The 144179-nt window shown below is 36.4% G+C and overlaps 9 protein-coding genes, 1 long non-coding RNA gene and 2 pseudogenes across 14 annotated transcripts in view; 6 read left to right on the top strand and 6 right to left on the bottom strand.

Moving 5' to 3' along the window:
- LOC147518056 (uncharacterized) overlaps positions 1 to 318 on the top strand; it is a 1392-nt gene extending 1074 nt beyond the window's left edge. The window contains exon 2 of the mRNA XM_086593795.1: positions 1 to 318. This exon is cut by the window's left edge and continues 184 nt beyond it. Within this exon, the coding sequence (XP_086449921.1) occupies positions 1 to 318 (318 nt within the window).
- Positions 319 to 342: 24 nt separating this feature from the next.
- On the top strand, positions 343 to 894 carry LOC147518055 (secreted RxLR effector protein 78-like). Its single transcript, XM_086593794.1, has one exon. It carries the CDS (start codon positions 343 to 345, stop codon positions 892 to 894), a length of 552 nt encoding a protein of 183 aa, XP_086449920.1.
- Positions 895 to 2479: 1585 nt separating this feature from the next.
- On the top strand, positions 2480 to 3031 carry LOC147518054 (uncharacterized). Its single transcript, XM_086593793.1, has one exon. The coding sequence runs from the start codon at positions 2480 to 2482 to the stop codon at positions 3029 to 3031; it is 552 nt and encodes a 183-aa protein (XP_086449919.1).
- A 53941-nt stretch (positions 3032 to 56972) lies between these two features.
- Positions 56973 to 58508, top strand: LOC147518053 ((-)-kolavenyl diphosphate synthase TPS28, chloroplastic-like). Its single transcript, XM_086593791.1, has 5 exons — positions 56973 to 57084; positions 57577 to 57654; positions 57738 to 57826; positions 57945 to 58221; positions 58321 to 58508. The coding sequence occupies exons 1-5, from the start codon at positions 56973 to 56975 to the stop codon at positions 58506 to 58508; spliced, it is 744 nt and encodes a 247-aa protein (XP_086449917.1).
- Positions 58509 to 60809: 2301 nt separating this feature from the next.
- LOC147518052 (uncharacterized) lies at positions 60810 to 61705 on the bottom strand. The gene is made up of 2 exons (XM_086593790.1): positions 61632 to 61705; positions 60810 to 61581 (listed from the first exon to the last, which is right to left on the bottom strand). Exons 1-2 carry the CDS (start codon positions 61703 to 61705, stop codon positions 60810 to 60812), a joined length of 846 nt encoding a protein of 281 aa, XP_086449916.1.
- Positions 61706 to 73631: 11926 nt separating this feature from the next.
- On the top strand, positions 73632 to 76712 carry LOC147518051 ((-)-kolavenyl diphosphate synthase TPS28, chloroplastic-like; annotated as a pseudogene). The gene is made up of 9 exons (XR_015213097.1): positions 73632 to 73682; positions 73913 to 73990; positions 74254 to 74557; positions 74657 to 74840; positions 74923 to 75360; positions 75481 to 75820; positions 75922 to 76037; positions 76303 to 76401; positions 76481 to 76712. The product of XR_015213097.1 is annotated as a (-)-kolavenyl diphosphate synthase TPS28, chloroplastic-like (transcript).
- Positions 76713 to 82001: 5289 nt separating this feature from the next.
- LOC147518050 (uncharacterized) lies at positions 82002 to 82444 on the bottom strand. The gene is made up of 2 exons (XR_015213985.1): positions 82382 to 82444; positions 82002 to 82299 (listed from the first exon to the last, which is right to left on the bottom strand). It is a non-coding gene; the product is annotated as an uncharacterized LOC147518050 (long non-coding RNA).
- Positions 82445 to 83690: 1246 nt separating this feature from the next.
- Positions 83691 to 92305, top strand: LOC147518049 ((-)-kolavenyl diphosphate synthase TPS28, chloroplastic-like). 3 transcript variants are annotated; one of them, XM_086590044.1, is made up of 14 exons: positions 83692 to 83856; positions 84364 to 84441; positions 84536 to 84621; positions 84713 to 85016; positions 85116 to 85299; positions 85382 to 85596; positions 85702 to 85822; positions 85943 to 86282; positions 86384 to 86499; positions 86765 to 86863; positions 86942 to 87196; positions 88384 to 88513; positions 89122 to 89319; positions 91886 to 92305. In XM_086590044.1, exons 1-14 carry the CDS (start codon positions 83745 to 83747, stop codon positions 92120 to 92122), a joined length of 2475 nt encoding a protein of 824 aa, XP_086446170.1. In that variant the 5' UTR covers positions 83692 to 83744; the 3' UTR covers positions 92123 to 92305. The 3 variants fall into 3 exon arrangements, with proteins under 3 accessions (XP_086446171.1, XP_086446170.1, XP_086446168.1); XM_086590042.1 differs by having other exon boundaries at positions 84533 to 84621; XM_086590045.1 differs by lacking the exons at positions 88384 to 88513; positions 91886 to 92305 and having other exon boundaries at positions 83691 to 83856; positions 84533 to 84621; positions 89122 to 89289.
- A 173-nt stretch (positions 92306 to 92478) lies between these two features.
- Positions 92479 to 98067, bottom strand: LOC147518048 (Acyl-CoA N-acyltransferases (NAT) superfamily protein). Of its 2 annotated transcripts, XM_086590047.1 has the most exons (7): positions 97803 to 98067; positions 97609 to 97699; positions 96295 to 96427; positions 94900 to 94969; positions 93275 to 93335; positions 93087 to 93178; positions 92479 to 92914 (listed from the first exon to the last, which is right to left on the bottom strand). In XM_086590047.1, exons 1-6 carry the CDS (start codon positions 97878 to 97880, stop codon positions 93087 to 93089), a joined length of 525 nt encoding a protein of 174 aa, XP_086446173.1. In that variant the 5' UTR covers positions 97881 to 98067; the 3' UTR covers positions 92479 to 92914. The 2 variants fall into 2 exon arrangements, with proteins under 2 accessions (XP_086446173.1, XP_086446172.1); XM_086590046.1 differs by having other exon boundaries at positions 92890 to 93178; positions 97803 to 98035.
- A 1937-nt stretch (positions 98068 to 100004) lies between these two features.
- On the bottom strand, positions 100005 to 102137 carry LOC147518047 (Haloacid dehalogenase-like hydrolase (HAD) superfamily protein). The gene is made up of 8 exons (XM_086590041.1): positions 101977 to 102137; positions 101816 to 101881; positions 101646 to 101743; positions 101519 to 101556; positions 101348 to 101435; positions 101049 to 101258; positions 100857 to 100922; positions 100005 to 100383 (listed from the first exon to the last, which is right to left on the bottom strand). Exons 1-8 carry the CDS (start codon positions 102044 to 102046, stop codon positions 100207 to 100209), a joined length of 813 nt encoding a protein of 270 aa, XP_086446167.1. The 5' UTR covers positions 102047 to 102137; the 3' UTR covers positions 100005 to 100206.
- A 1872-nt stretch (positions 102138 to 104009) lies between these two features.
- Positions 104010 to 104939, bottom strand: LOC147518046 (uncharacterized; annotated as a pseudogene).
- A 23-nt stretch (positions 104940 to 104962) lies between these two features.
- Positions 104963 to 105602, bottom strand: LOC147518045 (uncharacterized). Its single transcript, XM_086593789.1, has 2 exons — positions 105069 to 105602; positions 104963 to 105022 (listed from the first exon to the last, which is right to left on the bottom strand). The coding sequence occupies exons 1-2, from the start codon at positions 105600 to 105602 to the stop codon at positions 104963 to 104965; spliced, it is 594 nt and encodes a 197-aa protein (XP_086449915.1).
- Between the last annotated feature and the right edge of the window lie 38577 nt (positions 105603 to 144179).

Genomic DNA, 144179 nt, shown 5'->3' with positions numbered 1-144179 from the left:
TTCCACAACCTATACAGGCTTCGACAGGGAGCATCTTTGATCACCGAACTTCAAACGGAGGCGGGGACTCTTATGACTGATCAGGATCAAATTAAACAACACATTGTCCAGTTCTACAAAGACAAATTCAAAGCAGCCCCCATCCTCCATGATGATCAACTTATGGGTCTAATCCCTAGACTCATAACTCAGGAGGATAACTATAGCCTTTCAAAAACTCCAGATTATATGGAAATTGAACAAACTGTCTTTAGCATGAATGCTAATAGCTCCCCTGGTCTCGACGGTTTCCAAGGGCATTTCTATATCAATTGTTAGAGTATTATTAAGATTGACATTTGCATGGCAATTCAATCTTTCTTCATCAGCAAGATCCTCCCTAGCGACCTTAACTCCAATTTTATCACTCTCATTCCAAAAGAGAAAAGTGTTCGCAAACTTAGTCAGTACCAGTCCATCTGCATGGGTAACTTTCTCTTCAAGATCATCACCAAACTTATGCAAAGGAGGTTGAATGTGGTTGTTGATAAAATTATAACAAAGGAGCAAGTGGGTTTTGTTCCGGGCATATGCTCCCAATCTAGTATTACCTTGGCTTCTGAACTAATGAATGAGCTTGAACTCAAAAGATATGGAGGTAATATTGCTATAAAGATCGATATTTCTCAAGCCTATGATACCATGTCATGGGAATTCCTCTTTAAAGTCCTAATTGCTTTGGGCTTTTCACAAGGATGGATGCAGTGCCTTCACTCTATTTTTCACTCGGCACAAATCTCCATTATGGTAAATGGAGGACCGGTTGGTTTCTTTCATATGGAGAGAGGTTTGAAACAGGGTGACCCTCTCTCCCCTCTCCTTTTTGCAATTGCTGAAGACGTTTTGAGCAGATGATTAACTGATCTCACAGTAAAGAAAATGCTCAAGCCTATGGTATCTCCGAGAGGATGTCTAGCTCCTAATCACTTGCTTTTTTACTGACGATATTATAATTTTCACAAATGGCCATATTAGAGGTATCCGTCATCTCAATTCTCTTCTTGATAGATATCAAGAGTCCTCTGGCCAATTCATGAATAAAGTGAAATGCAAGATTTTCTTTGGTGCTTCTTCTCATATCAGAAAGGTTAGAACTATGCAAGAACTTCATATCTCTGAGGGCCTTTTACCAAAAAAATACTTTGGATTTTTTTTAACCCAGGGAAGAGTCACTAATTCCATTATCTATTCTGTTATGGATAAGATAAAGCAGAAGCTCTCTAGTTGGAAGAGTCATATGTTGTCTTTCCAGGGAAGATGCATTTTGATAAAGTCTGTCATCAATAGCATTCCCATATACAATATGACCATATACAAATGGCCATCTCGATTGATCAAAGAAGCATAGACATGTATCCGGAATTTTCTGTGGATTGGGGATGCATCCAAAAAACGAGCAACGACTGTCAGCTGGGATAAAGTTTGCAAACCCTGCTCTGAAGGTGGACTTGGAATTAGGAGATTAAAAGACGTCAATAAAGCAATGTTGATGAAGCTAGCCTGGAAGTTCTTAAGTGAATCAGACGATTTTGCAACATTTATGCAATATAAGTACAGAAACAATCGGGGTGACCTCATAGAGTACTACAAAATGTCCTCTGTTTGGGGTGGCATTAAGGCGGCAATTTCGGAGATTATACCTAGAAGTCAATGGGTGGTGGGTAACGATGAAAAGATTGATTTGTGGAGGGACAATTGGCTCCAACCATCATCTATCAAATCGATTTTAAACCTTAGCTCCCATAACCTAAGGGGATGCTCTGCGAAGGTGAGTTCTTTGCTGAATAATAATGATTGGGTCTTACCAATGCCTCTCTCGTCTATCTTCTATTCTGCTGGTCTAAACATGACGGGGGTTCTTCAAGACATCTCACAACCTCTCGATTACTTGGTTTGGTGCCTTGATCTTAAGGGATCCTTCTCTTGCAAATCCGCCCATGAAACCATCAGAAAGCATGGAACCACTATTGCCTGGCACAAGCTTGTGTTGAACTCCCATATACATCCAAGAATGGCTGCTACAGCCTGGAAAATCCTTAAGGGGTGTACGGCCACAGATGAAGTCATTCAAAAGAAAGGTGTTCATCTAGTTTCTATATGTAGGTTATGTGGAAAGCATTGTGAAACCTTAAAACACATCATGTGGGAATATGAATTCTCTCAGAGTGTATGGAGGTGGACTGCAGTTAAGTTTGAAGTCTATCAGACCCTTCGATCCTTCTCGCAGGCATCTAATTTTTCCAAGCTTTGGAGTTCTAGACTTAAACACTTATGGAATGCAGTGCTCTTGGGTGGCATGGTCGTTATTTGGAAACACTGAAACCAAATCAACTTTGAGGGAAAAAAGCCAAATCTCAACGAATGTAAGCACTCGATCCAGTATCACATCTTCACCACCTCTCATCTGTCCCAAGCAAGCAACAACTCTTCTTACAGAGATATGGCTACTATGAGAGCATGGAACTTAATAAACAGGCCGAGAGATGTGCCAACGACGAAACAATGTACATGGGTGCCACTAGAACTACCTATTATGAAGCTAAACACCAATGGTGCTGCTTTTGGAAACTCAGGCCCGTCAGGCATTGGCGTTACTTTCAGAGATTCTGAAGGAGTTTTTAAGCTGTCATTATGCAAAAATATCAGGATTGGATCTAACTTTAAGGCTGAATGTCTGGCTATCATTGAAGGCATAGAGCTTGCTATTAGTAGGAGATGGTTCCGGTTATGGATTGAATTTGATTCTGAACCGGCAAACAAAGCTTACATTAGTGGGAGATTACCATGGGACTTGCAGCTGAGATGGAGGAATAGTTGTACTAAAATTCAGTCTATTTTGTTCACTTCGATTTTCAGAGAGGGTAATTTTTCTGCAGACGTTATAGCCAAAAATGGAGTAACCCTCCAGTTGAATGAATCCCAAATCTATGAGGGCAAACCACCATGGCTACTATATTGGGAAGCTCCTTTCCAGATTTTCTTTAGATATTAGTGGTGAAGTGAGGTACGAAATCATGTAAAAGTCGTTGCAATGTACCTAGCTCGATCATGGTTAGAGTTTATGTCCAAACCACACAATTTTGTAATCGTTTCTTTTTTAATATAACTTCTACTTACCAAGCAAAAAAAAAAACTCTAACTTTTCCTAAATACTATAGCTAATTACGAAAAAACAATCCCATTTAGAGTTTCACAGAGGCTCCACCTTTTCCTAAACAATATAACTAATTACGGAAAAAAAAATATGAGACAAAAAACTAAATTGCTAAAAATAATAGTTTCCACCGAAAACGATTTTCCTAAAACCCTTTCGATTTGATGTGTCATTTACTGTGGGATTTAGACATTTATTCATAGTTATGGATTCCAAAAAACACAATTCTGGCCATAATAATTACGACATATTCCAATTAAATTTATGAATTTATAATTTTTCAACATTATAATGTAAACGGAACCTGCTATATATATATATATATATATATATATATATATATATATATATATATAGTCCTTCTCTTAAAAACAGCTACTTAAGTTAACTTTAAAATAAGTACGTAAGTAAAACTTCACCTACAAAATGAATTTAAACCTATTTTTTTGTGGATATGATATACTCAATATTAAGATCATCTCTACCAAATTTCAGCTCATTTGGAAACCTCTAACATTGGCAAAAAACAATTACAAAAATTCAATATTTCTGGACCGTTAGATTTCTTTTTAAAGATGACAACAATTTTTTATCTATGTTAGAAGTTTCCAAATGAGCTGAAATTTTGGGAAGATAATCATTATGGTGAGTGCTTCATAACCACAAAAAATTAGGTTTGAATTCATTTTATAGGTGAAGTTTTTGCGACGCATTCTTATTTTAAGTTAACTTTAAGCCACTTTTAGAGAATTATCATATATATATATATATATATATATATATATATATATATATATATATATATATATATATTCAGCGGAATAATGAGATTCAGTTAAAGTAGACGTTGGGCTTAAATAAATTATATACCAAACCAAACAAATTACATGTGGAAAATTAAATTAAACACAAAATAACATCACAAAATATATATATATATATATATAATAGAAAATGAAAAAATAAATAAAAATAATGGCAAAGCAATAATGACAAATATATATATTATATATATATATATAATACTGAATGAAAGAACAATTAATAGGGAACCGAAAACTGGATCCAAATGCATCGAACTAACCTCAAATAATATTTAATGAGAAATCGAAAACTGGATGCAAATGCAAGCATAAAACTAATCTTAAAAAGTAATTAATAGAAAATCGGAATATGGATACAACTGCATTAAACTAACAACAAAGAATAATTAACGGGAAATCAAAATTTAGATCCAAATACATCAAAAAATAATTGTCGGGAAATCGGAACCTGGATGCAAATGCATTGAACTAACACTCAAAGATTAAATTAACAGGAAATCGGAAACTGGATGCAACTGTATTGAACTAACCTCGAAGAAAAATTAATTATAAATTGGAAATATAATGCAAATGCATGGAACTAATCTTAAAGAATAATTAACGGAAAATCGGAAGCCGGATGCAATTGCACTAAACTAATCTCAAAAAATAAACTGGATGCAAATGCATTGAACTAACCTCAAGAAATAATTAACGGAAAATCGAAAACTGGATACAAATTCATTGAACTAACCTCAAACAATAATTAAGGGCAAATAAAAAAACTAGATGCAAATGCAACCGTATCAAATAATAAACGATAAATCAGAAACTGAATGCAAATGCATTAAACTAATCTCACAGAATAATTAACGGGAAATTAGAAACTGGATGCAAATGCATTGAACTAACCTCAATGAACAATTAACAGGAAATTAGAAATTGGATGCAAATGTATTGAACTAACCACAAAGAATGATTAACAAGAAATCGAAAACTGGATGCAACTGCATTGAACTAACCTCAAAAAATAAATAACGGGAATCAGAAATTGGATGCAACTGCATTGAATTAACCTCAAAATATAAATAACAGAAAATCATAAACTTGATGCAAATGGATTGAACTGACCTCAAAACATAGTTGGTGGGTTAAATGTTGTGGAAATGTCTTGATAAGTATAGTTTTGCATTTAAAATGATGTTTATCTTATCTTTTTCCGTATGATTGGAAAATCATTGCTATTCAAGTAGCTTCAATATATATGAGTTTCGCCTTATTAGGCAATCTCATAAAACTTCAATGAAACAACAAAATGAAGTTGAAGGGTTTTATCAAATGTGAGTTTTGTTTTTTAATGGAGAGTGAGATTTTCACATTATAAGAAATTTGGATGAGTGATCACGATCAATATAATATTAATATATAATAGTTCTGCATATTTGCAAATATTTTTTAGAATAATTAATATAACAACTAACACCCGTTCGTAGATGATCTTTGAAGATTTCACATAGTGAGTCATGCATAATTTAAAAAATAATTAATGGGAAATCGGGAACTGGATAATCTTTGATGATCCCACATAATAAATCAAGCACAATTTATTTTTTATGTTATGTTTGGAAGGAAACTAAATATGGATCAATAGAAGTTGATATTACACACCACATTGAATAATTAAAAGAAAATCGGAAACTGGATTCAAATACATAACTGAGTTCAAAGAGTAATTAATGCGAAATCGGAAACTTTATGCAAATGCAATAAACTAAACTCAAAAAGTAATTAACTAGAAATCGGAAACTGGATGCAATTGCATTAAACTAACGTCAGAGAATAACTAATGGGAAGTTAGAAATTGGATGCAAATCCTTGAAAAATATTTAACGGGAAATTGAAAACAGTATGCAAATACATCAAACAAATCTCAAATAATAATTAATGGGAAATCGGAAATTAAATTGGATGCAAATGCATTGAAATAAACTCAAAAAATAATTAATAGAAAATTAAAAAACCGAATGCAACTGCATTGAACTAACCTCATAAAATAATTGGTAGGAAATTGGAAACTAAATACAAATGCATTGAAATAACCTCAAAGAAGAGTTAACGGGAAATCAGAAATCGAATGTAATTGCATCGAACTAAACTCAAAGCATAAATAATCAGAAACTAGATGCAGATATATTGAACTAACTTTAAAGAGTTATTAATGGGAAATCAGAAATTGGATGCAAATATAATGAACTAATCTCAAATATTAATTAACGAAACATTGAAAAATGGATGAAACTACACTGAACTAACCTAAATGAATAATTAATTTAACGGAAAATTATAAATTTGATGTAATTACATTGAACTAACCTCAAAAAATAATTAACAGAAAATCAGAAACTTGATGCAAATGCATTGAACTAATCTTAAAGAACAATTAACATAAAGTCGGAAATTAGATTAATCTTTGATGATCCTACATAGTAAATCAAGCATAACTTATTTTTTATGTTATGTTTGCAAGGACACCTCTGATGGATCAATAGAAATTGGTATTACACACCACATTAGATAATTAAAAAGAAATCAGAAATTGGATTCAAATACATAACTGAGCTTAAAGAGTAATTAATGGGAAATCGAAAACTTTATGTAAATGCAATAAACTAAACTCAAAAGTAATTAACTAGAAATCGGAAACTGGATGCAATTGCATTAAACTAACGTAAGAGAATAACTAACTGGAATTTATAAATTGGATGCAAATCCTTGAAAAATATTTAACGGAAAATTGAAAATGGTATGCAAATATATCAAACAAATCTCAAATAATAATTAATGGAAAATCAGAAACTAGATACAAATGTATTGAACTTAACTGAAAAAATAATTAACAGAAAATCAAAAACCGAATGCAACTGCATTGAACTAACCTCATAGAATAATTGGTGGGAAATCAAAAACTAAATGCAAATACATTGAAATAACCTCAAAGAATAGTTAACGGGAAATAAAAATCCGGATGTAATTGCGCACATCGAACTAACCTCAAAGCATAAATAATTAGAAACTAGATGCAGATGCATATGTATTGAACTAACCTTAAAGAGTTATTAACGGGAAATCGGAAATTGGATGTAAATGCAATGAACTAATCTCAAAGACCAATTAACAAAATATTGAAAAATAAAAGAAACTGCACTGAACTAACCTAAATGAATAATTAATGGGAAATTATAAATTTAATGTAAGTGCATTGAACTAACATCATAAAATAATTAACGGGAAATCAGAAACTTGGTGTAAATGCATTGAACTAACCTAAAAAAACAATTAACATAAAATCGGAAATTGGATGCAACTGCATTGAACTAATCTCAAAGAATAATTAACGGAAAATCAGAAATTGGAAGCAAATGCATTAAACTAAAATAAGAGATTAACTAACGGGAAATAAGAAATTTGATGCAAATGCATTGAAATAACCTCGAAGAATAGTTAACTAGAAATAGGAAGTCAGATGTAATTGTATCGCACTGACCTCAAAGCATAAATAACTAGAAATTGTAAACTATCGAACTAACCTAGAAAAATAATTAATGGGAAATCAGAAATTGGATGCAGATGTATTGAACTAATCTCAAAGAGTAATTAACGGGAGATTGGAACCTGGATGCAAATGCAATGAACTAATCTCAAAGACTAATTAATGAAACATCAAAAACTGGATGCAACTGTACTGAATTAACCTTAATGAATAACTAACAGAAAATCATAAAGTGGATGCAATTGCACTGAACTAATCTCAAAAAATAATTGACAAGAAATTGGAAACTTGATGCAACTATATTAAACTAACCTCAAAGAATAATTAATGAGAAATTTGAAACTGGATGTAACGTACTACATTAAACTAACCTCAAAAATAATTAATGGAAAATCAGAAACTTGATGCAAATGTATTGAACTAATAACTTTAAAACATGTTTGTATTATATGTATGGGAATAAATATCTTGACAAATATAGTTTTGCATTTTAAATAGTGTTTATCATAATTCTTTTATTATGATTGGGAACGTCTTGCTATTCAAGTAGTTTCAATATTATCTTCGCCACATTCAGTATTCTTACAAAACTTCAATTACTAAACCTAACAACAGAAAGAAGTCGATGAGTTTTATCAAGGTTTGGTGCTTCTTTTTTATAAAGAGTGGTTCAAAAAATTTGATTGAGTAATTAATATAATTTTCATATCTCAAAACTATGCATAGTTAATTACTAATATTTTTTAGAATAATTTAATATAACGGCACCCGTTCGTAGGACTGGTTCGAAAGCTAGTCTTATATATAATGCCACAACCTGATTTCCTCGATTAGGCCCCGTATTAACAGTTTTAATCCAAACTTTTTAATCCCAGGGGTACCTGAAAGTTTCACCCCCTAAATTTTCGAAAAACTTAAAAAGTCAAAGGGTATATTGGACATTTGACAAAAAATGGTTACATTACGGTCTACTTCCTCAAAACAGTGCGTCTCTCTGTCTCACCTCTCTCTTTCAAAGTTTCAAACACAACTTACCTTCTCTATTTCTTCCATTCTCCTCCCTTTCGAAATGGCTCTCACTTCCGACCGTAAATGGTTTTTCACTTTCTATTTTATCTACACTGAATTGAAGACTTGCTCCACCATGAATTGAAGACTTGCAAGCAAAGGTAGACTTTTTGTTTTTGTATTTAACAATTCTTATTCTTATCTTATATTCTTCGTTTTATAGTTGGTGTCATTCATTATGTGTTACATGTTGCTTTGTTGTTTATATACAACTAATTTACAATAACTAACTTACAATTACATTAACTTTCTGCAATTTATTGCTTCTAGACATTCTGTAGTGACAACTTTAGAGTCGGAATAGAAAAGGAAACGCAAAAAGATGTTCATGTTGTGCTCTGGACTTTCTTAACAATCACTATTTTGTTATTTTTTTATTTTTTATTTTTTTTAAAAATAAAATTGTTTAGGAATTTTTTTTGTGTTGACCCCCTTTTTACCTGATATAGTACTATAATTGCTCGCCTAAATTAGTGTCACTTCATTTGCAGGCATCGAAGAGGCAATATTTTCACACAACATCTATCATATTTGGTATGTTCATGTCCATATATTACTACTATCTGCCTTTCATATTTTTTTATCTTTTAGGTTTTCTTTCTGATATTGTTTTCAATTGATCTTATTTTTGAATTCAAATTAATCTTATCTATTGCCTGCAACTTTGCTATCTTTATTTTTTTTTTCAATTATTTTGTGGGAATGTTCGAATATTACTGGGGTAATATTTGTGTATCAATCACCAAGACCTGTCTGATAATGCTGGAGTATTTAGGTACATTAAACTTTGGTTTTCAACCTATCAGTAATCTCTTTTTTTGGTACAATGCAGTTCTTCTTTGATTCCATCACTATGACCAGGGAGCAATTTGGTAATATGGATTATCTGGAGAATCAAGAGAATTTTCATCTAGAGGTGTTACTCCATCTAATGATAAATGCTAGATCAAAATTAAGCCACTTTTTGGCATTGGTGAGCAAGCTCTAAACAAAGAAGATACGACAGAGTTGGTCATCTAATGGACAGTTGAAACACTTCGTTGAGGGTTGAAACTGATAGGAGGTGAGTGCTCGTGTGATTCACCTAGAGGAATGAACTATTATCTTTTTTGCTATTCCAGTGAGTCCTCATTTCACTGTTTTATGTACTCACCATCCCCAATTTCCCATATACACTTCCACTTAAAGACAAGTTTAAGAAAAGGGAAAAGCATACGAACGAGTCACATAGAATTGATAACATAACATAATAACCCCCCTTTTTACCTGATATAGTACTATAATTGCTCGCCTGAATTGGTGTCACTTCATTTGCAGGCATCGAAGAGGCAATATTTTCACACAACATCTATCATTTTTGGTATGTTCATGTCCATATATTACTACTGTCTGCCTTTCATATTTTTTTATCTTTCAGGTTTTCTTTATGATATTGTCTTCAATTAATCTTATTTTCTAATTCAAATTAATCTTATCTATTGCCTGCAACTTTGGTATTTTTTTTTTCAATTATTTTGTGAGAATGTTCGAATATTACTGGGGTAATATTTGTGTACCAATCACCAAGACCTGTCTGATAATGCTGGAGTATTTAGGTACATTGAACATTGGTTTTCAACCTATCAGTAATCTCCTTTTTTGGTACAATGCAGTTCTTCTTTGATTCCATCACTATGTCTAGGGAGAAATTTGGTAATATGGATTATCTGGAGAATCAAGAGAATTTGCATCTAGAGGTGTTACTCCATCAAATGATAAATGCTAGATCAAAATTAAGCCACTTTTTGGCATTGGTGAGCAAGTTCTAAACAAAGAAGATACGATAGAGTTGGTCATCTAATGGACAGTTGAAACACTTCGTTGGGGGTTGAAACTGATAGGAGGTGAGTGCTCGTGTGATTCACCTAGAGGAATGAACTATTATCATTTTTGCTATTCCAGTGAGTCCTCATTTCACTGTTTTGTGTGCTCACCATCCCCAATTTCCCATATACACTTCAACTTAAAGACAAGTTTAAGAAAAGGGAAAAGCATACGAATGAGTCACGTAGAATTGATAACATAACATAATACCTCCCCCCCCCCCTTTTTATCTGATATAGTACTATAATTTCTCGCCTGAATTGGTGTCACTTCATTTGTAGGCATCGAAGAAGCAATATTTTCACACAACATCTATCATTTTTGGTATGTTCATGTCCATATATTACTATTGTCTTCCTTTCATATTTTTTTTATCTTTCAGGTTTTCTTTATGATATTGTCTTCAATTAATCTTATCTATTGCTTGCAACTTTGGTATCTTTATTTTTTTTTCAATTATTTTAGGGGAATGTTCGAATATTACTGGGGTAATATTTGTGTTTCAATCACCAAGACCTGTCTGATAATGCTAGAGTATTTAGGTACATTGAACTTTAGTTTTCAACCGATCAGTAATCTCCTTTTTTTGGTACAATGCAGTTCTTCTATGATTCCATCACTATGTCCAGGGAGAAATTTGGTAATATGGATTATCTAGAGAATCAAGAGAATTTGCATCTAGAGGTGTTACTCCATCAAATGATAAATGCTACATCAAAATTAAGCCACTTTTTGGCATTGGTGAGCAAGCTCTAAACAAAGAAGATACGACAGGGTTGGTCATCTAATGGACAGTTGAAACACTTCGTTGAGTGTTGAAACTGATAGGAGGTGAGTGCTTGTGTGATTCACCTAGAGGAATGAACTATTATCTTTTTTGCTATTCCAGTGAGTCCTCATTTCACTGTTTTGTGTACTCACCATCCCCAATTTCCCATATACATTTCAACTTACACACAAGTTTAAGAAAAGGGAAAAGCATACTAACGAGTCATGTAGAATTGATAACATAACATAATACCCCAACAACACACACACACACATTTTCTATCAATAATAAGTTAATAATAAGGACAATTTTCCTAATTTTAATTCATGCCAAAGCAAAGAGTACTAGAAGTACCATTCACGCAGTTTGCAACTTTTTATGTCTTTGTTTCGATGAGCATTCCTGAATATAGATCCGCATTTTGAGTATCGTACTTTGAATTTCATATTCGTATTCGATGACATCCGTGACGGTGTAATTAAATATCTAAAATAGGTTTGAAGAGAAACTTTTGTAGTTTTTTAGTTTTAAATGTTGTTTTAAGTTAGTTGTTGATAAATGGAAAATTGGCACCTTATTACATGTGTGGAAGCATTAGTACATGATTCTTATAAGACTAAATTTTTATATGTAGACATTGACTAAGGTAGTCTGAATTGTGTTTGTTTTGAGGGAGACATGTTTTTTTAAGTTTTTCTTAGAATTGTATGTATATTTGAAGATGTAGCACGCTAACATTGGTAACCAGCTCTTTTAATTAGGTCAATGAAGATGTGTGTTAAGCATTATCTATTGTACCAAATTTTTAATTTTGTTCTGTCTTCAAACTTTCCAAACTTTTTATATTCATCTTACGTAGTGAATATTGAATAATGTGGTTTGGTGCATTGAGAAGGGATATGAAGCTATCTATTTTACCATGTCAATTTAGTGAATTTACCACTTTCATGGTTTATTGTTGCGTTCTCCGTATAATACTGCTAGGCTCAACTATGATTACTGCTTGTTCTTTATTTCCATTGTTATGAATAGTTTTAAAAAGAATATATGAATTGTAGCGTGACTTTTGTAAACATTAGTTTCACTCTTATTCATGTGTGAAAATTTTCCTTTTTTTAGATTAGAGCATACAGGGACGAAGATATGAATCAGATTTGTTCTAAGGAATACCAATGTTCAAGTTATGCCAAATCACAGTTACTTCCATTTTCTATTTATGTAGACATACATAACCTTACACTTAGAATATTTGTATTTGTGTGTAGACCTTCCTTACTAATAATTGTTTCAGGCTCTGAGTTCTAAACGTGTGTTATAGTTATCCTTCGATTTATCTTCAGAAAACTTATGACATGTTACAGTCATTAACAACTTTTCTTTTGTCAGGATAAAGTATTCCAGTAGGCGTTGATTCGTCCTTATTGACTTTTCCTGTTTACAATTAACATATGTATGGAGACACCATATTTTGAATATAGTTTGTGTCATCTATTTATCAATGTAAGACACGACTTGGACAGATATTGTATGTGATATACCTCAAGTTTTGATATTTTGTTGTGTTAAACACTTTGTATCTATGCTGGATATGGTCACATGCGTCCATGTTAGTGTAACTCTGCAAATAACGATGACATCATTGACAATGATGTTTAACTGAAAGTTGCTTATAAATAGGTCTTGAGCCAAATGGGTTGAGGAGAATGTTACTCAATATACTTAATATGGTGCAGACAATATCGAGTTAAGTGACAGTTCTTGATCCTTTATACTGGTTGACTTCTCTGATTACTCTTTCAATATTTCTTCAAAGTGATTTAGCTACGTTATATGATAATTTGTTTTTTAAATGTTTCCTTCTTTTTTGGTTATGAAATTATTAGTTTTCATTTCCTCTCATGGAATCTTTTTTTTTAATGGTTATTTTGGTTTGTAATGGACTTTAGTTACAGACTCACATTTGTTTCTTAAGTTCATTGTGACTCTACCTTTTTTTTTTTTTTTTTTTCCGCATCTCTTTAATTCTTTTGAGACTAATTTGTGTTTCCATTGTTGAACCAAAATTCACATATGATAGGATTAGTTATGGACAAACCTTATTTGAAGCGTTAAAAGAATGCAATCATATCGGTGGTATGATTTATTTGTAGTTCTATTTGATGCATTTCAAAGTTATATATCCATGAAATTCATTGGCATATGGAAAAGCCTTACTCACTTTGAAAAAAGAGAAAAACTTATTGGAAAGAATGAAATGGACAGGTGTACGTGTCGATGTCTCCTGTAAGGGGGATTTCCTGTCATTGAATAGATGACATGTGTATGGGAAATAATCTAAGACTATAGATGTCTAGAATGAGACGAGGACCATCGGATCAGTTCTGTGAATAAGTGATCTTGTGCTTAGCACAAGTGTTTAGTAGACGTGCTAGGCACGTGGCTGACCGATTCTAAGTATGGCAGTTTTCCAAATCGTTAGGAACTGCTATAGACAACTCCTGAACAGAAAAAAACTGAAGATGGCGATCTCTGATGATAAGGAAGGAACCGTGATGACATATCTTAGGAGTTATCTTTTAGATATAATCTTCTCATACACGTTGGGACATTATGATCAACAAAGAAACTTACCTCTCATAAGATATGGTCTAGATTCAAAATTCCATAAGGAGAGAAATCCTAATAGGAAGGAAGAGTTCAAAGATGGATGGGAACTCATAAGCAGTGAGGACAGTCCTAATGATAAGAGCCCAAAACTGTAGTTTTAACCCCTTAACAATATTACTTTTAAACCAATTATGTGATTAATAAGTAAGAGTTAGTACTGTTATCATGTTCTTATGTATTTCAGGTATTGGAGTGGACTATGTGCAGAAATGCGTCCATTTTGCGAGATAAAGAAGAAAAGGTTGGTTGCTAAGAAGTTCTATGATTAAAAGCCAAGATTCAAGGAGAAAAAGCCTTTTTAAAGCCTGGTCAAAGCTGAAAAGTCAAAGTCAACGCGGGCAGAAATAGCGCATAAAAATCAGCAGAACTTCCGAAGGCCGTATCTTTGGACTCAGACCTCGGAAATGGGCCTACCTTATGTCAAAACGACCGACTTGGAAAGAGCTTTCTAATGGTTCAAGCCTTGACCCAATGATAGTAGCAGAAGTGGATGAAAAGGCTGTTGAAGTTATTTCCAGTTGAAAACCCCTTTGTGGACTGAAATAATAATGTTTTGGGCTCGATTTTCCAGCCCAAACCATGGCTCCTCAACCCATGCACGAAATTGTGGATCTAGTTTTCTTCTATTAAAAGAGGACTAAGCCTTAGCTCTTAAGTAACTTAGTGAGAACCAAGAAACTTAGTTAGAGTTAGTTTTTACTTAGTTAATTAAAAAAATACTTAGTTTTTATCTTGTTAATTAATTAGCAATAATTAGTTTTTAGAACAAAGAAATGAATTTTATTTAGAATCAGATTTAATTTTATAATAAAGTATTAGTTTATATTTCAAGTTTTAGTTTCTAATTCAATATTTAATTCATTTTGAATCATTATACTATTGTTCAATTAGATTAATAAAGTTTAATACTTATTCAATAATGACTTGTTATTGTTATGTTTGTGTTATAAATGATAGTTTAATGATTCAAGGCTAAAACCTCCATTAGAGGGGTTTGAGGAAGCCTTGATGAAACTTGATTGTATTAGCGTAGAATTGGTTAGTTCTATTCTATTCTAGAAAGTAATTAGTTCACCATGAGAATGAGTTTGATTGCTTCACATGCTAGCTATTAGTTGGTAGAGATTACCATGAATAATTAGGGATTAGAAATACCCAACTTTTACGTGAAAACGTAAAGATTAGGATTACAACGTGTTCTATATTAGTTTATTAAGTCGAATCAAATTCCCCTAATTCCTCCCCATATTGTCAATTTACATTTGAATTGCCGTCATTTCATTTATCGCATCTTGATAAGTTGATTCACCATTGTAGTCAATTTCATTCTATTACTCTCACGACTTTGGTAGCTTACACGAAACTAGGAAACGTTACAATCTAAAAGAACTAGGAGTGGAACGAATTCTCTACTCTAAATATATAGCATTGATCACGTAAATAGCCTTAGTTTTACTTACATTTGAGTTTCATCGCTTATTCATAGGTAAAACTAGCGTTTTATATTTTAACAAATGGTGCCGCTGCCATCTTAGTTGTGTTTAGTTTCATTTCAATTAGTAGTGTTAATCTTACCAAAGTCCCATTAAACCCACCCACCCTTGTTTGGTTCTAATTGTGGTTGTTTGCTTCAGAACTGATTTTTTTTCGCAGAAATACACTGAGCATGCCCCGCGCCTCATTGGCCTGTGTTCAGAGCGCACCCCGCGCTAAAGTGCCTGGACATCGTCCAAGGCATGAGCGCTCCCTGCACCCATCCAAGGCAAATTCAGATCGCACCCCGTGTTGAAGTGCCTGGACATCAAGTCAGGCAAGAGTGCACCCTACGCCCTTCCAAGGCAAATTCAGAGCGTACTCCGCGCTAAAGTGCCTGGACCGAGTCGAAGCAAAAGTAAGACCAGCGCCTTCCTAGGCAATTTTGAGCACCACGCCGCTTTTTCTTCGAACGACCCAATTTTCATAGGTTAGTCCAAATTTTGATTTCTTCAAGTTATTTAGTGTTTCTAACTTGTTAAATACACTGAGCTCGCGTATACAAGATGATATTCATAAGCGAAGCAAGGAGGCATTCAGGTACTTTTTTCTTCCACTCCTCGCATCTCCTGTTAGAGGATTTATACTAGCATATCAGGGTTGTTTTGAATATTGTCGTGTTTCTTTAATATTGAACTTAGCCTTGCATGAGATTATGGTCAGGTAGAGAAAAAATGACTAACGTAATCTATCGTGAATGTCAACACACACACCTATCTAGTATACTACATACTACACCTAAAATAATGGCTGAAGAAAAAGAGTCTCCTCTCTCTGACTTTTACAAAGCCTTGAACAATAGTCCAAAATCTTGCATCGTTCTTGCAGACCCAGTGGGGGATTTTCGAATCCCCCCAAATATATTTAATTTGTTAACAGTTTTTCATGGGTTCGACCATGAAAAACCTTATCAGCATATTCGTAGGATTGAACAAGTCCTTACCACATTCCATCATCCTACGGTAGGTGCGGAACAAATTAAACTGAGGGTGTTTCCTTTCACCCTAACCGATAAGGCGGCGTCTTGGTTAACTACCCAAGAACCTAATTCTGTATACTCATGGGCCAAACTTGTTCAACTATTTATGGAACATTTTTGCCCACCACTGAAGACAGATGAAATGCTTTCCAAGATTCATTTTTTCAGCCAGAATCCTCATGAATCCTTTTCAGAGGCTTGGAATCATTTCACTGATCTTCTTATAGAGTGTTCACATCATAACCTTGCAAAAGACACGTTAGTTCGTGCCTTTTTCAAGGGACTTTTACACCACCATAAAGAGGTCCTTGACATAATGAATGGGGGGTAGTTTCCTCAGTAAAGGAGCCTCAGAGGCTTATAGGTTTTTAGAAGATCAAACAAAGAATAATAATAACTGAGGGGGGGGGGTAGTAACGATATCCCCCGGCCTCCGCTAGTTCTTCTTTAACAGTTAAGGCTACCAGTATGTTTGAGGTTAAATCCGATCCTGAGCTTAAAACTCTAATTGAATCCCTCACTAAAAAGGTAGAAGCTATTTCTGTTCAACAAAAGTCTATCCCCATCATGAATGTTAACTCTAATCCATGTAATTTCTGTTTGAGTCCTGAGCATCCCGACTCCTATTGTCCTCTAGTCTATGAATATCCATCCGCACAGCTGGACAATGTTTGTTCCATCAATAGCGAACCTAACGCACCTTGGCGACAAAACCCCAACTTCGGTTGGCAAAATAATCAACAAGTTACACCTCCAAGGTTTAATAACCAAAATGTTAAGCCAACAAACAATTACAACCAAGCTCTACCGAGGCAAGGACAAGGACAAGATAATTATAATAATTATAATACTAATAGAGGTATCGTTTCAGTTAATAATAACTATCACAATCCACCCATTAATAATCAATGTGACATAGTTCCTGTCACACAACCTGTAACAACCACTCCTCCACAACCGGATCGTTTTGACACCTTTATGCAAATATAATAATAGATTTTACAGTCCATCTAACTTTACTTACAACAGTTAGCCCAAGAGAAAGTACAACCAAAAGGTGTGTTTCCAGGTCAAGCGATACCTAATCCAAAAACACCAAACACAACCTTTGAGGTAAACGGTAATACTAGTAATGAAAATGGAAACGTAGGTGAGCTAAATGCCATCACCACTCTCCGTTCTGGTAGAGTGGTTGATAACGTCATAACTATGCCTGTAGTTACCCCACCAGTAGTCCCTACACCGAATATTTTACTATATACCAAAATAGTAACTGAAGATCCTACCCCTATAAAGGTACCAGTTAAACCACAACCTAAGAAACAAAAAGCCAAGGTTAAACATCCTGTTGATCTATATGCTAAATATAGAGAGAAACCATCGTTTCCCTAGATCTTAGCCATGTTAACCAAAGATACGAATTATGAGGAAATTAGAGAAGTTTTCAAAAATCTGACAATAAACCTACCCTTTCTTGAAGCATTTAAAAAGTTACCTCACCATGCTAAGTTTCTCAAAGAGTTGTGTACTACTAGGAGTAAAACAAATATTCCTAAAGACGCCTTTTTAACTGAACAGTTTCCAACTTTATCTGAACACAATGAAATTGTTAAGTACAAGGACCCTGGTCATCCTACTATACAACACCTTAGGGGATGCCCATACGACGACCGCACTATTAGACTTGGGGGCGAGTGTTAACTTACTCCCTTATTATTTATATAAACAAATAGGTCTACAAGAGATGCAACCTACTAAAATGACATTGCAATTAGCTAATCGGTCAATTAAGTATCCTAAGGGTGTAGTTGAAAACGTGCTTGTTAAGGTTCAAGATTTCTATTATCCGGCTGATTTCATTATCCTTAATATAGAAGTCGCTAACGACTCTATTCTAATCATTTTATGGCGTCCCTTCTTGGCTACTGCCAATGCGCTCATAAACTGTCGCGATGGTTCGATGTCCTTATCTTTTGGCCATCTTTTTGTTGAAGTAAATGTTTTTAAAATGATGAAATAGTTCCCAGATACGACTTCGGATGGAGAGGTTAGCATGATCGAGAGCTTAGCTCACGATTATTTCGACATCACGTTTCCTGATAATCAGATGCACTAATTTTTTTCCTTCGAAAGTTCCAATATTGACTCCATGATAGAAGAAGAATTGTTTACCCACTATCCCAGTGATTCTTATAACCTACATATTGAAGAATGCCTTGCATATCTACAAGCGTCTAATGATCTAGACCTGAGAGCTCTAGCTGAGCACCATTTACCCACCTCACATAATTCTATCACTCATTCATCTTCCATCAATATTCCCTGCCCTCCACCTTTTCAAAGGAACCTTGAGTTTGTGTTTGACCTTTTTGTTTCTTCTGTGCTTCATGATTTTCTAAACCCTCTTAGTAAGCAACTAGTACACAAGGACAAGCCAACCGACACTTTCATTTTCAGATGTGTGATTACACCAACCAACGCTACCAATGAGCTTTGTGCTAAACCCACATTCTCCCTTTTTCCATTCTTTCATTCTAAAACTTATCCACATCCCACATATCTTCCTCAACCATCCATTCATTCATGATCATTCACTTGGCTACCTACCCATTGGGGGAAAAAGAAGAAATTGCATGCTAGGTTAGGTTCTAGATTCATCAATATTCACTCCCATTCCGCTACGCCACGACATTGGATATCATGGTGCTTGATTTTGTTTGGGTGTGTTTCATGTGCTCATTATTTATGGAATGATCCACAACTATTTCGGTTGTTGATATATAGTAAATTGTAGGGTATGTATATATATCTATTGATTTGTTAAAGTCTCGAGTATCTGACTATAAACGATTCATTTTATTTTTCGATGTACTCCATTCCACTCTTATATTTTGGTAAGTGCACTATTTAGTAAATCGGGCCCTCCTATTGGAGTGTGTGGTTGTAAGTACCGGATCCTAAGTCCACGTTTAATATAATTCACATTTTCCACTCTTGTATATTTTCTCGGTTTTTTAGTCATGTTTTTCTATGGTGTGAATTATGTTTCTATTACTTTATTGTTTTCCCTTATATTAAATCTTATTCATAAAAAGTAAAAAATATTAAAACCATAAAAATAGTAATCTAGAAAGTCTCAGGAATCTGACTTTAAAAGACCCAAGTTTAAAACAAAATTTCAAACTTCGTTGTCAAAAATTTGTTTGGGGGTGGGGTATTGGTCTTTCTATCCTTGATTGCTCAACTTTCCATTTTTGTTGTTTATGCCATTAAATCGTATTTTGATTCGGATTGACATTATCTATGAATTTAGATCTTATTTGTTCGCATAACTTACATTATTCACACACTTCGAGGCATTTTCCACTTTTTTATATGTCAATCAAGGTTAGAATAGAGTGTTTTATGGATCATTGGATTGAAAATTCTCTCCTGATCGTTTTCATATCTCATTTGCAAAAATCAGACCGGTAACGAGTCGCAAATTTCAATTTTAATTTTGTGCGAATAGGGACAAAGTAGGTATTTCCGAAATTGTTTGGGCTTGGGCCCAAATCCATAGTAAAACCCAAGAACGCATCACATTCTTCTTCTTCCTCATGCCTCCAAGCTCCATTAACAAACCCATAAAAAAAAAAAAAAAAAAAAAAAAAAAACCACCACCGATTCTTCTCTACTCAAATCAACCACCCACACCAAATTTCGCCCCCTCCAGTTCACTTCTCTCTCCAATAGTTTGAAAAAAAAAAAAATCAAATTTTGGCCCAAATCAAATGACCACTCAAACCAAAGTTTGATTTCTTGTTTCAACACCTCTCCTCCACATTATTCAAACCCACATTTGGAATTCCAATACTCAATGGCCCAAAAATACAAAATCCTTTCGGAACAAGTTTTCAAAACGGAACAGTTTGCACCGTTTTACGATAACGAGATGAAACGTAGGAATTGGCAATGGTTGTGGTATACGGAGAATGATTTTTACCATAAGAATTTGGGTTTGAATTTTTACAAGAAGCGGGAAATCGAGGGGAGGAAGATTTTTGTGAAGGTAAATGGTGCGAAGAAAGAAGTGTGTGCTTCGATGTTGACTCATGTTCTGGGCATTATGCCAAAACGCCAGCTTGTATCCACCATGCAGGAATCCTAGTATGGGGGTTTAGAGGCGTTGATGAGAGAGACTATTTTGGAGGGACGGTACAATGCGAAATCATATTACGTCCGACAGTTGTCTCTGAGGACCAACCAGCTGGCTGTAGCTCAGTGGGTTGGTAAGAATGTCATTAGGAAAGAGAAGTTCAGTGACATCAGTCTTAACTGTCTGCACATACTCTGGGTATTACAACAACAGAGGTATGATTTTTGTATCATTGACTTCTTGTTAACTATGATTAGAGGAGTTGGAGTGAGTACCGCACCCTTTCCTGTTTTAATTACGAAGATAATGTTGTCTTTTGGTGAGAAACCAAGAACTGAGCGTATTATGTTGAAGTTGCATGCAAATGCAATTGCTTATGTGGACTGTATCCAGAAGATGCGGAGATCGCCTGGAGATAGGGTTGTGGAAGATGTTAATTCGGATGATGAGGAGGAGGACACGACATGTTTTGATGCCAATGCCTTGGAGAGGTGTACTTCTGATATAGAACGCATGACATTAATTCATCATGGCCAGCGTTCTATTAACACTATTTGTGAAGACATCCGGACTAGGCAAGTTAGCATCCATCAGAATTATGAGGAGCTCAGGACTACCGTGGATACCCTAGTCCAGCGAGATAAGGAGCACGAGGAATCCATGAACTCCTATCTAGCAAAATAGCGGAAGTTCCAAGTAGAGGTTCTGCGATGCTTGCCGCCTTATCAGGGTTCCACTTCTGATGAGTCCGTGAGGCATGAGGGTCGTCGACGCAGAACTGACGATGCTAGTCCATCCTCGTCTCATGGCTAGGAGTTTAGTTCTGATGTGTTTAGGAATTTCCTTGTTTTCAGTAAATTTCATTTCGAGTTGTTTAGTTTATTAGTTAGATTTGAATTATGTATTTGTTTTCGACTATTTGATCGTTAGTTGAAATTTTAATTTAATTTAGTTTTTGTCCAAGCATGCGATGGTTTTTGAATGAATCCCACCTTCCCAAATTGTTTGGGGGTAGTATTATTATTTTTTGCATTGTTTTTATCTTATCCACCATTTTAGACGTTAAATTTTGCAAACTGTGGAAATACAAGTGTTTAAGAATATGTTGCCGATATTGGTGTGGCTAAGAATAGATATTGTTGTAGAATGGAAATTCAATGAATATAATTAGGAAGTTGCTATTTTGAATTCAACCAAAAAGCTATTGGTTTATATTCGGAATATGCACCTAACTTGTTTCCGTTTTGGTTTTAGAATATTTTGTTTCTGGCAATTGCCTTAAAATTTTTGGCAACTTGTGGATATTTGTTTTAGAAACTAAAACCCTATATATACTTGATTCATTCTATACTCATAACCCACACCTCTCACATTGCACTCTCACCTTTCACTCCTCACTACAGAGCACTCAAGTTATACGAAGCGCACCCTGCGCTAAAGCGCCTGGAACTCGAGAAAGACAGGAGCGCACCCTACGCCCTATATAGACCAATTCTGAGCGCACCCTACGCTGTAATATTTGAACCTCGACCAAGACAGGAGCGCACCCCACACCCTTCATAGGCCAATTCTGAGCGCACCCCGCGCCTTGCCCTTGGCAGGCATTTAAATTTCTGATTTTTTTTGTGAGTTTTTCCAAGGTTGTTTGCAGCAATTCTAGAGTGTAATTGTTATGATGACACCCCCTCGTATCATACCAGAGTAGTCTTTTGAAGATTTGTTCCAAAGTGATGCCTATGGTGCTTGGTTTTGCAAGGTGATCATACACGTAGGTTAGGAACCGCTAATGGTAAGACCTGATGAATTTTATTCTCCTGCACTTACATCTTATTTTTATGATAATTGTAAGTTCTTTGATAGACTAGATGGAGAACAAGTGTTCTCCACCACCATTGAGGATGAACCAATGGAAATTACTATGTTCTTGTTAGCCTTTGTTCTTGGACTTGCTATGCCTGCTGAAATACAAGACTCATGGGCCTATTTGGTAGATAATACGTACCTTTATAACTATGAGAATTTGTATGAGCATTACGGGGCATGAATCTTTAGGATAGAGGACCAAGGGGAATATAACGTCGCCCTTGGTAGCTTGTCCATGAACGTGGGCACTGTTATGTTTTGGATCATGCTAAACATTAGAGGGGAATGGCGTTATTCTTCTGCGAATGACGAAACTTGTGATATTTTCCTTGCTTTAGCTGGGGGACGTATACTCTATGATATTCCCCAAACCCTAATATCTAGTTTAGCACGAGCCCATAGCATAAGGCATAAGTACCTTCTTATGTCTTTTTTAGTTTGTCGTATTATGCTATGTTTCTTCCCTATTTTTTGTACTCGCTTCACGGATTGGGTTGGGGTCGACATTGTGAGTCCCACCAATTGTATTATTCGATCTTTCCGTGCAATGACTTGGCAAGGGTGGAGAATACAACCTCATCAGGTTGTACCTTACACCCCATTCGACCAAGTGGCGGTTGACAGGTTAGCTATAGTAGATGATAAATGGCATGAAGCCTGGCAATTATAATGGCATGGCAGGATGCGGAGGAACCTCACTTCTTTATAGAAGAGGAAGATGACGCTTAATCGTGGATAAGAGGTAAGTTTTTATTTTTGTTCGTGTCTGCTTATGTCCCAAGCAATTTACTTTTTGTAACCTCATAACGGGTGGAACTCATATAGAGTTGCGTCTGTTTTAATTTATCTATATTAGTATGTTTTAACTTTGTTTTGCAGATGTTCCAAAATTTCACGCGTTTCCATGGTATTTTTCTACCATTTTTATTTCAATACTTTGAGGACAAAGCATAATTTTTTGTTTGGAGGTGGCATAGAAACACGCGAAATTTAAGGCATCTGTTAGGATATAGATATGTACAATTATTTTCTAGAAAAAAATCAAAAAATTGCAAAAATATAAATAAAAAGTTTATGTTATACACTTAGGAATATTGGTATTGTTTTCTTTATATGCTCTTAATAATCAAGAAGTTTCACGTTAGCTTTGCATTAGAATAGCTTTTAGAATCTAAGGTTAATATGTAGGTAATATATTGCATCTTTTTATAAATATATTGCATGAGTATCTATGTTTGTATTGGCAGTAAGTTTCTGAAATCTAGGCTAGAGTACTTATTCTACAAATCATGTGAGAATATAGCCTAAAGCCTTATATGAGTAAAATATTTGAGAAATGACACAAGGGAGAAGTAAATTCCAAATAGAGAAATCACACATCCACTTGCTTGATCACTATGCCATATCCTAAGCGAGAATTTAGGCCCTCTTTGGATCGATATAGCCAGAAATTCAAACCTTATGAAATTATTTTCCGCTAGTCGCCCCTCTGAGCATTTTTTTAACCTTACATAAACCGCAAATCCTTTACCCTTTTACAAAACAAAATAAAAATAAAAATCAGCCTACCCATTCTTTGAATAAGTCTGAGAATAGAGAGGAAGAATATAAAAGAGAAAGACCTTTGAAACCAAGATTTGTTAGTTGCTTCAAATAAGAAAAGAAAGTTTCCATTCTAAATAAAAATAAATAAATAAAAACAAAAATAAAATAAAAGAAAGAGTTAGAACTCCAAAAATAGAATCAAATGAGTTAAAAGCCAAAGAAAAAGAAAAAAAAATGGCTAAGGATGGAAACAAAGTGTAGAAGCAAGGTAAAGAACAAGGTTTTCTCTGAGTTATATAATATGAAGACTCTATTATCTCAGACTGGTTCTTTTTTAATATCCATTTCCTTCATTCTTAAACTATCACCTAATCATCGCAACACCTAATAAAGACCTCTAGCTCAATTAGGAATAGGTTAGTGTCAGGGCCGGCTCAAACCAAAGTGTGGCCTAAGGCGGATTTCATAATATTGTTATATTGAGGCCTTTTTTTCTCAACAATTTAATAAAGAAAAATGGTATATAAGTAGTAAGAAACTAAGAATTGAGGCCTATAAATTTTGGGAAGTTTTTTCCCCGTGATTCGTGTGGAGGCCTAATTTTCAGGAAGGAATTTACATGTTAGATTATTAGTTTTAGAAATTTCTTTTGGGTTTTATGATATAAGCGAAATTAAGGCCTATTTTTAAGGTGAACTTTGGGGATTTTCCAACAAACCATGCAACTTACGAGGCCTTTTTCAAAGTGAGGCCTTAGGCGGTCGCCTTTTTTCTATAAAGGACAAGCCGGCACTGGTTAGTGTGATAGTAAGTGGCAGATGTGTTTGATCAACTTCGGCTTCCTTGTGTGTGTAGGAACCGTTATTTCATAATGCAAATTTCTACAAACTGTGAAAACCACGCGCAGCGGAACTAATGGGTTCTCACAATTTTGGATAGAAAATTCATACCTTTAGACCAGCTTCTTGATATCTTTGAGAATCCAATAGTTATGAATCCGAATCAACAATCAACCCCTTGATCTTCTGTTGTATTCCTTTCAATAGATTTGGATGTTGTGTGGGCAACTATCTACCAATCCCCTTCTTTCTCACAAAGCTAGATCCAATTTATAGGCTACAACAAGGACCATGAGGAGAAATTAGGGTTGGGCCTCCTGACGGGCTTGGGCTTCCCATGTTCGCCCAGAACACACGGCCCAAGTCCGTCAACAAATGGCTTATTCCACTAAAGGCCATTGTTGCACTACCGCCCTAATCCCAAATTACGTGTCAGCGTTTATGGGCTCCATATTATATGCTCTTTGATCTCCCCGTGTTTAAGATATCGAATGCCCGTTGATTAAGTCAAGTTACTGACAACTACATCAATCAACTTCTTATGTCCTTGAGTAGTACCACTCAACCTCATTGTCATGTCGGAATAAATCCACCTGCAGGGTTTACATGACAATCTTTTTGAGCTCCTCAAGGGGACATCATCAACCCGACTTCCTGTGGGCCACGAATTTCTTCTATTACCCAATCCATCGAGTTTGTTGATTCACAAATGAATCTCACTCATTGATGATTTAAAGTAATGTACAATGCACGTAAGTGCCCGTTATTATATCCGGATTAAGAGGACAAGCATCCATAATAACAAAGGCGTTTGTTCTCTTATATAGTCAGTATAAAGAGAAACAACCTCACTTGGTCCTGTTCAATACACACAAAGTGTACTAGTGTAATCATATAGTCAAGATAGACTATTACCAGATTATACTACAACCATACCAATGGTTTGTCCAAATCCATCTAGGTTGTGAACGATTACTTATACTTTATAAGGTACTGATGATATGATCTTTTGTGTGTCCACACCATATCATCTACAACATAAAGTATTAGACACATGCATATAACTAATAACATATATAATATGCATAACATTTGCCCATATGATTCTCATTCAAAATATAAAGAATTAGAGTTATTACAAAAGTAATGCTTTTAGTATATAACCCTATCAGTGTGTCATTGAGATTATAAGGTAAAGTGTGCCCACTGCACATTGGAGTAGCGAAACTTGAGCGGAAAAATCAGAGTGTTTTTGTCTTGACATTTATGTGAGGACCTACTTAAGGACGTTATTCCAAAGTTTCAGAAACGGACCTGTTAGTGCATTACATAGCATTACTCATTGTATATATGTTTATTCGTAGATGATTGGTTATTAAGCATATATTAGCTTAGGTTTCGATTTGATTATTCTGTATTCATTGCTAGTGAGATGGATAGATCTGAGAATAAGTAAGGAAACAATAGTTTTATTTCTTAGTCGTTGTAGTATAGATGAAGTTTGTGAATATCTTCACTGGAAAACTCTCACGAGGCTATAACTCGTCCACTAGGGAATTCCTAGTGGTTTAAGGCCTTGTTGCATATGGTCAACGTAATCGTACTCAACGAAACGAGATTAGTTAGAACTCTATTTTTGGTCACTTATTCTAATTTCTCATATTTGCTTTAGGACAAGCAAAATACTGTTTGGGGGTGGTTTGATAAGAGCCCAAAACTGTAGTTTTAACCCCTTAACAATATTACTTTTAGACCAATTATGTGATTAATAAGTAAGAGTTAGTATTGTTATCGTGTTCTTATGTATTTCAGGCATTGGAGTCGAATATATGCAGAAATGCGTCCCTTTTGCGAGATAAAGAAGCAAAGGTTGGTTGCTAAGAAGTTCTATGATTAAAGGCTAAGATTCAAGGAGAAAAAGCCTTCTTAAAGCCCAGTCAAAGCTGAAAAGTCAAAGTCAACGCGGGCTGAAATAGCGTATAAAAGTCAGTAGAACTTCCGAAGGCCGTATCTTTGGACTCAGACCTCAGAATTGGGCCTACCTTATGTCAAAACGACCGGCTTAGAAAGAGATTTCTAATGGTCCAAGCCTTGACCCAATCAGAGAAGCAGAAGTGGACGAAAAGGCTATTAAAATCATTTCCAGCTGAAACCCCTTTGTGGACTGAAGTAATGAGGTTTTGGGCTCTATTTTCATGCCCAAATCATGGCTCCTCAGACCATGCACGAAATTATGAATCTAGTTTTCTTCTATTAAAAGGGGACTAAGCCTTAGCTCTTAAGTAACTTAGTGAGAACCAAGAAACTTAGTTAGAGTTAGTTTTTACTTAGTTAATTATAAAAATACTTAGTTTTTATCTTGTTAATTAGCAATAATTAGTTTTTAGAACAAAGAAATGAATTTTATTTAGAATCAGATTTAATTTTATAATAAAGTATTAGTTTATATTTCTAGTTTTAGTTTCTAATTCAATATTTAATTCATTTTGAATAATTATACTATTGTTCAACTAGATTAATAAAGTTTAATACTTATTCAATAATGACTTGTTCTTGTTGTGTTTATGTTAGAAATGATAGTTTAATGATTCAAGGCTAAAACCTCCATTAGAGGGGTTTGAGGAAACCTTGATGAAACTTAATTGTATTAGCATAGAATTGGTTGTAATGTTTCTATTCTATTCTAGAAAGTTATTAGTTCACCATGAGAATGGGTTTGATTTCTTCACATGCTAGTTATTAGTTGGTAGAGATTACCATGAATAATTAGGGATTAGAAATACCCAACCTTTACGTGAAAATGTAAAGATTAGGATTAGAACGTGTTCTATGTTAGTTTATTAAGTTGAATCAAGGTGGAATCAAATTCCCCTAATTCCTCCCCATATTATCAATTTACATTTGAATTGCCGTCATTTTATTTATCGCATCTTGATTAGTTGATTCACCATCGTAGTCAATTTCAATTCCATTACTCTCACAACTTTGGTAGCTTACACAAAACTAGTAAAAGTTACAATCTAAATGAACTAGGAGTGGAACGAATTCTCTACTCTAAATATATTGCATTGATAACGAGAGTAGAAAACTATGATAATAAAAGCACATAAATAGTCTTAGTTTTACTTACGTTTGAGTTTCATCACTTATTCATAGGTAAAACTAGCGTTTTACATTTTTCACCTAACCCTAGGACTCTCATAGCTCTTCCCTATATAAACCATATTGATTTGCTCTTAGGAACTACGCAAAATAGGGTTTGATTCTCCTAAATAAACAAGGAGATACTACGTAGGTAGCAGCCAAGCGGTTCAACCCTGAACTCACAATTATCTCATCCCTTCTCTACTCAGTCAAAGCTTCTGGATCACAAGGCACAGAGGAAGATCAGGGGATACTCGAAAACTCCCCTACATCTTGTGGCGCCGTCTGTGGGGATGAAAGCAGGTAAACATTCATTCAGAATGACTGATTTAGTTTAAAAACTCTTACCATTATGATGGCAGGAGCAAAGAAAACAAAGGGTGGCGCTACCACGCGCAGCGTTGCCGTGAGAGAAGAAGAGCACGAGATACCTGAAAGGGGGGGGGGGAGAACGTCGGTTGCCATGATGTGAATAACCCCCTCTAATGACCTATGACCAACACCGATGGACCAGCTGCTCCTGGTGCAGGCCCCAGGAATAACACTCAAGAGGAGCGTCAAGATGGTGAGAATGTTGTCCTTACCAACCCAAAGTCTGTTAAGGCAAGCCAGGTAGTACAGGCTCTAGAACAGCAAAGAAGCAATCTTGAACGAGAAGTACAGCTGCTGAGGCATTTGTATCAATCTGACACAGGGAAGGAGCCACTCATCGATATCGATGATGATGACCCTCCAAAAGGTAGTCGTGCAAAGACCCCAAGGCGCGAGGGCCCAGCTCGATTCGAGACATCTGAGTCAGAATATAGCAATTCAGATGAAGACTCGAATACGGCATCCTAACCAGTGTCAACTGACCAGGATCGTGACGTCGACCTTAGACACAGGAAAAGAGCTCAGACCAAGAAGCATTCCACCAAAGAAGCTGCATGGGAAACTGAGAAGAATGACCTGATATGTCAGATGCATCGGATGACAGGCAAGGGGAGAAAAATGCAAGACCCCCTTGTTCAATCTATCATAATGGGGGTAGGCAGATCTCCTTTCGCATCTCGAATAATGAGAAAGCCTTACCCCCGCGACTACTGGAAACCGAAGTTTAGTGTCTTCAATGGCAAGTCAGATCCAGTGGATCACGTATTCAAATATCGGGCAACCATGGGACAATATGAAAGGTATGACCACGTCATGTGTCAAGATTTGAAAGCTTTTCTATCTGGATCTACGCTCTAGTAGTACCACAGGTTACCTGAGCGGCAAATCAGGTCCTCAGAAAATATATTTAGGACCTTCATAGACAGGTACTCATGCAACAAGCACCAACCAAAGCGGATTGATGCATTGTTCAACATCAAGAAAAAGGACAGAGAAGCATTGGGGTCCTACATGCAACGATTCATGGAAATTTGAATCCAAATAGAGTCTTGCGACGAATAGACTGCCATAATAGCTTTCAAACAAGGGTTGGATGAAAACAACACCTTATTCGGATCCCTCTCCAGGAAACCACCCCGTGATTTAGAGGAACTCCTAGACAAGGTTGAGACTCATGCGGGGTGGGAGGAGGATGTCCTGAATAGACGTCAAGAAGCAAAAAAGACTAGTCGGACAGCTCCTGTGGCCCCTCGAGAAGGGAACTCTTTCCCTCAAAAGTCAAAAAGAGACCATAAGCGTGGCCGCCAAAGGGCTGAATCTCCATCAAAGGGACGGATGCCCAGAGAACAGTACCAGAATGTAACCAATAGCGCAAATGGAAAACCACAAAAGAAGCCACGAGTGGAAAGAGTTGAAGAAACTCTTCCCTCAATGAACAGAAACTTCGCCCCTTTGAACAAAAGGCCAGATGAGGTTCTGGGCTCCATCAAGAATCAGAGTTACCTCAAATGGCCAACTTCACTTAAGCCACTCTCCTTGGGTACCAGAGACCAAAGGAATTACTACAAGTTCCATAAAAGTAAGGGTCACATCACCAGAGCTTGCAGGACCCTGAAAAATGAACTACAGGATCTGATTGAAATGGGTGTATTTGAAGTAATTTGTAGCACATGAACAGGCGAATGCAATACAACATGAGGAGATCAGTACGTTAGTTCAGGACCCCCTAGGAACTGGACCGCTCAATGGCCGCCTCCAGCTAAATATGATTTCCAGAAAGGCAAGCAAACGAAGTGGGTAGGTCTCTGAAAAGGGCGTGTGACATCAAATGCGCATCGCCAAGCAAATGAGGATCATAAACAGTGAACTGACTATGGGTGCATAGGTCAACGCAATACCCCACAAAGATCCGCTTATCTTCTTCACTGATGCCGACTATTATAGCATCCAAAGCTCACATGAAGATGCACTTGTTCTGACACTCCCTTTCGAAGATTATGATTTGTATCGCATATTGGTTGATTCAGGTAGCTCAGCAGATGTGCTATAATACGATGCATTCAAGAAGCTACAGATTCCTGATTCTGAGATGGTCGCCACCAACTCTAACCGGATTCAGTGGGGACAAAGCTCTGATAGTTGGGGAGATCCAACTACCCGTAGCTACTAGTCTGGTAACTCTCATCATAAACTTTGTTGTGGTAAAAGCTAATACTCCCTATCACATGATCTTAGGCAAGACCTACTTGCACAGACTCCGAGCTGTTCCAAGCACCTATCACCAATGTCTGAAATTCCCGAACAACAGGAATATTAAGACAATTAGAGGGGATCAGGTGGCTGCCAAAGTATGCTATTCTATGGCAACGAAGTAGTCCCCACTCCCATTTGAACTAATAGAGATGGGGCAACCCGCCAAATAGCAATTAGAGTTCGATCCCCTTCTCCCGGATCTGGTCCCAAGAGAGAGGGAGGGTCCCTCCCTCACTAGAGCCATTAGAGGAAGTAGAAATTATGGGAGGCAACTTGCCAAAAACCACTTTCATTGGCACCTTGTTGAGTTCTGAAGAGCGTTAAGCTCTAATACATTTCCTTCGAGAACACATAGATGTGTTTGCTTGGTCATTCGAAGAAATGCCAGGAATTGCCCCCATGTGGCATGCCACCGGCTCAATGTCCGTAGTGATGCAGTAGTAGTCAAGCAGAAACCGAGAAGGATAGGTGCTGACAGGTCCAAAGCAATAAAAGCCGAAGTTGAAAAACTAAAGGCAACTAATTTTGTCAGAGAGATCAATTTCCCCGCCTGGATCTTTAATATTGTCCTAGTACGTAAGAAGAATGATGGAGAATATGTATTGACTTCACAGATCTAAACCGCGCATGTCCAAAAGACAATTACCCTCTACTGCAGATTGACAAATTGGTAGATGCGATGGCTGGACATAAACTGTTAACTTTCACAGATGGGTCATCTGGCTACAACCAGATCCTATTGCATGAGAAAGACCACAAGCATGCTAGTTTCACAATCGAGGATGACCTGTACTGTTATCAGGTCATGCCATTCAAATTTCTTTAGAAGGATTTATATGGAAACAAAAAGATCTATTATAAGAAAGTGGCTAATTCACCAAAAGGATTGGTTATCGAAAAAAGAAAAGAAAAAAAAATATTGATTCACAAAAGGAAATTGAGATTAAGAAAAGATAAAAACTAAAATATTGAAAAGAAAGTTATAAAATATTAACATGTCATTGATCTGAATTTTTGAACGAAAGATCAAAAATAGGAGAAAGAATTGAATTTATTCAAGTGTATTGAATCTTAAAATCTCATATCTAGATTTAAAGAAAAACGAAAAATAAAATAAAATATGAGAATGAGAAAATGGGTTCAATGAAATATTATCTCTTCATCTACAAACCTTAAATCTTATCTTCAACCAATAAACACCAACTTTCTTCTACATTTAAGATTAGTAAAAGATAAAGAAATTTGACTTATTGAGGTTGAATGGAGAAGATAATTAATTGAGTCTATGAGTTAAGAGCTTCAACCTAGGTGAAAATTTTGATGAAGAAAAGAATTTGAGGAGTGGTAAGGTAATTGTTATGATGTAGGTGCCGACTAGCAAAGTCGGTAAAACCTTTGAGTGATGATACCAGAGGTCTGGAGCTCGAACCTCGCCAGCATCAAAGAGTTACTTATCTCTTTTAAAATAGGCTTGTCAATAAAAAAAAATATATTATGATAACAGGTTTGGAAATATCGTGATATTTGTGGATACTTCGACAATGATTACCCTTTAGGCATTTGATTTGAATGTATCAAACTAATATCCTTGATATTATCATATCTTTTTTGAAAACTCGATACATATCGCGATATTTTATACTATGGTATCCACTATCAGAAACATTGTTACTCCTGGACTCCGGTGTCATCCATCTTCCAATAGTTCCACACCTCCATGGCCTAAAACTTGTTTTGGATGTTAAAAAAAAAGGGAGAATGAGTTTCAGGAAAAAAAATTATTGTCTTTTTAAGTTTTTATGTCAAATTATTGTCAAATGTGCTTAGTTTTTTTTCTCTCTCTCTCTCTCTCTTTTCGTTTTTAGTAAGGAGACTAAGAACTAATTAGGGCGTTAATTTTAGCTGATATTTAGATGCCACGTGGTAATGGAGTCCCAAGAGGGTTAAAAAGGGAGGCTAAATAGATTACTTATTTGTTATTCAAAAAATCTATTTAGGGACTCCCTTAATAACTCCATAGGGACTTAGGTGACATCCAAATTATAATTCTCTTTCCAAAAAAAAAAAAAACCAAAAAAAAAACCAAAAAAACCAAAAAAATAAAAAAATAAAAACCAAAAATAGAAACGAAGAAATAACAAAAAAAAACTTATTAACTATATTTCCACAAACAAAAGAAAGAAAGAAAAAACCAACTCCCAAAAAATTAACCTTCTTCATTATCAATCCCCTCTCTTTCTTTCTTGTTACAAAGTTCCACTTTTTATCACTTTAATTATATTAATTTTGAATAGAGAAAAAAAATATGTATGTTCTCTACCTATTGACTTGAATAAATGTTTGGAGAAAGATGAACTAAACATGGAAGACGAATGATCTAAATATGAAAATGGTGTGACTGAAGAGGAAGATGCAGTAGAAAAAGACAATTAATGAAATCTGATTCAATTTTTTTTGGCGTTATTTTTTTTGTGGAAATATTATTAACTTTGTTGATTTATTTGTTACTATTTATGATTTTAGTTGTTTAATTAGGTAAGTTTTTTGTTATTATTTTTTTTTTCTATGTTTGTTTTTTATTTTTGGAATTGAAAGAGAAAGTGAGATTTAGATACCTAGTAGGAAATTGAGTCCCAAGGAAATAGAGGGAGTATGAGTAGAAGAGCTCTTTGTTATTGGAGCCTTGGTGCATTCACTGCTGAAAGCTAAATGCATGGCATTTTTTAGGTAGCTTGGTCTATAGTTGTAAATGCAATCAAGCAGTCTATTTTGCAATTGTTCTTGTGTTACCACTAGCTTACCACACCTTTGGCTTTGACATTCCGCCAATAAGTTTAGTGTGCTATGGACTATATATGATTACACATATATTTGTAACTGACTACTAAAAGTCTAAAGCACATTTATTTTTACCTTGTTCTTTGGTTAATTGTTTTCTTCACACTTCTTTAGTTATTGTCGCGTGATTCTCCTATAGATATAACAAAAGGGTATTTCTTTAATACGATTCATTTACCCCTTAAAACACTAATTTTATATCATTTACGGTTTTAGTTGTTTAAGTAGGTAAATTTTTTGTTATTATTTTTTTCTATGTTTGTTTTTTTATTTTTGAAATTGAAAGAGAAAGTGGGATTTAGATGCCACGTAAGAAATTGAGGGAGTCTGAGTAGAAGTGCTCTTTGTTATTGGAGGCTTGGAGCATTCACTGCTGAAAGTTAAATGCATGGCGTTTTTTTGGTAGCTTGGTCTATCTAACTACTTTAAAGAGAATGGTTCGGTGAACAGTAGCTATTTTTTATTATACCCCTACCCGGTTTTGATTATTACGGTTATGTTAGAAATGAGGTTTGTAATAACATATGTGAGGGAGGGGTAAAACCGTCCATTTGTACAGTGAAATTCAGATGCGTCTCCCTTGATTTATCACATTGCTCTCAATTTTACAAACAATTACAAGATTGCCACTGATCGAAAGTTTGATTTTTGTGATGCCCGGCCCAAACCAACTGACCGCACACGTGGCGTAGACACATGCCAGTTAACTAACAGTTATAAATGCAATGAAGCAGTCTATTTTGCGGTTGTTCTTGTGTTACCACTTGCCTGGCTTTGACATTTTGCCAATAAGTTTAGTGTGCTATGGACTATATATGATTACACATATATTCGTAACTGACTACTAAAAGTCTAAAACACATTAGTTTTACCTTGTTCTTTGATTAACTGTTTTCTTTACACTTCTTTTGTTATTGTCGATTCTCTTATAGATATAGCAAAATGGTATTTCTTTAATACCATTCATTTACCCCTTAAAACACTAATTTACTAATTTTATATCTGGGATGTCCTATTATCAAGTGGAACTAACTTTCGTTCAAATGTGATCAAGTACGGGAAAAATAAAGACTGATTTATACCTCTAGGCTCAAACACTACAACTAGTGCTAAAACAAAGTAACTTTAATTTTTCTAATTCGAGGATTGTTGGTACTTTACAGTTAAACTAATGGTGATAAAGTGAGTTACTTTTTTTTCTAAAGTAACATTCTCCTTCTTCTTTAGATATATTGAAATGATTAATTTCACTGTTGCTGCATGTTTGTCATGAAAGTCCTTTTTACGATTGATGCTGTTATCTAATTTCATGTTTGCAAAAGTAACATTTCTCCAAATCATATATATATATATACACAGCCCGGCTCCTAAAAGGATATTAAATAAGTACCAAATCTAAAACACCCACAACTTCACCTACAAAATGATTTAAACACTAATCTTTTGTGCATATGATCTGCTAACTATAAAGAACATCTCTACAAAATTCAACTCGTTTGACAATTTTTAACACTGGCAAAAGATGAATGCAAAAACTAGACATTTCTGGACCTTTATATATATATATTCAAAAGTGGAAAATAATTTTATCTAAGTTAGAGGATATCAAACGAGTTGAATTTTTGTAGAGATGTTCTTTATGGTTAGTAGATCATATGCACAAAAGATTAGGGTTTAAATCATTTTGTAGGTGAAGTTGTGGGTGCTTTAGATTTGGTACTTATTTAAGGTCCTTTTAGGAGCTGGGCTGTATGTATATATATATATATATCTCATTGTTCACTAGGTATTTTGCATGCACTTATTATTGTGTTAATTGATTAACTAAATATGAATTATCTAATGCACATAAAGATCACAATAATGCTAGACCGACCCACTTATTTGATCTACTATTTGGACCTACTGATGTGCCAAAAGTCATAATCATTGATTTACATAGAGATACGTGTCCGTGTGTATTGCAATGCAAACCAACATTATCAAAATAGTGAGTCACAATAGTAGGTCTACAAAGTAGGTCCGTGTAGTTTATAACTTTTATGAATTTTTAACTCATATTATATGATAAACGCGGAATTATACGTTATTGGTTATTCTTTACTTAAGTCCGAAGTCCACAGTCCGAAGTCCGAAGACCAAAGTCCAAAGTCCAAAGTCTATATAGTCGTTCGTTTAGTCAAGTTACCTTACTCACGTGGGGTTTGGTAGGATAGGTCGAGTAAGGGATCATCCAAACCTTAGGGCTCGGCAAGGTTCACAACTGGAATTACAACTTTTAGTGAGTAGGATTTTAGGTTTTTTAGTTGGTTTAATTAATTTAACGGAAATGTAAATAATTTAAATTACTAACGGTGATTTCGATGTAAATAAACAAAGATAGAGAATTAGGGAGAGGGTTAATCATGCTCATGCAAGAATTAGTTTTTAACAGTTTATATTACCACATCACTACAGCTCTAATTCGTCTCGAGTTCATAGACAAACCCGAGACGACGTCGAGTATTGATCCCTAGCGAAACGCACACATCTCTGAGTCGCATCGCACTAGCATAAGAAGTTGAACTAATATTTCATCTCTGAAATATCATTTTAGCTCCTGGCTCGATTCTACATCAGCTGAACAAATTGGAGGGCTGTTGGACACAAAAGAGTCGTGCGCGAGACATTTTGGGTCTCTCACGAGACTGTTCTGGGGCATTAGCACTCCAAATTTGTACAGTCTCAGTTATTTTGGGACCGGATGTCTAATCTACACCTAATTCCTAAGTAGTGATTCTAGAATAATAAAGAGTCAATCCGGATTCTCACACGAGCAGCATAACCCTCCCCTTTAGGGGAGGGATTAGCTCATGGTCATTCGAAGAATAATTAAACTTGTTGTATACATTAAATAAATAAATGCAGGACAGGAATTAAACTGGAAAAGAAATTACTTTCATTAAGAAGAAAATGACTTACAATTATTAAGTTTCTTTGAAATAAAAGGGAATGTAATTTAAGTCTTTGAAATGAAAACTAATCGACCGCTAAGCGGAGGCTAAAACATGAAAATCTTTGAAGGAGAATATCTAAAGACCCTCCCCTCATATATATAGGCCTGAATGGCTCGTGAAGCTTTTAATTTGATTTTGTCCTTTTGTTGAATTGCGAGACTCAAAACTTTGAAATACAAAGTTTTGGTTTTACCTGGTTTAGCTTTTGTCTTTTTCTCCATATCAAACCAAATTTTGTCTTTGGTTTTGTCTTGTAGCCCAATTCAATTTAAACTTTGAATTGGTACGTGTCTTCTCACCTTGCAAGGTGGCACAAATTTGTGACCATCTCTTGCCACCTGCCTATGCTGACTCGTCATGCCTTTTGGGACCGCCGAGTGGGTCAACTTACTGTGTCCAATGGCGGTGCTGATATTGGCATTTTTACAACTTTCTGTCTTTGCGTAGAGTTGGTCGCCCTGGTCGCTCTAGTAGTTCACTAGCCAACGTCGGCATCTAGATTTATCAGATGTAAGCTTCGGAAGTTTGCTTCTTCTTTATATGTGGACCTGTTCTGCACTGGTTTTGTTCTTTTGGAAACTTCGGCTCTAGTCAGGCTTTGTTGGGTTTCACTGGGGTTGAGTGGAAAACTTCAAATATTCCAGTATTCCCGTACTTCGATGCATGTTTTATCATTATATTCATGTTAACTGTGGAAACCTGCAAAAGTACAAAAATATAATTATTACATGATTATTAAACACATAATCGATCAAAATGTTATGTCTCTCAGGATTTAATATTACAGTTTTGGGTGCTTATCACACCACCCCCAAACAGCACTTTGCTTGTCCTCAAGCAAAGAAGAAACATTAAAATGATAAGTGGTCAAAAATGTGTTGTCCTAAGCTAAATCTCATTTCACAGAGTGCGGTTGCATTGACCGTATCCAACAAGGCCTTGAACCACTAGGAATTCCCTAGTGGACGAGTTATAGCCTTGTGAGAGTTTTCCAGAGAAGATACTCACAAACTTCATTTATACTACAACGACTCAGTAACAAAGGCATGTTTCCTTAAATAATCTCAAGTATCTAGACATCTCACTAGCGGGGGAAATAAGGATTTAATTCTTTCGAAATTCAAGTTAATATATATACAATAATCAAAACATCTACGTATGAACATGCATGCAGTGATCTTATAATGAAATGTACGAGCATGGCCGTTTCTGGATCCTTCGGATAGCGTCCTTAAGTAGGTTCTCACAGGTATGTGTTGAAACATAATTTCCCTCTTATTTTTCCACTCAAGTTTGCTATTTTCAGTGTGCAGTGGGCACACGTTTCCTCACATACTCAATGACAATCAGAAGAGCCGAGGTCGAGAAGTCACAACTACTACTTATTATCACACTATCCTACTCTTAATTGAGCTAGAGGTGTTTATTAGGTGTTATGGGGTAGGAGGTAGTGTAGAAGAAAATGGAATAGAAAATTCAAAAAATTGATAAGTATGAGAGAATAAGGTCTTCGAGATATTTATACTAGAGAAATCCTTATTTTCTTTCCTGCTTCTAACATGGGTTTCCATACTTAGATTTTTCAAGCTCTTGTATTCCCTTTTGATTTGATTTTGGGGGGGAATTCTAACTTTGATATTTCTTTTGATTTTTGGAAACATATTTCTATTTTTCTTTTTCTTTTCTTCTGAAACAGGTAACTGAATTTGATTTGTGACAAGGTTTTTCTCTTCATTTTTCTGCACTTCATCTTATTTCTCATACTCATCATCTAGGTAGACTTATTTATTTGTGGTTAATAGATGGGTAATGAATTTTTGGTGAAATAGAAAGGGTTAATGAAAGGTTCAATGGGGCGAGTAGCGGTAATTTTTTTTTTACAGGTGTGAATTTTTGGCTATATCGATCCAAAGAAAGCCTAAATTCTCGCCTAGGATTTGGGTAGTGATCAAGTAAATAGACGTGTGAACTTCTCTATTCGGAAAATACTACTCCTTTATGTCATTAACTCACATATCACACATTTTGAAGCTTTTTGGTTAGATTCTTACAGGATATGGAAACTAAGTTGTCTAATCGTGGGTCCCAGAAACTTACTGCTATATACATTTAATGATAGTAAGTGCATGAATGCTCATGAAAATATGTAAAAACTATTGCATACGTAGTAAATTAAGTTTCTAAGAACAAGTCCTAATTCTGATGCTAGGGTGAGATTTCTAAATATTTTTCATCACAGAAAAGGAAACGAGAATTTGTCACTAAATAAGTTTATTTAGACATAGAGTAAACTATATACAACTATGCATGCTTAACTTTTGCAAAAGGTTCTCACCACCCCCAAACAGTCAGACATTGTGTCCTCAAAGTGTTAAGAGGAAGAAAGAGTATACCTGAGAGGCTTTGAGCAAAAATATAGCTGACATCTTCCACATAAATTTATTGTAACACACTATATATTATACATCATAAAAGTGAAAGCACACTGTTAGCTTGGCACACTGCTAGGTTATTTATTTATCTCACATCAAAACATAAAAACAAATATGTACATGCATCAACTCACATTGCCCCAACCTTGAACTAGGGGATAGTCCATCGTTGCCTCGTCCCTGTAGAAATGTCATTCCTTTGCATCACGCTAATCTATAATAGCTCTCCAGACTTTGCTCCACTTCCTCTTCTTTGCAGTGTCCAGATGAGCTATCATTTTATCATCATTAGGGAAGGAACACACTTTCTTTAGATACCTTGCAGGGCATCGCCATGTCCGAAATCACAACGAACAAATGATCTTGTTGCTTAGACACATAGAGTCGACCTTTACCTAGTCCTGAAAGGTGGCTGAAAATTGTGGGAAGTACGTCCTCACTATCCTGCATGCTGTGATTGGCAAGGTGATATAGTGTTGCCGAAAAGACCGAGCCTTCTTTAGGTTCTCAATTACTAGGTCTGTGATGTCAAAGGCGGTATGTTGCTGGGCTAGTGCATGGAACGTCTTACAAGCTGCCTTTGATGTAGTGGAAAAATGTCAATCCCCTATGATGTTTAGAAGAATAAATAACATGGCAGTTCCAACATTCATGGTCATACTGGCAAGTGGAATAGTAAAGTCTGGCCATTGGCCAGCTACGACACGTTCCCTGACCTGGGCAAGGCCATCGCCATAACGGGCGGCAAATTTTTCCCAAGAATAGTCGTTAAAGTTGTTTTCTACCATGTATTGGATGGGGATGTCTGGCTGAAAAGGAGGAAGTTCTAGAGCCATAGCAACTGTTGGCTCGTAAAAAGAGTGTCGGGTGTTACTAATACGGATTGTAAATCTGTTCAAAGGGAAACCATGTACAACAGGTAGATCTTCCATATGATCGTAAAAATAAGTTGCCAAACCTGGGGAGTATGTCTGCTCCGGGTGTAGAATAAGAGAGTTCCAACCGACTCGAGTGATGTAGTCTCTGAAAAGATGTCCATATGCAGGAGAATTTAGCAATGAATGGAAAGATTGTTCTGGAATCATCTTTGGAGCTTCCATTGTAGAAGATGTGTGATGAAAGATGCTACCTGTTAGACAAAGATAAACAATTATTAGAATATGATGAGAATAAACAAATTACCATAGGGAAATTTCATTATATTTAAAAAACTAAAAAAAAAATGACAAAGAACATAAAATTGCAAAATATAAATTGTGTCATGGGCCCAAGTAACGGCAAGGATCCTTTTGTGACAGGGATCCATTTATAAGATCTTCGATGCTGTCAATTCTGGCAGCAGCTCGTTGCATAATTTCACTCTGTGTCTGCTAAATCTCGGCGTGGTTCTCCATTATGAGAGTGTGATTTGCCGAGAACAGGTTGTGACTGTGCAAGAATTGTGCTTGTTCCTCTTCTTGTATTGTCCATAGGTCGTGAAATTCAAGGAGACTGGTGATGATAATGTTTTGACGTTTGTATAATGTCATCAATCCTTGTTGAATTAAACGAAGGCCTTCCATAGGATTAAATACATTGCTTAATGCATTTTCAGTGAACATGTTATCAGCGGAACAAGCTTCTTTGGTTTCTGTACTGACATGGTTTTTTGCAACGTCGGGACTCCAGAAACCGTTCCTGCAAACTGAGTGAATGGTAAGAATGTTAGCTGTTCTGAGAGGTGTATTAGGAGAACTACTAGAAAAACCCCAACGTATCATGATAAGTGTCACAATGGTTGGCAAAGGAGCTGCCTTTTTCCTGGCACGTGCGATAGCGTTCCAGATAAATTTAATAATGCAAAAATCATTGCAGTTAGTCTGCAAGACCAATAGTAGATGGAAGAGGGGCTTTGTTATTTAGGAAGTCTTAGACGTGCCGAGCACATTATGAGCCAGCCATTGGATCACAGATAATTGGTTCTTTTGCAAGGATCACTGATAAACAACACGGTTTTTCCGATTGTATTCACCGTGAAGGATAGTTGCAAACATCAGATGTCTGATATTGTCGAATGGTGAATCCTGAAGATGTATCCCTTGTTTTGTAATGGGAATTTGAAGTACCTCAGAGATAATTTTCATAGTCCATTCACGCTCGCAATCGTTTGCACGGACAAAGAATTTCCCGTTTTGGAAATAACCGTGTTTATAGAACAACAGGACCAATTCTCTGGAAAAAAATGCCTGTTTATGATGTAAAAGAGGGTACCATCCTCGACGTAAAATTTCTATGTCAAAAAATGGATGAAAAAAACCGTTTTGGAAATTTTCCATAAAATTTTGCTCGGGCACGAAAATTCGAGTGAGGGCCATTAAAGATGGAGGGGTAAATAAAATATTTAGTAGAAAAAGGGAAGTTGGTATTTAGGGTGTCTATCCTTGTTATAAATAGGCACCAATCCGAAGATGTAGAAAATACGGATCGAGGTGTCACAAGGTAGTTAGACCACGTGTATTTTCTAAAATATGGCGCAAAGTGTGGATAAGAAGAATGGGGCATGTGACTACAAGGAGTGCTTTTTTTTTTTTTTTTTTTGGAAAAAAAATAACGTAAGTAGAAGGCAAAGAAAGATGTAAATATATTATTACAATAAGATGTAAGAACATACAGAGGATTGGAAACACATCATAAGGATACGTGAACTAAAATACAAATCTAAATATTAAATAGAATTATATGCCACATTAACAACATTACTATAATAAAACAACCGAGCATGAAGACTTGAGTAGCATATTCAATCTGCTGCTGCTCAAACTTTTCTAGTGCATCCATGAATCTTGAAACTTGGAATGATCTAAAAACGATTTTTAGAATAAAAAGTGGAGAGGGGAGAGAGTGAAAGGAGTGAAATGTGAAGGAAGTGTTGAACTTATTTATAGAAGAAAATTGAGCCGTTTTCTGACCGTTTTTAGATGTGATTTCATGACCGTTTTTATGATGCGATTTCATGACCGTTTTCTAGCCGTTTTTCAAAACATTGGTTTACGGTAAAATTTTGCCGTTAATTGTGACGTTAAAAAAATATATATATATATATATATATATATATATATATATATATATATATATATATATATTTATTACTAATATTATTATATATGTTTCTACCTATATAATATAATATTGGAGATAACTAAAATATCAAGGCGTAAATTTTTAGGAAATAACAGACTATTAAGTTGGAAATGCAAGTACGTAAATCAAATATCTGACATAAATATTATACAAGACCGAAAAATAAACCGGGTAATCTTGATGGTCCTCGGGGCTGAGAAGAATCCTCGGGGGATGCGAGAGAAGAAGAATCGGGGAGTCCCTGGCGACGCCGCGTCTGAGCTCCCGTGGAGGCTAACTGCTCCTGGATATCACCCAGAGTATCCATCACATGAGCCTGAAACTGATGCTAGTTCGCCATGAGCATGCGCTGGAACTGGTTCTGGCGAGTAGTCATATGGTCCTAAAATGCAGTCATGGAAGCTCGCATTTCTTACTGAAATTCGCCCATGCTGTCTGTCAGCGCCCCGTGGCGAGTGGTCATGTCCGTCCTTAACTTACCCAAGGCATGTTTCATCGATACCTGGCGAGTGTACATGTCTCTCATGCCACTGTTCATAGCACGCAAGGCATCCATAGGGTGACTCATCTTACTCATAGCAGTCTCATCAAAATAGGGTGGGTGAGATGGGCCTACGTTAGCTTGCTCAATAGCCATTGGTGCTGTGGGTTCCCAAGGGGTCAGTATGCATTTCTTGAAGACAAGCATATTCTCATATTGTGGTATGGGGAGTAGCGGGGTGGCGGACAGAAAACCCAAATTAATCATAATTTGCATTACAAGAACGGCAAAAGGGGCTGACCTAAGAGTGACATGTGTAATAATATCAAAAAGAAAGGTAACTATGCAGAAGTTACCCTTTCACTCCTGGAGGATCCAGAGAAGGTGGAGGAAGGTCTTGTTGATGTTCGAGGTGCCAATAATGTTCAATCCTAGCCATTGAGTCACCGCCAGCTGGTTCCGTCGCACCGAGCGCTGATACACGCATTTCCCATCTATGTTGTACTCTCCCTCAATTAGCGTGTCGAGCATTAGGTTGTAAGTCCGTGGGTACACGGACTGCTACTGAGTCAGTATGTGGTCGACTAGAGGAATGCCCGTGATCCCGGAGATCAAAACAGGTGTGACTTCGTGGCGCACAACCTCGACGGTAACCCAAAAATGGTCGCCATTAAAGCTCCCATTGTCATAGAATTTCATCACCAAATCCTTGGAATAAAGTCCGCCATTAGCATATAACAAGTATTCCCATCCTCTAGAGTGAATTTCATTATCAAAGAATAGAGCAAGCATCCCATTTTCGAACAAATTTCCAAAAAAATTCTCCACACACATTCGCCTATTTCCGGCCATCACTGGTCTTAGGGAGAGGCTGGCTATTGATTTATGATGAGGGGGAGAAATGGGACTCGCTGACGGCAGGGAATTGGGGTCGGAGTTGTAGGAGTCTCGCGCGAGACCTGGATATAACGTGGGCCTGTCTCGTGCGAGACTTAATCGAGAGGGGACAAGATCCGAAAATTTGGGAAGACGAAGTGTGTGATGGTGACGCGTGTGGTCGGGTTTGTCGGGTTTAAAAGGCCTAAGATTTCGAGATTTGGTTGGGCCAAAAAATTTCCCAAGCCCAAATCAAGCCTAAAGCCCGATTTAGGCCTAAAAAATCTAAACGCTCACCCACGACTCGTTTGGACTCCGAATTGGATGAACGAGATATCGAAATGATCGGCACGAAAAATGTTATCCAATTATATGAGTCATTCTCAAAGGTCACAAGAGTTTTGAAAAGAAAGAAGGGTGTTTTATTTATAAACAAATGTTTTATTTATATACAAGGGAGATTACGTGAAATACACTGGATGTCCAGAAGAGTCATCATCTAAATTCATAGGCAACTGTCATGTCAGCTCTGGAATGAACCCAATCCAGCCAGACTGTGGCTTTATCTTTATGTATTATGGGGTTAGGGGCAGGGTACGGCCCCGACTGGGGCGCTTGTACTTCTGATCTAATAATATTGCCCTTATTACATACGGCTATCCTCAAACCGCCCCAAAGGGAACTCAAAGTAACCAGTTCTAGGGGTTGGTCTAGTGGAATCTGTTGCCCATTTGTGTTCCAAGTATGTAACATCCGAGGTTGAACACGAAACTCTATGTGTACAACAACTTAAAGCATGGGGAATTTGTCAACAATATATACATATCTACAAGGTGAGTCTTTTAACGTTAGATCCTCAAAACGAATCGAGTCTTTTAATGTCAGATTCTCAAGAAGTGTGTGAGTCTTGTAACGTCAGATTCTCAAGACGATTCCCAACCTGTGGGAGAAACGGTGCGACGGCAAAGATTATCCTGCGCAGCTGGTGTCAGACAAAAGTATACCTTAAACTGGGTAATATCGGATAGGAAGTCAAGACCTTGACAGAAGGGTGTTTGGCAATGCATACACCACTCTTTTCTTCGCGCGCATCGTTTACGAGCAAAAGTATACGACCATTCCCTATTCGTGATGAGTGAGACTTACACCAAATGATTAGCTGAAGTTCGCGAGGCAGAGAATAGAAAAAGGAAGGGAAGGAAGGAAGTGAAATTTTAGGCACCCATCGTTTACCGACAGGCACGTTTGCTCGTGTTGCAGAAGACATTTATACTCAGTTCTGAAATAGAGTTTCCGTGGACTAAGGTTCCGGGGCTTGCAACCACACACTTTAAAGAACTTTTGAGATCATAAAATAGAAGATGGCCCGGCTACCAAAATGGTGTACCCTCTATAGAAGCAAGATTGAGTACACCAAACGAAACATCTAGTCTATGTAGACCGGATCCTGAAGAAGAGTCTGTTCAACATCTGGAGAGCGTAACTCGTGGTAATATTTTAGGCATTGTCCATTGACTTGAAATTCGCTGTTATCTTGTGGATTAAACAAAGAGATTGCCCCATAATGTGTCACAGCTGACACAATGAAAGGACCAGACCATCGTGTTTTCAATTTACCAGGAAAAATGTGTAATCTGGAGTTGTACAGTAAAACCTTTTGGCCAATTTTAAAATCCTTACGCAAAATGTGCTTGTCGTGCACTCTTTTCATATTAGCTTTGTAGGATTTCAAGAGATCATAAACATCACTCCGAATCTCCTCAAACTCATTTAATTGCAGTTTTGGCTTCTCGCCTGCCTCGTTGATATTGTAATTGAGGCTTTTGATGGCCCAAAGGGCACGATGCTCAAGTTCAACTGGCAGATGACAAGGTTTTCCAAAAACAATGCGGTAAGGAGACATCCCTATAGGTGTCTTAAATGATGTTCGGTATGCCCACAAGGCATCCGATAAGCAGAGAGACCAGTCTTTTCTTGATGGATTGACAGTTTTCTCCAAAATGGACTTTATCTCTCTGTTGGAAACTTCCACTTAGCCACTCGTTTGTGGGTGATATGGAGTAGCAACTTTGTGAGTAACTCCATATTTTTTCATTAAAAACCCAAAAATTTTATTACAAAATCACTGATGATAGCCTTGGGGACACCAAAACGAGAGAAAATATTTTCTTTTACAAATTTCACGACAGTCTTATGGTCATTTGAGCGACATGCGAGTGCCTCAATCCATTTGGACACATAGTCTACAGCGACTAGAATGTAGAGAAAACTTTGAGAAATCTTGAAGGGTCCCATAAAATGAATGCCCCAAACATCAAAAATTTCCACAATCAAGATAGGATTTAGGGGCATCATATTGCGTTTTGTAATTCGACCTAAGTGCTGACAACGAATGCAGGCTATAAAAAGTTCGTGTGCATCGCGAAAAAGGGTAGGCCAGTAAAAACCACATTGCAACACCTTGGCTGCAGTTTTCTTTCCACTGAAATGACCTCCGCAAGATTGTTCATGGCAAAAAGATAATACGTCGGTGTGCTCCCGGGAATGCAGCGACGAATGAGTTGGTCGAAACAATACTTAAAGAGGTAAGGGTCATCCCAGAAATAATATTTTACAGTGGATAAGAACTTTTTACGATCGGGACGTGACCACGAGGAAGGAACTTCCTCAGTAACTAGGTAATTAACGATATCTGCATACCATGGAGAGGAGAAAATGGAGTACAAATATTCATCTGGGAAGGAATCACAGATGGCTTCAGAATCACTATCAATGTCACCAACCAGCCTTGATAAATGGTCGGCCACGACATTTTCGGTTCCTTTCTTGTCTTTGATTTCCAGGGTGAATTCTTGCAAGAGAAGGATCCAGCGGAACAATCGTTGTTTCGCGTCCTTTTTTGCGAGTAAGTATCGAAGTGCGGCATGGTCAGTATATACGATGGTGCGAAACTTATCCAAAGCATAGACAACAGCTAGGAACTCTTTCTCAGTTGTTGTGTAATTGCGTTAAGAGTCATTAAGAGTTTTACTAGTGTAGTAAATGACAATGGGTTTGTCATCACGTCGTTGGCCTAGTACGGCGCCAATAGCAAAGTCGCTAGTGTCACACATCAGTTCGAATGGTTGAGACCAATCAGGGGGTTGAATGATAGGAGCGGTAGTCAGGGCGGTTTTTAGAGTTTCAAAAGCTTGTTTGCAATTGTAATTGAAGTCGAATACCGCATCCTTCAACAGGAGATTGGTTAAGGGTCGAGCAACCTTAGAAAAATCCTGAATGAATCTCCTGTAAAACCCAGCGTGTCCTAAAAATGCATGGATATCACGAACTGTATGTGGGAAAGGTAGCGAAGCAATTTTAACAATTTTAGCTTTATCAACCTCTATCCCGTCTTTCGAAATAATATGACCTAGAACAAGTCCTTTGGTAACCATAAAATGACACTTCTCCCAATTAAGTACCAGATTTTTCTCTTCGCAAAGCGTCAACACCTTAAAAAGGTTGGATAGGCATTCGTTAAAGGAATTTCCATAAATGGAAAAGTCGTCCATGAAGACTTCCATATAACGTTCCACCATATCACTGAAAATGTGGAGCATGCAGCGTTGGAAGGTGTCCGGGGTATTGCAAAGACCAAAAGGCATTCGTTTATATGCAAAGGTTCCAAAGGGACATGTGAAAGTTGTCTTTTCTTGATCGGCGAGATCAATGACAATTTGGAAGTTGTCACAACCCGAATTTTCTAAACAATTAAAAAATGAATATTTGAAATATAAATATCTCAAACATCACTATATTCAATTGTCTAAAAACCCAGGCTATGACGGGGTGGATACTACACATGCCAAAACCGAAAACCCACATCATTTAAAATCTTAACCACAATTCAATCTCCAAAATTCTCTTTATTACTTTATAAAAAAAATCTATCTTCCGTCCCAATAAAACATCAAACCACTCTAAGAATAACAGGTCTTCAACATCGTATTTTCATGTCATATGAAAAGAAAACTACGTTATTACATACTTCCAAAAGATCAGACCTAATCAAAATAAACTCCCGGACTGCTCCAGATCAAATCCAAATCTGCGCCCTGCGGTTCCCTTTGCCTTCCACCTATGTTCCCAAGAACATACCCACGTTGCCAAAACAAAGCAAACATAGGTCAGCAAAATTAAATTTGCTAGTATGAGTAGACTAACCACATATAAACATTATCATACTTTAATTATCCAAACAATCACTTTATATTTTCCCATAACTTAATCATTCTCAGCTTGGAAGACAGGTAGTTCCGTCATTTCAACCGGCATAGTTTCTTCCCAAGCAAAACTTCCATTATATTAACTCATTCAAATCACTCGTTTTAATATCTAAAACATTGCATTAAAACTTACCGATATCCATGGCTTTGTATAAAGGGTAGGACCCGTCCCCCGCACAAAAAATATTATTAAGTCCTACCCTCCTGCAAAAGAAAGTTAGCAATTTTATATAATATGTGTAGATATCCTATAGGTATTCTAATGCAAGCCCAAATATACTCGCATAATCAAATCAATTTCTCTTATCAAATAATCAATTTCTTTTCTTATATACTCACCATTTAGTGCCTATATACCTTAGGTCATTCCCGTCACATTCAAGGAATACCCAACCCTACATTCCCGTACACTCAAGGAATACAACTAACCCGCAAGGCGAATACCTTAGTTCCTTTCTAGGGCAGTCCAAAGAATCTGGTCAGTCATGGCACATTCAATGAATACCCGGGTCATTCATGACACATTCAATGAATATCCATAGATAACGCTAACGGGCCATTTATGGCATATTCAATAAATGCCCACCTAACCTATGACATCAACAGTCATAAAACTCAATTCCAAAACTTAAGGCGTGGAGAGTTCTAAAAGGTTGTGGTAAATTTATTTACGCATTATTGAACTTTATTGTATATATCATTTCAGAGAACGAATGAGTATCTTGGTAAATGTATTTTTGGTTTACGCGTTATTAATTTCATGAATGTCTAAGTGTCATAACGTTGCATATCATAAAATACTGCAAAATCACCGAGTAGTTAATACACGTACACATGTATATATAGAAAGGTCTTAGCCTAAAGCCAAGCATGCTAATAGCCCTAGATCTATCCTAATAGACCGAATCATAATCCGAGTTAAAAGGTCAAATTGGGTCAACTGGTCAAAGTCAACCCTGGTCAACAATCAACTCTGGTCAAAGTCAACACATCATTGTCAAAGTCAACACGTCATTGTCAAAGTCAAACTGTGGTTTTCATGTTCAACAGGTTCAGGGTCATAGCCGTGGTTCATGGCTAAGGTCAATATGCATGGCTCATGGGCTCATGACTAAGGTAATGATTCGGACCCAACTGGCCAAGCCCAAACCTCAGAACCCGAAAGTCTAAACATTGAAAGACCCAAAAAAAGATCTATTTTAAGTCCTATGGACTGGCCCCAAGCAATATTAGAAACTGGCCCAAAAACTTGGTGAGGCGAATCGCCCAAAACACAACTGAGTTCGGCCCGAAAACAAATGGGAGAAGGCCCAAACAAAACAAACTAAAATCGGGCCCAAAATAAAACAAAAATAGAAATGGCCCAACATAACTAATGTGGTCCAGCCCCTAACAACTTAACTAAAATCGCCCCAAACTAAATTAGATTTTCGCCCACACAAAACCAAAAGGTTTAGGCCCAAAGCCCAACCGAGATTTCTTGTTCATCTTCTCCAACCTTCTTCCTCCACCACCACCACCAAAAATCGCCACCACTCCTCACTTCATCAAACCGATTTTACTCCTTATCAAAACCAAACACTTTTAATAAAACAAAACCCCCAAATCATTCAATCCCTATCTCCTTCAAAACTAGATCTAAAACTTTTCGTCATGAATTAATGGCTTCCGCCACCTTGCAACAGACCCCATCCACATTCCAACATTCACACATACATCAACAACCCACCAAATCAAACAAAAACCGTTCAAACCATTTTAAAACCGATAAAAACCCAAGTCCCAAGATTATCACAAGAATGGCAAGAATAACACCATTAATGCCTCCCTCCGAAGCTTCATCTTTGCCCGACATCACGACTACACAACCCAATATACCACAACACTTCAACCATAGGAGTTTACAAACCAAAACAAAGAGTTAAATTATACAAAACGATTTCTGTGGGCTGACGCCATTGACGTCTGTCGAGATTCAACAGTTTACCCAATTTTAACAAAGTTTCGACAGATTAATTACAAATCCGAAATTCAACAAAGTTTAATAATACAAATGGCACGAAGTCCAATACAACAGGATAATGATCAGTATATATAAAAACAGAAACCTATACACCGATATACGAAAACTATAACTTTCGGTGAAATAGCAAAAATAGCTACTCACCTTTAGCGCGCTCCGACTATCAGCCAGCTACCAGGAAAAATCTTCCTTTTCTGTTGTCAGTAAAACTTCTCCCTTTTCTGTAAAACTCTCGCGGTGTTTTTGACCAACCCTATTCTATTTTCTGTTCTGTTCAAAACAAAACCCCCGAAATAGGGAAGAAGGTTTATCCCATAAACCCACGTCTCCTATTTCCACTAACACTTATCCTATTTTATTTTATCTATTATCTATTATTATTATCTTTATTATTATTATTATTAGGAAAATAAAAGAATTAAAACACGGGGTGTTATAGAAGTCGCCGGAATAACCATCAAGAAAACAATAGTAAGCATGACCGGCTAAACGTTCTAGCATGCATATGGTCAATGAATGGGAGAGGAAAGTGATCTTTACGCGTTCTGGCATTAAGTTTGCGATAGTCAATGCAAATTCTCCATTTTAATGGAATGTGAGTGGAAATGCATTCACCATTTTCATTCTGTACAACTTGAATGCCGGACTTTTTAGGAACAACGTGGACAGGACTAACCCAGTCACTATCAGAGATAGGGTATATGATACCCTTGTCAAGTAAACGTAAAACTTCCTCTCTCACCACCTCTATCATGGCGGGGTTAAGGCGACGTTGCGGTTCTCACGATGTCTTTGAGCCGTCATAGAGATGTATACGATGCGTGCATACGCTAGGGTCTATTCCCTTGATATCATCTAAGGACCACCCGATAGCGGAGCGGTGTTCACGAATGACATGAATCAAACATGCTTCTTCGTTGGTAGTTAAGTGAGCAGAAATTATTATAGGGTGACTACCATCGGGATCGAGATGCACGTACTTCAAATCAGAGGGTAGAGATTTTAAATCAGGAGTTGGAGGATTTGGGATTAAGGATTCGTGAGCGACCGTCTCTTCAATGGAAAAGATCGAGTCTGGTTCTTCTGGATCAGTTAGTACCGCAGTAGTAGGATCAAATAGTGGTACTGACTCTAATAATGCGTGGACATCCTTAATTTACGAGTCATCATCAAACTCAGGATTATCAAAAGAAAGAAATTGGTGTACCTCATCTTCGGAAAAAAACTTTGTGAAATAATCATGTGCCAGACTATCAACCAAGCTAATCTCACCCTCCATTATAGGATCGGGAAATTGTTTCATTAATTTGAAGACGTTGAGTTCGACAGAAAGGTTCCCGAAAGACAACGTCATCAAACCGTCCCAACAATTTATGAGACCATTAGCAATTGCAAGAAATGGACGTCCCAAGATGATAGGAATGGAATCACATGCCACTTCGGTATCTAGAATGACAAAATCAACAGGGTAGTAAAAATCTTTGACCTTGACTATGACGTTTTCTATTATGCCCTTTGGGTACTTGATGGAGCGATCCGCGAGTTGTAGAGTCATATTGGTAGGTTTTAACTCATGAAGACCTAACTGCTTAAATAAGTAGTAGGGAAGTAGGTTAACACTGGAGCCTAAGTCTAAAAGTGCAGTAGCGATATACTTGTCGCCCAATGTGCATGGTACAGTTGGTCGACCTGGGTCTTTGTATTTAACCACCCTATTGGTAGTAGTAAACGAGGGAAACTGTTCAGTGAGAAACGCTTGTTGAGGAACATTCGTACGTCATTTGGTGGTGCACATGTCCTTCAAAAACTTGGCATGCTTGGGCAAATGCTTAAGCGCATCTAGAAAAGGTAAGTTTATGGTCAAATTTTTGAAGGTTTCATGGATCTCATCGAAATGTTCGTCACGTTTGTTCTTTGTCAAACTGGCAGGGAACGGAGCTTTTGGGCGGAATCGCGTATAAGGATCAGTGGCGTCTTTTCCTAGGGACGTGGGTGTAGATTTGGAAGGAACAACTTCGTCCATTATAGGTTGCGAGGTAGGAGTTGGAAGGATGTCAGCCGTGGCTTCCGTCGATTCTTCGTCTGGCATACGTATGTTATTGTCGATGGTTCGGCCAGAACGAAGAGTGGTAATGGAATTTACCTCACCCTGGCTTGGATTACTAGATCCTGGTGCATTGTTGAGTTCAAAGGCAGTGTTTGTAGGCTTAGGGTTTGGAACTGCTTGGCCAGGAAACATGCCCTTTTGACTTTTATCCTGTGCTAACAGCTGAAGAGACTGTTGGATAGATGCTAAGATTTGATTCTGTTGATTCATGTAAGTCAGAAAAGTTTCAGCTATTTTATCGGCAGCGGATTGTACCAGTAGAGCAGTAAGAACAAGTTCACGGTTATTGTTTACAAGTTGATTTTGGTAGCCATATCCTTGATTAGCTGGAACAAGGTTGCGGTTGTTTTGGTACCCTATATTTGCGTTATTGGGAAAATTATTTTGCCCTTGCTGAAATTGTGGAGGATTTCCTTGACAGTAGGAATTGTAGTTTGCAGGTGGTCGTGCAGAAGCGTTGTTGACACCCTGAAGAGCTTGTTGTTGGGCAGGGGGTGCCCAAGCCAAATTCGGATGTTGTCGCCAAGGTGCATTAGGGATGTTAAAAGCACAAGCCTCTTCAGAAGATTGGGGAGGGCACTCGTATACCAAAGGACAATAAGAATCGGCGTGCTCAGAACTTAAGTAAAGAGGACATGGGAAAGTGTTGGCAGCCATGAACTGTTTGGGTTTCTGATCATTTACTTGAACCGAAAGAGCATCGACTTTTTTGTTTAGGGACTCGATCAGGGTTTTTAATTCCGGATCGGGTTTGACCTCGAGCATAGATGTAACCTTGGTAGGAGTCTCTTTAGAAGATCTGGAAGAATTAGTGTTTCCCCAATGGGTGCTTCGTGAAGCCTGTTTCTTAAGGAAAGTGTTTGCTTCAGTAGCGCCTTTGTCCATGAAACAACCGCCGTTCATGATATCTAATGTTTCCTTTTGATGGTCAGATAGACCATTAAAGAATGAACGGACTAATACAGCGGTGTCGAGTTGATGATGGGGACATTCGAGAAGCAGATCAGTAAATCTGCTCCAGGCTTCCGAAAAGGATTCCTGGGGATGTTAGCGAAAGAATTGAATCTTCTGAAGCATTTTTGTAGTTTTCTTCTGAGTATAGAATTTTATCATGAATGCTTGTATGAGTTTGGCCCATGTGTCAATGGATTGCGGCGCTTGTCCGGCGAGCCAAACTGAAGCTTTATCAGCTAAGGTGAATGGAAACAACCTAAGCAAGACTTGTTCGTTGGTAACGGTCGGATGGCGAAAAGTGGTGTTACTTGTTGCATCCGACGAAGATGATTGTACGGTTTTTCATGGTCTAAACTATGATAAACAGGTAACAAACCGAAAATGTTTGGCAGAATGCGAAAATCACCTACAATCGCATCGAGTTTAATGCAGGAAGCAGGTCCTTCCTGTAAGGTAGTATAGAAATCCGAAAGGGGTTTCTTGACTGTGGGATTTTCCTCAGCCATAATTAAAGGAGATAATGGCAATGGAGATGTTTGTCGAGGTTGGTTTACGGAAGAGGAACTATGTCTAGGAGATAGCATAAGCAGTTGTTTATTGTATTTTCGATGCCGATATATAAGTTCTAATTCCTTATGTTTACCAGACCGTAGTCTCTTACAAATACAAATTTTAATTCAAGGCTTCATAAGAAACGAATTATGACTAGAGGTTTTAGAATTAAGGGAGGAGGGAGGTGAAGCACGTCTTCCTGAGCTGTTGCTAACTTGAGCAGGTAAGCTAGGACAACGTGTGAATATTCCAGCAGCCAGGTCACCTGATAGAATTGAGGGAGGTTGTTCGTGCTAGCACGTTCCTTAATTAGGCAACCTCAATTTTTTTTCAAGTTTCATCGACACTGATGGAATAGGATGATGATTTATGATGGTGTATTATGCGGGGTGTTATTAAGATGATTAAGATGAAGTTTTAATTATTAGGATTTTTTTATTTTTTTATTTTTTTAATTTTTAATTTTTAGTTTACGTAATTAATGTATTATGGAGATGTGATTACGAAACATGCAATTAAAAACGATGGATGTCAATATAGAAACTAAACATACAATTAACACATACTAGTTTTACACAGGAAGTCTACATATGCAAATTTATGTGAATAGAAATGTGTCCTACGCATGCAATAATCTATAGCAATCGATACGTGCAACTTAAATGTGAGCTAAGGGAATGTCGAGAATGAACTCATACAAATGAATACCGCGTACGTGAATTGATGTAACATACACATACAAAAATATTCTAAGCAGGTGGTTTGAATCTATACATACATCCAAATATATTCGAATCATATTAATCGTATTAACGTGAAGATGTAATAACGAACCACATTTATATGCAAAGAGTTCTCATGCCAACACACAAACATGCAAGGTAAAATAGGTTATAGCAACAACCAATTAATATCCTCGACAAAGTTTGAGGAGTTTAAAAATTTGAAACCTAGCGTCCCGCGATTCCTCGTACAACGATCGAACTAAGTCCCGAGCTCGTGAACTTACTAGATAAACTGGACAAGAGAGTCCAAAAGAGTACTGAAAAGGAAAGTGGCATGTACCTTAAAACCAGAGTGTTGATACTCCAGGTTAGTCTCGCGCGCTACTAATATAGTGTCGTCCGAGACTCTTTTGTCAGTTCAATACTTCAAGTTCCTACGGAATACTTAGATTGTGCTAATGAAAATAAACAAGACTTGGTTCACAGATATCTGTTAGTAGAAAAAGTTGGGGCAATAAGGTACGTAACACGTTAGTATTACAAAAGAAATGGAAATTAAAAAGATAATGAGGTAGGGGAGGGGGTTTTTATGTTTAATGTATTCCAGTTATTACGTTAAATGTCTAGAGTCCTTCGGCATGCAGCGGCGCCATTTGATAAACTCGGAATTGTACGTTATTGGTTATTCTTTACTTAAGTCCGAAGTCCACAGTCCGAAGTCCGAAGTCTGAAGACCAAAGTCCAAAGTCCATATAGTTGTTCGTTTAGTCAAGTTACCTTACTCATGTGGGTTTGGTAGGATAGGTCGAGTAAGGAGTCGTCCAAACCTTAGGGCTCGGCAAGGTTCACAACTGAAATTACAACTTTTAGTGAGTAGGATTTTAGGTTTTTTAGTTGGTTTAATTAATTTAATGGAAATGTAAATAATGTAAATTACTAACGGTGATTTCGATGTAAATAAACAAAGATAGAGAAATAGGGAGAGGGTTAATCATTCTCATGCAAGAATCATTTTTTAACAGTTTATATTATCACATCACTACAGCTCTAATTTGTCTCGAGTTCATAGACAAACCCGAGACGACGTCGAGTATTGATCCCTAGCGAAACGCGCACATCTCTGAGTCGCATCGCACTAGCATAAGAAGTTGAACTAATATTTCATCTCTGGAATATCATTTTAGCTCCTGGCTCGTTTTATATCAGCTGGACAAATTGGAGAGCTGTTGGACACAAAAAAGTCACGTGCGAGACATTTTGGGTCTCTCGCGAGACTATTCTGGGGCATCAGCACTCCAAATTTGTACAGTCTTAGTTATTTTGGGACCGGATGTCTAATCTATACCTAATTCCTAAGTAGTGATTCTAGAATAATAAAGAGTCAATCTGGATTCTCACACGAGCAGCATAACCCTCCCCCTAAGGGGGGGGATTAGCTCATGGTCATTGGAAGAATAATTAAACTTGCTGTATACATTAAATAAATAAATCCAAGACATAAATTAAACTAGAAAAGAAATTACTTTCATTAAGAAGAAAATGACTTACAGTATTAAGCTGCTGAAATAAAAGGGACAGAATTTAAGTGCTAAAATGAAAAACTAACTGACTGCTAAGCGGAGGCTAAAGCATGAAAATGCTGAAGGAGAATATCTGAAGACCCCCTCATATATATAGGCTGAATGGCTCGTGAAGCTTTTAATTTGATTTTGTCCTTTTGTTGAATTGCGAGACTCAAAACTTTGAAATACAAAGTTTTGGTTTTACCTGGTTTAGCTTTTGTCTTTTTCTCCATATCAAACCAAATTTTGTTTTTGGTTTTGTTTTGTAGCCCAATTCAATTTAAACTTTCAATTGGCATGTGCCTTCTCACCTTGCAAGGTGGCACAAATTTGTGACCATCTCTTGCCACCTACCTATGCTGACTCGTCATGCCTTTTGGGCCTGCAGAGTGGGTCAACTTACTGTGTCCAGTGGCGGCGCTGATATTGTCATTTTTACAACTTTCTGTCTTTGCATAGAGTTGGTCGCCCTGGTCGCTCTAGCAGTTCACTAGCCAACGTCGGCATCTAGATTTATCAGATGTGAGCTTTGGAACTTTGCTGCTTCTTTATATGTGGACCCGTTCTGCACTGGTTTTGTTCTTTTGGAAACTTCGGCTCTAGTCAGGCTTTGTTGGGCTTCACTGGGGTTGAGTGGGAAACTTCAAATATTCCAATATTCCCGTACTTCGATGCATGTTTTATCATTATATTCATGTTAACTGCAGAAACCTGCAAAAGTACGAAAATATAATTATTACATGATTATTAAACACATAATCGATCAAAATGCTATGTCTCTCGGGGTTTAATATTACAGTTTTGGGTGCTTATCATTATACCACAGATAATCTATCTAAATATGGGCGGATACCAGAAAATTTAGTATGTTGGTCTTTTTGTATGTGGGCATGTGGGTCCAATAAGAATTTGCCACATGTCCACATAAATTAACTATAGCTAAACTAGAGTTTTAGCTTTAATATGAAACGAAATATATCCCTACTGCTAGGTTTTAGGATATAGAGGGGGGAAAAGGAATAAAAATAATTAGGAAAAAATAAAAGAACAAAGATTTCTCTGTGTGTGATTCTATTAGCTTTGAATGCTAAAATTCATACAATTTTCAAACTTCATTAATTCATCAAAAGTGAAAATTACTCTTGAATAGAATCATCAAATTAGTTGTTTGGAGATTTATTTTTATTTTAACCATTTAAATTACTTATAGTCTTTTGAAATTTAATTTCTATCAAAAAAGAAAAGATGGAAGAAGAATTGAGGTATTAGAAGAATTAAATTACCTTAATTGAGTAAGTTTTGTTTGGCAATTATAATTGCCATTTTTTCACTAACTTTTCCTAAATTACCTAAATTATAGGAATCAGATAACTAAATCTCCTAGACTCTACTTAGAAATTATAGGAATCAAATAACCAACACAGCAGGTACCAACAAAAAGGGGAAAAGATACTAAACAGAAATGTCTTCTTCAACCACTCCTCTCTGCCTCAATCCTGGAGCTTCTGGCCTATTACTGTCACCATCGTTTGCATCTTTTCCAACACCTAATCCTCTACCACTTTTTTCATCTGGTAAGTTTTAGTTTTCTGATTGAACCATGTGCAACTTTATTATGAATTGGCCAAGACCTCTAAAAGATATTTTAAGAGCTTTATTTTTGTTAAGTTGTCTATGAATTCTTGCTGATAATACGATTTTACATTAGTCCATTTTCTTGTTTATGAATATGATAGATGATTATTTTTTCGGCTTTTTTATTTTTGTTCATTTCATTGTTTGAACATGAAAAACACAAAGACTTTGGATGGAATCCTCACAGAAACACAGAGTTTTGTATTTTTATTAGAATGTGTGTTACTTTTGTTGTTTAATGTAGAAATATGATTCTATATATAGCAAATGTGAATAAATGGTACTATATGACTAACTCCTCTGCATATCGTCTAAAACCATCTTTCTTGTTCTAATTTGTTCCTGTTCTTGTTCTTCTGTTGAGCACCATTTGTTCTTATGAGTGAATAAACATTGAAAGTTTGCCTTCTTGGGGAATTTTGTTGTGATAGGTATTTGGTCGATTGGTGCTAAGGATAAAAGTCTTTTTTGTTCCAGATGTAGCGCAACATCTAAACAAGGCCCTCAAGGTAAGGGGATTACTAAAGTTGGCATTGTAAGCAATACACATGCACAGACACTTGTGCTAATATAATAATCATTTTTTGTGCAGTAGTCAAAGCAGTTTTAGAGCAAAGTACGACGCTTAGTAAATGGCAAGATATTACCAATCAAGATAGTGAAGAAAGGGAAGTTCTTAAGGTTGGTTTTGATTATAATTTTCCGTTCCTTAGCATATGTGTACATTCCTCAAGTAAGGCTGAGTTTGATGTTTAAATAACACTAATTGAAGGTTCAAGAGTTGAACAAGTTAACATAATGGATTGAAACAATAAAATCCATGTTGGCTTCTATGGGAGATGGAGAAATAAGCATCTCTGCCTATGATGCTGCCTGGGTTGCTCTAGTTGAAGATATTCATGGCAATGGTGACCCTCAATTTCCTTCAAGCAACCAATGGATCATTAACAATCAATTGGCTGATGGTTCTTGGGGCGACGAATCTATCTTCACAGCTCATGATCGGATCCCCAACACATTGGGTTGTGTTGCTGCGTTGAAGAAATGGAATCTCCATCCTAGAAGACGTGAAAGAGGTCTAAAGATTTTTGCCATTCTTAGCTACTTAAAAAGTTCAATTTCTTAATTTTTCCAATGACATAATCCTAAATTTAACATTCACTTTGCCATTGTAGGATTGTCTTTTCTTAATGAAAACATGAATAAACTCGGAGATGAGAATGCAGAACACATGCCAATAGGCTTTGAAGTTGCATTTCCTTCTCTAGTCGAAATTGCTCGAAAATTAGACCTGGAAATTCCTGATGATTCTCCAGCCGTGCAAAATAAATATGCCCAAAGAAAACTAAAGCTAACAAAGTAAGTTCCTAAATATTTTATCAGTACTCCAACTGAAGGGAGTGGCCTATATTTGATGTGATTATTGTATATGTGAACATAGGATTCATATGGATGTGGTCCATATAGTGCCCACCACACTACTCCATAGTCTGGAAGGATTGGATTGGGAAAAGCTTATAAAATTGCAGAGTGTAGGTCCATCATTCTTGTTTTCACCAGCATCAACTGCATTTGTGCTCATGAACACTAAAGATGAAAAATGTCTGCAATATCTTAAGAAACCTGTTGAAAAATTCAATGGTGGAGGTAAACACTGCAATTTTTTTCTCATTAAAGTGTGTGCTTATGGAGTTCAACACGAAATACATTTCTTTGATATACAATCTTCTAATATTTTTGTTTTCTTTAGTCCGTAATGTCTATCCAATCGATTTATTCGAACATATTTGGTCCGTTGATCGCTTGGAACGTCTTGCAGTGTCAAGATACTTTAAGGCTGAAATCGAAGAATGCGTCAACTACTTATCTAGGTAATGCTAAATTGCTAATACATATATAGAGTAATGGCAATTATGTTTGTACATAACAAACAAACTCGGTTAGGCCACCTTATTTTTTATGGTAAAATGACCTTCAAAAGTTATGCCCAGATATTGGACAGAAGATGGAATTGCTTGGGCTAGAAATTCAAGTGTTCGTTAGATCGATGACACAGCAATGGGTTTCAGGCTCTTAAGATTACATGGGCACGACGTTTCCCCAGATGTATTTTGACATTTTGAGAAAGGTGGTGAGTTCTTTTGCTTTGCCAGACAATCAAATCAGGCTGTTACCGGACTATTCAATCTTTATAGGGTTGCTCAAGTATTGTTCCCTGGAGAGGCTATTCTCCAAGAAGCCAAGAAGTTTGCATATAAATTTCTTTGCGAAAAACAAGCGTCTAATCAACTTCTTGATAAGTGGATCATAACAAAGGATTTGCCAGGAGAGGCATATTCAAGATACATAATTAAAACCGAAATCTAATGTTTGCTCGACTATTTAATTTCTCATTAATATAAAAATAATAATTATTGTGCCTTACTATTTAGGTCATATATGCCCTTGATATTCCATGGTATGCTAGCTTACCACGCATAGAAGCGAGATTTTATTTGGAACAAGATGGTGGGAAAGACGACATTTGGATCGGAAAAACACTTTACAGGTTCTTATTCATTTACACTTAAAATCTTTTTCTTATAGAAATAAAAAAAACCTGTGGGAATTGTAATTTATATTGTTTGTAGTTTTCGTATCTTTTGGTTGGTGAGTGGATTTGTTACAAATCTATACAATGGTTTTGTTTTCGACAATTTTATGTTAAAACAGACATTAGTGTACTCGGGTTTTCACATCTAAAAAAGTTAGATTTCTCGTCCCAAAGAAATTGAGTTTTCAATTGAAATAATAACTATATTTCGTTCTCGTAGGATGTCGTATGTCAACAACGATACATATCTAGAATTTGCAAAGTTGGACTTCAACAAATGTCAAACTGTCCATCAAGATGAATGGGATAAAATTCAAAAGTAAGTGAAAAATTGATTTTTCTTTTTCTATTTTTTTTAAAGGAGGAAAAGACAATGACTTAAGTGCACATATGCAGGTGGTACAATGACTGTAACCTAGGAGACTTTAGCATAACCTACACAACACTTCTGAGGACATATTTTGTCGCAGCAGCGAGCATATTTGAGCCAGAAAGATCAACAGAGTGTTTGGCATGGACCAAAACTGCAATGCTTGTGGATGCAATTTTTGCTCATTTTAAAAATAATTCTAAGGAGCGAAGAACTGCCTTTGTCGATGAATTTATCAACAACAGCGTTAGTTACACCATTGTTAATTTTTTTTTTTTTTTTTGCACACAAATAAGAAAATTTTATTAAAAAAATGTCAGAGACGGAACATGATACACTTTCACTCATTTAAATCTATAGAAAGCCCTAAAATGACTTTCTATCATAGTTACATAATATGGTCTACTAGTGCTCCAAATCGAAGTTCCCTGCAATAGTGTGGATCCCTTTCTAGCCGCTGCCTCCGCACTAAAATTGCATTCTCTCCAAATATGGGTTAGTTTCCAGTGCTGTAGAATTGTAATCACTCGCTTCCATCTTGCTCTAAACACCCATGGTATAGCCTCGCCATTAAAGGCCTTAACAGCAGATTTTGAGTTGGCCTCAATCCAAATGCTACTCCAATTCATATCCCCTGCTTTCACGACTGCCAATACAATGGCAATGCATTCTACCTCAAAATTGTTAACTTGGCCTAGTCCTTATGCAAGAACTCCCACTACTGCTAAGTCTTTGTTCCTGCAAACCATCCCACCCCCACCCCCCCCTCTACTCGGAGTTCCTTGGGCTAAACCGCTTGTGTTGCACTTTATAACATTCCCCTGAGGAGCCACCCAATGTACCTCATGTATTTTTTGGGCTGGAGCACTCTTTGCTTCTACATCGAGCCTTTTTAGAATGCGAAACTCTTTCATGTCATTTCGCTTCTTTCCATGCAAGAGCGAACCCGAGTCTTTCACGCCCCTTAAAATCTCTCGCTTCATGTTGCCCATGTGAATGGGGTTGTCCTCGAAGTGCTCTTTATTTCTAGTCTTCCATACTTGCACCATGATGTGCACTGTAGCTGCATTCCACAGCTCTTGAATGATGGGGCTGCTGTTTTCAAACGCCTTCAGCAGTGCCATGAAGTTAAACTCTGAGATGGTTACTTCAAACATTAGCGCTGCCCAATTCCAAATCTCTCGAACTTTGATGCAATCCCATAGAAGATGATGTGCGGATTCTTCCTCATGATGGCAGAAGTGGCATCTAGAAGCCAGCTGTACCCTAACCTTTTTCACGCGATCATCAGTTGGCACGGCTTTTTGTATAAGCTTCCAATCTATGTGAGCAGCTCTGGGGCGTATGTGGGCTATCCAGATCTTCCAACTCCATGTTATTTTATTCTTCTTTCTCCTTATTGTTTCATAAGCTGACTGGACCGAGAAAAGCCCATCAGACTCTGGCTTCCGAATTCTGACGTCTTCTTCCCCACTAGGTTATAGGATATGATGGTAGTCAAATCCATTCCTAGACTACCAAACACTTCAAAGACAGCAACAAGAAAATTCCATTTGTTATCTTCAATCACGTCAACTACCGTCGCCTTGTACACCATTGTTAATGGTCATAGTTCAAGGTAAAACTTTTGACTTATTTAATTTATCAATTCACATTAATATATTATTATCATGTGCACAAATATTTTCACGAATTATTTTAAAAATACATTATTATCACAAAACTACTTTTTGCTTTTCCTTAGACAAGAAACTCTTAGAAGGAAAGCTAATTTGAATTTATTCATTATATTGACGACCGAGTCAAATGAATTATTCTTTTCGAGAGGTAGAACCCAGATCTAACAGCAAGATGCAAACCGTCAAATAGAAGGCTATCAGGACTACCTCTATGAAGAATTTCTCTTCTTCAATTTATATTTTTATTTTGCAAAACTATTTTAAGAAAAGATTGATCAAAGGACTTAGATTGAAAATACAAATAACAATAACAATAAAATAGCAGAACTACTTTATGCATTTAACTATTAGGTTTTAGCTTCATTTTTAAATCACCTCACCTCGTGTATTTGAAGTCATTTTTTTTTTCCTATGCAGTATATTTTATGTTCAACGGGTCTATTTCTTCTTTTTTTAATATTTTTAACAAAAATATATTTTACTTAATATCCAAAGCATAATCTACAAAACTAGTAACAGACAAGTGCGCTACAAATTGCACTGCAAATTCTTTATGACTAGAAAAAAATGATTCTCCTAAATACATATGCATTAGAATTAACAATCATTATATTGTTATCCATTACCATTTGTAACATTTTTCTTTCTTTTTTTTTGTACTTTTTATATCTATTCGAATTGCTACTGGTTTATAAAAGCACAAAGCCTCACATCCTTAGCACAAGGTCATTCCCTTTATCATTTTCCTTAAATAAACATGGGATGGGACATAGCCACTACAAAACATGAGATAATTCTCTCTCTTTATAGAGTGGTGTACCAAAAGTAAAGTACGTGACAATTTATTTTATTCTTCTTGTCATATATATTCTAGGACGTCTCTCTGATGTGTATGAATTTGTCCCAACATTGAAGGCAGTTTTGTCCCGCTATCCCTTGAGAAAATTCCAATCATATAACTTGAACCTGAGTTCGAGCAATACAGCAAACAGACTTGTCCACATTCTACATCGAACCCTCAACAACATTTCTGTCGATGCACTTAATACTAATGGAAACGATGTGCACAAAGCTCTACAAAAATCCGTGAGTTTCAATCCAAATACATTTTTTTTTTTGCTAATCAGTTTCAATCTAAACACTTGAATTGATATCCCAATAGAGTTTTTTTTTTTTTTTTTGGTCTTTTTCTTTTAATACAAAATGGCAGTGAAATATCAAATACATCTTGATATCAATCTGCCCAGTTTTGAGGAATCTGCATAAGGTTTTGATATGATCAGTATGTCAATATTTTTGGCTTTTTAGTGTTTATAGTGTGAATGTGTGATATATTTTTTGGTTATCATCGAAATTTTGAACGAGTTATTTTTTATCACGTAACATTGTGTTTTTCACAAACCAAAATTTTTCAATAAGAAGTAGCAAAAAGATCATACAAATTTGTGCTGACTTTTTCAGAAGCCAAATAGACTGACATTGGTACTACTTGGCTACTACTCTTTACAATTCAGACGAATACCAAATTTGAACTATGAACTTCTCATAATTACAGTAGGGGATATTATAATAAAATTGCAGGAACGCCAATATACTTGTTCAATGTTTCGAAAATTACATATTCCACCTAGATATAGTGGAGTAATTAAAACATCAGTGGTTATAATTGTAGGAACCGTTATTCAAAATGCAAATATTTCTACAAACCGCGAACACCACGCGCAGCGGAATTAATGGGTATCCACTATTTATGATTGGGAAAACATACCTTTTAGATCTAGTTTAGATAACTCTGAGAATCCAAGCTTTATCAAATCCGAAATCAACCATCAACCTCTTGATCTTCTGTTGTATTCCTTTATAATAGATTGGACGTTGTGTGGACAACGATCTACCAATCCCCTTATTTCTCTCAAGATCATAAATGAATTCAGATCTACTTTTCATGCCTCTTTTTCAGAACAATGAATAGTGAATTTTGGCCAGAGAGAGGGTATTCTATTTATAGGCTACAACAGGGACCATGAAGAGAAATTAGGGTTGGGCCTCCTGACGGGCTTGGGCTTCCCATGTTCGCCCCGAACACATGGCCCAAGTCCGTCAACAAATGGCTTATTCCACTAAAGGCCATTGTTGCACTACCGCCCTAATCTCAAATTACGTGTCAGCGTTTATGGGCTCCATATTATATGCTCACTGATCTCCCCGTGTTTAAGATATCGAATGTCTGTTGATTAAGTCAAGTTACTGACAACTACATTAATCAACTTCTTATGTCCTTGAGTAGTACCACTCAACCTCATTGTCATGTCAGAATAAATCCACCTACAGGGTTTACATGACAATCTTTTTGAGCTCCTCAAGGGGACATCATCAACCCGACTTCTTTGGGGACCGATTCCTTCTATAATCAACAAAGACACCTTACATACAATGTCATTACCCAATCCATCGAGTTTGTTGATTCACAAATGAATCTCACTCATTGATGATTTAAAGCAATGTACAATGCATGTAAGTGCCCGTTATTATATACGGATTAGGAGGACAAGCATCCATAATAACAAAGGCGTTTGTTCTCTTATATAGTCAGTATAAGGAGAAACAACCTCACTTGGTCATGTTCAATACACACAAAGTGTACTAGTGTAATCATATAGTCAAGATAGACTAATACGATATTATACTACAACCGTACTAATGGTTTGTCCAAATCCATCTAGGTTGTGAACGATTACATATACTTTATAAGGTACTGATGATATGATCTTTTGTGTGTTCACACCATATCATCTACAATATAAAGTATTAGATACATGTAAATAACTAATAACATATTTAATATGCATAACATTTGCCCATATGGTTCTCATTCAAAATATAAAGAATTAGAGTTAATACAAAAGTAATACTTTTAGTATATAACCCTATCAATCTCCCACTTATACTCAAAGCATTGCTTTTTAGTATACTACTAACAAACCTCCCACTTATACTTAAAGCTATGCTGCCAAGCATCTAATTCCCATCCCCTCAACATGCTATCAAGGGGTCAGCTAGGTTATCTTCTAATGCTATCTTGGTAACATAAACAACTCCTCTTTTCTAGGTGGTACTTGCGCTCAATGTGTTTACTTGCTTACAAGAAGTTCTGGACCCAAAACTGATTCTTTGGCTGCCACAGTGGCTGCCACATATTTAGCTTCCATGGTGGAGTCAGACAAGCTAGCAATTCTGCTTGACACTCCTCCATACTATGGCTCCACCTCACAAGGTAAACACACAACCTGAGGTAGACTTACTCTTGTCCCTATCTGACCCTTCAGCACCCTCCACACTGAGAAGTAGTAAGCCACGATAGTGTGGACGTTTACCATTCTTCATTCGTGGAAATACTTTTAGGAGTTCACGATAGTGTAGACTGTATACCCTAAGGGAACCAAACTATCTGCATGGTATACTAACATATAATCCTTAGTCCTTTTCAGGTACTTCAGTATATGTTTTACCGCAGTCCAGTGCCCTTGTCCTGGGTTCTTCTGATATCTACTAACCATGCCAATGGCAAAGCAGATATCTAGCCTCGCGCATAACATGGCGTAAATTAAGCTTCCCACAGCCGAAGCAAAAAGAACCACTTTCATGTCCTCTATCTCTTTTGGTGTCTTGGGACACATATCCTTTGATAGAGGAACTCCATTCATGAAAGGCAAGAAACCTTTCTTGGAGTTTTGCATGTTAGAACGAGTCAACACAGTATCAATATAGGTAGCCTGAGATAAGCACTACATCATTTTCTTGCGATCTCTTATAATTTTGATCCCAAGGACGTGACCCGCTTCTCCCAAGTCCTTCATATCAAATAGTTTGGATAACCATACCCTTATGTCTGTCAACACTTTCACATTGTTTCCAATGAGTAAGATGTTATCTACATAAAGCACAAGAATTTACCACTATGTTTCCATCAAATTTCTTGTACAAAACAAGATGCTCTTGACCTTTTTCAATGAATCCTTCTGGTTGCTCCATATAGATGGTTTCCTCAAAACTTCCATTAAGGAAAGCTATCTTGACATCCATTTTATAGACCTACTTGCATCCAATGGATTTTACACCATTGGGTGGCTCGACAAGCTCCCAGATCTGATTGGAATCCATAGATTCCATCTCAGAATTCATTGCCTTTTGCCAAGATATTACATCTCTATCTTGGAGTGCTTCATTGCAGGTCCAGGGATCAAGATCTTGGTTATCAGTGGTTATGTCTAAAGACATTCCCAAACCAATCACCCTCCCACTACGACGAAGCACCTCTTGTTCTTGTACGTCATTTGTGACACGTTGTGGTTCCTATTCGTGTACAATTGGTACTGAAGTAGTTTAATGTCTCTCCTCTCAATACTTCTAGAATAATACTACTCTGGGGGAAAATTTAATGCACTGTGGGTAGAATAAGATTAATGATGTATAAATTGCCTTCTAATGTACTAGAACAGATAAAAAGTTTATTTTTCTTAATGATAATCTTGTCATTTAAAAGAAACAGAATATCCATCCTTAATTAACATAGAAACTGAAATCAAGTTCTTTCTAAAATTAGGTGCATAAAGACAATTTTTTAACACCTTAGTCTTATTTCTACCAAAAGATAAACAAACATCTCCTACTGCAACAGCTACTACTCTGGTAGCATCCCCAAAGATAAGGCAATCTCTCAAGCACTAAATTTTCTGGTTTCCTGGAACCTCTGCAACGAAATGCAGACATGGTTAGTGTTTCCCGTATCTACACACCAGGTTCTGGTAGATAACACCGCTAAACATGTTTAAACTACTAGTGCATGAGACATACCTCCATTATTCTCTTTGTTGAGAAGAGGACAATCTGGCTTCCAGTGTCCTGACTGCTTGCACTTGTAGCATTTGCCCTTAGGCTTTTTCACAGCTTCTTGAGGTCTCATGCCCTTCTTTGCCATATTCTTAAGTTTTTGAACATTATTCTTCTTCTTTTCGCTATTAGGCGTAGAAGTAGAAACCTTCTCAGTAGCATAAACCTGAACATAACTCTGCTTAAAGAGACTCTCAGCTGACTGAAGTTCTGTCATCAATTCCACCAAAGAATACAACATTTTGTTCATGTTGTAGTTAAGGCGGAACGGTTCAAATCTCTCAGGCAGCGTCATGAGAATGATATCGACCTGTGTTTCCGCATCGATATCAGCTCCAAGGATCTCCAACTCATTCAGATAAGCCATCATCTTGAGTATATGATCCCTTACAGAGTCCGCCGGTCATAGTTGTGGTCATCAAGTTTTTCATGGCGGTTTGCCTAGCAGCCCTATTACGGTGTCGAAGAGTTCCTTGAGATTGAGCATCATATCATAAGCGTGGTCATGGCGATCTTGATGTTAAAAGACACCGACATAGATGCGGAATGTAACACGCGACATCTCATCTGCCTTGTTCCACTTCTTAAATGCTTCTTTTTCCTCTTCTCCAGCAATATCTTCTGGCTTAGGTGGGCATTCCTCATTTAGTACATATTTGTACTCTTCAGCAGTGAACACGATATCCAAGTTACGTTTCCAGTCTATGTAATTAGGGCCAAGAAGTTTGTTTTCCTTAAGAATAGTTGCTAGTGGGCTAAAAGTAACCATTTTGAAAACCTGAGAATCACATAAAATAACTATTATGTAGGGCAAAAACTTCTTGAGTTAATAACAAAAATTAATTAATTAATCAACCCATCACTTGTACCTTCCACACCGAGAAGTAGTAAGCCACGATAGTGTGGACGTTTACCATTCTACATTCGTGGAAATACTTATGGAGTTAACTTAAAAATCAATTAATTAACCCATCAGCACCCTACACACTGAGATTTAGTAAGCCACGATAGTGTGGACGTTTACCCTATCTACATTCGTGTAGAGAGGTTTTTCCTATTAGTTCTACTTCTCGTCAACTTAACAGCACACCACTCGTTAAAGTGGACACATGCCATCTAGACAAGTAAAACTAAATTGCTGACCTACTTTGGTCCTACAAATAATAGCAGTGACTCCGATGGGGAGGATTCTATTACTTGCATCTAAGTGTATACCATTACTCAACTTCTTAGTCCATTATTTGTAATAGATCCCTTCAGATGGAGAAGTGAATCCATACATTAATAACTTGATATAGTTGTCCCTTAGAAGTTTGTTCTGGTAATCCGTAATTAGACTCATCCGATATGGAGGAAGGCACTAAAACCGACTCGCAAGTATAATTACATTACTAACAAACCAATAATGGAGACCGTGGGATTTTTACGAAACAAATTCCCGCTCCCACTTAATTATTTAGAACTAAGGATCTTTCTGTTTACTGGTCAAGCCTATGTTCATGTTATCTATTATTCATATGGGCTTAGTTTTTAACAAACATCCACAAATAAAAAACATGCATATAAAGTGTCTATGTTATCTATTATTCATGTGGGCTTAGTTTTTAACAAACATCCACAAATAAAAACATGCATATAGAATAAGCAAATATGAACAATAAAATGGAAAACAAATTCCCAACTGTTATGGCCCATATTCATTGCTCCATTCTGTTTGCCGAATTCTTTTAGTTGCCTTCGCAAAGTCCGCGAGGTACGGGGCAGCCCCCCGATTTTTTTTTTTTTTTTTAGAAATTGTGACCTGTTTCCTTCACTGGAAACCTCACGAAATCACTTCATAGACCCCGGAACATCAAACAAAAATCATCTCATCTTAGAGAAAAAAAATTTCTCTTTCGTCGTGAGGTATGGGGCGTGACCTAGTTCTGTTTTATGCTTGCATAAGCGACCATGCTCATGCTCGGTGACCGGTAGCGACCGCGTTTCCAGCGCTCCACTTTTGCCTGTCCAAGGCGCGTGGTGCGCTCACTTCCAGTTTCTCTCTTTTTAAGGCGTTAGGGGCGACCGCGACTCGGTTATTGTTTACATAGAGAGCGACCAGCTCGATTGGGAAAAATTCAGATCCGGATTTCTACCAATCCAAATCTTGATCTTTTTTATCTTTTAATCATTACAATAGATTACGTCAATGATAAAAACAATAATACAATACATACCGTTATTTAAATTACATCCATTGATAATCAAAACTTGTAAAAACGATCCATTTCTTTCCAGAAATTATTCAGACCATAACAGTTGGTCTAGATGCCTACAAAACTATGTTAGAACAGTTCTACATGTACCAACAAATTTACATGCTCTGATACCAATTGTAGGAACCGTTATTCAGAATGCAAATATTTCTACAAACCGCGAACACCACGCGCAGCGAAATTAATGGGTGTCCACGATTTGTGATTGGGAAAACATACCTTTTAGATCCGGTTTAGATAACTCTAAGAATCCAAGCTTTATCAAATCCGAAATCAATAATCAACCTCTTGATCTTCTGTTGTATTCCTTTAGAATAGATTGGACGTTGTGTGGACAACGATCTACCAATCCCCTTCTTTCTCTCAAGATCATAAACGAATTCAGGTCTACTTTTCTTGCCTCCTTTTCAGAATAATGAATAGTAAATTTCAGCCAGAGAGAGGGTATTATATTTATAGGCTACAACAGGGACCATGAGGAGAAATTAGGGTTGGGCCTCCTGACGGGCTTGGGCTTCCCATGTTTGCCCCGAACACACGGCCCAAGTCCATCAACAGATGGCTTATTCCACTGAAGGCCATTGTTGCACTACCGCCCTAATCCCAAATTACGTGTCAGCATTTATGGGCTCCATATTATATGCTCGTTGATCTCCACGTGTTTAAGATATCGAATGTCCGTTGATTAAGTTAAGTTACTGACAACTACATTAATCAACTTCTTATGTCTTTGAGCAGTACCACTCAACCTCATTGTCATGTCGAAATAAATCCACCTGCAAGGTTTACATGATAATCTTTTTGAGCTCCTCAAGGGGACATCATCAACCTAACTTCTTGCGGGACACGGATTCCTTCTATAATCAACAACACACCTTACATACAATGTCATTACTCAATCCATCGAGTTTGTTGATTCACAAATGAATCTCACTCATTGATGATTTAAAACAATGTACAATGCATGTAAGTGCCCGTTATTATATCCGGATTAGGAGGACAAGCATCCATAATAACAGAGGCGTTTGTTCTCTTATATAGTCAGTATAAGGAGAAACAACCTCACTTGGTCATGTTCAATACACACAAAGTGTACTAGTGTAATCATATAGTCGAGATAGACTAATACCAGATTATACTACAACCGTAATAATGGTTTGTCCAAATCCATCTAGGTTGTGAACGATTACTTATATTTTATAAGGTACTGATGATATGATCTTCTGTGTGTTCACACCATATCATCTACAACATAAAGTATTAAACACATGCATATAACTAATAACATATATAATATGCATAACATTTGCCCATATGATTCTCATTCAAAATATAAAGAATTAGAGTTAATACAAAAGTAATGTTTTTAGTACATAACCCTATCAATAATTTAGTGTTGTTTGACTTGATTTGGCAGTTTGAGACATGGTTGCTGACATGGGAAGAAGAAAATGACAAGCTACACCAAGTGATAGCAGAGGTATTGGTGAGCATAATAATCTCTTGTGGTGGTCATTCCCAGTCGGAAGAGCTTTTGTCTCATCCTCAATACAAACATCTCGTCCACCTAACCAACAGAGTCTGCTACCAATTTGGTGGTATTTGCAAATGAACGGTACATCAAATTTCACTTATCCTATCATCAGACACTGCTCTTTATTTCAACAGATTCTCATTTGAACATTTCTAAAATTTGGCTCTTAGTTGTCAGTGAGGAATGGATATTGTCATATTATTCATATAGAGTACCATTTGGTCGGTGTTGAGAATAAAATCAATAAATGATGATGTGCCTAAACTTGGGCATGGAGCATGGACCTATTCTATACTTTGGACTTTGTTTTGTCATAGGTTTTGGAGTTAACAGACGACTTTTTTTTAGGCCCCTATTTTTGTGATTTCTATTTTTGATTGATAAAGAATTTTATTAAAATCAATCAAGATATTGTTTCTTCAGCTCAAAAGAGGGAGGTCCTCTCATTCAGCAAGATAGCCAAATACAATAATACAAAGTAACTTAAGCTCATATTGTGTTGCCTTTAGGCTTTAGCCCAGTTTGTAATCAACTCCTCAAATCTTTTGCCGCTTCTCTCTGGACTCTGGAGTATTAGAAATCCAAAACCATATGCACACCTTAATAGTAATTATAATATTTTCCACCATTGTAGACTTGTTATGAAAAATTAGGTCATTTCTAGCCTGTCCATAGACACCACATAGTCGCATACGACAACACTTCCCATACCCTTCTCCCAAAATTAGTGACAATAGGTTTCGGCCATAGAAAAAGCACATCTTTTAGCTCTAGAAAAGTAGGCGCCGATGAGTTAAAAGTGACTATCCCCACTGTTCAGTATTTCCAAACTTGTTTGGCCACATCGTCATTGCATGAATAGATGCATAATAGTCTCCTCTTCGATTTGACACATTACACAGAAGTTTGGAATACTCATCCCTGGTCTTTCTAGGTTATCAACTGTCAAAATCCAATTTAAGATGGCACACCATATGCAGAACTGGATTTTTTCGGGTATAGTTTTTTCCACACTAATTTAAAAGGAAAATGTTGTGGCACTATTACTCCAGCTTCAAGATTGTTCTACTCTCTGATTTTCGCATATAGAGAACTAACAGGGAAGACATTGTGTTATGGTTTCTATAAATTAATATTAAAAATCAAAATTACTAAGGCTCGGTTTAGCTGGTTATGATTTGAAACGAGTGTCAAACTTAGTGATCGAACATGGACTGAGTAAGTGAGATTTTATTCCATTTCTACTTTTGATTTGATTTTTATTTTTTTGATATAAAAAGTAGAACAATGAACATTTTATTAAAGAGAAGGTAGTAGTGAAGCGATAAAGGACTTATGATATATTCAATCAATATATCTACAATTCGGTTAGTTTCAGGTTGTCATAAAACGAGTATTAAAACAGCACAAGTATATATATTCCATTATCCACCAGGTATTTTGCATGCACTTATTATTGTGTTAATTGATTAACTAAATATGAATTATCTAATGCACATAAAGATCACAATAATGATAGACCGACCCACTTATTTGATCTACTATTTGGGCCTACTGATATATCAAAAGTCATAATCATTGATTTACATAGAGATACGTGTCCATGTGTATTGCAATGCAAACCAACATTATCCAAATAGTGAGTCCCATTAATAGGTCTAAAAAGTAGGTCCGTATAGTCTATAACTTTTACGAATTTTTAACTCATATTATACAACAGATAATCTATCTAAATATGGGCAGATACCAGAAAATTTAGTATGTTGGTCTTTTTGTATGTGGGCATGTGGGTCCAATAAGAATTTGCCACATGTCCACATAAATTAATTATAGCTAAACTAGAGTTTTGGCTTTAAAATGAATAAAAATAATTTTAGGAGATATAGAGTTTTAGGATATACTCTAGGATATAGAGAGGGAAAAATGAATAAAAATAATTATGAAAAAATAAAACAACAAAGATTTCTCTGTGTGTGATTCTATTAGCTTTGAATGCTAAAATTCAAACAATTTTCAAACTTCATTAGTTTGTCAAAAGTGAGAATTACTCTTGAATAGAATCATCAAATTGGTTGTTTGGAGATTTACTTTTATTTTAAGCCATTTAAATTACTTATAGTCTTTTGAAATTTAATTTCTATCAAAAAGGAAAGATGGAAGAAGAATGGAGGTTTTAGAAGAATTAAATTACCTTAATTGAGTAAGTTTTGATTGGCAATTATAATTGCCATTTTTTCACTAACCTTTCCTAAATTATAGGAATCGGATAACTAAATCTCCTAGACTTTACTTAGCCTTTATTAGAATCTTGTAACACATGGCAATATCTCATTTGACCCACATGCCACATACAAAAAGTCCAACATACTAAATTTTCTGGGTAGATACGTATGTATACCAAGTGTCTTTCCATACATTTAGGAAGACAACTGTATCCAAATTATAATTTTGTCAGATTTTTAAGCCTCCATATGAGATATTAGATAGCATTTTACGTGTTATGCTCTTCTTCATCAAATGGTAGCGATGATATCATCTCATATCGAATGGTAGCGGTGAATTCAGTTATATGTTTTTCCAAGTATAGGACATATTATTCCCTCTTAATTTAACATTAAAACATTTGAAAACTCAGTGTAGTGGAAACAGGGGAATTAGACAATAAAGCACCTTAAAATATGTTTTAAAGTTGATCCCATGCACCACTTTGGTGGGAATCTCTTGGAAGCTTTTCTTGTCTGCATCCTCCATTCTTTCCTTTGAATCTCCATTCAAATCCCTCTTCTCTTACACCAACAAACAGCAGGTACCAACAAAAAGGGGAAAAGATACTAAACAGAAATGTGTTCTCTAACCACTCCTCTCTGCCTCAATCCTAGAGTTTCTAGCCTATTACTGTCACCATCGTTTGCATCTTTTCCAACACCTGATCCTCTACCACTTTTTTCATATGGTAAGTTTTAGTTTTCTAATTGAACCATGTGCAACTTTATTAAGAATTAGCCAAGACCTCTGAAAGATATTTTAAGAGCATTATTTTTGTTAAGTTTGTTTATGAATTCTTGCTGATAATATGATTTTACATTAGTCTGTTTTCTTGTTTATGAATATGATAGATGATTATTTTTTCTACTTTTTTATTTTCGTTCATTTCATTGTTTGAACATGAAAAACACAGAGACTTTGGATGGAATCCTCACAGAAACACAGAGTTTTGTATTTTTATTAGAATGTGTGTTACTTTTGTTGTTTAATGTAGAAATATGATTCTATATATAGCAAATGTGAATAAATGGTACTATATGACTAACTCCTCTGCATATCGTCTAAAACCAACTTTCTTGTTCTAATTTGTTCCTATTCTTGTTCTTCTGTTGAGCACCATTTGTTCTTATGAGTGAATAAACATTGAAAGTTTGCCTTCTTGGGGAATTTCGTTGTGATAGGTATTTGGTCGATTGGTGCTAAGGATAAACGTCTTTTTTGTTCCAGATGTAGCGCAACATCTAAACAAGGCCCTCAAGGTAATGGGATTACTAAAGTTGGCGTTGTAAGCAATACACATAAATAGACACTTGTGCTAATATAATAATCATTTTTTGGGCAGTAGTCAAAGCAGTTTTAGAGCAAAGTACGACGCTTAGTAAATAGCAAGATATTACCAATCAAGATAGTGAAGAAAGGGAAGTTCTTAAGGTTGGTTTTGATTCTAATTTTCCGTTCCTTAGCATATGTATACATTCCTCAAGTAAGGCTGAGTTTGATGTTTAAATAACACTAATTGAAGGTTCAAGAGTTGAACAAGTTAACAGAATGGATTGAAACAATAAAATCCATGTTGGCTTCTATGGGAGATGGAGAAATAAGCATCTCTGCCTATGATACTGCCTGGGTTGCTCTAGTTGAAGATATTCATGGCAATGGTGACCCTCAATTTCCTTCAAGCATCCAATGGATCATTAACAATCAACTGGCTGATGGTTCTTGGGGCAAAAAATCTATCTTCACAGCTCATGATCGGATCCTCAACACATTGGGTTGTGTAGTTGCGTTGAAGAAATGGAATCTCCATCCTGAAAGACGTGAAAGAGGTCTAAAAACAGTTGCCATTCTTAGCTACATAAAAATTACAATTTCTTAATTTTTCCAATGACATAATGCTAAATTTTACATTCACTTTGCCATTGTAGGATTGTCTTTTCTTAATGAAAACATGAATAAACTCGGAGATGAGAATGCATAACACATGCCAATATGCTTTGAAGTTGCATTTCCTTCTCTAGTCGAAATTGCTCGAAAATTAGACCTGGAAATTCCTGATGATTCTCCAGCCGTACAAAATGTATATGCCCAAAGAAAACTAAAGCTAACAAAGTAAGTTCCTAAATATTTTATCAGTATTCCAACTAAAGGGACTTGCCTATATTTGATGTGATTATTGTATATGTGAATGCAGGATTCCAATGGATATGGTCCATATAGTGCCAACCACACTACTCCATAATCTGGAAGGAATGGAAGGATTGGATTGGGAAAAGCTTATAAAATTGCAGAGTGTAGGTGGATCATTCTTGTTTTCACCAACATCAACTACATTTGCGCTCATGAACATTAAAGATGAAAAATGTCTGCAATATCTTAAGAAACCTGTTGAAAAATTCAATGGTGGAGGTAAACACTGCATTTTTTTCTCATTAAAGTGTGTGCTTATGGAGTACAACACGAAATACATTTCTTTGATATACAATCTTCTAATATTTTTGTTTTCTTCAGCCCCAAATGTCTATCCAGTCGATTTATTTGAACATATTTGGTCCGTTGATCGCTTGGAACGTCTTGGAGTGTCAAGATACTTTAAGGCTAAAATCGAAGAATGTGTCAACTACTTATCTAGGTAATGCTAAATTGCTAATACAGATATAGAGTAATGGCAATTATGTTTGTACATAACAAACAAACTCGGTTAGGCCACCTTATTTTTTATGGTAAAATGACCTTCAAAAGTAATGCCCAGATATTGGACAGAAGATGGAATTGCTTGGGCTAGAAATTCAAGTGTTCGTGACATCGATGACACAGCAATGGGTTTCAGGCTCTTAAGATTACATGGGCACGATGTTTCCCCAGATGTATTTCGACATTTTGAGAAAGGTGGTGAGTTCTTTTGCTTTGCCTGACAGTCAAATCAGGCTGTTACCGGACTATTCAATCTTTATAGGGCAGCTCAAGCATTGTTCCCTGGAGAGACTATTCTCCAAGAAGCCAAGAAGTTTGCATATAAATTTCTTCGCGAAAAACAAGCATCTAATCAACTTCTTGATAAGTGGATCATAACAAAGGATTTGCTAGGAGAGGTATATTGAGGATACATAATTAAAACCGAAATCTAATGTTTGCTCGAATATTTAATTTCTCATTAATACAAAAATAATAATTACTTTGCCTTACTATTTAGGTCGGATATGCCCTTGATATTCCATGGTATGCTAGCTTACCGCGCATAGAAGCGAGATTTTATTTGGAACAATATGGTGGGAAAGACGACGTTTGGATAGGAAAAACACTTTACAGGTTCTTATTCATTTACACTTAAAATCTTTTTCTTATAGAAATAAAAAAAACTTGTGGGAATTGAAATTTATATTGTTTGTTGTTTTCGTATCTTTTGGTTGGTGAGTGGATTTGTTACAAATCTATACAATGGTTTTGTTTTCGACAATTTTATGTTAAAACAGACATTAGTGTACTCGGGTTTTCACATCTAAAAAAGTTAGATTTCTCATCCCAAAGAAATTGAGTTTTCAATTGAAATAATAACCATGTTTCCTTCTCGTAGGATGTCGTATGTCAACAACGATACATATCTAGAATTTGCAAAGTTGGACTTCAACAAATGTCAAATTGTCCATCAAGATGAATGGGATAAAATTCAAAAGTAAGTGAAAAATTGATTTTTCTTTTTCTATTTTTTTTTTAAAGGAGGAAAAGACAATGACTTAAGTGCACATATACAGGTGGCACAATGACTGTAACCCAGGAGACTTTAGCATAACCTACACAACACTTCTGAGGACATATTTTGTCGCAGCAGCGAGCATATTTGAGCCAGAAAGATCAACAGAGCGTTTGGCATGGACCAAAACTACATTGCTCATGTGGATGCAATTTTTGCTCATTTTAAAAATAATTCTAAGGGCATCTCCAATGGAGAGTGGAAAAATCCACCTCCACATAGGCTCCACATAGGCGCCATTAGGATTATACACTCTAGAGAAATCCCAAATACATAAACTGTATATTTACTATTTGTGGCTATTCCAATGGTAGGTGGAGGCAAATGTGTAAAAATAGATAGCAACGGACTTAAACTGTCACAGCCCATTCAAAATAATGTAAAATAACGGATTTGGTCCATCGCAAAAGCTTAAAACAAATAGTGGTCCACTTTCAAACGTCATTCAAAGCAACGTCCGTATTTTTAACAGTTTTAAATCACTGAGTGACGGACTTAGACCGTCGCAAACAGAAAAATAAAGCTTCAAACGTGTGTTGAAGTGACGTCCGAGTTTTTAAGTTAAACAGACGTTATTTTTAAGTGACGTCCGGGCTTTTTATTAACTAATAGCGAGAGGGGGAATTCCCCACCCTCTCTATTAGCTAATACACTATTACATACAGTATAGCACCCCCATTGGAGAGAGTTTTTTTATATTTGGGGTGTAAAATTTCCACTCTATACGGTTTATACCCCCCATTGGAGATGCCCTAAGGAGCAAAGAACTGCCTTTGTCGATGAATTTATCAACAACAGCGTTAGTTACACCATTATTAATGGTCATAGTTCAAGGTAAAATTTTTAACTTATTTAATTTATCAATTCACATTAATATATTATTATAATGTACACAAATATTTTCACGAATTATTTTAAAAATACATTATTATCACAAAACTACTTTTTGCTTTTCCTTAGACAAGAAACTCTTAGAAGGAAAACTAATATGAATTTATTCATTATATCGACGACTGAGTCAAATGAATTATTCTTTTCGAGAGGTACAACCCAGATCTAATGGCGAGATGCAAACCCTCAAATAGAAGGCTATCAGGACTACCTCTCTGAAGAATTTCTCTTCTTCAATTTTTATTTTTATTTTGCAAAACTATTTTAAGAAAAGATTGATCAAAGGACTTAGATTGAAAATACAAATAACAATAACAATAAAATAGCATAACTACTTTATGCATTTAACTATTAGGTTTTAGCTTCATTTTTAATTCACCTCACCTCGTGTATTTGTAATCATTTTTTTTTCTTCCTATGCAGTATATTTTATGTTCAACGGGTCTATTTCTTTTTTTTTTAATATTTTTAACAAAAATATATTTTACTTAATATCAAAAACATAATCTACAAAACTAGGAACAGACAAGTGCACTACAAATTGCACTGCAAGTTCTTTGTGAATAGCAAAAATGATTCTCCTAAATACATATGCATTAGAATTAACAATCATTATATTGTTATCCATTACCATTTGTAACATTTTTCTTTTTTTTTTGTACTTTTTATATCTATTCGAATTGCTACTGGTTTATAAAAGCGCAAAGTCTCACATCCTTATCACAAGGTCTTTCCCTTTATCATTTTCCTTAAATAAACATGGGATGGGACATAGACACTACAAAACATGAGATAATTCTCTCTCTTTATAGAGTGGTGTACCAAAAGTAAAGTACGTGACAATTGATTTTATTCTTCTTGTCATATATATTCTAGGACGTCTCTCTGATGTGTATGAATTTGTCCCAACATTGATGGCAGTTTTGTCCCACTATCCCTTGAGAAAATTCCAATTATATTTCTTCTATAGGAACTTGAACCGGAGTTCGAGTAATACAGCAAACAGACTTGTCCACATTCTAATCGAACCCTCGACCATAGTACAAAATATCAGGATATGGGTATTTATCGATACTCAATTTCTGGATATGTATCGTGGATATATATCCCTCTCTTTGGGGATATTTGACATTGTTTCACATACAAATATCGTTGATATATCTAAAATATCGACAAATATCGTAGATATTGTAGATATTTCTTGATATATCATGATACATTATTTATATTTATTTAAAATATAATGGTAAATATTAAATAAAATTGTTATATACACAAAATATTGCTAAATATCGCAAAATATCACAAATATTATAAATATCGTCAAAATATCGCCGATATTTGCAGTCGTATATATCTCTTAATATATCGTGATATTTATATATCTTTTTCTGAAATCTAGATAGATATCTCCAAATATCGCGATATATCTGGATATTTTGTACTATGCCCTCGACAACATTTCTGTCGACGCACTTAAGACTAATGGAAATGATGTGCACAAAGCTCTACAAAAATCCGTGAGTATCAATCCAAATACTTTTTTTTTTTTGCTAATCAGTTTCAATCTAAATACTTGCATTGATATCCCAATCGAGTTTTTTTTTTTTTTTTGTCTTTTTCTTTTAATACAAAATGGCAGTGAAATATCAAATAAATCTTGATATCGATCTGCCCAGTTTTGAGGAATCTACATAACGTTTTGATATGATCAGCATGTCAACATTTTTGGCTTGTTAGTGTTTATAGAGTGAATGTGTGATATATTTTTTGGTTATCATCGAAATTTTGAACGAGTTATTTTTTATCACGTAACATTGTGTTTTTCACAAACCAAAAATTTTCAATAAGAAGTAGCAAAAAGATCATACAAATTTCTGCTGACTTTTTCAGAAGCCAAACAGACTGACATTTGTACCACTTGGCTATTAGTCTTTACAATTCATACGAATACCAAATTTGAACTATGGACTTCTCATAATTACAGTAGGAGGTATTGTAATAAAATTGCAGGAACACCATATACTTGTTTAATGTTTCAAAAATTACATATTCCACCTAGATATAGTGGAGTAATTAAAACATCAGTGGTTATAATTTAGTGTTGTTTGACTTGATTTGGCAGTTTGAGACATGGTTGCTGACATGGGAAGAAGAAAATGACAAGCCACACCAAGTGATAGCAGAGGCATTGGTGAGCATAATAATCTCTTGTGGTGGTCATTCCCAGTCGGAAGAGCTTTTGTCTCATCCTCAATACAAACATCTCGTCCACCTAACCAACAGAGTCTGCTACCAATTTGGTGGTATTTGCAAACGAAAGGTACATCAAATTTCATTTATCCTATCATCTGACACTGCTCTTTATTTCAACAGATTCTCATTTGAACATTTCCAAAATTTGGCTTTTAGTTGTCAGTGAGGAATGGATATTGTCATATTATTCATATAGAGTTCCATTTGGTCGGTGTTGAGAATAAAATCAATAAATGATGATGTGCCTAAACTTGGGCATGGACCATGGACCATGGACCTATTCTATACTTTGGGCTTTGTTTTGTCATAGGTTCTGGAGTTAATAGACGACTTTTTTTTAGGCCCCTATTTTTATGGTTTCATTTTTTGATTGATAAAGAATTTTATTAAAATCAATCAAGATATTGTTTCTCCAGCTCAAAAGAGGGAGGTCCTCTCATTCAGCAGGATAGCCAAATACAATAATACAAAGTAACTTAAGCTCATATTGTGTTGTCTTTTGCCCAGTTTGTAATCAGCTCCTCGAATCTTCTGCCACTTCTCTCTGGACTCTGGAGTATTAGAAATCCAAAACCATATGCACACCTTAATAGTAATTATAATATTTTCCACCGTTGCAGACTTGTTGTGAAAAATCAGGTCATTTCTAGCTCTCCATAGACACCACATAGTCGCCTACGACAACACTTCTCATACCCTTCTCTCAAAATTAGTGACAATAGGTTTCGGCCATAGAAAAAGCACATCTTTTAGCTCTAGAAAAGTAGGCGCTGATGAGTTAAAAGTGACTATCCCCACTGTTAAGTCATTCCAAACTTGTTTGGCCACATCGCCATTCCGTGAATAGATGCATAATAGTCTCCTCTTCGATTTGACACATTACACATAAGTTTGGAATACTCATCCCTGGTCTTTCTAGGTTATCAATTGTCAAAATCCGATTTAAGATGGCACGCCATATGAAGAACTTGATTTTTTAGGGTTTAGTTTTTTTCCACACTAATTTAGAAGGAAAATGTTGTGGCACTATTACTCCAGCTTCAAGATTGTTCTCCTCTCTTATTTTCGCATATAGCGAACTAACAGGGAAGACATTGTGTTATGGTTTCTATAAATTAATATTAAAAATCAAAATTACTAAGGCTCGGTTTAGCTGGTTATGATTTGAAACGAGTGTCAAACTTAGTGATCGAACATGGACTGAGTAAGTGAGATTTGATTCCATCTCTACTTTTGATTTGATTTTTATTTTTTTGCTATAAAAAGTAGAACAACGAACATTTTATTAAGGAGAAGGTAGTGGTGAAGCGATAAAGGACTTATGATATGATAGGTTCAAACAATATATCTACAATTCGGTTAGTTTCAGGTTGTCATAAAACGTGGTTACGTGGATACCAGGAAACCATCATAATCAATAATATCTCTATTCGGACAAAAAAAAAAAAATCATTGAAAACAGAGATAGTTAGGTTGACTATTAGCTTGTTAGGTATGTGAGTATGTCTGCATAATAGTCATCGAATAAATAGATTCCAATGGCTAATATTCGGTTCAGAAAGAGGAGATAGATACAAATTCAAGCTAGTAGTAGAACCTTGTTGGGGACATAATTGAATAGTGATTATTGTATACTTTATAGAACAATAGTCCAGCAATAAAAAAACAGAGATGATTCTTTATACTTTATAAAAAAAAACAGGTTTGTCCTGCAATAAAAAAGATAATTGTATTTCTCGCCCTCTTCTGACTAGCCCTTTTTTTCTGATGATTCTTTGTGATGCAACTATCATCCAATTCTGATCAATTATCTTAACAGAGATTACTCTTAGAATTTATATAGCTTAAATTTAATACCGATGGATATTGGTGATGGTTTCCGATTTTGAGAGTAACCAAAAGTTTAGTGAGATGTTAAAGTAAAACTGTCCCCGAAACGCCTTTAAACTTTGAATATGCAGATCATAACTAAAGACAATTAGTTTCATATAAGGTGAAAGTGAACATACACCATGTTAAGTGTTTTACAGCGTACGATGGATCAAGCTCGAGATGGTTTGTGTGGCTCTTCGCAGTTCACATACATGGTCCGTAAAAAATTTCCAAGTGGAGTAAAGTAAAAGTTATTCACATTCAACCACCCTTTGGGGAAATGACACGAAGTCTGCCCATCAAAAGGACAAACTCCATAACAAGGGACATGATGCAACTTCTTTAGTCTTCTACGTCGGACATCAATGTCTCACTGGACTTTGTTAGTTTTCTATACCAAGATTTCAGTAGAAGTGTCCCCAGAACTGACTTCCAATCAAGTGTCTGAATATGGTTTATGAGTTCATAATGTATTTGATTTTGGAAAGTGGAGTCGCAAGTAATATCCTCACTGATCATCCAATACTTCCAATGTACCTAAATCACCAAAAGTTTATCACATAGATGCAATCTGTAGTACCAAAGAGAAGTCAACAAAATGCAATCTTGAGTACAAATTACAAAATAGAAGACAATGCACAACTCGCTCTTTTCCACAATAGATGGTATTCTGAAAGGCAATTATCAGAAATGTCTGACAAACCCTTACTTAGTCATATTCCAGTTCATCAGGAGTAATTGGTCTTTTGAGAGGGGCAATGGACTTCTTCTCAACATCCATTGATAACGCTTTTCTCATGTCTACAAAACAAAAGTAAATGAATGAGCCCATGATGGTGAAACAAAAACTCCGAATACTTAATATGGAGGGCCTGGTAGTTACCTAGCCCATCCTCCTCCCCGGAGTAATAACGAAGTACACGTCTATAGATTACGTAGCCAAGCTGTGTATGGAAAAAGATGAGATCAATATCATCGCCTTATATTAGTTAGCTTGTTGTAAGCATTACATACTATGAAAAACATTACCAATAACGGAGGAGGAACCTTCTCTACAATTCACATACTGTTAAACGGATGCATAAGCCTATGTTATGTTGCAAGACCTATTAAACAATGTATTGACACCAAGGAGTGTGTGGGTGTGACTTTGGGGGAGGCCAGAGAGAGATGGAACCACTAGATTCATGCTATATTTTCTATAAATGGATCTGGCTTTCCTGATTGTTGATTATGTAGGTTACATGTAGAATTCTTCAAATCACTGTGGTACAAAAATTTGTCCATTTGAAGAGAAACAGACCTTTTCAAAAAAATTTAAGACTGGTATAGTGGTATGTCAATGAATATATAGTGAATTTTACTGGGAAAAAAAAACGGTTAGTTAGGGATGAAACCCCCCCTCCTCCCAACACACGTACACGCACACTCACACGCACATTCCCACATTATTTCAGGAACAATTAAACCTTGTATTTACACTAAGGTGTCTGCGCATTTACAAATGTTCTTTGGTTGGTGGGATGAATGGGGGTTAGTGGGGGAAGAAAACCAGTAATACTATATAGATCACATAGTTGCCAACAAACAAACATAGTTGTCCAAGATTACCCATTATAATTGCCATTTTTTCACTAACCTTTCCTAAATTACCTAAATTATAGGAATTAGATAACTAAATCTCCTAGACTCTACTTAGCCTTGATTAGAATTTTGTAACACATGGCAATATCTCATTTGACCCACACGCCCACATACAAAAAGTCCAACATACTAAATTTTATGGGCAAATAAGGTATGTATATCAAGTGTCTTTCCATACATTTAGGAAGACAACTGTATCCAAATTATAAATTTGTCAGATTTTTAAGCCTCCATATGAGACATTAGATAGCATTTTACGTGTTATGCTCTTCTTCATCAAATAGTAGCGATGATATCATCTCATATCGAATGGTAGCAATGAATTCAGTTATATGTTTTTCAAAGCATAGGACATATTATTCCCTCTTAATTTAGCATTAAAACATTTGAAAACTCAGTGTAGTGGAAACAGGGGAATTAGACAATAAAGCACCTTAAAATACTTTTTAAAGCTGATCCCATGCACCACTTTGGTGGGAATCTCTTGGAAGCTTTTCTTGTCTGCATCCTCCATTCTTTCCTTTAAATCTCCATTCAAATCCCTCTTCTCTTACACCAACACAGCAGGTACCAACAAAAAGGGAAAAAGATACTAAATAGAAATGTCTTCTTCAACCACTCCTCTCTGCCTCAATCCTGGAGCTTCTGGCCTATTACTGTCACCATCATTTGCATCTTTTCCAACACCTGATCCTCTACCACTTTTTTCATCTGGTAAGTTTTAGTTTTCTGATTGAACCATGTGCAACTTTATTATGAATTGGCCAAGACCTCTAAAAGATATTTTAAGAGCTTTATTTTTGTTAAGTTGTTTATGAATTCTTGCTGATAATATGATTTTACATTAGTCCATTTTCTTGTTTATGAATATGATAGATGATTATTTTTTCGGCTTTTTTATTTTCGTTCATTTCATTGTTTGAACTTTGAACATGAAAAACACAAAGACTTTAGATGGAATCTTCACAGAAACACAGAGTTTTGTATTTATATTAGAATGTGTGTTACTTTTGTTGTTTAATGTAGAAATATGATTCTATATATAGCAAATGTGAATAAATGGTACTATATAAGTATATGACTAACTCCTCTGCATATCGTCTAAAACCATCTTTCTTGTTCTAATTTGTTCCTATTCTTGTTCTTCTGTTGAGCACCATTTGTTCTTATCAACAAATAAACATTGAAAGTTTGCCTTCTTGGGGGATTTTGTTGTGATAGGTATTTGGTCTATTGGTGGTAAGGATAAACATCTTTTTTGTTCCAGATGTAGCGCAATATCTAAACAAGCCCCTCAAGGTAATGGGATTACTAAAGTTGGCATTGTAAGCAATACACATGCACAGACACTTGTGCAGTTGTGCTAATATAATAATCGTTTTTTGTGCAGTAGTTAAAGTAGTTTTAGAGCAAAGTACGACGCTTAGTAAATGGCAAGATATTACCAATCAAGTTAGTGAAGAAGGGGAAGTTCTTAAGGTTGGTTTTGATTATAATTTTCGGTTCCTTAGCATATGTATACATTCCTCAAGTAAGGTTGAGTTTGATGCTTAAATAACACTAATTGAAGGTTCAAGAGTTGAACAAGTTAACAGAATGGATTGAAACAATAAAATCCATATTGGCTTCTATGGGAGATGGAGAAATAAGCATCTCTGCCTATGATACTGCCTGGGTTGCTCTAGTTGAAGATATTCATGGCAATGGTGACCCTCAATTTCCTTCAAGCATTCAATGGATCATTAACAATCAACTGGCTGATGGTTCTTGGGGCGACGAATCTATCTTCACAGCTCATGATCGGATCCTCAACACATTGGGTTGTGTAGTTGCGTTGAAGAAATGGAATCTCCATCCTGAAAGACGTGAAAGAGGTCTAAAGACATTTGCCATTCTTAGCTACTTAAAAAGTTCAATTTCTTAATTTTTCCAATGACATAATGCTAAATTTTACATTCACTTTGCCATTGTAGGATTGTCTTTTCTTAATGAAAACATGAATAAACTCGGAGATGAGAATGCAGAACACATGACAATAGGCTTTGAAGTTGCATTTCCTTCTCTAGTCGAAATTGCTCGAAAATTAGACCTGAAAATTCTTGATGATTCTCCAGCCGTGCAAAATATATATGCCCAAAGAAAACTAAAGCTAACAAAGTAAGTTCCTAAATATTTTATCAGTACTCCAATTGAAGGGAGTGGCCTATATTTGATGTGATTATTGTATATGTGAACACAGGATTCCAATGGATATGGTCCATATAGTGCCCACCACACTACTCCATAGTCTGGAAGGAATGGAAGGATTGGATTGGGAAAAGCTTATAAAATTGCAGAGTGTAGGTGGATCATTCTTGTTTTCACCAGCATCAACTGCATTTGCGCTCATGAACACTAAAGATGAAAAATGTCTGCAATATCTTAAGAAACCTGTTGAAAAATTCAATGGTGGAGGTAAACACTGCAATTTTTTTTTCTCATTAAAGTGCGTGCTTATGGAGTTCAACACGAAATACATTTCTTTGATATACAATCTTCTAATATTTTTGTTTTCTTCAGTCCCAAATGTCTATCCAGTCGATTTATTCGAACATATTTGGTCCGTTGATCGCTTGGAACGTCTTGGAGTGTCAAGATATTTTAAGGCTGAAATCGAAGAATGCGTCAACTACTTATCTAGGTAATGCTAAATTGCTAATACAGATATAGAGTAATGGCAATTATGTTTGTACATAACAAACAAACTCGGTTAGGCCACCTTATTTTTTATGGTAAAATGACCTTCGAAAGTAATGCCCAGATATTGGACAGAAGATGGAATTGCTTGGGCTAGAAATTCAAGTGTTCGTGACATCGATGACACAGCAATGGGTTTCAGGCTCTTAAGATTACATGGGCACGACGTTTCCCCAGATGTATTTCGACATTTTGAGAAAGGTGGTGAGTTCTTTTGCTTTGCCGGACAATCAAATCAGGCTGTTACCGGACTATTCAATCTTTATAGGGCTGCTCAAGTATTGTTCCCTGGAGAGACTATTCTCCAAGAAGCCAAGAAGTTTGCATATAAATTTCTTCGTGAAAAACAATCATCTAATCAACTTCTTGATAAGTGGATCATAACAAAGGATTTGCCAGGAGAGGTATATTGAGGATACATAATTAAAACCGAAATCTAATGTTTGCTCGAATATTCAATTTCTCATTAATATAAAAATAATAATTACTGTGCCTTACTATTTAGGTCAGATATGCCCTTGATATTCCATGGTATGCTAGCTTACCGCGTATAGAAGCGAGATTTTATTTGGAACAATATGGTGGGAAAGACGATGTTTGGATCGGGAAAACACTTTACAGGTTCTTATTCATTTACACTTAAAAACTTTTTCTTATAGAAATAAAAAAAATCTGTGGGAATTGAAATTTATATTGTTTGTAGTTTTCGTATCTTTTGGTTGGTGAGTGGATTTGTTACAAATCTATACAATGGTTTTGGTTTCGACAATTTTATGTTAAAACAGACATTAGTGTACTCGGGTTTTCACATTCAAAAAAGTTAGATGTCTCGTCCCAAAGAAATTGAGCTTTCAATTGAAATAATAACCATATTTCCTTCTCCTAGGATGTCGTATGTCAACAACGATACATATCTAGAATTTGCAAAGTTGGACTTCAACAAATGTCAAACTGTCCATCAAGATGAATGGGATAAAATTCAAAAGTAAGTTAAAAATCGATTTTTCTTTTTCTTTTTCTTTTTTTAAAGAGGAAAAGACATGACTTAAGTGCACATATGCAGGTGGTACAATGACTGTAACCTAGGAGACTTTAGCATAACCGACACAACACTTCTGAGGACATATTTTGTCGCAGCAGCAAGCATATTTGAGCCAGAAAGATCAACAGAGCGTTTGGCATGGACCAAAACTGCATTGCTTGTGGATGCAATTTTTGCTCATTTTAAAAATAATTCTAAGGAGCAAAGAACTGCCTTTGTCGATGAATTTTTCAACAACATCGTTAGTTACACCATTGTCAATGGTCATAGTTCAAGGTAAAACTTTTAACTTATTTAATTTATCAATTCACATTAACATATTATTATCATGTACACAAATATTTTCACGAATTATTTTAAAACTACATTATTATCACAAAACTACTTTTTGCTTTTCCTTAGACAAGAAACTCTTAGAAGGAAAGCTAATATGAATTTATTCATTATATCGATGACCGAGTCAAATGAATTATTCTTTTCGAGAGGTACAACCCAGATCTAACGACGAGATGCAAACCCTCAAATAGAAGGCTATCAGGACTACCTCTCTGAAGAATTTCTCTTCTTCAATTTTTATTTTTATTTTGCAAAACTATTTTAAGAAAAGATTGATCAAAGGACTTAGATTGAAAATACAAATAACAATAGTATAGCGGAACTACTTTATGCATTTAACTATTAGGTTTTAGCTTCATTTTTAAATCACCTCACCTCGTGTATTTGAAGTCATTTTTTTTTTCATATGCAGTATATTTTATGTTCAACCGGTCTATTTCTTTTTTCTTTAATATTTTTAACAAAAATATATTTTACTAAATATCCAAAACATAACATACAAAACTAGTAACAGACAGTGCATTAGAACTAATAATCATTATATTGTTATCCATTACCGTAATCCATTACCATTTGTAACATATTTTTTTGTACTTTTTATATCTATTCGAATTGCTACTGGTTTATAAAAGCACAAAGGCTCACATCCTTATCACAAGGTCATTCTCTTTATCATTTTCCTTAAATAAACATGGGATGTGACGTGACGAAGCATGGCCACTACAAAACATGAGATAATTCTCTCTCTTTATAGAGTGGTGTACCAAAAGTAAAGCATGTGACAATTTATTTTAGGGTTAACTAGTATTACCCCCTACTAGATGAGCCAATTAGATTTTAGATGGGGAAATTAGGGGTCTCCTAAATACACACAAAAAAAATTTGGTCAACCCACTTTGACTTTTTTTTAGTGTGTATTTAGGGGAGAGACCCTAATTTCCCATCTAGTGGGGGGAAATCCTAATTGACTCATCTAGTGGGGGGTAATACTAGTTAACCCTTTATTTTATTCTTCTTGTCATATATATTCTAGGACGTCTCTCAGACGTGTATGAATTTGTCCCAACATTGATGGCAGTTTTGTCCCGCTATCCCTTGAGAAAATTCCAATCATATTTCTTCCATAGGAACTTGAACCGGAGTTCGAGCAATACATCAAACAGACTTGTCCACATTCTACATCGAACCCTCAACAACATTTCTGTCGACGCACTTAAGACTAATGGAAACGATGTGCACAAAGCTCTACAAAAATCCGTGAGTTTCAATCCAAATACGTTTTTTTTTTTTTGCTAATCAGTTTCAATCTAAATACTTGCATTGATATCCCAATAGATTTTTTTTTTTTTTTTGGTCTTTTTCTTTTAATACAAAATGGCAGTGAAATATCAAATACATCTTGATATCGATCTGCCCAGATTTGAGGAATCTGCATAACGTTTTGATATGATCAGTATGTTAATATTTTTGGCTTTTTAGTGTTTATAGTGTGAATGTGTGATATATTTTTTGGTTATCATTGAAATTTTGAACGAGTTATTTTTTATCACATACCATTGTGTTTTTCACAAACTAAAAATTTTCAATAAGAAGTAGCAAAAAGATCATACAAATTTGTGCTGACTTTTTCAGAAGCCAAATAGACTGACATTGGTACTACTTAGCTACTACTCTTTACAATTCAGACGAATACCAAATTTGAACTATGGACTTCTCATAATTACAGTAGGGGATATTGTAATAAAATTGCAGGAACGCCAATATACTTGTTTAATGTTTCGAAAATTACATATTCCACCTAGATATAGTGGAGTAATTAAAACATCAGTGGTTATAATTTAGTGCTGTTTGACTTGATTTGGCAGTTTGAGACATGGCTGCTGACATGGGAAGAAGAAAATGACAAGCCACACCAAGTGATAGCAGAGGTATTGGTGAGCATAATAATCTCTTGTGGTGGTCATTCCCAGTCGGAAGAGCTTTTGTCTCATCCTCAATACAAACATCTCGTCCACCTAACCAACAGAGTCTGCTACCAATTTGGTGGTATTTGCAAACGAAAGGTACATCAAATTTCACTTATCCTATCATCAGACATTGCTCTTTATTTCAACAGATTCTCATTTGAACATTTCCAAAATTTGGCTCTTAGTTGTCAGTGAGGAATGGATATTGTCATATTATTCATAACCAAAATCTAGAGTACCATTTGGTCGGTGTTGAGTATAAAATCAATAAATGATGATGTGCCTAAACTTGGGCATGGAGCATGGACCTATTCTACACTTTGACTTGGACTTTGTTTTGTCATAGACTCATAGGTTTTAGAATTAACGGACAACTTTTTTTTAGGCCCCTATTTTTATGGTTTCTGTTTTTGATTGATAAATTTTTTTATTAAAATCAAAGATATTGTTTCTCCAGCTCAAAACAGAGAGGTCCTCTCATTCAACCAGTATAACCAAATACAATAATACAAAGTAACTTAAGCTCATATTGTGTTGCCTTTAGCCCAGTTTGTAATCAGCTCGTGGAATCTTCTGCCGTTTCTCTCTAGACTCTGGAGTATTACAAATCCAAAACCATATGCACACCTTAATAGTAATTATAATATTTTCCACCGTTGTAGACTTGTTGTGAAAAATCAGGTCATTTTTAGTTCTCCATAGACACTACATAGTCGTGTACGATACTTCCCATACCTTCATAATAGGTTTCGGCCTTAGAAAAAGCACATCCTTTAGCTCTATAAAAGTAGGCGCCGATTAGTTAAAAGTGACTATCCCCATTGTTAAGTCATTCCAAACTTGTTTGGCCACATCGTCATTGCATGAATAGATGCATAATAGTCTCCTCTTCGGTTTGACACATTACACAGAAGTTTGGAATACTCATCCCTCGTATTTCTAGGTTATCGATTGTCAAAATCCGATTTAAGATGACACACGATATGAAGAATTGTATTTTTGAAGGTATAGTTTTTTTCCACACTAATTTAGAAGGAAAATGTTGTGGTACTATTACTCCAACTTCAAGATTGTTCTCCTTTCTAATTTTCGCATATAGAGAACTAACAAGGAAGACATTGTTTTATGGTTTCTATAAATTAATATTAAAAATCAAAACTACTAAGGCTCGGCTTAGCTGGTTATGATTTGAAAAGAGTGTCAAACTTAGTGATCAAACGTGGACTGAGTAAGTGAGATTTGATTCCATCTCTACTTTTGATTTGATTTTTATTTTTTTGCTATAAAAAGTAGAACAATAAACATTTTATTAAGGGGAAGGTAGCAGTGAAGCGATAAAGAACTTATGATATATTCAATCAATATATCTACAATTCGGTTAGTTTCGGGTTGTCATAAAACGTGGTTACGTGGATGCCAAGAAACCTTCATAATCAATAATATCTCTATTCGAAAAAAAAAAAAAAAAAAAAAAAAAAAAAAAAAAAAAATTGAAAACAGAGATAGTTAGGTTGACTATTAGCTTGTTAGGTATGTGAGTATGTCTGCATAATAGTCATCGAATAAATAGATTCCAATGGCTAATATTCGGTTCACAAAGAGGAGATAGATACAAATTCAAGCTGGTAGTATAACCTTGTTGGAGACATAATTGAATAGTGATTATTGTATACTTTATAGAACAATAGTCTCTAAAGAATATGCCGATATTGATGGTCGTATAGTTTACTAGTCTATAAAATATATTTCACAAGACTGAAAATAGTCAATTACATTATCAAATCGAAGTAGGCTCTCTTAACAACCCCGCTGGCCTAAAAAAAATGGGCATCATATTGGTACCCCGATAAATGAGACTAGCACCCCTTTGACAAAAAGTAAAACAATAATGGTTATTTCTTATATGTCCTTTTACACTCCACATGCCCATAGTTTTACGGCAGGCAATTGCCGCGAGATCTCATATTCCACGGCAGGTAACTGCCGCGAGATCGCACAATCCACGACATTGGGTTGCCGCGAGATCCCATATCCCCACGGCAGACAGTTGCCGCAGCATTTTTTTTTTTGTATTTTTTGTTTTTTTTCACTTCAAATTTTGCGTATTTAACATACACGACATATAGATACCTCATTTTTTTCTTTAAAGTTTCTTTATACACTCCAAGAACAACACCAAAACCATGACAAAAAAAATATACAATCGAGCCATAATTTTGCTATCTCGCGGCAAATATTTTCATATGCTATAAGAAAATTTTGTGATCAAATTAATGAAAAAGGGTTTTGATAATTAACACAAACAAAAACTCCATTTTAATAAACAAAATCATCTCGCGGCAACTAACTTTTTTTATGGTGGCTATTAAAAAAAAAAGACTCATGGCAGCCACTTTCCGTGGAATATGGGATCTCACGGCAACCCGATGTTGTGAATTGTGCAATCCCGCGGCAGGTGTTTGCCGTTAGTGTTTTTTGTGTATTTAATGGAAGAGTGTTAGTACCGTTGAATTGGTCAAAGGAATACTAGTCCCATTTCTGACTGCGGCGCTTTTTGATACTTGATCATGCCACCTCAGATGACAAGAATAGTTACTTTCTAATCATTATTTACTATATCATTGGTAAATGATTTAAATTACATTATTATTTTCCTTTATAGGTTGAAACAAATGGTGCGAGTACAAACGGACCAGCCACGCTTTCAATTGATTCTGACATGCAAGAACTCGTACAAACTGTACTCCAAAATTCTGATGGCATCAGCTCTAAGATCATCAGCTCTAAGATCAAGCAAACATTCCTCACAGTTGCGAAAAGTTGCTTTTATACTGTTTACTGTCCACAAGAAACAATGGACCATCACATTTCCGAGGTACTCTTTAATAGAGTGGTGTGACCTTTTATAATGCCAAAGTTGAAATATATCAAATGAAAGAAAATAAATTCATTTTAGTATATATCAAATGGAATAAGAATCAATTCTTTTGTGATTTGCAATATCCCTTAATTGTATTTCTCGCCCTCTGATGATTCTTTGTGATGCAACTATCATCCAATTCTGATCAATTATCTTAACAGAGATTACTCTTAGAATTTATATAGCTTAAATTTAATACCGATGGATATTGGTGATGGTTTCCGATTTTGAGAGTAACCAAAAGTTTAGTGAGATGTTAGAGTAAAACTGTCCCCGAAACGCTGAATATGCAGATCATAACTAAAGACAATTAGTTTCATATAAGGTGCAGATCATAACTAAAGACAATTAGTTTCATATAAGGTGAAAGTGAATATGATGAGGTCACAACATACACCCTGTTAAGTGTTTTACAGCGTACGATGGATCAAGCTCGAGATGGTTTGTGTGGCTCTTCACAGTTCCACATGGTACGTAAAATTTTCCCGAGTGGAGTAAAGTAAAAGTTATTCACATTCAACCACCCTCGGTGGAAATTACACGAAGTCCATAACAAGTGACATGATGCAACTTCTTTAGTCTTCCTACGTCGGACATCAATGTCTCACTGGACTTTGTTAGTTTTCTATACCAAGATTTCAGTAGAAGTGTCCCCAGAACTGACTTCCAATCAAGTGTATGAATATGGTTTATGAGTTCATAATGTATTTGATTTTGGAAAGTGGAGTCTCAAGTAATATCCTCACTGATCATCCAATACTTCCAATGTACCTAAATCACCAAAAGTTTATCACATAGATGCAATCTGTAGTACCAAAGAGAAGTCAACAAAATGCAATCTTGAGTACAAATTACAAAATAGAAGGCAATGCACAACTCGCTCTTTTCCACAATAGATGGTATTCTGAAAGGCAATTATCAGAAATGTCTGACAAACCCTTACTTAGTCATATTCCAGTTCATCAGGAGTAATTGGTCTTTTGAGAGGGACAATGGACTTCTTCTCAACATCCATTGATAACGCTTTTCTCATGTCTACAAAACAATACCCACAAAACAAAAGTAAATGAATGAGCCCATGATGGTGAAACAAAAACTCCGAATACTTAATATGGAGGGCCTGGTAGTTACCTAGCCCATCCTCCTCCCCGGAGTAATAACGAAGTACACGTCTATAGATTACGTAGCCAAGCTGTATGGAAAAAGATGAGATCAATATCATTGCCTTATATTAGTTAGCTTGTTGTAAGCATTACATACTATGAAAACATTACCAATAACGGAGGAGGAACCTTCTCTACAATTCACATACTGTTAAACGAATGCATAAGCCTATGTTATGTTGCAAGAACTATTAAACAATGTATTGACACCAAGGAGTGTGTGGGTGTAACTTTGGGAGAGGCCAGAGAGAGATGGAACCACTAGATTCATGCTATATTTTCTATAAATGGATCTGGCTTTCCTGATTTTTGATTATGTAGGTTACATGTAGAATTCTTCAAATCACTGTGGTACCACAGCTGGAAAATTTGTCCATTTGAAGAGAAACAGACCTTTTCATAAAATGTATAGTGGTATGTCAATGAATATATAGTGAAAAAAAAAAAAAAAAAAAAAAAGTTTGCATTATCGGCTTGTCAGAAAGCAATTATTGGATGCTTGCAGTCGAAACATGCAAAGGATTTTCTATTTGCTATTCCGATGGAGGGACTTGGACAGTGTATGTCACCGGTGGAGTATCGTTCTATTCTCCGGTACCGTCTCATGATCCATTTGTACTCTGATGGTAGTCTATGCCCTGTTTCCAAAAAAAGTAGACTAAATGCTTTTGAAGACCACGCAGCACATTGTAAACATTTTCCAGGTTTCAAATACCGACATAATCATATCAGAGATATTTTATGTGATGCATTTTGGAGAGCTGGAGTACAAGTGAAGAAGGAGGCTCCCGTGACTTTTCTCACTGATCCGAATGAGGGAAGATCGACACTTCGGCCTGCAGATGTATTGGTCTACAGTTGGTCTGAGGGGAGGCATGCGTGTGTTGATGTAATTGGAGCCTCTCCGTTGGTAGGGCTTGGGAATGGAGTTTTTGAAGTGGGAGAAACAACTAATAGAGCAGCGGCAGGGAAAATTGAGAAACACGAGAGGCTTATAGAGCTAACCAGCATTGTTTCATTCCTTTCAGTTTTGACACTTTTGGTTTCTTGGCACAACAATTTGTTGAGCTCCTTAAGAGATTGCAGAAAGTTATAGACTACAATGTAATGACAGCTGGTTCCAACGAGTTTGTATTTAGGAGAATAGGATTTGCCATTCAGAAAAGACTTGCGGCGCAGCTTGTTGCACGCCCTAATTATTTGTAAAGCTCGTTATCATTATCAATAAAATTTCTACTTAAAAAATAAATAAATAAATAATAATAATAATAATAATAATAATAATAATAATAAAATAAAATGGTTAGTTAGAGATGACACCCCCCCCCCCCCCAACACACACACACGCATATTCCCACATTATTTCAGGAACAATTAAACCTTGTATTGACACCAAGGCGTCTGTGCATTTACAAATGTTCTTTGGTTGGTGGGATGAATAGGGGTTAGTGGCGGAAGAAAACCAGTAATACTATATAGATCACATAGTTTCCTTCCTTTAGATATGCTATTTTCCAACTAATGTGGTACTATATAGCAGTAAAGCTAGAGGAGCCGTCTAATTCAAAACTTAAGAGCTTAAGAGAAACATACCTTTTCATACATCTTTATGGCAGGTATGTTGGACGCCCTCACGAAAAGGTCCACGAAATAACCCTTGTCACTGCCAAAAAAGTATATATTTAAGATCCTAAGCAAGAAGATTCAACTCTATCCAACAGGCTAATGTAGCTAATCTGATTAATCTATTGACTAATTTGTATGTATGTCAATTACTCAAAGATGCAGGAGTGAAATTTATTATTTTTCTGCATCCAAGATGTGCATATTCCCAGTATGATAATGAAAAAGAACACTGACAACTCCTTTTATCTGCCAACTGGTAGGGACAGAAAACTTCCAATATCATAGCACTAATGAATATGAAGGAACGGAAAACTGACGCAAGATGATGCATATTCCAATCAGGAAGATTCAACTCTATCCAAAAGGTTATATAGCTAATCTAGTTAATCGATTAGCTAATTAGTATGTCTTTTTTTTATTAGCTAATTAGTATGTCAATTACTCAAAGAAGCAGAAGTGAAATTTATTATTTTTCTGGGTCCAAGACGTGCATGTTCCCAGTGTGATAATGAAGACGAACACTGACAATCCCTTTACTCCACCAACTGGAAAAATTAGGGACAGAAAACTTCCGATATCATAGCACTAATGAACATGAGGAACAAAAAACTTACGCAAGATGATGCATATACATAGGAATATCACTCGGTATAAACTTCACCAAAGACTAGTTTCATTTAATGGACGTTCGAACTTTGGAATCATCTTCTAACTTATTCACAATGTAATATATACGAAATTAAAATCTTTCAAATATACCTAAACTTCAGTTTTTTATTTAAAACTGTGTATTACACACTCTCTCTTTTTGATATTACACTCTCTTTAACTTTTCAATTTCAAAAGAAACAAAAAAAATAAAAAGAATAAAAACACCTAATATACAAGAGACAAGTGCAAAACACAGAGTTTAAATGTTCACAAGAAACACATTAAAAAGTTAAGGATAGCGATAACTGAGAAAGAGGGCGTGTTTGACATGTCTCTAACAGAACTGCTACCAATGCTAAGTAATCAACAACAATCTTGTTATTCAAAAGTACAGGTTGTCTAAGAAACATTTGCAGCATTCAGTCAAGACTTAAATGAAGTATGCATCCAGAAATCTAAAGCACCTAATGACATCCATGCATAAGAGCCACATCTTGAATAATCCTGATTGCTCTCTGTTTTGTTCTTGTTTTTTTCAATTTATATTTTTTATGTTAATGTTGCCTCACCAACAGCTTCAAAAACTAAAGCTAGGTTTCATAGCAATCTGTGCCTTGCTCAAGGGGTACGACTAATGTCTTATCGTAATGAGGCATTTCACTTCTGTGTCCGTACAAGTGTGTTCATTGTCCTAAAAAGGAAAAAACTTACATCTTGTCACTGATATCTTCCAGCAAGTTCATCAGTTTCTTGGCTAGTTGTTGCCTCCTGTACTCGGGGGCAACAGTCACTGCAGTTACATGGCCATGCCAAGATTCACCTTGTCCTTCCGCTTTACCCATTACTGCAAACACATGAAGGGTATGAGAGGCACAGACAGTTAAAGACATCAACATCAGTTGTGTCAAAACTCAAGGAGATGAAATTCAAGAGAGAGAGAGAGAGCTCAACATTTAAAGGATCATAATAGGATCTATCCATATTACGTAGAAATGTGTTTCTTTTGTCGAGATACAAGTAAAAGGAAGTACGTTACAAAAATCGCAAGAATTTTCATATACACATACAGATAAAGTAAACATAAGTGAAACATTATATACTACTTATATCAATATTATGAGATTTGTTGCCGGCAAATTAAAGGAGATCACATGATTATTGGTTGATAGAGAATCAAAGTATATTTACCAATGAATCACGAAATGCTATGGTTCTTGAGATATTTTTGGGATGAACACAAATAAGCCTTAATGCATTAAGATACAAATGCTTCTTATTCCACAACAATCTCCTAAAGACGCACTTTATGAAGCCTCCCGGAATTTCAGCTATCAGCCCTCAAAGTAGGAGCTGCAATGCAGTATGACATGAGCGTGACCACGCCAGAAAGGGTGAATATTTCATATATGATTTCCTCTTAAGTTGCTTATTGTATTGACTTGGTTTAGTTGTTTTCACTTACTAAATGTCTAAATCTGCTGATTGTTTAAATATGTTCCTCCTAACACCCCATATGAAGTTCCTCACCATTGTCTTGATTCTATAGTCAATGATACAAGAAAAGAAAGCAAAGAAAGATATATAAGCTGTCTAGTCAGACAAATTACTTACTGACGGTTATTTTTCTTCCCTTCAAAATTTACTTGAGAGGATGGGTAACTATGACAGCATTCGGTTAGCTGTTACTCCATCCCTTTAGATAGTTATAAGATACCCCAAAGAGTCGACACTTCCACTGCCCTCGTCTATTAAACATTTGCATTCTGGGGAATGCAACGGAGTTTTATGAGGAACATTTGAAAACTCCATTCTCTTTCTTATTAATCTCCAATATTTATATAATAGGACAATCAATCTCAAAACATTTGCAAAGGCACTAGGAGGTTTAGCAGTTCAAAGTTCGGGACAAGTAGAATCTACATGCTTAAGGTCTTTGAACTCTTGATTAATATGTAGTATCGAGATTTAAAGTTAAACTAGTTTGAAAAACAAACAAACTAAAAAAAAATGGAAGAAAATAATTACTGTAACCCATGATATGATTTCCAGGTCCTTCAGCAACATTGAAGTAATCAGGCCATCTTGCCAAGTATGTCATGTAGAATGACATGTTGAACTGCCCACCATAATAATAATAATAAAATATATATTAAAACAAAAAAACACGTTAGAGAAATTCATAAAAAAAAAAAAAAAAAAAAAAAAGGAAGTGGACTTACAGTTTCAGTTAGATGGTCTAGATTTACAGTAGAAAATCTAAGCAGATCGTTGCAGCAAAACCTTCTTATAGTCGTCATCCTCAAAAACAGTGTTTGTTTTGTTAACTGATAAACTCTTCTCTTTCTTTTCTGTCCAACAAACACGAACTACATTTTCTACTTTTATAGAGTGTTAAAAGGCCAGAGGAGGTAAAGCCCAATAGCGAAAGCTAGAGTAAGGCCCATTCTAACTATATAGAAGCCCATGCGTTGAAAATTCTTGGGCTTGAATTTGGAATATTTGTTAATCTAATAGGTGTTGGGCACTACATACGGTCCAGCACACCCCCCAAGCTCAAAACCCAACTTGCAAAAAAAAAAAATTTAAACCGGTTAGAACCAGTTTCACCCTTTCTCTTCTCTCTTCGTGCTTCAGCCGATCTTCGTCGCCTTTAGCAGCTACCGATTGCACCAAACCAATTCATGGTGTACTCAACTGATTCATTCGTTTGAATGGAGTCTTGAAAATGGTATTACACCAGAAAGTATGGACATGAAAGAGAAGTTGGGTGTCACATTGCGAAAAGCCGACCCATTGAAAGCCATGGCGCACAAGAAATTGCATAGAACCATCCCAACTTCCACCTTTTAACTTGTTCAAGGCTGATTTCAGCTTCTTGGTCTACTACGAACAAGCTTGTGAGTTGTGAGCGACTGAATGCACCTCCCAATCCCGCTTGAGGTGGTGTTTGGATCTTATTTATTTATTGCTAAAAAGTGTTTATTAGTGAAAAAATATTTTTTGAAAAAATAAATAGATTTGGTTTCTATTAAAAAAAATAGTTTTTTATCCAAAAAACATTTTTTGGTCCCAAAAGCTTGTTTTATGATAATTAGGTAAAACTTGTTTAAAAAATTATTTTTCTTTGAAGGAAACACTTTGGGTGCTAAAGGCAAATGACTCCCTGAATGTTTTAGAATTTAGTGATTTATGCTAAGGGTGGGAATTTGGCCCTAACGACCCTAACTCGGCCCTGACCGACCCGACCCTAAGCCCTATAAAGCCCTCACAACTAAAACCCTCACAGAGTTTAAGGCAGGGCCGACCCGACCCTAAGGCCTTCTAGTATGGGCTGGGCTAAGGTTCAAACATAGGTCCGAACCCTAATTCAAACCCTAACTAAGCCCCTAGTTATAGTTTCACATTTTCACTATAAATACACGCACTCATAATTCTCCAACTCTTTTGTTAAATATTTTAAATTAAAATAATATTATCATTTTGTAATTTATCACTTACACCCAATGGTACTTTTAATAACCCCGCCTTTATATAACAAAAACTTGTCAACCTAACTACACCTATGAAGAACAATGAAGTCTTCAAATTTTTAATAAAAAATAAGATTTTATTCATTTGATCATCAAATCAAAGTCTATAACTTATTATTCTCAATTTATTTTCCCACTTACTTTTATAAATTATATTTTTATTCACATCCAAACTAAGTCTCTAACTAAAGGTTTCCGGTCCATTCACACCATTAAAGCGAAATACTGAAAGAAAAATTTGTAGAACACGTAAACCAAAAAAAACAATCTTTGTCAAAAAAATAGATTTGTAAAAACGAAGAAAAATATATAGGCTTGGCCCTAAAACCCGGCCCTAAAGCCTTTAAAGAGGGCTTAGGATAAGGTCAGGGCTTGAGATTTAGACTTGTGACCCGGCCCGACCCGATCCTATGCTGACTTTAGGGCCGGGCTAACCCGACCTTAATATCTAAAGAGCTTTTAAATGTTTAGAGCCGGACTAGCCCGACCCAGCCCATTGCCCACCCTTAATTTATGCCACGATATGCCAAAATATATCGAGAAACATAGTGCGAAATTTGATTTTATAAAATAGTTTTTAAGAAAAATTACAACCAAACATATTTATTGAAAAACTGTTTTTAGAATAAATATTTTTTCATAAAAATATTTTTTAAGAAAAAATGAGAACCAAACACCCACTAATGCTAAACATCAACCCAACAGAACAACTTCAACCATTAAAAGGGATGAGATTGATGAATTGTAATCATAATTTGGATTTTGTCATATCAGTTAATAAGTTCCTGATCGAAGTTGATACTTTCAAGTCGCAAGTCAATTTTTTCTTCCATATTTTGAAGCGTCACATATTGCGTCACATATTCTTATCAAGCAGAGAAACCCTTTAAATGGAAACAAGAACACGTACATACTTTATTATGTGGACAACTGTACAAGTGTACAACACTACAACCCAACTTACATTTTCATTTAATATAAATTTACACAAATATTACGCAAGAGCTAGCCACGCCATTGTATTGTATTTTATGTACACACAAGGGGTCATGCACTGACGCACGGCTTTAAATGATTTGTCTAATTGGTTTAATCAAGCACCAACAGGTGGTGCTGCTGCAATAATGGAATTGATTTCGCCTCTAGTGCGTATGAGTTTGTGATCTCCAACGTCAGCCCCACCAAACCAGATTTCTGGTATTGCTTGATTCAAAATATGAATGTTTTCCAACGCATAATCAGCTCCTTTGCTTTTAAATGGCTTACCAACCTATATGCCATCACACAAATTATCATTTCCACCAAATGTGATGTGAACAAAACACTAAAGGGCCAACAAGAATTGAAGTTTCGATACGTGCCAAGTAACATTATATATCGAAGTCATAGATATTGACTTCAGGGTCACAATCTATGGTGACTTGGTGACAATGACATGAACCTCTTGAAGTGTCCTGCAGCTTGGGAGGATTATATGTATAACTATTGTTCGAAACCAAAGCATTGATGTCAATTTCGATTGCTACTTTTTTGAAAAAAAAAACGAAAAAAAAAAACATTTTAGAGATCAGATCAGCCAGGCAAGTTGCAACTCACTGAAACTCTGAAAGACAAAAACTTTTTTGTGTCTAGGAACAACTATAATTTTCAAATCTTGAGTACTTTTTTAGTGTGGTGGCAATGTGGCATGTATGCAACAGCAACTCGGAAAGTACATTTTTTCCTATTAGCAGAAAAACTCACCAATGCGGTTTGAAGACCCATAGCTTTACCAGCAGCGATGTTACGGTCGTTGTCATCTAGAAACAACTGAAAAAACATGAAGCATAAACGAAATTATAAAAGAATATGTCACACACACCTACATTTTAAAACAAAGGACAATCAATAATTAAAGAGAAAAAAAAAACGATGATAATGAATTAGTGGGCACACCGTACGACGAGGATCCACGTCTGCAACAGTGAGAGCTATTCTCATAGCATCCATTGACGGTTTTAGAACAACAGGAAACTCATTAAGTCTACTTGATTTCGAAAGATTAGGATTAATTGTTTCGAAACATATAATTTGATCAAAACAATCTTGTAATCCTAATCTTTCAAGAACTTTGATAGCATGTTTTCTATCTGAATTAGTAAAAATCTGCAAAATAGCAAGCAAAGCAACACGAAAATTTAGTCTAAAGTCCGCAGTTAAAGCAACAAGAAATGAAAAGCTGGGACTTCTCTTACGAGTTTTCTTTGATTTATGCTACGTAAGATGTTACGCAGCTGAATATCTGCTTTGATCACTTCATAAGGCAACCTTCCGTGCACGAAACTGACGAAAATAAAAAGTCTGTAATTATTTTCAAAGACGTGCTTCAAATTTGATCACTTAGAGAAATTACACAGAAAACTCACCTGTGATAATCATCTGCTTCAATATTATAGCCTAGAGCCTGAAATGGCACAATGATATTTCGGTTATTATCGATAAATTGGACTACTGTAAAACATATTAATTTCGTGATCAGGTTAAGAAAATTACTCTTAAACCAGCTAGAGTGCTTCCATAAGTTCTAAAAAGTTCAATTCGAAGACTTGAAGCTTTATCTTTAGCGAAACCACATTTCTCTACTAGAAAATCTGAAAAACAAAGTGATCAGACTTAAAACACTTACAAATTAAGTTACAATTAATTTAGTAAACTTTTAGTACCTTCAATGTTTCTCTTGCATGCTGCGGCAATTCCAATCGTTGATGAGTACAAAGTGTCATCGAGATCTGTCCATAAGTTAATATAAATTAGCTTTGCATATTTCACATATATATTGATTGATTCCAAAAAGAATGAGTGTTAGAAAAAACCAAAAAGTTACCAAAGAGAAGGCAATCATATGGAGAAGAAGAAGAAGAAATATCACGGAGAGATTTGCTATAGTGATCCATTGTTGAATGAAAGTGGAGATGTATAAATGAAGAATTTGAAGGGAAATTCAGCGCTCGAGCATTTGGAGAGTGGATTAGAGGAAAGTATTTATAGAAAAAAACAAAGGATTAGAGGTGCTCTGAAAAAAATCCACTTGTGGAGGGCTCCACACGGCAAAAAATTAAGCTCCCATTTAACATAATTTTGTTATTGGCAAAGGAAGTCCTTGGAAGTGAGTAGGATACATTGATCTAGGAAGTAAAGACTTGGAATGTTGCATTCGACACGTTACACACCACTATACACCTATACAGGTACTTTTGCTCGCCCAGAAAACGTGTTGGATTCGATCTTACCCAAAATCCAATTCAACGCCGTGTGAAAATTGTAGACAAAGACTGTTTAGCATTAAATCTATGGTGAATTTATTAGTGTAACATCAATACTAATTCTGTTCCCATGACTAGCTGATCTCATCAGTTGAGAAAGTTCAGCTGTCGAAATGTGAGATATGCAGTTTGTTATTGAACAGATTGATCTTTGGTCCACTGGATTTATTCAGTGTTGAGCTAGTTGGAAATTAGGGATTAAGCAAGAATTTAAATTTCATTTTCGGGGATACTGTTTCAGTGATCACAGAAAATAAAAATATAGAAATTTTTAAGAAATTTTTGCAAAAAGTAAGAGAAAATATGTAAATACATTAACAAAAATAAAAAATATAGATACTAATTATATTTTCAAATTTAAATATCTATACACCGAAAACAAAACATTTTATAAAAAATTTATGAAATTAAGCTCCTTGTGATTAAGTTAATTTGCTCCATAACTTTAAGAGTAAAGAATCGTAACTTTCTTTTTCATGTATTTGTTTATGTGGTCCGGAAGTTCCACACGAAGAATCACGTGTAATTCATGAAAAAAAAAACAGAGATTGGAAAAAGAACGTGCCATTGAAGGAAATCGTGGAATCTTCTTCGGTTCTTCACTGTAGCAGTGTAGTACACTGTAGTCTGGTTGCTGCAATGGGAAAGACTTGGATTCTACACAAGACTCTTCGGTGGGTGTGAGGTGTCGTCCACTATATTGCTTTTGAACAACACCCCAAGAGACCATCTCTATGATAGCATTGGATCGATGATATAACAATTTCCAACAGTTTTATACTTCATAATCATTTCATACGCATACTCAAGTGAGCTTAATTATTGCAATTCTATGCATTTCATTTCTCACAAACCAACTCATTACACATACTCTTACATATTTATTAATTCAATACATATCAGAATGAGAATGATGAAAATAAAGGGAGAGAGTCTTCAATTAAGAGCATCATCATTTTTTTTTTTTAAATAAAAAAATCCAACAGAGTCTCCTTTGTATTTTCAACATTTCAAAAATCTAAATCTTGTCATAACCTGAAAATCAAACAATACAATTCTCATAGATCAACCATACCAAAATATATAACTTCATATTTATACATAACACAAATTACTTCTAAAACTAAAAGATAACTCATTAAACATTAAAAAAAAACTTCGCATAATTTTTCACCTGGGGCTAATTCTAGTAACAAAAGGGAAAAATAAAATAAAATAAATACTCCACGCCTACTGATCGAGTTCCTCATTTCTCTTATTCTCCCCTCTATGCATACTGTTCACACAATTATGCTACTATATGGATAAATGCGCCATGGAGCAAAGACTACAATCATGTCGCTGAAAAATTATGGTAATTTAACTTGGTACCTGCAAACAAACCACATACACATGATTTTTTTAGACTTGATTCATTTAGCATATTGTTTACAAAAGAGATAGTTCTCAAAATAAAATAATATCTATTCTTATTTTTAAGTATCCACGCTAAAAAAAAAAAAAAAAAAAAAAAAAAAAAAAACTATCATAAAAAATTACATAGCATATATATGGATACAACATATTCTTTAATTTCTCATTAGTATCGATGTCCTTAGAGAAGAACTTCTGGGTATACAACATTTATGGTACAATTTCTTGCATTAGGTGGAAAAAAAACGGATATTCTTTTTGAAGAAGTACATCTGGACATGGCCACATAGAGTTGCCCATGACTGAAAAATGGTGTCCTCAAATCAATGCCAACATATTTCACTGACTGGCCTTGCGACTTATTAATTGTCATGGCATAAGCTATCGAACAGGGAATTGTCGCCTTGATAGTTTGAAAGGCAACTCTGAATTTGAGGGAGCCAGAGATATTCTTGGGATGAGTACCGGATTTTCAACTTTCTCTCCAGTCAAAATTTTGGCTTGAAGGACTTTACTTGCACATTGAAGCACCATAAGTCGTGTCCCATTGCAAAGGACATCTTTAGGTGCTATGTTCCTGAGCAACATTATAGGGCATCTAGGTTTTAACTTGAGATTGAAAGGTGGTAAGCTAGAAGGGTCGAGGGAGTTCAGAAACTCGATGGGATAGTGAGCCCCACTTGGATTATCAATATCATCTTCGATGATTTTATCTGCAGCCAAATACTCAAGCGCTTCACCAGGGAACAAATTCAGTGCAACCTCATTAATTGCACTCACATCATCATTACGGGCAGCAAGAATAGTACGATCAGTTAAGAAATTTGGAGATAGTGTGTCCATAACATCTAATTGGGGATAGACAGAGAAGATGAGTTCTTGGATACTGGTACACTTGCGTATTCCATTTGGCAATTGTACGCATTCTTTGGGATTCGAACCAATCTAAATGAATCAAAGCAAAAAATGAATTCATTAGTTTCTAAAATAGTTCGTTTATATATGGAACTAATGGAGAAAAAAACATTCTAATTAGAAGGCATTAGTAGCACACCTCCAACAAAAAATTGGCGAATTCAGCATTCTCGGACTTTGCCATTTCAAGCCACATGTTCTGTACCAAGTGCAAAACTTCTAAATAACTCCAAAGGAAAGAGCGTCGTAGTGATGCACCAACAAATTGCTCTCTCTGGCCTAACGGTATAACAAGCAGTGTTTGTCGAAAATCACCACCAAGAACTGTAGTGATACCACCAAATATCTTCTTGTTTCCACAAATATCTCGAAGTGTTCTATCCACAGCCTCAAGAAAGTATCTATGTTGCATGGGCACCTCGTCCCAAACAATTAGTTTTGTTTCTTTAAATAGGCCAGCAAGGTCAGAATGTTTAGCGAAGCCGCAAAAAGTGGTATCCATCACATCAATTGGAATTTTAAATGTAGAATGAGCAGTGCGTCCACCAGACAATAACAGAGATGCAATTCCCAATGATGCCACCATGATGACAATAAGACCCATGCTACGACAGGCCTTTGCAATTATATTATACAAAAAAGTTTTCCCTGTACCAGCTGCTCCATTAAAAAAGAAAAGTTTACCCTTGTCACCAAATACTGAATCAGTCACAACAGTGTAAGCATGAAGTTGTTTGTCATTAAGACGACTCACATCAACTGCAGCCTCTTCTCCTATGCCTTCATGTTGAAGTTGGCGTTGCTCCCAAATGAGTCTATTGCCAACAATTTTACTCCAATCCTCTTTTGGCTTTGGCATGGGCGGGAAATTTTCCAATGTCTTCCCATATTCTAAAAGGACTTGTTCCACCAGATATAAGCCGTATCTGCTATTATTTCATCGGTTGGATCCGGGATGTCGCGGCTTTGTTCAAGTCGAAGATCCAAGATCATCACATATACTCGATGCAAATTTGCTCCAAAGTAGATCTGGTTATAACGGATGACACTTTAAAAGAATTACACAAAACAACCTCCGCAGTTGATATCCAGTTTTCATTATCGCCGCCTCTTCTAGGCATTGTATCCACTCATCATCAGCTTCCAACAGCCCACGGGCAAATAGATGCTTCTTTGTATGTGTTGTACACGGTATCACCGACTTTATAAAGATTTGCCAAAGAAGGTAGGCCCTTTTACAACAGTAAGTAGCAAACGAAGATAAAACCGCTCTCTGGCATTGGGGCTTGCAAAATACATCCTACCAATGGAAGGTCCCTGAGTCCTAGGAGTCCACTCTTGAGAGTCTTTGTGGAAAACATAGTGTCGTGGAAACTCTTGATAGGTATATGCGCGTGCATCTGGATCTTCAGCACAACGCTTAAAGAAAGCTATCAGTGTTGATGTTTGGTCTCTGGCTCGAGCAAGAATTATATCCATGAGCTCTTTGATATTGAAAACAACCCTATGCATACCTTCCAAATGAAGCGCCAATCGTTGGACACTTGGAAACTCTTTATGCATTGGATTCTGAAATAGATGCCATCATGCGACACGTTGGTCCAATGTACCTTGCATCGATATATTGCTGAATCTCATCATTTGTTCCTGCCGCCACCACTGTTGCTTTGTCATAGCCTTTGTAGATGTACTTGTTAATATATTTAACAGCTTGACACGATGCACAAACTTCAACATTGATATGACAATCAAACATTTCAGACAGATATGCATTGTAGGGAACAATATCTCCATGATCAACTTTAACCATTTTATTCTTCCTCTTCACAAAATATTTCTTGCCAGTGTCGCGCCTTCGGTAAATGGAGTACCCTTTTTTATCCATAATTGTTTCCTCCACAAACTCTTTTGGATAGCCTTTGGTGCATCGACCATTTTCCATACATGAAGCACTCGGATCTCGATCACCATAGGGGCCATGAACCATGCAGTTCTTCACTGTTTCAAATAATGTAGGGTGGGTGTCGGGGTCTGGGAATTCAGCACATACAAATTTATCCACTTGCTCACTTTTTTGGATCTTGTCATCATGCGCAAGAAATAAAAAGCAGTGCATGTGTGGAAGACCGTGCTTCTGAAATTCAATGGTATAGACATATGCAACCACCCGACCGAAGATATCATTCTTCAAAATTTCTTTCATAATTGCTTTTCATTTCAGCTCGAATACCCATGCAACTATTTCAGGCCGAAGTGTCGAAGTTTGGTGTTCCTTGAGCGCATCTTTAATTTCCTGCCAATTAGGGTTTGCAGTTACCATAAGAAAAATATCTGGGTGCTTATAGTACCGGGTGATAGCCATTAAATCCTGAAAAATCTCGTACATGTGCGTTGGACTTCCAACATGCAAGGAAGGCAAAATGAACCGTTGGCCAATTTGATCAGGACTTAATCCCTCAAGTGCAATATCTGTCAAGCACTTGTACACATACGAACGGATGGTGTCTTGATTTAGTCTAATGTATCGCAGCCGGTTCTGTTCATATGCAGCCCAAGCATCAACCAAAAATTCATGCAACAATTTACACCCCATCAAGATAAATTAGTACTCCATGGGTCATTCAAACAAACGGTAGGCGTAATACAATAATTGAGTGAGTCTTGCATTGCTTGGAGCATTTCTCTTGACGTCCCACAACTTCAAATCAGGTGACCAACCCAAATCCCCATAAGGAAAGAGAATAACATAATGCAAAGGCAAATAAGCGGGATGACATTCGCTTATCCGTTCCAACTCATGCCCTCCTCTTAAGCGAAGTACAATATCACGCATGGCATCGACCTTACTCCCATCTCCAGGCAATATCACTGCGATCTCATCAGTTGTCGGAAGATTGTACCTTTGTCTATCCGAATGCGGATCATAGTGTAGATGGACCGGAACATTGTTATTCTTAGAAGCATTTTCAGTTAAAACCTCAAATGCTTGCTTATATATATCACAAAACTTGTGGGTCTGCAGAAGAGTTTCTTGTACAGTTTTCAACACTTCCCTTGACAAATTTGGGTTGCGATTGTGGCGGTGATCTAAAGTAGCTAGGGGATCATAAATATAAAGTTGTGAAAACTTAGGTTCCATCCCCGGATCAGGCAATAATGAACCAATTTGGTGTCGCAACTCCCCATGAACAGTGAATGAGGTAGGACCACGTCCATGTAACACACAATCGTTAAATTTACAACCAAGACTGGTAAAGGCATTACACACATTGTATTGCCGAATCTGCTCACAGAATAATCTTGCACGTTTATTAGATCCTTCGAATAAAGATTTAAGTGCCGGAGGCAGTGGAGAAAGAAGCGGTAGCTTAACTTTTTCTTGTAAACAGCAAGTTCCAAATAAAGGTCGGTTGCGCCTTGATTTTGATAACTGTTCATCTTTCCAATGAAGGCCCGAACAAAATGGACAGAGAACATCCATCTTTCCCAGAAAGTGGTGGCGATTTGGAACAGGAAGCACATGGCCTCGATGAGGATTAAGAATTTTTTCTTCACTTTCATCAAATCCAGTCATATCATGATCACTACAAAAATAGACCTATGATATATCACGTTTTACGGTATGTTGAAACCTAACATAAGAGTGAGAATTTAAGCACTTGACTTACATAGTGTTATCCTCACAACTTTGCATTGTGACATCTTCCGTGGTAGATGAAGAGGACCCAACTTCGTACGTTAACCTCGTATTCTTAAAGGAATCTGATATGTAATCAGACATAACGTCTTTTTCTCTCCGTTTCCAATTTTGTTGTGTTATAGTCCTTTGATCGATATATTTTTCTCTTCGAAGACGTTGTGCAATAGATCTCCGATTAGGAGGTGCAATAGAGCTTTAACTGGGAGGCACAATAGATAATAGATTGGGAGGCGTAGTAGATCTTCAATTATGAGAAATAATAGATAATACATTAGGAGCCGCGAGAGATCGTCGATTAGGAGGCGCAACAAATAACCTATTAAGAGCCGCGGGAGATCTTCAATTATGAGGCTCGACAGATAACCTAGTAAGAGCCACGGGAGATTTTTGATTAGGAGGCACAATAGATAGCCTATTAGGAGCCGCATTAGATTTTTGATTAGGAGGCACAACAATAGATAACCTATTCGGAGCCGCATTAGATATTCGATTAGGAGGCACAACAAATAAAATATTGGGAGTCGCAGTTGATCTTCGATTAGGAGGCACATATACCAGATTAGGAGGCACAATATTTCTTCAATGTGGAGGCACATATACCAGATTGGGAGGTTTAATAGGATGACATGCTATGGAATTGTCTGGGTGAACTAACGATTCCCTTCCTCTCTCTTCTATGCGCTCTTTAACCATGATTGCCTAGGAAGCGTCATTTCGCAAAAAATTGGAAACACGCAAAGTTAAAGAATCAAAATGGAGCACTAATCAAAGAGCACGGTGAAGACTCAAAGTAGTAAATAGTAGAACACCTAATTGAAAAGCACTGAAATACATTGACTTTCAGATATATTTAGGAATTAACATAGAAAATTCTAATTCAATTAAGTATACTTTTTAACTTTTGTCATTTTATTTACATTCTCCACTATCAAAGAAATAGAAGAAAAGAGGAAATAGTCATAAGAATTAAAAAGAGGAATTCGAAAGCATTACAACGCCATTAAACAACCCCAGCACAAGTTTAAAAAAATGGTTCACATTTCTTTGATACCCATTTCTTAATTCGAAAAGAAAAAACAAATAAGCTAAGGGGTTCAATAAAATTCGAAAAGAAAAAAAAATTAAGCTAGAGGGTTCAATAAATCACCTTAAACGGCAGATCTCTCGAAACAGTTGCAGAACAGCAACGACGCCAGACGAAGCTAAAAAATGGTACACATTTTTTTTATACCAATTTCGTAATTTGAAAATAAATAACAAATAAGCTAGAGGGTTCAATAAAATTCACCTTAAACGGCTTTAGATCATCAAAGTATCAAACCAAACAGTAGCAATAGATTGTGGAAGTGGAGCTATGGTCATCCAATCCACTATCAACTTGACTATTCCAAGTCTTGCTATGGTCGTCCACTCCTAAACTGGATTCCAATTGAAAATTTTCTTCTCATACTCCTAAACTGGATTCCAGAGCTCTTCTTTGTTTTCTCACCAAGAAGCAATTAATGGCAGTTGAATTGGTAGTCTCTCCATTTCTTCAAGTACTATTTGACAACCTCAGCTCATTGATCCAAAACGAAGTTGGTCATGAAGAGATGAAGAAACTTTCCAACACGTTATCAGTAATTCAAGATATCCTTGAAAATGCAGAGGAGAAGCAGCTGACGGAAAAGGCGATAAATAATTGGTTAAGTGTAGCTGACGTTCCTTCTTCAATGGCTACTCAATCAAGAAGACATGATGATTCATTTTTTGGGATTTGGGGATTTTGGAATAAGGGGAGTTCGAGTGCTTGACGATGAGGAGAGAAACGGTATAAAATCCCAGCGAGAGAAATGGTATAAAACCCCAGCGATGATGGGGTGAGAAGATGTTTTTTTGGTAAAAAAAATATCGAAACTAATGTTTTTTGGGCTCGAACCCACGCCGTTAGATCTTGCTCAAAATGATCCCGACCATCCTTTATTATAATTTTGTCTTTTAGTGCTCAAAAACACCCTATCTTATTAGAGAGACTAGGTATTACCCGTGCCTACGACACAGTTGGTTATGATGTGTTTATTATGTTGTTTGTGGCATTAATCTTAGTACACCGTAGTTTGAAACACGAAAGACAAATAAACATAGTGTTGATGATGTTTTTTTTCACAATTTAGTCTCTTATTGAAAAATACAAATGAGCATTTTTTTGGTGTTGCCATAATAACGTTTAGTAGCTAAAAACTTGTATTTATGCATTCTTGAGATTTGACTTTGACTTATTACATCTATTAAACAATAGTTTTTTTATGTTTCCATCTTATAAGTTGAACTCTCATGTCAATACATACTCACGACTGAACCACCGAATCTGTAATGACAATGCAACTGCATTAATAATAGTCTCAAGTCAAGCTGGCAGTAAAACGTCTGAAGTCTAGATCGATGGTAGTAAAATTGTCCATCGGTCTAAGCTTTTTTCCCTTGCCACTTTCTCCCAAACAAATCCAATTTACCTTGTACTGGACCATATCCTCCTGCAATGTTGTGTACTTGTACAATAGAAAATAAAATGCTATCTCGGGTAAATTATGCCGAAGCATAAAATAAAAATAAAATACTATGGAAAATATGATAACAACAAAATCTAGCTTCAAAGGGATATATAGGAAAACCTTCCCAGTGCTAATTAAGGAAGTCTTGTTTAGTGGGCATTAAAATAGTGAAGAGACGGCCCTTAATATATATGTTAGCAAATAGGATACCACTATAAGTTTGAAAAGAATCACATGTACTCAGGAAGTTATTTGTTAAAGTTTACAATTGAACCTACCATTGTAATCTCCATACACAATAATGAACTTCTCACTGAACAACTTCCATAAAATGAAGTATTCATTCCCTATCTCAAGCACATACCCCACGGGAAAACCCAGTACCAATAACATTACAAATCCAAATTTTTAATGAAGCATGTCTATGCCTTCGGCGAAGAGTCGGTAGTAAAATTTGCACTAATTAAAATAGACAAAATGTGCAAAAAGGTGCTAAAAGGCTTGCACTACTAAAGTTGTTTTTAAATGGTTACATTATGAAATTACCTTTCTCCCATCACACACACACACACACACACACACACACACATATATAACTCCTTCCAACTCTTTTCCACCTCCATTGAAGTCGATCTCCATAGATTATTGTACCCCTGCAAAAGCAAGCACTGTACCCATTGATAAGTTATTAACCATACTTTATACCATTTGTTATATCATTTTAATATTTCTCTTGCTTCACCTTCACTATAGTATCATTTATCCTTTAAGACAGCCCATGTATAATGTTCTCGAACTTTCAGGTGTATCCAATGACCCAAGAGAAAATAAGTCAAATCAATAGAACTGAAAATCTCATTACAACACAATACCTCATTAGAAATAAGGTAAGAGATCACAAAGTTTAACCTATAAGAGAATTGGAGAAAGTATCGAACCAAGTTCCATCATTCATGTGCAAGAAATTGTCATTATGCACATGCAATCCAATACTGCTCTTATGCAAGTTTCTGACATGTAACAATAGGAAGTGGAAACACTATGACTAACTTCTGAGGGCTCACACCAAAGCTTGCTGGCCAATTTCAATTAGTGGAGGATTACTGATCACAACACAAACTGGCCTGCTCACCGATCAAATATCTGAAAATTCCAAGACATTCATAGTCATAAATTCCATAAAATATTCAATCCGAACAAACATTTCAAAACGATAGTCCCTATCCATAATTAAACGCTAGAGCCCTACTTCTTGGACTGAGATTCTTGAAATGCAATTTCACATAAACGTTAACAACAAATTTTCAAAGATAATCCAATTTGAGAATTTGAGATTCTTGAGTTTATTTACAAATTACCTTGCTAACAAAAATGACACGACAAAAGGTAAGCACTCTTAATCCACATATTTATATGGAGGATCGAAATAACATAGGAGAGTTGAAGTCACAAAAAGGTGAGATGGTGTTATCATGTACATAGCCATTTAAACATTCAACTAAATCAAGTTCCTAGTTGTCATACTGCCTACTTGTGAATGTAAATAACCAGCTAATACAGAAGATTATTGTGTGAGTTCAAGGCAAGTATAATCAAAGGGAGAAACAATATTGTTCTAATGAAAGTTCCTAATTCAGAGAAAGTTCTCTGCTTCCACTAAATTGTTAGCCCTCCGAAACTAATGCTTTAAGAGTTCATCAGATAAATAAGAAAGTAAAAATAAAATATATATTTTCCTCAACCTCAAGTAAACCAAACCTTATATGCATTTTGTTATTGAATTAAGACCTTTGAGTTCACGTTAAGACTCCAAATTGTGATTTATCTCTTATGACTTAGTTTCTAATCCTATCGTTTCTTTTTTGTTGTAATCGATGCAAAAGAAATAATCCTAGAATACTTCCACAACAGTAAGACAATCCTTTTTTCCCTAGTTTTGTTCTCTGGAAACCCAAAAAAAATCGGTCACAGAGAACACCACAACATCAGTTCTATAATGTACGTTGATTCCTACAACTCCATATGGAGTGCATTAACTCCATCTTCCATCAACTCCATGATGTTGATTCCACTATTTTTTTTAATTTTGTGTAGTAGACTTCATAAAAGTTGACATCATTCAAAGAATCACATTTTTTTTTATTCTTACATTCTATTTAAAAAACAAAAAAGATATGCTAACCATAAACGCAAATGCTTAAAGGAAAACAGAAAAAACAAACCTAGATTTAGGAGTTAAGTGTTTCTTTACGTAGATTTGGAAACATTTCTACGTTGGACTTCCAACCAAGGAGCATGTACTTGAGTTCTTATGTATGTATAATTGTACATATGTTTATTTTAGAATGATGATTATGAAGAACATGAAATTCAGTTATAATAAAGGAATAAAAATGATACTGAAAAAATAGTTCTCTAACCAAGAAGTGTATATGCAATGCACAAAATTGGCAATATCAAATCAATCGTATGAAACAAAAAATGCAGGAAATTGACTAATTCATACGAAAAACATGAACAACCATAACAGACATTGGTAAGTAAATACCTCTTGATGATGACTTGCTCTTGTACAGCTCTTGACGCAAGAGTTTCTATAAATCCCTTATATTAATTAGGTGTTTTCATCTGTTTTCATGTTCAGAATGAATGGTATAGTCCATATCATAAATGGATTCATAAATAAGATTCACCTAAGGCTAACTTTAAGGGGAAAAAAAAGAAAAGAAAAAAAGAAAAAAAGAAGCCATTTCCTAAGATTCACAAAGTTTCTTTAACATCTTTGAAACTATGATTAATTAAATTTAGCTAATTAATTAAGTATTTGTAAACGTAGAAAGCTCAACAAAAGAAGCCATTGCAACGTATTCATCAACAAATGAATAATAAATTAAGAATAAGTATTCCAAAACTTGAAGAGTATAAAAAACTGGGAAGTAGACAAACCTGTTAAATAGAGTAGCTCTTCAAGCACCTATGCCTGTGAAACTAAGAAGAAGAAATTCATATAGAGGAAATGTAATAGGAGATAGGAGACAGAGGAATTTTTGCTGAAATAGTGGTCATATAACTATATCAAACAAATTTGTACAAACAAATAATAGTCATACAATGCAAGTAGAATCCCTGGCTTTTTAGGCCATTAACGATAACCATGAGACTTAAAGTGGGCGCCCAAATGGTTAAATTGCATGCTAACAAAAAATAATTAAGGGAAAATTAAAAAATAAAAATAACTTACATGTGTGGATTGGTGATGCCAGAGTTGCCAACCAGAAAGGCCTAAGAAGAGAAGGCAAATAGAGAGAGAAGAAGTAATAACAATTTATAGAAATGGAGAAAACACAAAAACAGAGAGGAAGTGAAGATGCTCATTATTCTCAGTGATCTTTAATGGAGGAGTTGCACAAAGATTAAATGAAGGAGAAGAATTACCAGCAAGAGACATACTTGAAAAAGATGGGTGTTGGGTTATGATTTTTATTAGAGAAGGAGAAAATGAAGGGGAAAATTCCCTTTAAGACATTGAGACGTTTTTTTTTTTTTTTTTTTTTTTTTTTTTTTTAAAGGTGACTACTAAAAACAAATTAAATATGGCTAGAGAAGTGTTTTTTAATAATTTAATGCACTCCTTAAATTTCTCAACTTAAATTTGTTTTGTGTATGTCATTTCTTCTCAAACTTAGCTTCTAATATTCATTGTGTCATTTATCACACCCCTTAAATTCAAGTGAAACCCCTCGAGTCATTCAATTTAATTTACAAATTTAATTTCTTCAAAACGATCCCAACCGTACATCTACCCCCATCTAACTTAGATCCCCACGAAATCCTGACCACCCTTTGTCCATCCATTTTGTTTTATTATAATACTAGTTAGTGCCCGTGCCTTCGGCACGGATTTTATAAAGTTATAATGGCATTTTATTATAATTTGCATGAACATATGTGAAATAATTGTTGTAGTTTTTTTTTGTTGCTATATATACTTGTAAATATACATTTTTAGTAAAGTTAGCAAACGTATAGTAATAAGCTATATTGCATGGGTACTTCATATTTTCTGTCGTGTCTCGTGTCGCTGTGTTTGACACCATGTCAGCGTGTCCGACGTGGACACACGATCGAGATATGGCACCTACAATTTTACAATAAGAGGTGTAGGATAATGTATCTTTTATAAGATATGACCCACAACAATATAAAATATTATAATTGAGATTGTGTAACTGCAGAATTTAACTTATATTTTCAATGATTTTATTGCCAAATAGTTTTTCTAATAAAAAAAAATAAAAATAAAAATAAATATTAGCTGTGTCCACGTATCTACTTTTTAGACCATACTGTGTTCAAATTTCCGTACCAGCGTCCAAATTGGACACTCGTACCCGTACCTATGCAATAGCTTAATGACTTGATATTGGACACAATAAGAATAGGATTATATTTTAGTAAATATTTTTGTCGTTATATTCTAGCACACATCCCCTAATGTTAATATTGAGTAGATGTGTATGTTCGATATTGTGTAATGTAAAATTACACATGCATTATTTGTAATGGAATTTTTTTTTGAAATGTAAGCTACTCGGAAAAGGTAATACACTAAACAACAATTTATTCAATGATATAGATTAGTTTACTTTTATAAATTTTGTCACTAATTTATCGAAAGCATTTGGAAGTAGGTAAACAATGTATAACATTTCGAAATAGAGGAAACATTGGTAATTAGAATCCTAACAATTACAAAATTATTCTTGAAGGTAAGATGGTGGCAAGCAGGAGCGGACCTACATCAGGGCTAACAGGGGCTGTAGCCCCCCTAAGTTTCTGTGAAAAAAAAAACAAAAAAATCTACATATAGTTAGATACAGTGATATACAAAACAAAATTATATGAGACAAACCTATACTATGATCTTAAAGACCACGCCAAAGCTATAACAAACTGAGCACTATGTCAATTTGAGGCATACTCTGCGATGGCATCAACTGTAAAATTGATTCCATCCATGTCCATGTGAGTCTCCATTTTGTAACTTGAGTTGAAGCTCTTCCCATCTTGCTCTAAACTTCCAAGGCATTGGCCTCTTGCTAGAGGCAAGTACAACTGCATGATAGAGTACTGACCTCTTGTTAGAATTCGGATGGATTATTGAAGAGTATGCGGTTACGTGTGTTGACATAGTGGGTGACTGATGGGGGTTCTAAAGGAGTGCAAACCACACCAATGACTCACACATTTTTAAAACGGAAGAAAAAATATGGGGAAGTTGACCTGCTTTCACCAATCAAACTCATCTTATTCATAAATTGAACAAACACAATCCTATAATATTTGAAGTACATAAGCAAACATATGTCAGTATGTCATGAACACAAACAGACCTTTAAAAAACGGCAAATTTCCTTCCACGTTGCAAGAGTATGAGAATAAGTTACCATAAGTTAGATTTATAGCTTATGCTTCAAATGCATTACACACATTTCGTATCAAATTCTGGGTACATAATTAATCTTCAAAAGGAGCAAACAGTAGGAACTACCCACCAACTTGCACATACTTTTTTCATTTAAGTTAACAGTTGTGCCTCCCTCATCTGGTGGTGTAAAAAAAAATTCATTCAAAAAAAAAATCATTACCGTCAACACTATACTAATTAAGCAAATATGAGCAAATCACAAAAAACGTATAGTACACTACTAAGAAAAGGGGTTGTTATCTCGGTTCTAAAATTAGCCTTATCTCGGTTATGCTGATAAGCGAGATAATATGTCCTATAAATGAGATAATATGTCCCATAACTTAGGTACTAACTCTGAGTATAAATATGTTATCTTGCCTCTTATTTAACCGAGATAAAATATATGGATTTTACCACTGGTGGTGTGGAACTGATATAATAGGAAATCTCGTTTATCTCACCATTGTGGAAATGATATAATAGGAAATGTCATTTATCTCACCATTGTGGAACTGATATAATAAGAAATTTAATTTATCTTGCATTGAACTGATATAATTGATATTATACCAAATATCTCGGCACTCAAATGATATAATTGCTATTATATCAAATATCTCGGAATAAATTTGGCAAACAAAACAGAAATCACAAAACAAAAAAAAAAAAAAAGGGACACGCGCGATAGATAAGGAAGTCCCGCTCTACAGGACTCTCTCATGACTAGCACGAACTCACGATGGCAACCGTGGTTGTTCTCCCAACTATCTCGCCTCTCCACTCTCTCTTCATCTATATTGCCCAACTCCACAGCAGTTCTACTACCCATTTCAACTCGCACCAACTCAGAAATGATTTCCACTATCTATTTCAACTCCACAGCAGTTCAACAGCTCTTCTGGGTTTTCAGGTACGAAAATCTAATTTTTTCCTTTACTTGTATTGGGCTTTTTTTAGAAATCGATGGTTTTCTTTTTAATTTTGGTGAATCTATGTGTCAGAGCAACCATCAGTTTTTCAGAAATCGATGGTTTTCATCAGCTAGCTAAAAAGAACAAAAATCGGTTTTCTTAGAAATAAAAATGTTCTAACACCTATCTGATGCAAGTTATATGTTTGTTGAAATGCTTCATAGAATTCCAATTTGGTAAAATTAAATTTTCCATCAACAACAAATTTCAAAAATTAGACTAAAGTTATTTAATTTGTGTGGAATTTAACTGTAAATTGAATGACTCTATTCAAGCTTTCCCAGAATTAGCTTCTCCATTGCAAGTATCTGTGCTATGCCGTAGGCATTGTCCACAATGCAAACAAAGTCATTAACCTCAGGTACCCAAATCTCCTCATGTTGCCAAAGCTACTGGTGCTACTGCGGTTTGGCTAGATTCAGAACTAACTTGAAAGAAGTATCTCATGATGAATAAAAAATAGCTGAAATCAACTTATCAGCTACGACCTCAATGCCCTTATCAAGCTTGCCCTTTCCGAAGACGCCGACAATCGAGGTACTCTCCTTTCTCTAATAATTCACTTCTGCTTCACTTAACAACTAACAAGTAACCTCTACTGATATATATCGAAAAAGAAAAGAGGTGATAAGTACCCAAAAGTGTATTATGAAACCCCATTGAGACATATAAATTTGGTTAATTATGTGTTTAATAATCATGAGATAAATATGTTTTCATACTTTTGCAGGTATTTGCAGTAAACATGGAAATATGGTTTAAACCTACGATAAAGCACGATGAACGACATATATATGAATTCTTCCAAATCCGCACAAAAGCATCAAACTTCCGAAGCTCCTACCTCTTGAACCAGATTCGAATCGACAAGTGAAGCGCTTTCGGACAATCGTATGATGAACTCTACGCATAGGCGGGAAGTTGTAAAATTGCCCAAAGACCGGACCGCCACTGGACTACACATAGGACCCATTATGCGGGCCCACAAGATTGGATAAGTCATCAATCATGGAGCATGTCAAGACAAAAATGACAAATTATTGGTGCAAAGTTGACACCTTGCATGTAATTAATTAGATTAGGTGTTAATAGTGAAAAAAAGGCAAGGTGTCACTTTGTTTTAATGTGGTGGATAAAAATGAAGTAAATGTGGTTTGATGTTTCACATGGGAGGAAATGAGATGTCTTTCATATGGAGAAGAAAACAAAACAAGGAGGGGGGGGACACTCCATTTACTCCCTTGACTTCTTTTCCTTATCTTGTATTATTTTAGTTCCTTAGCCATTTTTATTATTTAGTTTTTAGTTTTGTAAGAAAAGCTTGTATAGTTTTAATGGAAGAAACTTTGGTTTTCTTCTAGTTGAAAATAAATCAAAAGCAAGTGAGTTAGATAATTAGTCTTCTTTTTCCTTTTTCTCTCTCTCTTTTTATACTTTCTAACTTGTAATCCTTCATCCCAAGGATCATGAGCTAACTTCCTCTTGGGGAGTTAATCAAACTCATGTGAGGGAAAAATCTTTGTTGTTGGTTTGGTGGGTTGTTTAGGAAGAACAACTAGACCTACACCCTATCCCAAAATGATAGTTGGTGTAGTGTCTAGTTAGGGATCAAAGTGATGAGTTTAGAGATAAGTCATTGCTTTGATTCTACTTGCTAGCATGTATGAGCTTAGAGATGAGCCATACATGTTAGGGATCAAGTTTTCTTCTATTAGACTTGTCTATGAGTTCTAGGAAGAATAAAATAAACTTATTAAAATCAACAACAAAAGTTAACTTCACATGAGGGGGATTAACTCTCCATATTTTCTTTTAGTAAATCGCATTGTGTTTAGTTGCATTCACTTGAAACTTAATTTTTTTATGTTTGTGTAGAAAAGAAACCTAGTATTAGTATTTAAACTTACTCACTAGTTCCCTAAGAGTAAAAACCAAGTTGTAGTTGTCCTAGACTTTAGGTTAGATCGAATCTTTACTCCAACTATATGAACACAAAATTTTGTGAGTAAGGAAACTTTGAAATTGCACTTTTGTCAAAATTAGAAGAGACAATCTCTAACGTAGTAAAAAGTGGATATAAAAATGGCGACGCTGCTGTTCTAAAGGCATAGGACGAGTGCTACGGATTGGACTTTACTCTAAGGGGAAACACCCCTCTCATCCTCCCTTGTTTTTCCTATTTTTTCATTTTTTTTCTTATTTCTTCGTCGTCGAAAACCAAACGAACTGACCTGTCTAAAAATTTATTTTTCTATACTTCCAAGTACCGAAAGTTAGGACTGGGAAAGTACACTTCTGGCGATTCTAAGGGTGCTGTGAAAAGTTAAACTCATTGTGACATCATTAACACGCGTGCGCGGTATTGGACAAGCGTCCGCGGGTGTATTTGTTTTGTTGGTGCTCATAATTTACCTCTAGCATCCCCTGATCTATCTTGATCCATATCCAGGCCTCACTCTCTGGACCTGTCACTGAAAATTCGACTATTCTATTGGGATTAATCACGTCGACGATTTGAAACGTCTGTTTCATTTTTTTGGCGGACTAGCGGGAAGCTACAGGTTCCAAAGTTTTACTGTTTTTTTTTTTTATTATTTTGTTGCATGAATGTCATGTACGTAGTTATTATAAATTAGTTTATGGATTATTATTTACGTCTTAGGCTAGAAATATACATGAATCATGTTAATACGCCCGTAAATATTTATATGCGATTAAGTGGGTATAAATTGCATATTAATGTATATGTACATACCAATGGTACTGTTTTGCATGGTTATCTATATTTATATGTATAAGTGTCTATTATTGCATGTTTAGTATTGCTCTCACGATATCGTTACCGCGGTATTGTCTAATAAGTCGATTTTGTCAAGAAAGAGGAGAACATTCCAACGAGGGTTAAAATCTGAGTTGGGTAAGTTGTTTCTAAACCCTACGGGGTAAAGTTGCTCTCTATAGGACACTTGCAATCTCAATGAGTATTGTCGAAATCGAATTATTATGCAATACAAGAGTCGTATTTTAGTTTCTATATAATACCTTGCATGTTTAGTTTTGTCGTATTTATCTGCATACGTATACTATATTCGCATGCTAATGTATTTAGATACGTATGAGTGATTCAAATTTGCTTCATTGTTGATATATCGTTTTACGTAATATCGATTTACAAATTAGTGTACATATACGTATTACTGATATATATTTGCATGTACGTATGGAAGTATTTATCGATGACACAAGTTTGCCTATTCGTATAGCTATACGTATGAGTAGAGTATCTTCACATGCTACTGCACCTAGTATTGTATGAGTAGATCGTATTTGCATGTTTCTATTTTCACCCTTGCATAAATCTTAAAAAAAAATTAAATTAAATTAAATAAAATTAAAATTAATACCGACTTTGCATAAATTTTAATTCCATAAATCTTAATCATATTCCAACGGTGTCTAGAAAACTTGACAGATTGAGGTTACTTAATTAGAACCGTGTTCGCACGGAAAGCCTCCCTCATATCTCTCTTGTGACCTAGCTGTTGGTTTATGCACACATATTCCTAGCCTCACTGCTATGTTAGCAGCAGCTTAGGCCTACGTTGATTCAACTCTAATGCTTAAAGATAATAATAAAATTCGAGTACTACTAAATTCCTTCTGTAAATTAGATCTAATTTTATGCTTGCATGAGATTAAGGTCTGGTTCCACTAAAGAAATTGAACATACCTATTGTCGAAAAAAATACGATAAGCAATTGCGTAATTTCTCACCTCAAAATTGTTCTTCTTTACATTAATTACCTTCATCCGATCCTTCGCCGCCATTAACTTCGTCGTTATGGTAGACGATCCTCCATGGTGAGAAGCCCCCGCCGGATTTCTATAATGCATTACGGGAATGACCTTCTTCCCGTGATCAAACTTGAGGACATTGTCGGTGATTTTCATTATCCCGCCAAACGTTTTTAGTTTGTTACCTATATATCATGGTTTGGATCACGAAAAACCTTACAATCATTTTCGTGAGGCTGCAACAACAAGTGGCCACAACATTTCACCATCCATCCAAATGATCTCTAAGGAACAACTCTTGCCCGGTTGTTTCCATTCACTTTTAGAAAGCGTTAATTTGGCTAGCGGGACAACAACCACAATCCATAGACACATGGAATAAATTAGTTCAAGCTTTCATGCTTCAATTTTACACTCGAGGAAGAAAACAACCGAAATGCTTCAAAAAAATTCAATTTTTCGTCAAAATCCTCATGAATCCTTTTACGGAAGCATGGAGTCGTTTCACCGATCTTCTGTTATAATATCCTCACCACTAACTAGACAAAGCTGTCCTTGTTCGTTCATTCTTTAATGGTGTATCTGATCATCAAAAAGAAACTCTTGATATAATGAGCGGAGGTTGCTTCATGGAAAAAGGAGCTCTTGAAGCTTATACTTTTCTTGAAAAAAACAAGCGAAAAAAGGTACACATGGGGTAACACTCGAGTCGCCTAGGTCATCAAAGGACAATGTTACAAAGGCCACATCTATTTTTGAGGTAAAACCCGATCCCGAATTAAAAAATTTGATAGAATTCCTAACTAAAAGTAGATGCCCTTGCGGTTCAAGTAAACGATCAACTACCAAAACCAATCATGAGCGTTGACACGCCCCATGTGTTCTTTTGTCTTAGTCCCGACCATCGATGCATATTATCCCTTGTTATATGCTTCCCCTACTCAACAATTGGAGGAGGCATGTGCATTCAACATTCCCAATGCACCGTGGAGACAACATCGAATTTCGGCGAAGCCAAAATAACCAACAAATGGGGGCTCCTCGGGTTTCGCTTAATCCCCTGTTCGACCTACCAACAATTTTATTCCATACCGCCAAGGAAATAATCAACAATACCAACAAGGTCAATTTCAAAATAATTCCAATGCTAATTATCAAACCAACGCAACCTTGTTCCAAATTTAATCCGGATACCAACTATAATCAAGAACTTCTAAGCAATAGTCGAGAACTACTAATTGTTGGTAACAACTGCGCCAGATTCTACGGATAGGACAAAGCGAGACTTTCTTGGCTTACATGAACCAACAGTCTCAAATTTTAACGTCTATCCAACAATCACTTCAACAATTGGCAAGAAAAAGAGTCGAAAAGGCGTGTTTCTGCAAGCGGTTCCAAACCCTAAACCAAAAAACACGGCCTTTGAACTCACCAATGCACCTGGTACAAGCACCCCAAACCAAGGTGAGGTGCATGCAATCACTACTCTACGATCTGGAAAAATAGTAGACAATCAAATACGTATGCCAGATAATCAACCAAAGGAATCCGAAGGTTCCAATGAATCTATTTCTAATAATAAACCTACGGAGGATTCCCTAGATCCAACAAAGTCAACAACTCCGAATGTAGGAAACAAGCAAGTAGACCCCTTTGCCAAATTCAGCCCTAAGGCACCGTTTCCTGCACGCTTGGCAAAGAATAAACCTGATGAGAATTTTGCTGAAATTCGAGAGACTTTTAAAATTTTGACAATCAACTTACCTTTTCTCGATGCCTTAAAACTATTACCAAAACATGCAAAATTTCTGAAAGATATGTGCACCACAAAAAGGAGAACTAATGTTCCTCAACAAGCGTTTCTCACCGAACAGTTTCCATCCATCACCGAACACAATGGTATAGTCAAATATAAAGACCCTGGTAGACCAACAGTTCTATGTACCTTAGGTGACAGATATACGGCTACTGTGCTTCTAGACCTAGGAGCTAGTGTGAACTTACTTCCATATTACTTATTTAAACAACTAGGTCTTCATGAGCTCAAACCTACCACCATGACTCTACAGTTAGCCGATCGTTCCATAAAGTATCCAAAAGGAATTGTGGAAAACGTCCTCGTAAAAGACCAAGACTTTTTCTATCCTGTAGACTTTGTTATTTTGGATACAAAAGTTGCATGTGATTCTATTCCTATCATCTTAGGACGTCCGTTCCTAGCAACTGCTAATGCTCTTATTAACTGTAGGGATGGTTTAATGACCATGTCCTTCAGAAATCTATCGGTCGAGGTGAATGTGTTCAAGTTGATGAAACAAATCCCAGAGCCAGACATTGATGGTGATGTCAACAGGGTTGATAGCATTACGCAAGAGTGTTTAACAAACTCTTTTCCAGAAGATGAAGTGTACCAAATTCTTTCCTTTTAGCTTAATCCGAAGTTTGAGGATGATGATTATACACGAGTGAAGTAAATGAGTTATTAGAGTCAATACCATTATTTGACCCACGACCGCGTGATGTCCGGTGTCTTGGATGAACATCAATCATTTTTACTACGTGGATGATGACTTTCCTCAAGAATCTTTAATACCCGCTCCACCCCCCGATTTAAAACCTTTTCCTTCGAATTAAAATACGCATACTTTGATCCAAATGGTCGTCACCCGGTTATCATTTCTTCACAATTGACCGACGATCGGGGAAGCTCGTTTAATTAATGTCATTCAACAACATCGTTCTGCTATTGGATGGTCCCTCGATGACATTAAAGGCATTGAACCTACTGTGTGCACCCATCGCATACACCTTGAAGAAAATGCTAAGACGTCGCGTGAACCGCAACATAGACTAAACCCTACCATGAAAGATGTGGTACGAGAGGAAGTTTTAAAATTACTCGATGTGGGTATTATTTACCCTATCTCTGATAGTGTTTGGGTGAGTCCAATACATGTTGTTCCCAACAAATCGGCATTCTGGGTTATGCGAAATGATAAAGATGAATGCATTTCCGCTCGTATCCCAGTGAAATGGCAAATATGCATTGACTATCGCAAACTTAATGTCGTCACTCGTAAGGATCACTTTCCACTTCCATTCATCGATCAAATGCTCGAACGCTTAGCTGGTCATGCATATTACTGTTTTCTTGATGGTTATTCAGGTTATTTTCAGATAGTCATAGACCCTGCTGATCAAGAAAAGACCACGTTCACGTGTCTATTTGGTACATTTGCATATTGACGAATGCCTTTTGGCCTTTGCAATGCACCTGGTACTTTCCAACGCTGCATGCTTCACATTTTCAGTGATATGGTTGAACGTTTTAAGGAAGTATTCATGGACGATTTCTCAATATATGGAGATTCTTTCGATAGCTGTCTATCAAATCTTGAAAAGGTTTTTACACGTTGTGAAGAGAAAAACCTTGTTCTCAATTGGGAAAAATGTCATTTCATGGTTACAAAAGGAATAGTTTTAGGACATATCGTTTCAAAGGACGGAATTGAAGTCGACAAAGCTAAGATAGAAAAAATTGCTACACTTCCTATACCAAAATCAGTTCGAGACATTCGCGCATTCTTAGGACACGCAGGTTTCTATAAGAGATTTATTCAAGATTTCTCAAAGGTTGCTCGACCTTTAACCAATCTCCTGCTTAAAGATGTCGTTTTTTTACTTCAGTTTCAATTGCAAACAAGCCTTTGAGATTTTAAAAATCGCATTAACTACCACTCACATAATTCAACCACCTGATTGGTCTAAACCTTTTGAATTAATGTGTGACGTGAGCGACTATGTTATTGGAGCTGTACTAGGGCAACGCCAAGAAGATAAGCCAGTTGTCATTTACTATGCGAGTAAAATCCTTAATGAAGCTCAACATAACTATACCACCACTGAGAAAGAGTTTCTCGCCGTTGTATATGCTTTGGATAAGTTTTGTCCTTACCTAGTGGGTTCTTCAACTATTGTCTATACTGACCATGCGACACTTCGTTATCTATTAGCGAAAAAAGATGCAAAACAAAGGTTGGTCCGATGGATTCTCCTTTTGCAAGAGTTTACTCTAGAAATTAGAGATAAAAAAGGTTGCGAAAATGTGGTTGCAGACCATTTATCACGACTTGTCAGTGATGTTGATACTGATACCGAACCTATCTGTGATTCCTTTTCAGATGAACACTTGTACTCTATTTTTTCGTCCCCTTGGTACGCTGACATAGTAAATTACTTAGTTACCAAAGAAGTCCCTTCATCTTGGTCTCGTAATGACCGGAAAAAGTTCTTATCCACTGTGAAATTTTATTTCTGGGATGATCCCTACCTCTTCAAGTATTGTTCCGACCAACTAATCCGCCGTTGCATCCCCGATTGGGAACACAATGATGTGTTATCCTTCTATCATGAACAATCTTGTGGTGGTTATTTTAGTGGTAAGAAAACTGCGGCCAAGGTCCTACAATGTGGATTCTATTAGCCAACACTGTTTAGAGATGCACATGAGCATTGCAAAGCATGCAATCGCTGCCAGCAGCTAGGATGCATTACTCAACGCAATATGATACCCTTAAATCCCATTTTAATTGTGGAAATCTTTGATGTACGGGGCATCGACTTCATGGGTCCATTTCCAAATTCACATGGCTTCCTATACATTCTAGTAGCAGTTGACTATGTATCAAAATGGATTGAGGCATTGGCATGTCGTGCTAATGATCATAAAACGGTCGTTTTGTTCGTAAAAGAAAATATTTTCTCTCGATTTGGTGTTCCAAAAGCTATAATTAGTGATGGGGGAAAACATTTCTGCAATAAACTTTTTGAATCTTTAGTAAAAAAATATGGAGTCACGCACAAAGTGGCAACTATGTATCATCCTCAAACCAGTGGTCAAGTAGAAGTCTCTAATAGAGCGATCAAATCCATTTTGGAAAAAACTGTCAATCCATCTAGAAAAGACTGGTCTCTACGATTATCTGATGCCTTGTGGGCATACATAACAGCTTTTAAGACACCTATAGGGATGTCTCCTTATCGCCTCGTTTTTGGAAAACCTTGTCATCTGCTGGTTGAACTTGAGCACCGTGCTCTATGGGCCATTAAAAGCCTTAATTATAATACTAACGCGGCAAGCTCGAAGTTAAATAAGCTTGAGGAAATTCGGAGTGATGCCTATGATCTCTCGAAATCCTATAAAGCCAACATGAAAAGAGTGCATGACAAGCACATATTGAGAAAAGATTTCAAAGTATGTCAAAAAGTTTTGTTGTACAACTCAAGATTACACATTTTTCCAGAAAAATTAAAAACTCGATGGTCTGGTCCTTTCACCGTCTCTGTTGTCACCCCTTATGGGGCTATTTCTTTGAAAAATGTAAATGATGACATCGAATTTCAAGTAAATGGCCAACGCCTTAAACATTATCATGAGTTGCGCTCTCCAGATGTCGAAGAGACTCTTCTCAATGATCCAGTCTACATAGACTAATAGATTCGATGGTGTACTTCTTTCCATGTGTTTAAACAGAGAAAGTACGCCATTTGGGTAGCCGAGCCCTCTTCTATTTTCTTTTCTAAACATCCCTAGAGTGTGTGGTTGCAAGTGCCAGAACCATAGTCCACAAAAAACTCTACTTCAGAACTGAGTATAAATGTCTTCTGATAATCGAGCAAACGTGCCTCCTAGAAAACAATGGGTACCAAAAATTTCAACTCCTTCTTTCTCCTCCCTTTTCTATTCTCTTCCTCGCGAACTCCAACTCATCATTTGGTCCAAATCTCACCCATCTCGAATAGGTAATGGTCGTAGTACTTTTGCTCGAAAGCGACGGGCAAAAAAGATGGGGTGGTGTATGAACTGTCAAACTCCTTTCTGTCCAGGTCTTGATCTTCTATCCGAGATGTGCCGGTATAAAGTATATTATTGTCTGACACCAGCTCAGCAGGATAAATTTTGTCGTCGTCCCATTGTTCCCACAGGTTGGGATTCGTCTTGAGGATCTGACGTTAAAAGACTCACATTAATTCGTCTTGAGGATCTGACGTTAAAAGACTCACATTCGTCTTGAGAATCTGACGTTAAAATACTCACATTCGTCTTGAGGATCTGACGTAAAAAGACTCAACATGTATATACTCGTTTTTTATTAGCACCAAGCATGGCGTCCAAAGAGAGTCGTGATATGCAACATCGGACATTTCCTAGTTCGATGCGGCAATGGATTCCACCGTGCCAACCCGATCGGTTTTCTATGTGACTGTATCAAGGGGCGGTTTGAGGCTATACCATATGTACTAAGGGTAATATTATTATTAGACCATTGCACATTGGTCAGGGATGGTACCGTCCTAAACCCTAGGCCCCAAAACATAAAGGTTAAGCCATAGTCTGGCTGGATTGGGTTCGCCCCAGAGCCGACATGAAAGTTGCCTGAGTTAAGCTGTTGTGATGTGTTGTTTTATTTGGACTGCCGGTGTTGTTAACACGTTCCTCTCGACTTGTACATTTGTATATAAAAATTGTAAATAAATAAATACAAAAAAATATATATATAAAATATATAAAAATATATAAAAATAAATAAAAATAAAAATAAATAAATAAATAAAAAGGTTTGAATGTGATTTTGTCATATTCCAGTGAATGACATTTTTAATGCCGATCAATTTGATATATCATTGTTTCAATTTAGAGTTAAAACGAATCGAAATTCCACGTTTGAAATTTCGAAACACTTCGGGACATAAGGGGAATTTCTGGAATTCATTTGGGTTTGGGCCAAAAATTGGACCTGACCCAAAATCACGGACCCATTTACAAAAACCCACACGCGGGGCACCCACGCGTCCAACCCTCACATTTCTTCCCCCTCAAAATCCGGATCTTGGTCTCCCTCACACTCACCTCCCGCACGCGACTAGACAGACCTGAATTCAACCCGCGCACGCGGGCTAAACTCCACCAATTCGAACCCCCTTCCTCCAGCACCATCTCCTCCATCACTCCACCCTCAGAAATTCATCTAGATCTTGCTATGGCAGCACGAAGGAGAATCACAGTTGAGAGAAATTTTGAAAATCTCTACAATTCCGGGATGTTTCATCCATTTTTCGATGAAGAAATTGCTAGTAGAGAGTGGGAATATCTCTTGCATCAAATTCCAGCTGTTTATTCCGAAGATTTGGTGTTGAAATTTTACAACAATGGAGGTTTCCGGGGTGATGAATTTTGGATTACGGCGGATGGGTTGGAACGTGAACTCACGCTGGAGTTAATATCGAATATAGCACAAATTCCAATAAACTCTAATAGTCCGACCCTGTTGTTGTCAGAATATCCGACTACGAGGGATGTCACACCCCGAATTTCGACAGAATTCGGAAAAACATTATTTGTTCCCGACTCCTCGATCTCCGAGGTATGACGCACTCTCCACTTCCAAAAACCCATAAACAGTTTAAATATGCGGATAATTAAAAACCAATAAAAATTTTAACTTAAACAAAAGTCCTCTTCATTACAAAAATTAACAAATGAAAATGCAAATAACCTTATCTCAACTGAAAATCTATATCACCTCAAAGGAAAACAAATCCTATCTTGAAATGCGACGCTAACGCAATCCACAAGCAGCAACCAATCTTCTTCAACACTAAACCTGTCAAGACTTATCAACTATGTTCATTTAATGAACACACCCGATAAGCAAACATGCAAATCGGGTCAGCATTATAAAAATGCTGGTGTGAGTAGCCCTAAAATACAACATATAATTATACATATATATACACAATCCATAAGGCCGTTAGTTCCTCCACCGAGGCGCCTTTACTTCTAACAACTAATACAACATTCTTAAGTACAATAATTAAGGCAGGTAGTTCCTCCACTGAGGCGCCTTAACTTCCCACTAACCACACAACAAACTATACTCATAATAAATAAGGCATGTAGTTCCTCCATCGAGGCGCCTTAGGTTCTAACTAAACAAATAACCAACCAAGCATATTATATCCGTACCGTATTTCATGCTCAATAACAGAGTGGGTTGTCTCTGCCCAAGTAATTAGTTTGACCCACACTTCTGCAAAACCATATACAGTCATCTATCTAAAGATACATCATTAACCAACACAGCATTACCATAATTATATTAATTAAGGTTTTTTCTTTGCGTGTCCCTAAAATCACGCCCCTATCTATGTCTTACCTAGTTTCCCCGGCTACCACAATCGCTTCCCCTTAACATGTACATCCACATGCCTCCCCTTACATAATGAACCACTCCGGTGCGTAACTACTCCCCGGCGGGATGCCGCGACGAGGTAACCCTCACACGGAAGCCATTATGCAAGAAATCGCCACTATTCAAAGATAAAATATCGGCGTCTCGTTCTATTTTGCTTAACGGAATAATCAAGCCACTATTCGGGCTACACCGGAAGGGCCATTCAGATTCATCAAACGCCAGAAGGGCCAATCACATTACTTACGCCCGAAGGCCATTCAGATTCACTAAAACGCCAGAATGGCCAATCATATCACATACGCCCACACAAGGCAAATCACATGAGTTGTGGTAGTCAGGTTCTAGGATTTTCAATTCGTTAATTTATTGGGTGTCATACATTTATGACTCATAAACATTTCACTATATCACGTGCATGTCAAATACATTATTGCACTAAGCCACAATATTTAGAAATATCTCAATTATATCTCATAACCACTTTCATTCTTTCACGTGCCAATATATTATTGCACTATGCCACAATCCCGTGGGAAAATATCCACACATACTATACTATCTCATAGTAGCATCTCACATATATAATAATAGAGCGTTTATATAAAGTTCTCAAAGATATTGCATTTAATATATATATTCCAACATATTATATAAGGTCACAATATCAACGTTAAATCTTAATTAGATAATGACAACCAAATTTATACAAGCTTCCACAGCATTTTAGCATTTGATTTGTCCATACAATTTACAACATAAAACGTAGCACAATTAAACAGTCCACAGTCCACAATCAAATCCCCAAAAAATCTAAAGTCAATGAATCTAAGTCCATATATAATTTAATACTCATAAAAACATGATAAAACATAAAAAGATAGTTTACCTACGAAATGAACGATAAAACTCAAAACGTAAGTAAACTAAAACTGAATTACGTGTCTAAATTTATCAAAGATTTCTACTCTCAATCCTACTGAGATATAGTGGAGTAGATGATTCGTTCCACTCCTAGTCCTTTCTCATGGTAATGTTCTCTACGTATAAGTAATCTTCTTAAAGTCTAATGAGAGAATTACGAAATGATAACTAGACTACGATGCAACTACCCACAAGATGCAACTAGTCGACTATTTGAACAACTATGGGAATGTTACGTCGATTCTATGAAAAGGAGTTAGAAGGGGATTGATTCCACCTTAACTCGACTTAATCCTACTAACAAAGAATCGTCGTAATCCGAATTGAAGCGCTTTTGCGAGAACAACTGTTACTCCTAATCCCTAATTACACATGACATTTCTACCAATTCATAACTAGCATGTGAACGATTACACCCATTCTCATGGTGAACTAATCATTTCTAGAGTGGAAAGGAAATTACGACGACTCTACGATAATCGAAATCAAGCTTTCATCAAGGCGTCTCAACCCCCTCTAATGGAGGTTTAGCCGAGAATCATCACGCTATCATTCCCAATCAAATTCGAACAAGACATGATATAAAGATTTGAACTTTACTTGTTTAAACTCAATTCAAAACTACTCATGCAATAATTGAATTAAACTAATAATGACAAATAATTGAATCTAAGAATTGAACTAAATACGTAAATGGAAAATGAAACTAGATTACCAAGAACACTATTTTATTAATCTAATGAATAATAAAACAATGATTCAAATACTAAATTAATAATCTACTTTGTTCTAAAGTAATTAATTAAACATGAAACTAGATCTAAAACAAGATATGAAAAACTAATTTATTAACTAATTGAAATTCTAAAACTAATTAATGGAGGCCAACTAATCTAGGTCTAACTATCTACCATTAACAAAGAGTCAAGCTCTTGTTTTTATACTTTCAGATCCAAAAATTGTGCATGGGCTTGGAGCCATGTTTTGGGCCAGAGAATCAGGCCCAAAACCCAATTCTTTTAGTCCAAAAAGGCCTCTTCAGCTGCAGTTGGCTTCAACAGGCTTTTCGTCCGTTTTTTCTCCTCTGATTGGGTCAAGGCTTAGACCATTGGAAAGCTCTTTCCGAGTTGGTCGTTTTGACATAAGGTAGGCCCAATTCCGAGGTCTGAGTCCAAAGATACAGCCTTCGAAAGTTCTGCTGACTTTGAGTGTTGTTTCTGCCCGCGTCGACTTTTTAGCTTTTGACCGGGCTTTAGAAAGGCTTTGTCTTCTTGAATCTTAACCTTTAATCACAGAATTCCTTAGCAACCGACCTTTACTCCTTTATCTCGCTAAAGTGGCACATTTCTGCACATAATGGACTTTGAAGCCTGAAATGCATAAAAACACGTAATCAGTATTAACTCTTAATTATTACTCACATAATTGGTCTAAAAGTATGATCTATTATGGGGTTAAAACTACAGTTTTGGGCTCTTATCAAACCACCCCAAACAGCATTTTGCTTGTCCTCAAGCAAATATGAGAAATTAGAATAAGTGACCAAAAATGGAGTTCTATCTACTCGCTTTTATTTGAATGCGATTGCATTGACCATATGCAACAAGGCCTTAAACCACTAGGAATTCCCTAGTGGACGAAGTTATAGCCTCGTGAGAGTTTTTCCAGTGAAGGTACTCACAAACTTCATCTATACTACAATGACTAAGAAATAAAACTATTGTTTTCCTTATTCATGCTCTAAATTAACTATACCTCTCACTAGCAATGCATATAGAGTAATCAAGTCTAAAACCTAAGCTAATATATGCATAATAATCAATCATCTACAATAAAATATATATACAATGAGTAATACTATGAAATGTCTAGCGGGTTCGTTTTGAAACTTCGAATAGCGTCCTTAAGTAGGTTCTCACAATAATAGTCAAGATACAAACACTGATTTTTCCACTCAAGTTTACATCTTACTCCGATTAAGCACACTTTACACTTTACAATCTCAATGACAACAAGGAAGCCTGAGTCGATCAAACACATCCGCCACTTACTATCACACTAACCTATTCCTAATTGAGCTAGAGGTCTTTATTAGGTGTCAGGGGATTAGGAGATGGTTTAAGAAGGAAGGAAATGGATATTCAAAAAGGGACAAGTCTGAGATAATAGAGTCTTCATATTATATAACTAGAGAAAACCTTGTTATTTACTTTTGCTTCTACACTTTGTTTCCATCCTTAGCCTTTTTTTTTTTTTTTTTTTTTTTTTTTTTTTTTTTTTTCCTTTTATTTTTTTTTGGAGTTTTATTTTATTTTATTTTTATTTTTATTTTTCTTTTGGATGGAAACTTCTTTTCTTTTATTTTCTCAAGCAATTAACTAACTTTTGTTTACACGTGTTTTCTCTTCTTCTTTCTTCCTCATTCTATTCTCGGACTTATCTAAATTGGGTAGGTTGATTTTTTATTTTTTATTTTGTTTTGTTTTTGTAACAGGGTAAATGATTTGTGGTTTATGAAAGGCTAAAGTAAGGGCGTGAGGGGCTTACTAGCGGAAAATAATTCATAGGTTTGAATTTCTGGCTATATCGATCCAAAGAGGGCCTAAATTCTCGCTTATGATATGGTTTAGTGATCAAGCAAGTGGACGTGTGATATCTCTATCCGGATTTTACTTCTCCCTTGTGTCATTTCTCAAATGTTTCGCTCATATAAGGCTTTAGGCTATATTCTCACAGGATTTGTAGAATAAGTACTCTAGCCTAGAGTTCAGAAACTTATTGCCAAACAATCATAGATACTCATATAATATATTTATAGATAGATGCAAAGATTATTACCTACATATTAACCTAAGTTTCTAAAAATTATTCTAATACAAAAGCTACGTGAGACTTCTAGATTATTAAGAGCATAGAGAAGGAAAACAATACCAATATTCCTAAGTGTATAGCATGAACTTATTTATTTATATTTTTTATTTTTTTTTAACTAGAAAACAAATGCATATTATACATATTTATATCCTAGCAGATGCCTTAATTACACATGTTTCTATGCCCCCCCCCCCCCCCAAACAAGAAGCATGCTTTGTCCTCAAAGCATTTAAATAAAGAGGGTAAAAAAAATACCATGGAAACGCGTGAAATTCTGGAACATCTGCAAAACAAGGTTAAAACATACTAATATAAAAACTTACGCAACTCTATAAGAGTTCCACCCATTATGGGGTTAAAAAAAATCAAATTGCTTGGGACATAAGCAGACACTAACTAGAATTAAAACTTACCTTATCTCCCGCTTTATTCATCATCCTCCTCATCATCTTCTTCTATAAAGAAGTGAGGTTCCTTCGCGTCTTGCCATGCGATGATAATTTGCCAGGCTTCCCGCCATTTATCATCTATTATTGCTAACCTATTAAGCGCCACTTGGTCTGACGGGGTGTAGGGTGCAACCTGATGAGGTTGTATCCTCAACCCTTGCCAAGTCATTGCACGGAAAGATCAAATAATACTATTGGTGGGTCGCACAGTGTCAATCGTAATCCAATCTGTGAAACGTGTACAAAAAAAAAGGAAAGAAACATAGCATAATACGGGAAATTAGAACAGGCATAAGAAGGTACTTATGCCTCATGCTATAGGCTCGAGCTAAACTAGACATCAAGGTTCTGGGAAGGTCATGTCACATACGTCCCGTGGCTAAAGCAAGGAAGACGCTGCAAGTGGCATCATTCACAGAAGAAAAACGTCATTCTCCTAAAATATTTAGCATGATCCAAAACATAACAGTTCCTATGTTCATGGACAGGCTACCAAAAGTGTCGTTATAGTCCCCTTGGTCCTCGACATGGAAAATGCCGGCCCCATACGACTCATGCAAAAACTCATAAGTGTAGACATACATATTATCTACCCAATAGCACCATGGGTCTTGTATTTCAGCGGGCATAGCAAGTCCAAGAACAAATGCTAGCAAGAACCTAGTAATTTCCATTGGTTCATCATCAATGTTGATGGAGAACACTTGTTCTCCATCTGGTCTCTCAAAGAAAATGCAGTTATCATAAAAATAAGATGCTAGTGTTGGAGAATAAATTTCAACAGGTCTTACCGTAAGCGGTTCCCAGCCTACGTATTTGATCGTCTCGCGAAACCAAGCACCATAAGTAGTGCTTTGGAACAAATCTTCGAAATACTGTTCCGGTATTATTGTAGGAGACGTCATCTCAAAACGATGCTCTGGAACAGCTACAAATGATCCGGGAACAACCCGCAGAAAACTGGAAATTTTTATGTTTACGAAGGTCAGGGCGCAGGTGCGCTCTGATGATTTTTGAGTTCCAGTGTTTGAGCGCTGAAGTCGCACCTTGAAGCTTTTGCGCGCTCTGTGCAAAATTTCAGAAAAATGAGTAGGCGTTAATTTCCGCCCGAGGTCTTGATGGTTGAAAAATGAGACGAAACGTGGGAAACGTGGGAGTGAAAGGTGAGTGATGCAAGTTAGGTGTAGTGTGGGTTGTGAGTGTAGAATGAATGAAGTTTATATAGGTTTTAAGTTGCTAAAACGGATCGGGAAATTGCCAAAAAGTTTTTACGGCAGTTTCCGGAAATACTAAAATGTCCAAACCCGAAAACGGAAACAACTCATATTCTTGATTCTAAAACAACCCTAGTATCTTTTAGGTTGAATTTAGGATAGAACCTACCTATTTTATCGAGATTTCATCCTACCATAATATTTATTCATAAATATGCCTAATCAGCAATATTCTCACCCTGACTCCGAAATAACTTCTAAAAACGAGGGTTATATAAAAATCATGCTGGAATAGATAATACCACCCCCAAACAATTTGGGAAGGTGGGATCAATATTAAACAACCACACACAATGAAAATAACCGCATTATATTAAAATTGGCATTAAATGCCCTTTCACTACAAAATTCAAATTACGGAATTAAAACTTACATTAAAATAACTAACAATAATAAAACTACAAATAAAAATCATCAAGCTATACTATCCCTAAACACGTCGGTACTGGTAGCGAAGGACACACGCTCAGGAGATGGCTCCTGAGCTCCCGATGGGCCCGCACCATTCGTCTTTCTGCGACGACAGTCGTGCCTCGATGATGTATCCTCAGAAGGAGAATCCCTGTGAGGTGGGAAGCGTGCAAGCATATCGGCCCGGAACTGGCACTGAGCTTCTAGCTCAGCCCTCATCTGTTCCCACCGCTCATCCTCTCGTTGGGTACGGATCTCGAAGTTATGGTGGATAGTAGCCTGTCGAGTCCGGAGGTCTTCGCAGATAGTATTGAGTGAACGCATGCCACGATGAATCACAGTCATGCGTTACTTCAGATCGACCAACACCTCTCCAAAGCATCAGTATCAAAACAAGTCAAGTCCTCCTCATCCTCCGAGTCATTCTCATTTCCACCATCCTCCTCGTCCTCTACCCTATCCTCAGGCAACCTCCAAAATTGTTGGACACAATCCTTATAAATACGAGGATTTCGATTGTAGGGGTAGGTAAATCCTATCGACGTCCGAAGTCGCTCTCAACTTCAAAGATGATCTTGGTTATCAAAATAGGGAGAGGTGCAATAGACTTCCCTACTCCCCTAATCATGTTAAGTAAAAACTCCAAGATACGAACTTCGTTACTACGCTCCTAGAGTATCCATAGAATGTGGAGGCAGATTCGGACCGACGTCCGCCGACCTTCTCCTTCCCTAGGACGTTCCGACCAATCCATTGAAGCCGCTGACCCAATTTGGTTGTTTCGAGGGATGCTGGCGCGAACACAATGCGAAGTTTCGATTGTAGTTCCCTTCGGTAACTATCGCGTTCATCAACGGCTCGACCCCATTATATTGGGACTCCTGTAACGTGGCATCCAGATGGATTCTAGGCGGAATGCCTAGAATCTCAGCCAACAACCTAGCAGTTACTTCCTTCCTCCTCTTTGCCACTGTAACAAAAATTCTACTCCCCTCCAACTCCCTCGTGTTGTAAAACCGTCGGACAAACTCTTCGTGGTAAAAGGCTTTGGTCGAGTACCACAAGCTATTCCAATCTCTACTAATCATTTCGTCACCGTAAAACGGCGCGAAGTGGTCGCCAGTAAATGCTTGCTCCGGCAAAATTCGATGTTGTTAAGCCATTGGAGTTTGAACTGATTTGGGGTTTGTAGAAGGTGTAGGAAGCAATGAGGAACAACCTCACTTGAACAACAATGGTGGTGGTGCGGTGGTGGCGTGGCAGTTTGATTTTTTTTATATTTTTCGGTGGTTTTTGATGATTTAAATTGGTGGAGGTGGTGGTGGTACGGTTTTGAGAAGATTTGGAGTGGGTTTTTGATGGTTGGCGTGGGTGTATTGGTTTTCTTTTTAATTTTATTTTTTAGTTAGGGTTTGAAGCTTTGTTGGTCATTAATGCCAGTTTGGAGAAGTGAAGAACGCGACTGTTGGTGGAAACATAGGGGCGCAAGTGCGCTGCCGGAGCACGCGGGTTGGGCCCAAGCCTAATTCGAATTTTTCGAATTTTGCGATTTTTAGCGCGACTTCAAACTAATATTGCCGCTTCGTTACCGATTCGATTTTTGCGAATGAGATATAGAAATGATCAGGAGAGAATTTCCAATCCAATGATCTATAAAACACTCTATTCCGACCGTGGATGACATATAAGATAGTAGAAAACGCCTCAAAGTGCGTGCATGACGTACGTTATGCGAACGAATGAACTCTAAATTCATGGATAAGTTGTAGAAGGAAAGCATGTAAACAATGAGGACGTGGGTTTAGCACCAAACTCATTCATGGTGTAGGTAGGGACTGTCTCAAGTCTGAAAATGAAGGTGTCAAATGGTTTGTCCTTCTGAAGTATTTCTTTACTAGGTGGATTTAAAAAAATATGAAGCACAGGAGAAACAAAAGGATCGAGTGCAAACTCGAGATTCCTTTAAAAGGGTGGAAGGAGGGGAGTCGAGGTGGATGTTGTGCAAAGTAGTTCTTGATAGGGTGAATCATCACCTGCTCTAAGAAACTCATCGAATTCGCGATCTAGATTGGTCATATCCACATTACTATGGTAGTCCTCTATATCTTTGAGAAAGTCATTTATCTCGTCCTCATCCATAATATGTGTATCGACTAGTGTAAGGATGAAAATGTTGGAGTCTGAGCTTCCAAAGGAAAGAAATTTGGGCATATGATTATCAGGGAACGTGCTGTTGAAATAATCTCTAGCGAAGCTCTCGATCATGCTAACCTCTCCATCCATAGATGAATCGGGTAAATGTGTCTTTGTTTTAAAAACATTTACTTCAACAGCAAGATGGCCAAAAGACATGGACATCGAACCATCGCGGCAATTAATGAGCGCATTGGCAGTTGCCAGGAAAGGACTCCCTAAGATGATCGGGACAGAGTCGTTAACGACTTCTATATCGAGGATGACAAAATCAGCCGGATAGTAGAAATCCTGAACCTTTACCAGCACATTTTCGACCACACCCTTAGGATACTTAATAGACCGATCAGCTAATTGCAACGTCATTTTAGTGGGTTGCATCTCGTCTAGACCTATTTGTCTATACAAATAAAATGGGAGTAAGTTAACACTAGCCCCCAGGTCTAATAACGCGGTTGTCGTATAGGAATCTCCTAAGGTGCATTAGACAAGTGGGGCGACCGTGGTCCTTGTACTTAACAATTCCATTATGTTCGATAGAGTTGGGAATTGTTCGTTAAAAGGCGTCTTTTGGTATATTGGTCTTACGCCTAGTAGTACACAACTCCTTAAGAAACTTAGCATGGTGTGGTAGCTTTTTAATAGCGAGAAAGGGAAGGTTTATAGTTAGATTCTTGAAAACGTCCCTAATCTCCTCATAATTTGTATTCCTAGTTAACATGGCTAATTTTTGTGGAAACGGTGGTTTCTCTCTATATTTAGCAATGGTATCACCCTGGATATTTAACCTTGGCTTTCTGTTTCTTAGGTTGTGTTGTAACCGGGTACCTCTACAATTGGTAGGCTCTTGGGTTTCTATTTCGGTATCTAGTAAAATAGCGGGTGTAGGGCTACTGGTGGGGTAACTATAGGCATAGTTACTTTGTTATCAACCACTCTGCCAGAATGGAGAGTGGTGATGGCATTTAGCTCACCTACATTTTCATATTCATTACTAGTATTATCGGTTACCTCAAAGGCTGTGTTTGTTGTTTTAGGATTAGGTATTGCGTGACTGGAAACACACCTTTGGGTTCATTTTATCTTGGGCCAACTGTTGGCTTAAATTATTAACGGATTGTAGAAGTTGTTGGTTAGATTGAGCCATGGTTTGGAAAAGTTTTTGGCTCACTTGTATGAAGGTGTCAAGACGATCCGGTTGTGTGGGTGTAGTAGTCACGGGTGGTGTGACTGGAACTATCTCGCGTGAATTATTTATGGGCGGATTTTGATAGTTATTATTTACCGGAACGATACCTCTATTAGCATTATAATTATTATAACTACCTTGACCTTGTCGAGGTTGCACTTGGTTGTTATAATTATTATAATTACCCTGACCCTGTCCTTGTCGTGGTGGAGCTTGGATAAAACTGTGCGTTGGCCTAACATATTGATTATTGTACCCTGGAGGTGTGACATGTTGGGTATTTCTCCAACCGAAGTTGGGATTTTGTCTCCAAGGGGAGTTAGGTTCACTACTAATGGAACACGCTTGTTCATAGGCTATAGGACAGTGGAAGTCGGGATGCTCAGGACTCCAACAGAAACTACATGGATTTGAATTTATATTCATGACGGGGATAGGCTTTTGTTGAACAGAAATGGCCTCTACCTTTTTAGTGAGTGATTCGATTAGAGTTTTAAGCTCGGGATCGTGTTTAATTTCAAACATACCCGCGGCCTTAATCAGTATTAGAAGAACTAGCGGGCGATGGATATCATCACTACCCCGGTTGTTATTTCGCTTTAGTTTGATCCTCTAAAAATTTATAAGCCTCAGGGCTCCTTTACTTAAGAAACTACCCCATTCATTATGTCAAGGACTTCTTTATGGTGGTGTAGAAGTCCTTTGAAAAAGGCACGAACTAACGTGTTTTCACTAGGTTATGATGTGGACACTCTATAAGGAGATCGGTGAAGCGATTCCAAGCCTCAAAATGATTCATGAGGATTTTGTCGAAAAGAAATGAATCTTGGAAAGCATCTCATCCGTCTTTAGGGGTGGGTAAAAATGTTCCATAAACGGTGAACAAGTTTAGCCCACGAGTCCACGTAATTAGGCTTTGGGCGTTAACCAAGACGCCTTTATCGGCTAAGATGAAAGGGAATACCCTCGGTTTAATTTGTTCCGCACCAACCGTAGGATGGTGGAATGTTGTTATGACTTGTTCAATCCCTACGATGTGCCGATAAGGTTTTTCATGGTCTAAACCATGAAAACGGGTAACAAATTAAAATATTTGGGGATTCGAAATCCCAATCGGTCCGCTAGAACGATGCAAGATTTGGGGCTATCGCTCAAGGCTTTGTAGAAGTCAGAGAGAGGAGTCTCTCCTTCTTCAGGCATTATATCAGGTGGTGTGTGTGAAATAGTAGCTAGAGGTGTAGTGAGTGGTATATTAGATAGGCGTGCTTGTTGATGTTGCCGTGTAATTATGTTAGGTGTTTTTGTTCGACCAGACCTTAATCTCATACAAGGTTAAGACCAAACTTAACTAAACACAACAACCTCCAAACAATCCTGATATACTAGTATAAACCTCTAACAGGAGATGCGAGGTGTGGAAGAAAGGAATACCTGATTGCATCCTTGCTTCGCTTATGAATAGCATCTTGTTTACGCGTGTTCAGTGTATATAACAAGTTAGAACACTGAAAAACTTGAAAAATCGAAGTTCGAATCAAACCTGTGGAAATCCGGCAAAATTCAGCTCGAGAGTGGGCGCTTACTTTAGCGCAGCTTCGGTGTAAACTTCACGTTACAGTGTTTGAGTGCTGCGGGTCGCCCCCTCGGTTGGGCGCTGGTCTTCTTCAAGAACTTTTAGCGGTAGCGCTCCTTTTGGGGCGTAGGTGCGCTCCGTGCAAATTTTTTTTATTTTGTTCGAGAAAGTTTAATGCTGAAAAAGACAACCACAGTTAGAATCGAACAAGGGTGGGTGGGTGAAATGGGACTTTAAGAAGAGTACTTATACTACAAAAACAATGCGAAAGTGAAACTAAGATGGTAGCGGCGCCATTTGATAAAACATAAAAAGATAGTTTACCTACGAAATGAACGATAAAACTCAAAACGTAAGTAAACTAAAACTTAATTACGTGTCTAAATTTATCAAAGATTTCTACTCTCAATCCTATTGAGATATAGTGGAGTAGATGATTCATTCCACTCCTAGTCCTTTCGCATGGTAATGTTTTCTACGTATAAGTAATCTTCTTAAAGCCTAATGAGAGAATTACGAAATGATAACTAGACTACGATGCAACTACCCACAAGATGCAACTAGTCGACTATTTGAACAACTATGGGAATGCTACGTCGATTCTATGATAAGGAGTTAGAGGGGGATTGATTCCACCTTAACTCGACTTAATCCTACTAACAAAGAATCGTCGTAATCCGAATTGAACTGCTTCGCAGAACAACCTGGTTACTCCTAATCCCTAATTACACATGACATTTCTACCAATTCATAACTAGCATGTGAACGATTACACCCATTCTCATGGTGAACTAATCATTTCTAGAGTGGAAAGGAAATTACGACGACTCTACGATAATCGAAATCAAGCTTTCATCAAGGCGTCTCAATCCCCTCTAATGGAGGTTTAGCCGAGAATCATCACGCTATCATTCCCAATCAAATTCGAACAAGACATGATATAAAGATTTGAACTTTACTTGTTTAAACTCAATTCAAAACTACTCATGCAATAATTGAATTAAACTAATAATGACAAATAATTGAATCTAAGAATTGAACTAAATACGTAAATGGAAAATGAAACTAGATTACCAAGAACACTATTTTATTAATCTAATGAATAATAAAACAATGATTCAAATACTAAATTAATAATCTACTTTGTTCTAAAGTAATTAATTAAACATGAAACTAGATCTAAAACAAGATATGAAAAACTAATTTATTAACTAATTGAAATTCTAAAACTAATTAATGGAGGCTAACTAATCTAGGTCTAACTATCTACCATTAACAAAGAGTCAAGCTCTTGTTTTTATACTTTCAGATATAAAAAATTGTGCATGGGCTTGGAGCCATGTTTTGGGCCAGAGAATCAGGCCCAAAACCCAATTCTTTCAGTCCAAAAAGGGCTCTTCAGCTGCAGTTGGCTTCAACAAACTTTTCGTCCACTTTTGCTCCTCTGATTGGGTCAAGTCTTAGACCATTGGAAATCTCTTTCCGAGCCGGTCATTTTGACATAAGGTAGGCCCAATTCCGAGGTCTGAGTCCAAAGATACAGCCTTCGGAAGTTCTGCTGACTTTGAGTGTTGTTTCTGCCCACGTCGACTTTTCAGCTTTTGACCGAGCTTTAGAAAGGCTTCGTCTTCTTGAATCTTGGCCTTTAATCACAGAACTCCTTAGAACCGACCTTTTACTCCTTTATCTCGCTAAAAGTGGCACATTTCGCATAATAGACTTTGAAGCCCGAAATGCATAAAACACGAATCGATTAACTCTTTAATTATTACTCACATAATTGGTCTAAAAAAGATATTCGTTACGGGGTTAAAACTACAGTTTTGGGCTCTTATCAAAACATATATATCAAATTCTTATTATCGAATTCTCTAGTTACGTGCAATATTATATCAGACTACTCACGCCAAAACTTAATTAGATAATGACAAACAAAGTTATACAATTTTCGACAATATATTATTACTACATTTGTCTATATTCTTAAATATATGAAAAACTGGAAAAAAGTCAACATTCCACAGTCAACGGCCAAAGGTCAAAGTCAACGGTCAAAGTCAAAGTCAACACGTCATGGTCAAAGTCAACACATCATGGTCAAAGTCAAACTGTCATTGTCAAAGTCAAACTGTTGTTTCTATGTTCAACAGGTTCATGGTCATAGCCATGGTTCATGGCTAAGGGCAATGTGCATGGCTCATGGGCTCATGACTAAGGTAATGGTTCGGACCCAACTGGCCAAGCCCAAACCTTAGAACCCGAAAGTCTAAATGTTGAAAGACCCATTGGGATCTCTATTTTAAATCCTATGGACTGGCCCCAAACAATATTAGAAACTGGCCCAAAACAGTTAAGTGGTTCTGTCCAAAAATTGAACTGAAACCGGCCCAAAAACTTTAAATTAAACTGGTCCACAACTTAAAACAAAACCGGGCCCAAACAAAACCAACTAGTTTTAGCCCAAACAACTTAACCTAAACTGGGCCCAAACTAAACCAAATAAAATCGGGCCCAACAACTAAAATAGAATCGGGCCTAAACCAAAACCGACCCACTTGGTCCCGACCCAAGCCCAAGTCGTCATCTCCTTCCTCCAGCAGCTCCACCAGCCACCAAAATTTTCCGACCACCAACTCTCACTTCATCAAACCGATTTTACTCCTTAGCAAAAACCCAACACCTTTAATTAATACACCACACCCTTTTATCAACTGTCAAGATCTCTCCCCAAATCTAGATCTCGACCACCATTAACGTCTGTCAAAGCTTCCCATGCACCACTCGACAGCCCTCACGCACTCACTATCACCAAACATCATCCCCAATAACAACTAAGCTTAAATCAAACTGAGTTCAACCCACATAAGGCAGACGACGCCATAAAATTGTTTCAACCTTCAACAGCCTCCACAAAATTCAAACCCAACCTCACCCAATACAAAATAAAAATAGTTCCCCCAGAATACAGAGACGACTTCTCTGTCACGCGCCGCCATTGGCGACTTCTTCCGAGTTTCCAGTGATTCGGACAGTTTCAACAATAACTAAAACAATATAATAATAATTATCCAGTTTAATAAATAACGCGATATGATGAAGAATTATGAACAAGTAAATCAGCATCGTGATACGGTGAAGTAGAAAACTAACTACTCACCTGTATTAACAGCTCCTACGAATTCCTCTGAGTCCAAATCGTCGCGCTCCACCCTCCAGCAAACGAGTTTCTAGCTCTGCCTCCATTTTTATATTTTTTTATTCTCCCAGAACCCTATTCTCTAGAACAATACGAATATATACTTGGGTTTGAAACCCAAGCCCAACACAGACTCAGGCCCAGAAATCAGGCCCGCGTATCCCAAATCTAATCCAGCTGATTTTTTTTTAAATAAATAATTTAATTAATTAATAAATAGAAAAATACGTACTTTAAATACGGGCGTTACAAGAGACTTAATGTTTGACACGCTTCTCGAGGGAGAGTACAATAATGGCTCGAACTGCGTGTACCAGCACTCGCTCAGACGAAACCAACTAGCCGTCACTCAATGGCTGGCATACAACGTCATTGGAACTTCAAAGACGTCTGACGTGAATAAGACATTCTTGCACCTGCTGTGGATCCTCCAGGAGAAGAAGAACACTTTCTGTATGGTCCATTTCCTGGGCCATATTCTTACGACCGCGTCAAACAGTCGACTCCTCTTGCGTGTACTTGTTACTCAAATTTTATGCTTAACTTAGGGTTCGTCCGCTACTCCTTTCATTCCAACAAGGTCTTCCGAGAATTTTGGAATTTTTGAGACTGTGTTTTGGACCACTTTGGGACC

This window comes from Coptis chinensis, chromosome 2, assembly GCF_015680905.1.
Source record: "Coptis chinensis isolate HL-2020 chromosome 2, ASM1568090v1, whole genome shotgun sequence".
In the NCBI taxonomy this organism is placed as follows: Eukaryota; Viridiplantae; Streptophyta; class Magnoliopsida; order Ranunculales; family Ranunculaceae; genus Coptis; species Coptis chinensis.
The sequence above is the reverse complement of the archived record's forward strand: the minus strand, read 5'-3'. Positions and strand labels throughout refer to the sequence as shown.

What these genes read in the sequence shown, in the direction of transcription:
- LOC147518055 (XM_086593794.1), top strand. Translation starts at nt 343, where the DNA reads ATGGCAATTCAATCTTTCTTCATCAGCAAGATCCTCCCTAGCGACCTT.
- LOC147518048 (XM_086590047.1), bottom strand. Translation starts at nt 97,880, where the DNA reads ATGACGACTATAAGAAGGTTTTGCTGCAACGATCTGCTTAGATTTTCT. An exon ending in GAAGATATCAGTGACAAGAT is followed by an intron (nt 94,970 to 96,294) that starts GTAAGTTTTTTC and finishes CTTTTTTGGCAG; the next exon opens with TGACAAGGGTTATTTCGTGG. An exon ending in CGGGGAGGAGGATGGGCTAG is followed by an intron (nt 93,179 to 93,274) that starts GTAACTACCAGG and finishes ATTGTTTTGTAG; the next exon opens with ACATGAGAAAAGCGTTATCA.
- LOC147518049 (XM_086590042.1), top strand. Translation starts at nt 83,745, where the DNA reads ATGTCTTCTTCAACCACTCCTCTCTGCCTCAATCCTGGAGCTTCTGGC. An exon ending in AGAAAACTAAAGCTAACAAA is followed by an intron (nt 85,300 to 85,381) that starts GTAAGTTCCTAA and finishes ATGTGAACACAG; the next exon opens with GATTCCAATGGATATGGTCC. An exon ending in CAAAGGATTTGCCAGGAGAG is followed by an intron (nt 86,283 to 86,383) that starts GTATATTGAGGA and finishes CTTACTATTTAG; the next exon opens with GTCAGATATGCCCTTGATAT.
- LOC147518054 (XM_086593793.1), top strand. Translation starts at nt 2,480, where the DNA reads ATGGCTACTATGAGAGCATGGAACTTAATAAACAGGCCGAGAGATGTG.
- LOC147518045 (XM_086593789.1), bottom strand. Translation starts at nt 105,602, where the DNA reads ATGCCAAAGCCAAAAGAGGATTGGAGTAAAATTGTTGGCAATAGACTC. An exon ending in TATTTGGTGGTATCACTACA is followed by an intron (nt 105,023 to 105,068) that starts GTTCTTGGTGGT and finishes TTATACCGTTAG; the next exon opens with GCCAGAGAGAGCAATTTGTT.
- LOC147518052 (XM_086593790.1), bottom strand. Translation starts at nt 61,705, where the DNA reads ATGGTGTACAAGGCGACGGTAGTTGACGTGATTGAAGATAACAAATGG. An exon ending in CTTGTTGCTGTCTTTGAAGT is followed by an intron (nt 61,582 to 61,631) that starts GTTTGGTAGTCT and finishes CCTATAACCTAG; the next exon opens with TGGGGAAGAAGACGTCAGAA.
- LOC147518047 (XM_086590041.1), bottom strand. Translation starts at nt 102,046, where the DNA reads ATGGATCACTATAGCAAATCTCTCCGTGATATTTCTTCTTCTTCTTCT. An exon ending in GCACTCTAGCTGGTTTAAGA is followed by an intron (nt 101,557 to 101,645) that starts GTAATTTTCTTA and finishes GTGCCATTTCAG; the next exon opens with GCTCTAGGCTATAATATTGA. An exon ending in GCATAAATCAAAGAAAACTC is followed by an intron (nt 101,259 to 101,347) that starts GTAAGAGAAGTC and finishes GCTATTTTGCAG; the next exon opens with ATTTTTACTAATTCAGATAG.
- LOC147518053 (XM_086593791.1), top strand. Translation starts at nt 56,973, where the DNA reads ATGTCTTCTTCAACCACTCCTCTCTGCCTCAATCCTGGAGCTTCTGGC. An exon ending in TCTACCACTTTTTTCATCTG is followed by an intron (nt 57,085 to 57,576) that starts GTAAGTTTTAGT and finishes TTGTTGTGATAG; the next exon opens with GTATTTGGTCGATTGGTGCT. An exon ending in TCCTAGAAGACGTGAAAGAG is followed by an intron (nt 58,222 to 58,320) that starts GTCTAAAGATTT and finishes TTGCCATTGTAG; the next exon opens with GATTGTCTTTTCTTAATGAA.